Raw genomic sequence first — 144179 nt, 5'->3', positions numbered from 1 at the left:
AGCTCTGCCCCTTTCTGTGTGCAGGATTCTGGAGCATGACATCTCTATTTCCTAGTCTTCCTCTAAGCCTCTCATTCTCATTTTGTCTTACTGCCAGCTGTCGTCTGCGTTTATCAGTCTTGGAGTTTGATGTATAATGATTGGACTTTATCGGCGTATTTTCTATTCTACTCCAGCTCATGTTTAACAAGGTGTAAGGTCTATGACTGGGTTGGCTTACACCTACGGCTCATTTCTGTGTCTCTCTATAAATAAGAATTCGGGCATATAGTATCGACACTGATCTGAAAGTTCATTGGACAGGTGGGCTTGGTTAAGCATCCTTTATGTGTGTGTTTAGCAATCTCAATAGATTAGCTGAAAGGAATGAGATTCACTAGCCTTCTGTGCTCTGGCTGGGGTCCAGTTGAGGTACGTGAACACACTGGCCATTGGGCAGGTGGAAACAACCTTCCCAGCCCGGTCCGTTGCTTCTCCCCCAAACCTCTGGCCCACACACTGCCAGCTTTAATTACAGAAATGGGCTCCAACTTCTTGAAAGTAAAGGTCTAATTTGCAAACGTTCAGGCCTACTGAATGTTTTAAGGCCTGTGAGGGCCAACAGGTAAGAGCAGTGGGGTGGCAATAACTGTCTGACAACCAACTTACAGCTACTCACCACAGGCATCTTCCTAAATCCCTTGGGCACGCCAAGCACAAGCTAGTTGGTGATTGCTGCTATTCTCAATGCCCGTGGGTGTGAGTCCCTCCAAGCGGAGAAGGACCACCAGATTTTATTAGGCTGACGACTATGAGATCTTTCTTGCTATCTTTTCAGTTGGAATCTTGAAATCATTCTCATGGTCTCCTCTTTGTAATAATGTCTTGATATGGCTCAACTTACAGATTTTACTAACCCTTTTCCCTATTGGCCACCAACACCCACCCTGCCACTGGCCTCCAGCTACATCCCAATCTCATTGGGAAAAACTAAGTTTTGTGGAGAGCAGGGGAAGGCATTTGACACTATTGCTTCTATAGTGTAGAACATGAAGTGGGCTAAGCATTGCTAAGAGAGCCATTTACAATACAGTCAGGAGGCTATTATGGAATCTGGACCTGTGCGTATCTTCTGCCTCAGTTCTTAGAGCTATGTTGGTAAGCTACTGCTAAATTCAGCTCAAGGTCTAGCCAGAGACATCTTGAAACAACTGCTTTGGGGAAATAAATGGGTTGATCCCTGCAGGTTTCATCCCCCTTCATTTGCATATCGAAACTAAGCTATCTTTGTTACTCTAGCCTGAACCCTTCGTTTGTATGGAGAATTGAAAGGGGAATTACACTTGTAAATTTCACGGCCCTAAAACCCTGCCTTTCCTCCTCTTAGTTCTTTTCCAATAGCAATTTGAATTGCTTCCTAAATCTGTGACTCCTAGACTGCAATCCTTTTTGCTCAGATAAATGTTCTTTTTTTTTTTTTTTTTTTTTTTTTTTACCACAGTGTAAACCTTTTGTTTGGTTAATACTATAGCCTTGGAGCTCCTCTGGGTCCAGCTGTATGACCTGCATTGGCATCTGCTAGCTTTGACAAGTTAGGTTTGGGTATAGCATAGAGGCATTTTAAGAAGTACTTAAAAGTACTTTTTCAGCAGGAAGTAATGGTTTTCATAGTCAGAAAGTGTTCTGGGGAAGGAGAGAAATGACAATTTAGGTATTGCATTAAATAGAAGATTCCTATACCTTGGAGAGCTGAGTGTTTCCGTTCAGTTCCACTCACCACTTCTCTTGACCTCCAAGTCTCATAATGACCCATAGGACAGCATAGAATACGGCAGTAGATAGAGAATTTGCATTTGGTAAAGTAAAGGAAGATGGAACAAGAAATCTTCCCAGCTCCTAACTGGAGATTACCAGTCTGGCCAGCATCAACTTCCCCATTATTCACAATGCAGAGAGAACACAAAGCTGAGCCTGAAATTCTGCAGTTAGGAACCTGGACCCTCTTTGTGCTTTCGGCTTCTACCTGTGTCCACTTCAGCTCTAATCAATATTAGTTTCAGGTGTTTGACATAGATATTAGACATTTATAAAATGTATAAAATGATCCCCCCAATTAACCCTCCTGACACCAGTTATTACAGTATTACTGACTATATTCCCAGGCTGTATTTTACAACCCCATAACTGTTTTTAATTACCAATTTGTATTTTTTAATCTCTTCCCCTTTTTCACTCCATCTCCTAACCCCATCTCATCAGCAACCAACAGTTTCTTTTCTATATCTATGAGTCTGTTTCTTTTTGTTCATTTATAATGTTCTTTAGATTGCAGAGACATATGAGATTCTGTGGTATTTCTATTTCTCTGACTTAATTCATTTAATATCCTCTAGATCCATCCATATTGTTGTGAATGGCAAGATTATATTCTTGTTATGATTGAATGATATTCTCTTGTGCTATGTGTATCACTTCTTTATGCATTTATCTATTGATAGACATAGGTTGATCATATCTTGGCTATTGTAAACAATGCTGCAGTGAAGATAGGAGTGCATATATCTTTTAAAATTATTTTTATTTTCTTTGGACAAATACCCTGTAGTAGAACAATAAAACAGTAGTTCTATTTTTAATTTTTAGAAGAATCTCCCTACTGTTTTTCATAGTGCCTTCACTAATTTACCAACAGTATGCTAGCATTCCTTTGTCTTTGAAACTTTGCCAACACTTGTTATTTGTTGTCATCTTGATAATAGCTTTTGTAACACATGACCACTAGGCCTGGAACTTGCCCCTGGGCTTGAATATTCAGGAAAAACCACCAGGAAGACCAAAGGAGTGAGAAATGCTGTTTATTACTCATGAGGCAGAGAAGCTTCAGCAGTGGCAGCAAGAAAAATTGCTGATGAGCAAGTGCAAGCAGAGTTCTTTATGCCCACAAGTAGAGGGAGGGTTATCTCATTGGGGGAACCACGGCCTTCTCAGACAGTTAGGAGAAAGAGGTGCTGCTTGGTTACAAAAGTAGATAACATCAATCGGAGCAGCAGGAATTATCCTGGGAGGAGGGGGACAGGGCAGGCTGTTAGGTTGATGAGGAGGGTCAGCCGAATATCTGCCTAGAAGTTTGCCAGGTTGATATAGGATTCCAGACCTCCCAGCTTGACATCAAAATCCAGACAAGGGCCCACCCTAAAGCCCTGGCGCCACCGCCCTAATCCGGATGCTCAACTGACATTCCTCATTCTATACCCTACCCCCACAAAACCCCATAAAAACTACGCCCTCCCATCCCAGGCTGCAACTTCTCTGGCCCTTCTCCTCTCCGGACCAGTGAACCTCGCTCAGGAGCCCTCTCCCAATAAAGTTTTGCTTTTAAAACTTCTCTTGGCATGTCATGTGTTTACCTTACACAGACACTGCTGAAAGTTCTTTGTACTACCTCCCTTAGCTGCTGGCCAAGTGGCCATCAGTCTTCTGAGTATGTGGAGGGGCTGTGTTCTAAGTTAACCCTACAGCTCTTCTGACAGGTAGAAGGTGATATCTCATTATGGTTTTAATTTGAATTCCTTGTTAATTAATGATGTTAGGCATCTTTTCATATGTCTGTTGGCCATCTGTATGTCTTTTTGGGAGAAATGTGTGTTTAGGTCTTCTGCCCATTTTTTATTGGAAAATTCAATATATGCAAATCAATCTATGTGATAAAACACATAAGAAAATAAAGGATAAAAATCATATGATCATATCAATAGGTGCAGAAAAAGCATTTGACAAAATGCAACCTCCATTTAGGATTAAAACACTTAATAAAATGGATACTAAAGAAAAGTACCTCAACATAATAAAGGCTATATGTGACAAACCTTCAACAAATATATTTTAAAAAGAAAAACTGAAAGATTTCTTGATGAGCAAGAAAGAGACAAGGATGCCTGCTGTCAAAACTGTTATTCAATACAGTGTTGGAACTCCTAGCTTGAGAAATAAAGCAACAGGAAGAAATAAAGCACATCCAAATTGGAAAGAAAGAAGTATAACTGTCACTATTTGTGAATGACGTGATTATATAGAAAACCCCAACTCCACTAGTACTAAAAACAATAAACAAATACAGTAAAGTTGCAAGATACAAAATCAATGTAAAAAATCCAGAGCATTTCTATATACTAACATTGAATTTTCAGAAAAAGAAATGAAAAAAAAAATCCCTTTGCAATTGCAAAAAAAAACAAAAAACGAAAAAAAAAAAAAAGAAAAACAGACACACAGACCAATAGAATAGCAATTGAGAATCCAGAAATAAACTTCCATATGTATCAGCAGATAATGTTTAATAAAGGAGTCAAAAACATACAATAAAAAATGAAAGCCTCTTCAATAAATGGTTCTTGGAAAATTGGAAAGTCATATGTGAAAGAATGAAACTAGACTGCTATCACCATATAGTAAAGTTAACTCAAAATAGAACGAAGACCCAAACATAAGACCTGAAACAATTCAGTAAAAGAAACCATGGGTAATAAACTTAAGGACCTTGAATTTAGAGAGGATTTTATGAATTTGACATCAAAGGCAAGAGTAGCAAAAGCAAAAATAAGCGAATGGTACTTTATCAAACTAAAAAGCTTCTGCACAGCAAAAACAAACAAACAAACAAACAAACAAAAAACATCAATAAGACAGAGGCAACTAACTAAATGTGAGAAAATATTTGCAAACAAAACTTCGGATAAGGGGTTAATATCCAAATGTACAAAGAATCATACAATTCAACAATAAAAATCCAATTAAAACAATGGACAGAGAACCTGAACAGACACCTCTTCTAAGAAGACAAGCACATAGCCAACAGATAGATATAAAAAGATGCTTAGCTTCATTAGCTATTAATGAAATGTAAATCACAACCACCTCACACCTGTTAGAATGGTTGTTATCAACAGGACAAGTAATAACTATTGGAGAAGTCATGGAGAAAATAGAATCTTCGTACACTGCTGGTGGGAATGTAAATTGATATAGCCACTATGGAAAACAATACGAAGGTTCTTCAAAAAATTGAGAACAGAATTACTATCTATCCAGCAATCTTTATTTGATATCTAGCCCCAAATTGGAAAACATTTATCTGTAAAGATACACGTACCCTCATGTTCATTTCAGGATTATTCATGATGGCCAAATCGTGGAAACAACCAAAGTGTCCTTCAATAGATAAAGAAGACATGGTACATATATACAATGGGATATTACTTAGCTGTAAGAAAAGATAAAATACTCCCTTTTGTGACAAATTGAGATTATCATGCTAAGCGAAATAAGACAGAAAATGTTGAGCACCATGTGATTTAACTCCTACAGGGATTTAAAACTGTAAGCAAGAAACAAACAAGACAGAGACTCATAGACACAGACGATACTTTAGTGATTACCAGAGGGAAACAGGGAGGGAAGAATTAATTATATTAAGAAGGGTAAAGAGACAATATACATGAGATGTATTATTGAATTTACCTCTGAAACCTATATAATTTTATTAACCAGTGTTGCCCCAATAATTTTAATATAAAAATAGATGGACTTGATAGTGAATCTCATGTCTGAAGAATTATAAAAAGACCACAGTGTCATTTATGATGTCTTGGTTTTTGATGTTACCAAAACAGATGTTAATCTAGGAATGAACATACTAGATCAAAGGATTGTAAAAAAAAAATTAGCATCATTTTGGCACAAAGACACAACAAAACCAGACAGAACATAATAGAGAGTTTAGGAAAAAACAAACAAACAAAAAAAACAACAACAGGTTTATTCAGTGACTTCATCTATGACAAAGAAGGAAAGAATATACAATATGATAAAGAAAAATATTAACAAAAGCAATGGGAAAACTGGATAGATGCATGCTAAAAAATGAAACTAGAGCAGCATCTTACATCATATGTGAAAATAAATTGATAGTGGATTAAAAGCTTAAATGTCTATTAATTTTATGTTTAAGACTCTTAAACAAAATTCTTTTGACATTGATGTTATCAATATATATTTAAATATATTTTGTATATATTTTCTTCAACAAAGACAGCAAAAGCAAAAACAAACAAATGGAACTAAAGATCTTTCCACATTGAGGAAATTATAAAAAATATGAAAGGCAACCAACTGAATGGAAGAAGATATCTTTAAATCATGTGTCTGATATGATTTAATTTTTCAAAATAAAGAACTCCTACAACACAACAGCAAAAATAGTAAATAATCTGATTTAAAAACTGGCAAAAGACTGAGTAGACATTTCTCTAAGAAGACACACAGATGGCCAATAGACATATGAAAAGATACCTAACGTTACTAATCATCAGAGAATGCAAATCAAAACCACAATGAGATTTCACCTCACACCTATCAGAACAGCTATTATCAAGAGAAATAACAAATATTGGAAAGGAGAAAAAGACCTCACTGGTAAAGGCAACTATACAGTAATCACCATGAATCAACCACTTTAAGAGTTAATAGGAATGTTAATAGACAATAGCAGAAAACTTAAATATAACTATGAAATAAACAAGAGATATACAAAGGAAAAAATATAAAATATAACATTAAAAACATAAAGTGGACAAAAAAGGACATGACATAATTTTAAAAGGATCAGTCCAAGAATACAACAATTATAGATACCTAGGTATCCAATATAAGTGCACCTAAATATACAAAGAAAATGTTAATAGATAAATAGGCATAACTTAACAATAATATTATAACAGAGACTTTGATACCCCCCTAACTTCAATGGTTAGATTACCCAGACAGAGATGTAATAAGGAAATAATAGCCTTAAAAGCCACAATTAGACCACTCTGATTACACATTTTTACCAACCATGCACGAAAAATTTTCCAGTATAGATCACATACTATGTCACAAAATAGGCCTCGGTAAATTTAAGAATAGAGGACAACTGTAGGAAAAACTGGAAAAACCACACATCTGCTTCTAAACAACCAGTGGATAAAGATGAAATCAAGTAGGAAGTCAGAATCTGATTGAGATAAATGAAAATAAAAATATAATCCTACAAAATTTATGAGATGCAGCAAAAGCAGTTACAAGAGGGAAGTTTATAGGCATACTGGTCTACCTCAAGAAGAAGAAAAATCCTAAGTGATCTAAATTTACACCTAAGGAGACTATGAAAAAGAAAAAACAAAACCCAAAGTAGGTATGACAGAAATAATAAGGATCAGAGAGGGAATAAATGAAATAGAAAATAGAAAAATAGAAAAGAGTAATGAAACTAAGAGCTGGGTCTTTGAAAGGGTAAATAAAATTGATAAGCCTCTAGCTGGCCCCATCATGCAGAGAGAACACAAACAAAATCAGAAATGACAGAAGACATTACAGCTGATATCATAGAAATTCAATCATTGAAGAATACTATGAACAATTATATGCCAACAAATTTGACAATCTAGAAGAAATGGAAAAAAATTAGAAACATACAGTCTTCTTGGATAATCTTCCAAGACTAAGCCAGGAAGAAACAGAATCTGAAGAAACAAATTACTGTCAATGGAATTAAAGTAGGAATCAAAATCTCCCAACAAACACAATCCTAGGACTAGATGGCTTCACAGGTGAATTCTACAGAAAATTTAAAGAATTAGTACTGAGCTTCTCCAACTATTTTTTAAAACTGAAGACATACCAGCAGTATCCTGATACCAAAACCAGACAAAGACACCATGAAAAAAGAGAATTCCAGGCCAATATACCTGATGAACATGGATGCCAATATTCTCCACAAAATGATAGGAAACCAAATTCAACAATATATTAAAAAGATTATATACTAAGATCTAGTGGGATTTATAACAAGAATGCAATAATTGTTCAACATCCACAAAACAATTAATGTGATTCATCATATCATAAAATCCAAGGACAAAACTATTTAATTATCTCACTAAATACAAAAAAAAACAAACAAACAAACCCAAAAACCAAAAAACAAACAAACAAAAACAAAAGGAATTTGACAAAATTCTCTATCTGTTTTTCCTTTTTTCATTTATCATTTTTCTATACTCACTCAACAAACTGAGTACAGAAAAACGACAAATGAAAAGAGGAAAAAATATGTGGGTACAGAAGGAACTGGTCCCAACATAATAATGGCCATATATGACAAGCACAGAGTTAACATCATACCCAATGGTAAAAACCTGAAAGCTTTTCCTCTAAGATCAGAAACAAGACAAAAATACCCACTCTCACCAGTGTTATTCAACATAATATGGGAGCCCTAGTCACAACAGTCAGACAAGAAAAAGAAATAAAAGGCATCCAAATTTGAAAGGAAGAAGTAAAACTGTCATTATTTGAAGATGACAATATTTACAGAAAACCCTAAAGAATCCACAGAAAAATTAATAGAATTGAATAAATCAATAAAGTATCAGGATAAAAAATCAATATACAAAAATCCTTCTCTTTCTCATATACTAATAATCAACAATCAGAAGGAAATGTAGAAAATAATCCCATTTATGATTACATGAAAAAAATAAAACACCTAGCAATAAACTTAACAAAGGAAGTGAAATACATAAGGTCTGAAAACTGTAAGACACTGAAGAAAGTAAAGATGACACAAATAAATGGAAGGAAATACTATGCTCATGGATTGGAAGGATTAATATTGTCAAAATGTCCATACTACCCAAAGCAATACACAGATACAATGTACTTCTTATCAAAATACCAAAATCATTCTTCTCAGAACTAGAGCAAATAATCATAAGATGTATATGGAACCACAAAACCCCAATATAGCTATAACAATCTTGAGAAAAAATAACAAAGTTGGGGGTATATCAAACTATAGTAATCAAAACAGCATGGTACTAGCATATAGCAGACACAGAGATCAACAGAAAAGAACAGAGAACAAAAATAGACCCACACTCACATGGCCAACTAATCTATGATAAAAGACGAAAAAATATTCACTGAAGTAATGACACGGTCTCTTCAACAAGTGGTACTGGGAAAATTGGCCAGATATATACCCAAAAATTAAACTGGACCATTCTCTTACAATATATACAACAATAAACTGAAAATAGTTTAAAGATTTAAAAGTAAAGCCTGAAACCATAAATCTTCTAGAAGAAAACAAGGCTGTAAACTATTTGACATCAGTTTGAGTAATATCTTGTTGAATGTGTCCCATTGAGCAAGAGAAATAAAAACAAACGAAGGAGACTTCATTAGACTAAAAAAGCTTTGCACAGTGAAAATAATAAAACCAGTATAAGATTCCATACCTATTAAACTTAAATAAAATTAATTAAAAAACAGTGAAGAAAACTTTTACTAAAAGAAAGAGTAACTTACTTAATGTGAAAATATATTTGCAAATAATGTATCAGATAAGGGCCTAATATCCAATATACAAATAAGAAATTAAACAATTCAACAACAAAAGACTAGCTTGTCAATTAAAAATGGGCAGAGGACCTGAAGAGACAGTTCTCCCAAGAATTGACACACAAATGGTCAACAGACATGAAAAAATGTTTAACTTCACTGTTAGGGAAATGCAAATCAAAACCACAATAATATGTCACCTTCCACCTGTTAGAATGGCTGTCATCAACAGCACAAGGAATAACAAGTGTTTAAGAAGTTGTGGGAAAAAGATAACCCTCATACACTGTTGATGGAACTGCAGACTGGTGTAGCATCTATGGAAAACAGTATGGAGATTCCTCAAAAAAATTATAATAGATATACTAGCCAACTCAGCAATACCACTTCTGAGTACTTATCCAAAGAATAAAAAAAATACTAGTTTGAAAGATATATGCACCCCTATATTCTGTGAGCATTATTTATAATAGTCAAGATATGGAAGCAACCTATTAACAGTTGAATGGATAAAGAAAATGGAGTGTGTTTGTGCATGTGTGTGTTAATGGAGCATTACTCAGTAATAAAAAAGAATAAAATCTTTATATTTGTGACAACATGGCTGTATCTAGAGGGTATTATGCTGAGTGAAATAAGTCAGACATAGAAAGACAAATTCCATATGATTTTACTTACATGCAGAACCTAAAAACAAAACAGAACAAAAAAAATATTGGCTCACAGAAACAGAGACCAAAGGGATGGTTACCAGTGGTAGAGGGTGGTGGATAGGTGAGATGAAGGGGAATATAGTCCATAATATTGTGGGAAGTTTGCATGGTGACACATGAATACTACAATTAGTGCGGTGATCATATTGTAGGATATAAAAATGTAGAATAACTATACTGTACATCTGAAAATAATAAAACCAGTATAAGATTCCATACCTATTATACTTAAATAAAATTAATTTAAAAACACAATCTTTGAGAATACAATTTTATAATTTCTTTTTGAAAACTAAAGTTATATACATAATACTGTATAGATATTAAAATTATATAACAAATAATATCGAATGAAAAAATGTTATAGCCTATTGTTGGATTGAACTTTTATCATTATGCAATGTCCTTTATCTCTTTTTATAGTTTTGTTTTAAATTGTATTTTGTCTGGTGTGAATATTGTTACTCTACCTTTCTTTTCTATTTGCAGGAAATAACTTTCTATCACTTCACTTACCTGTGTATCTTGATCTGAAATGGTTTTCTTGTAAGAAGCATATGTGAGGGTCTTATATTCTTAATCATTCAGCCATCCATGTCTTGATTAGAGCATTTAATCCATTTATATTTAAAATAATTATTGATAGATATATAATTGCTGCCATTTTATTGTTTTGTTTTTTGTTTTTGTTTTTGTTTTTGCTTGTTTTTGTAGTTCTCTTTTCCTTTTTTGTGTTTTCTTTTCCATTGATAACTTTCTTCAGTGATTTTTTTAGTTTCTATTTATTTTTTGTGTATCTCTTATAGATTTTTGGTGTGTGCTTACCATAAGATTCACATACAACAAGCTACATTTATAGCATTGCATTTTAAGTTGATGTTTGCTTAAATTTGAATGCATTCTTAAAGCATTAGATTTTTTAGATACCTTTGATGTTTATCTTTTTGACATCTTTTTTACATCTTGTCCGCATGTCCCTTAATTTAGTCCTTTAGCTACAAGCTTTTACTACTTTTATCTTTTAAACTTTCATACTAGTTTTATAATTGGTTGATACACTATATTTCTGGAATGTTTGCCTTTATCAGTGCAGTTTTTTCTTTCTTATATTTTATTTTTAATTTTTTTAAATTCTTTTCCACTTAAAGATGTCTATAAAATTTCTTTTAATGCCAGTGATGAACTCCTTAGGTTTTTAAGTTAAATTTATTTGGATGACCTTGGTTAGTAAAATGATATAGGTTTCAAGTTTGCAATTCACTAATACATCATATTAGTATACTGCATTATTTACCATCCAAAGTTAAATTCTTTTCTTTATCACATAATTGAGCCCCTTTTCCATATTTATTATCATGCTACTAAATGAAGTGAAATAAGTCAGAAAGAAAAAGACCTACCTGATTTCACTTATGTGTAGGGCATACAATTAAAGGCAAAAAATGATCACAACAAACAAATGAACTCCTTAAAATTTGGTTGTCTGAGAAATACTTCATCTCCGCTTCTGGATGACAACCTTACTAGGTAATCTTAGATGTACGTTTTTCCTTTAAAATCTTTAGGTATATCATATTGATCTCTTTTTGCCTGCAAAATTTCTGCTGAAAAATCAGCTAGTGGTCTTATGGGGTATCTTTTAAATATAACTAGCTTATTTCTCTTGCTGCTTTTAGAATTTTCCCTTTGTCTTTAACCTTTGCCTTGTCTTGGTGTGAGCCTCTTTGGGTTCATCTTGTTGGGTACTCTGTGCTTCCCGGATTTGTGTAAGGATTGGGAAGTTTTCAGTCATTATTTCTTCAAATAGATTTTCTGTCTCTCTTCTTCTGGGAGCCTTATAATATAAATGTTGGTACGTTTGATGTTGTCCCAGAGGTCCTTTAAAAAAATCCTTGCTTTTTAAATTCCTTTTCCTTTTTGTTGTTGATTGGACGATACCCACTAACTTATCTTCCAGCTCACTGACTCATTTTTATGCATTAACTAATCTACTGCTGATTCCTTCTAGTGTACTTTTAATTGCAGTGATTGTATTCTTCAGTTATTCTTTTTATTTCTTCTGTCTCTTTGTTGAAGTCTCACCAAATTCATGTATTCTCCCAAGTTCATTGAGCATCCTTACAACCAGTGTTCATAACTCTCTATCTGGTAGATTGTTTATCTCATTTCAATTAGTTATTTTTTGGGGGGGTGGGGGGGAGGAAGGGGTACATCTTGATCTGTCATTTGGAACATAATTCTCTATCTTCTCATTTTTGGAGCCTCTCTGTGCTTCTTTCTATGGGTTAAGTGAAACAGCAACGTCTCCTTTCCTTGTGTAGGAGCTGCCTCGATGTAGACTGCATGTGCCAGATGTCCCTGGCAAGTTAGCTGGAGCAGGGTATGGCCACCAGGAGTTCTAGAATCAAACTACACCAGCGTGAGAGCTTTAGCTAGAGTGTGTGTGAGCTTTGGAGTCCCAGAGGCACCAGAAGTGCCTTGGTAGGTTGCTGAATGTGATTCAGGTTGCAGGGTACTTCACGGGCAAGATGAGTCTGGGCCCAGAGCTGTAGATGGAACAGATAAAAGCCACAAGAAGTCTGAGGACAAGCCATGCAAAAGCTGCCTTGGCAGACAAGTTGGAGGTACAGGTGAAGTAGGCATGGTATGTATGTTTTAAGTCCCAGGGAGCTGTTGCTAGAGCAGGTGGAGTTTGTATCAATAGGTACAAAGTTAATGTGTTTGTAGCTGGAGGTTAGTTAGTTCAGTTAATTAGTTAGTTAGTTCTTTCTAAACTACCATCTTGAACAAGCAGTGGAGCTGGCATGAGCCTGGGACTAGGTGCACTCTCTGAAAGCCTTGGCTGGCCGGCTAGAGTGCTTGGATTGTGCTCCTTCCCACATGACTAAGGTGGAGGGGGAGGACTTTCAACACTAGAGAAAGTTTCTACAGTTCCTTTCCCATTTGGTGGATGCTACAGGGTCAGTAAATTGATTTCCTTCTAATTTTAAGGGTCTAAACTTTTTCTTGCTTAATTCCTAACCAGAACTACAGAGTCTCTTGCCAGCAAATTCAGGCCCTCCTCTTTTCCTTCAGCTCTCTGAAAGTTTATTCTTAAGAGACAGTAATGGAGAAAAGGGGAGATTGAGTCAAGTGTAACTGATAGAGTATACAAAAAGTAAGAAAAAGATTAAAAGTATTCAGAAATCGGGGAACCAGAATCTAAGATAATCCTATTTCCAAATTTTCTGATAAGCCGACTTCTCTCCATTCTCTCACATCTACTTTATTATCCAGGGTTATTATACCAGCTGGTCTCTGCGTTACTCTCCTCCAGCCCATCCTCCGCAACTACAAAGATATTTTAAAAACATGAGAGATGTCATTGTCCCAGTAGCTCATGCTGCCTTAAAAAGAAACCTCAAATCCTTAGCAAGGTTAACAATCCTGTTACTTCACTGCTATCAAATTTCTACCTAACTCTTTCAGAGCCATTCGTATATGCTGTTTGTCAACTCTTCAATAGGTTCTGAAAGTTCCTTCCTAGCAAGTCATCTCACTAACAAGACTCTGTGTGTGTACGTATGTACGTACGTACGTACGTACATACATACATACATGCATACATACATAAATACATACATACCTCTATAAGATTAAGGCTGTGTCTGCTAAAGCCAAGAGAATCAAGTATTTTATGGAGGTAGAGGTTATGTTTGTTATGTATTTTGGAGAAATCAAGAAAGAAGAGGACTGACAAATACCCACCATTTCTGAAAACAAGCACTTTCTACAAAATTGAAAGAGAAGATGGAGCAGGTTGAAAATGATGTATCTGTATGTACAAGAAATTCTGTGGCCTTGGCAAAGATATGTTATAAGATTTTACAGAAGAGGTACAAAACAGCATTTGCAGAAACATGAACTATGCTAAAGAACATCCCAGATCCTCTTTCTACGTTCTTAATTTCTTGCATATTCTAATGACAAAGCAATTTTATATAAATTATTCTGCTCTTTTGTTTTTTCGTGTAGCAATAGTTATTGAGACCATTATCAAGGGATCAATTTAAAGTGCAGATCATCATTTAATTAAAAACGAGAGAATTCCATTATATGACTATGCCATAGAAGTCATTCCTGGGTATTTAGGTTGTTTCCAGTATTATGCTATAACAAATAAAATGGCACTGAGCAACTTTATGCAAGTATCTCAGATTAACTTTAAAATATTGAATTTCAGAAGTATAGAAAGTAAGGAAGTAGAGTGTCCTGAGGTGAGCAGAGAGAAAAGCCCTCAGTGGTTCATTCATTCTGTTCAAACCTGATGTGGGGCACCTGACTGGCCAACTGAAGCAAGAGGAAGACCTGATAGCTTTAGCCAGTGGCGATTCCCAGTGAGAACCTAAATACACCCACAAGACCTACCTTCTCCCTTCACGTTCCTAGTTTGTTTGAACAAAGATGGCTCCCAACCTGGGGAGGGGGCTTGGTGACCTCCCCTATAGTCTCCCCTCTGGTAAAGGTCTCTCTCAGGTCTTGCTGGAAAGTTAATGGTTGATTTACTGGCTCTAAGCATGGGGATGGCAGGGAGAGGACGTTGTCCAGGAAGGAAAGCCATTGTGCCAATGGGAATGATTTGACCCCACTGAGCAGCTCCAGCTGTATCTGGGGTGAGCTCACAGGAGACCCAGGTTGGGCAAAGGGATCCTTGAGAAAGGACACATGTAAACCTGTCTCGCAGCTGATGATTAAGTTGCGATTTTTATTAGTTATAGTGGGCTGCAGACCAAGAGCTCTACTTGCTTTCTTTGTGTCCTTGAAACTCAGTGTTTCAGGAGGTGGGCTGCTCTGAGCTGTTCAGAGGGGTATTCTCTGGGTGACCCCGTGCTATGGAAAAGGTTGCATAGAATTTCCTCTAATTTTTCAGAGAAGGCAACACGAAGACCCTAAAATCCTTTAACAACTCGGAGCTCCAAACAGACATATCAATAGCAAGTTTGCCAGTGCTTTGCACTGAAACACTTATTCTATTTTTATGCATATTCCAACACCCAAAAGATCTCAAAGGCAGGGAGGAGGAGCAGGGGGATGATAGGGATCCACTACCCCAGGTAGGAGGACTTGAGGGGGTAGGAGGTGTCAAATCCACACTTGGGGACTTGCTGTCTCTCACAGAGAGGCTAAGCAGGCATGACACTGGTGGCTGCATGCAGAGGTGGGTTTGGAAAGCAGAGAATCATGACTAATATTAGGGCCTCAGGCTATTGTGCCAAGACCATGCGCAACTGCCAGGATTCAAACCGGCAGAGGAAACGGCACTCCTTTATGAGTTGCGGATTTAAAATAATGCCACTAATTGTCCCAGTTGGATGTGAGCCATCCAGTGAGCACCTGCTGGGTAGCATGCTACAGGAGTGGTCCTAGACTACAAGCTCTAGGCTTTGGCTTCTCCTAGATGGCAATGCTGAGCCCACTAATGTGCTCACTTTTGCTGATATGATCCAGCCCCAAGATCTAGATTTCTTCCTCTTACTGAGATAAGGCTAGATTCCTTCTTTTGGCACTTTCGTAAAGGAGGCATGCACCTGTGCAGTTGCAGATAAAGAATGCCAAGAAACCCATAACAATCACATACTGGAAATTCTTCCTTCTTCACTGGCAGATGCAAAATCAAAGTGGTCAGGTACTTGGAACAGCCAAAAGATCTTGTAATATAACAAAGTTGGAGGTCTCCCACTTTTTGATTTCAAAATAAATTGCAAATCTATAATAATCAAAAGAATTTGGTACTGGCATAAAGACAAACAATGGACAAAGAGAACAGACAAGAAAGTCAAGAAATAAATAAATGCTCACATATTCAGTCAGATTATTTTCCACAAAGGTGGTATTGTAGATAAGACAGTCTACTGAAAGATGGTATCATGAAAATTGAATGTACAAAAGAATGACATTGGACACAAACCTTACATTAGATGCCAAAATTAAATCAAGTTAAAATTAAAAAAAACCTAAATGTAAGAGCTGAAACTATAAAACTCCTATCCTTCCCCCCCAAAATAAAACAGGGAAACAGTTTTGTGATATTGGATTTGGTGAGGGTTTTCCACATGTGACACAAAAGCATTATGAACAAAGCAAGAACAGACAAAGGGTGCATCACACCTAAAAAGCATTGTGCATCAAAAAACACAGTAAACAAAGTAAAAGGGCAACCTACAGAATAGGAGAAAATATTTGCAAATAATTTTCCTGATAAGGGATTAATATCCAGATTATATAAATAATACCTACAACTTAATGACAACAATTTAAAAATAAAGCAAAGACCTGAATAGATACAGCTCAAAAAATGATATCAAAAGTGCCAAGATATGAAAAAATGTTCTACCTGACAAATTATTAGGGCAATACAGATCAAAACTATACTAGGATATCATCTCACATTAGGATGGCCACTATTAAAAGAAGAAATTAACAAGTGTTGATAAAAATGTATAAACACTAGAACCCTTACACTGTTATGGTGCAGCTATTGTAATAAATGGTGTGGTAGTTCCTCAAAAGCTAAAAAGAGAATTATGTGATACAGCAATCTCATTTCTAGGTATATATACAAAGAACTGAACACAAGTTTCAAGAAACTGTTTGGACAGCCATGTTCATTGCAGCATTATTCACAGCCAATATGTGGGAGAATCTAAGTATCCATTGATGGGTGAAGGTCTAAACAAAACATACATATATGTTTACAAGGGAATATTATTCAGCTACAACATGGATGAACCTTCACCACTAAGTGAAGTAAGCTGTCACCAAAAAAAAAGATATATAATTATTCTTATATAGGATAGAGTAGTTAAAATCATATCAACAGAAAGTGGAATAGTGGTTACCAAGAGGTAGAGAAGGGAGAAATGGATAGTTTTGTTAAATGAGTATAGAATTTCTATTTTACCAGATGAAAAGAGTTCTGGAGATGGATGGTAGTGATGGTACCATGGTTAATACATTTGAACTGTACATTATTAAATGTTACAATAATAAACATTTTGAAAAATTAATACATATTTATGTAAACAACATATGTATGTATACATATCTCAGAGTTGAGTTTTTAGGACAGGATTGCAGATCTTATTCTGAATACAATTCCAGTTTGCATTGGTTTAGAGAAAGTATATTAAAAAGTTTTGGAGAATTGTTGCACAACTATGTGAATATAGTTAACAGTACAGAATCATATACTTACCAATAGCATAAATTGCATACTTTGTTATACTTAAAAATAAAATAAAATAAAATAAATTAAAATAAGATAAAATAAAAGGAGTGGCTCCAAAGAGAAAAAGGTAGACATTGGTTGTAAAAAGTGCTAAAAACTGGGTGCTGACTTACAGGAATTCTAGACTCTTTTTTCTGTTCACAGTTCCTTAGGCCCAGATTAGAGTCTTTACAACGAGGAGGTGGGAAGAAGATGGAGAAAGTGAGGGTAAGTTACCTGGAAGGCCTACATCTGTTTGTATATTTGGCATATGAAAGATCAGTTTGTGGTTTCCACCAATTTCTGCCATGTCACTGCCCAAATTCTTCCTGCTAAAACTCATTTTAGGGGAGGATGGGACAAATGCAGATATTCTGTATAAGACTCCCAAAAAACTGAGAATGAGATCATTAAGAATATTAAAGCTGAAAAGCCTTGTTGGCTGGAAGAAGTGGTTGCCAACTGTTTCTGCCTAAGAAATAAGCAGAAATACCTGCCTAAGAACACCTCCCTCTTTGGCTCTGTGCAAGGAAGATTTTCTCTGAAGATCTCTACCAGTTCTTCCCATCCAGGAGAGAAAGAGATGGAAAGGTATGAGCGTGGTAGATATGGCTGGGGTGAGATGCACGGTGAACAAAAGGATAAGGTTAGGATAAGGTTAGGAAAAGAATAAGGTACTCACTAATTTCTTTCCATGCTTAGCTGATGATTCCCCACCGAAGGGCAAAGGTTGAGCGCTGGGGTGAAAATGAACATACTGGTTTGCAGAAATACAAGACACCACAACAGATTTTTGCCCAGTTTGAGTATTAATAAATGAATAAACTTATTTTTATAGCCTGATCTTGAGATGGCCTCTCACCGACACTTTCAAGAAGATCTGGGGCCCCAACAGACACTCTGGCTTCTGTCTGGAAAGTTTGAGATAGGGTAGGCTGAGGTCTGGCTGAGCTTCGCCTAGAACCTCAGAGCAACATGTTCACTTCTAAATCTGTAGGCACACAAGCGTAGGCACATTATTCAGTATTAGTAGTTACACTGCTTAGGAGCTGGTGTTCTACTTGGCCACTGCGTGACCCTGCCTTACCAGTTGAGGAACTTGGAGGATGAGAGAAGAGGGAGATGTGAGGCGGAGACAGCGGTTACTGTGGTGACAGGGGGAAACCTCCAGGTCTGTGTGGGGTTTAAGTGGAAAAAGGGCTGTTGTCTGAGGTCAGGTTGAGGTGAGGGTGCTGTGAGGCAGACTGGAGGCCAGCTCTTGATGGCGCAAGGGCTTAAGGTTCCCATAACTGTGGTGGGATTTCCCAGAGATACAACAATCAGGCTGCAATACCAGCGCCTAAGGAGGCATGCACTCAATGGCATATCTGCTGTTTGGCGAGCACAAGAAACAGCCAGGATGGAGGGGCTGCGGGATAGCGCCGTCTAAACCCCGAGCAGGTCTGGAGAGGTGGGAGCTGGACATCTCCCATGAGCACTGCACACCTCCTTGTTCCCTCTTTCACCAGTAATATTGCTCTCTAGGGTTCGTGAGCCGCAGGCACTGGCTTTGGCGCCCTCTGGGATAGGTCTTTCCCACAAGCTTAACTCATCTGCCAGCTGATTAACGCCTAACCCAATCCACACACCCTCTCCCATTTCCTGAGGCTTTGTGAGACAGGTCTCCTGAAGGAAGCTAGAGCTAAGAAGAAGCATATGACTTTGACCTGAGGCTCTGCTGTTCAACTCGCGGTTAATATTTTACAGAACAGCGAGAAGAGGGTTTCCTGGCTGGGAGTTTTGCGCTCCCAAGGGACAATCCAGCCTCAGCTGCTCCCAGGTTTTGGGTCATGAAGCCTGGCCTTGATGGGGATTCTGTGTGCTGAGGGTACCAGACCCAGGTTTAGGGTAAAGGAGTATGTTCCTCTTCTGAGCTGGAGATGCGCTGGGACTCATTACTCCATGCAGGAAGTAAGCATTGATATTTCCTATCTCATGCAAACCCCTGAGCCTAGAGTAATTCATAGGCCACCCTGCCTAGAGTTGTATAGTGAAATATTCCTCAAAGAGTACAAAATCTACAATCCATTCATGAAGCCATTATGTGTTAAAAGTTATTTTTATAAAATGTTTGGAGATGGGTTCAGCTGGGAATTCTCTGGTTCTAGGTTGTGTGATGCCTTTTTTCTGTATTTACAGAAACATGTAAAAGCCAGGAGTTTCTTATATTTCCTCTGTTGTACAATGTCTCATACCAAAATACTCATCAGTTCCAACCTACGAGTCTATGGTGAAACACAAAAACAAATCTGTAACAAAGAGATGGTTAAATGAAAGGACTCAAGCTTAGGGTTGGATGAATAACAAATTCTATTTATCATCTCCGGTTTCATTCTATCTAAGTAAACAACAATCTTATCCCCTAAATGAACACCTGAAATCCTGTCATTGAAGTGCTAGGCGGATTTCCTCCTGATTTCATTCTCTCTCCCCTCACACACCTCTTTTTGAACAAGGCTGAGAGCCATGATCTGCTGGAAATTATTAAAGTATAGGCAAGTGCTTACAAACATACTTTTAAATTATGGCATTTCTTCTTCATGCTGGTGTATTTAAATTCCAGACCAAATTACACCTCTTTTCACCAAGTAATTTCTATGACTCGTGTGTCACCAACAGGCTTCCAAGGGCTGAACTCCTCCCTCCACTGCACACTGAAGGTTCTGTCAGGCTTCCAATTCAAACCACCTTGCAACTCCTACACCTACTCCTGGGAGGAAGCCTCAAACTTTGCTCCTGGCTGCAACTTTCCTGAGATAAGCACCCTGCCACCACACGTCTCTGCACTTATTTTTGAGTGTTTCAGAGTTATTTAGAGACATATCAGTTTTTTGATGTTTTGGCTCCTTACTGATTCCTGCCCCAGGAGAGGCCAAGGGCAAGGGGGCTAGTGGACTTCTCCAATTTCTGGGTGCTATTAGCTAAGAGTCTAGGCATGATGTGTCTCTGAAGGGGCCCTGAGGGAGAAGAGCTAAGATGTATAATTGGTGTTAGCTGCCTTCTGCCCCCCAATTACTGCTCCCAGGAGCAGTCTGAGCACAGTGAATTCTAGGTCTTTTAAAGCAGGGTAGGCTGAGTCACTGTGCTCAGTGAATCCCTGTGTGGCTTGCATTTATGGCCATTAGACTGACATCACCATACTGATTGGAGTGGAAACACCAATTCACTCAGTGGCATCTCAATTTGGGGAAAACAAAGGCCCAACACTAAACACATCAAAAATTCTGAGAGAATATTGCTGATACCATGTTGGGACTGCCTCTTTGGTCCTTCTTCTTAAAATGCTCAATAACCCTTATGAAAGAACAGACAGAAAGAGTGTTCATCTTCCCCCTAGACTTGAAATCCAAGCCTTAGTTATGCCAGGAAGTCAGTGACCTTAGATAATACCTGATACAGAAATCACTGAGAAAGAGAAAGATCTTCAGATGTTACTTCATTTATTATAGAAGAAAAGCAAATAAATGTATGCTTTGTGCTTGAAGGTAGCTGGCAAATGGGAGGTGCGCATTGGGTCAGGGATCTTTCTAGAGGAACAAGAAATCTTGACAGATCTGGCAATATTAGCATGGTCTGAAAGCAATAACCAGGACAGAGGCTTGCACATAAATGCATCAAAAGAAAATTAAAAATCAAGTAAGACAATTAGAGATCAAATAAGAATATGCAGCAGGAAAGAGACTTAGATTGAGCAACACTTTATAATCACAGGACCCTCTACCTGGGGTATCGTTCATGTCTTTTTATTTCTGTGCTGTCTGATGCACTCCTCCCCAACTTCAGATCCTAGTTCTGTCTGTCTCCTTGAATTTCACTAAAACTCCCACCTTGGTGAGTGTCAAGTTTGACACCCACCTTCTTGGCAATGAGACACTAACACGAGGATAAAGATCATGACTGAGAAAAAGAGAAGAAAGTTCTGGACCATGCTGCACAGTCTGCAAGTTGTGAGGTCTTCATGAAGCAGCTCAGCCTCCACCTCTTAATAACTGAAATGGTGTATAAATTGGCATTGTTCTTCTCTAGCTTTGTGCCTTATTTCTCTTAATCTCACATAACCAGATTCAGAACTAATTAAAAACTTTATCTGAAAGGAATGAAGAAAAATCTCACATTTTAATTTTCAGTAAGTTTCATTCAATTCTCTTTAGGGTTGGATTTCTCTACAATACTTTGTAAATTCCATGTAGTTGGAAAATATACTTCAAAATTTTATATTCCACCAGTTTACACAGAATACAGTGAAGCCAGGCTCACTTTTAAAAAGTAGGGATGGTTTAAGGAGAAAAATCACATCATAGGGTAATATACTGCCCTATTTTTCTCTAGGAACACTATTTTCCCCACAGTCAGCCTTCTCACAGTCTCTTGCACTTTAAAACATCCCCTCAATTCTTAGGACTTTGAAAGTTAGACTAACATACCCCTTTGTCAACTTCTTCACCCTCACCTTCAAGGCCCTAGGACTCAGAGACACAGTAGACTCCAGGTAGTTGCTACCAAGCAACTGTGTTTTCTTATGATTGGAAACTCTATGGAAATCGTATGGCTAGAGGGGGAGCTGTGGAATGAGGAGTGGAGAAATAGATTTCTGTATCTACTTGGTGCAGCCTAATCCAGTTGGATAGGGTTGGCATAACCTGTGCTCACTCAGGCTAGTGTTCCTATGCTGCTCAAAGAAGGATATGGCCTTCTTTCCTGGAGCCATGTTAAAAATGTTTCCTCACTAATACCCAACTCTGTCATCGATCATTTTAGACTTGTTCTGAATAAAAGGTGCTTCAAAAACAAAAGTTACTATATCACAGGTGTCTGTAACTCACCTGTGTTTAGGTTAATAATTTTTAAGTCAAAACCTACATGTCTTTATTTAAAAAAAAAAAAGTTTTATGTATAATAATCCAAGTGTTTTTCAATTTAATACCAGGTTTTAAAAAATGTGTGGGTTACCTTTGAGACCCTCCCCTCAAAAAGACAAAAGAATAAAGGGGGTAAATTCTATTTCCCCCAAAGTAAGCAGTTGACTGCAATAGCAGTCTAGTTCAGTTGTCACTGCCCTGAACGGACTTGCCCACATGTCTTTTGCATAAGGAGCTCCAATATGAAGATTCAGTTGTTCCTTAAGTTTAGGTTTTCAAAGGGTAGAAATGTTTCCCTTCTCTGAAGAGTTGTTGTTATAGCTATGTGCTGAGAAATAAACAGAATGAATACTGCCTAATGTAAGTCCTGCTGTGAGTATTTAGTTTAAAGAGATAAGTATCTGTCAAGTAGAGCTAGTTTTGGTCATGATCTTGATTTAGTAATAAACTTGAAATGCAATTATTTTTAGGATACTTCCGGATATTTTAAAACTTTATTTTAAATTTGTGGATTTTCAAGTTATCTCCATTTCAGAATGATGACTTCAATGTGTCTGCAACCATCCTGTCTTTATACAGAAAAGGATTCCAGAACACCGGCAAACGAAGACTTTAAGAAGAGTAGGACACCTTTGACAACAAAGCCCTAGTATGCAGTCTCTGTGTGTTTAAACCGGAATCCCCTCCTCCAGTACTACCTTATTCTGTATCTTCATGAACTGGTATTATCTACTGACCTTCCGGGTTCTACGCTGAGAAGATGTAAACCTTGCCCATCCACTTCTGGCTGGGGCGTGAGGCACCCAGTTCTTGCCGAGTCCCAGAACCACAGTTGGTGCACTGAAGAGATTAGATAATTGTCAATTGCATTGAATTTGCTGCAAACGAAGACTACACACCTCTCTCACAGTACAGATTTTCATGACCTTACATATATAAAGTTATGGGGTGAACAATATAAGCCAAAATTACTCCTCGCTGAGAAAAAAAAAAAAAAAACGCAAAGAAGTCTCTTTTATTAGGAGTCAGGGCAGACACTAAACAACTGAGATGCATACCGAAAAATACATGCAAATGGTGAGAAATTAAGGTAGATCCCCATCACTGTCACCTTTGTGCCCCAGAGAGTTATTCTTTCTTTCCTTCCTCATGTCTTTAAAGAATTCCCATGTGATCGAAAGGTTTGAGGAATTCGGGCATAGAGTTCCGGTGTACCGGCTATTACTGGCTCTGTGGTGTTTTCCTGGACAGAAAAAAGGAAGCGGCGACTATAGTAGGGGTGGGTGTGGACATACAGGCGCCAAACTCTTGTTAATCCAGGGCGGGGAAAGACAGTGCTGGAGGCAAGAGGCGCGTACCTTTGTGACTGATAGCTTTGATTGAATGGAGAGTACGTTATGGTATTCGTGTCCTCTCCAGGCCTTCTGGATAGCAGGTGGAGTCAGTGCGCGGCTGGGAGAGCCACCCATTGTTGAACCCATTCCTTCGACTCAGGCTCTGCCAGAGAGGGTCTCTAGATAACCTAAGGCGCTTGTCTGGGCCTGCGGTACGGAGTCAACTCAGTGTCTGTAGAAACGAGAGTATAGGGGTAAGGGAACCCCACATTTGGACTCGGAGAAGGAAAACAGGTCTAACCCAGAATCGTTGACCACCAGATAAACTCAGGAAACCGAGAGACTCCAAGGCTTAGGCTCCAGAACATAAGCAAAAGCTAGAGCAGTTCAAACCAGGAGTTGACCGGTGAGGCTGGCCTGAGTGCGTATGGCTGTCTGCAGAACGAAATGTGCTATAAGTAGAAACTGCTAGGAAGTAGAGCAGGCGAAGGCAGTGCACGGAAGTGCCAAGGAAGATGTGTTAGGATCGCCACGTGTAGCGGTCAACTGACTGTGCTTAAGTACCTAGCACAAAAGTGAGGCAGAACTACCTTTTTTGAACAGGGCAGGAGTTCCGCGCGGTGCAGATATGATACGCCAGGGGTCTGAAGCAAGGTGGCAAGCAGAGAGGACCCTGCTGAGCTCTTCCGAGTTTCGGGGAGTCGCTGGGGCCCATAGAGTCAGGCATGGCCGCAGTCAGTTGCCTAAAGGAGCAGTCAAGTCCCGAACTGTCTCCACAACCAACTTTTCTAACCCAGCTGGAAAAGCACGTGCATGACAAAAGGCAAAAGAGGGGAACGTGCTGCTGGGTACCAGAGACAGCAAACTTTTCTGCTCCATAGGCATTGTCGGTCACGCGCCTCCGTTCCTTCACGTCGTGGTTACCATAAAACCTCTATGAAATCACATAGGCGCTCCGCCCCCATCGCAGGCTTTTTTGCCGTGTCAGCTCTGGGGAAAAGTTAAAAAGCGCTGAAAATCTGGTTCTTACTCTACCATTTAGTTGGGGGTTTCTGTACATCAGCTAACAGTTTTACCGCTCAAGGCTGATAGTGTGTGGACATGCAGCGTGCTGCAGTTGGCCGCTCCCGGCACCCTTCCCCACGGCTCCCGCATGTTTGTTTTCCTTTCGCTCATGTATCAATTGAAGCTTTCGCTTTCACGCTTCCTTTTGCGTGTATTGTTCGACTTCGTTTTTATTTTGTATCAGTAATTTAAAAAACAAGTAACCTAAACACCCGCGGCTGCGTACTGTGGAAGGAATGATGCGAACCGCAGCTGCTGCTCTACGTGGGACCGGGATCCCGTGGAAGTTGGCGAAGGCAGAGGCCTGCCGTGGAAACTGGGAACGTCTACTAAATTCTCTACCGCGCAAGAAAAGGAGTGAGGCGGTCTTCCACCGGCTTGCTTTTAGGATTCGGGAACTCTGTAAATGTACGACCCCGCCCCCGCGTTGCTTTTCTGCGGACGTGTAGGACTTAATTGCAGCTACAGCGCTTGCGCGGTTAACGTTGTGTAGCCACTTTGCCGAGCCCAGCGGAAGAATACTTTCAGAGGACTTCGCACTCGCAGAGGAGCCGTCGGCGCCAGACGAGGTCTTTCTGCGCTTCTTCTAAACTCTGAATCTCTTGGACTTCAAAAACAAACTACCGTAACCATCAACAGAGTAAGGGGTTTTGATTCGATTCATCTTTCCTTCGAGTTGCTTGCGTTGATAAGTAGACATTCTTTTAAGGTATTTCCACCATTTGGCTTTGCCGTTTTGAGATTTCAGTTATAGGCTCTCACGGCTGTTGGTAGAATATGGCTTTGCGCGGTACGAAGGACGAGCAGCGGTAGGGCTGGCGAGCGACATACTTGGGCCTCCAGCTGTCTCATAGACTGAACGGCTGAGGCAAGCCGTCTGGCGAGCTTCCCCCTTTCGCTTCCTAGAGTGGGCACATTTCTGAGTTCTTGAGACAACCACCTCTGCTAATTAGTAGAATAGGGCTAGAGAAGGCTTAATGTACTGTTAATAAGCGTTTTCCGGAAAGTTCTCGATCTCCAACTAATGCCTTGAGCGCCTGAACGTGTCCCCACCGTCCAAATGGTGGTTCTCGGGGATGGACGATTTGCAGACCAGCGCTAAAGGAAGTTTAATTTACTGTTAATAAGCGTTTTCCAGAAAGTTCTCGATCTCCAGGAGCTGGCTTGAAAGCCTCAGTGTATCACCACTGTCCGAATGGTAGTCATGGGGAATGGACGAATTCAAAAAAGGAAAGGAGGAGGACCGTTCTTTAAAGTGGGGTTGGGTGTATATCTAAATACCAGGAGTTTATTCTAAAACAAATGCTGTAAAGAAAGCGCACTTCATAAAGGTTTTTATGTAGAATAGTAGTGCTGCCTTGCCCCGTCTAAACTAGACCACTCAACATTTTAGCTTTTCTTTTTTCTTTTTTCCCCCGCCTGTTAGAAAGCTAGGGAAAGACAACTTACTGTTATTTGGTTCCCTATGAAGCTTCTTGGCTTAGGAGAAAAGTTAAGAAGAAATAGTCCCACTCCAGAATGTGTTGTCAGTAGCCAACACAAACAGATTTGAGTGTTTCTTACCATCTGACAGTTGTGTGCTTCTGAAAATTCATACTACGGATGTTTGATTAGTGTAGTCAGGTAATTCTGTCACAGAAGCTCTTCTGTGGAGGGCTTTTAAATGTTGGGAGATTAACTAAAGGTTTCTGTACTTAGAGATTTCAATGATACTTTAGTTCTTGACGCTTTGCACTCCATTAGGCACATACCTAGTGTAGGTTTGCAGTATTCCTATTTATTTTGGACAAGTGTTTCACCTCCTAGAATAGGGATGCAGTTGACCAGGATTAGTGTGGTCCGGTTTCTTTCCAAGGCTAGTCTGTATTTTATAGTTACAGGCTGTCACTCATCAGGATTGCCTAAGATTGGAAGGAGGTAATGAGGATTTTCTTTCTTCCATTCTGGGGCTTGGGATCCACTGCACTGTCCTTTGAGGCCCTGTCACTAGTAGGTGCCTGAGTTAATTAGTAAGTTTTCTCCTAATCAAGGAATTACACAGCTTGTTGGAAATTCTCTGGGCCCTCCAGGGTATTATTGGTGCACCTGTGACACATCACTCTACACAAAAATGGAGCCCCTTTGGCTGAAGAAAGGGGAGAAGAAGAAGGTTGACGGATTGGGGGACCTTCGCAGGTGGGGCCAGTGTGCAGTGTGGAACAGCTAATCTCTGAGGTCTCCAGGAACAAAGTGAAATGAAAGCTGCTGGGAGGTCTTTCCTCTTAACCTTTTAAAGGTAGTGGGAATCATACATTGGAGTTTGTGGAGAACAAAAAGTCTGGTGGATATTCCTGGAGGCAGAGTATCCCTAATGAGGGAGAGAATGGGAATCTACACCTGTTATTATCTTTTCTCTTCTCTTCACATCCTGGTGAATCACATTTTATTCTTTGACGGCCCAAAAGCAGGTGCTAGAAGGTCTAGTTTGTCGAGGTCATCTTAGTAGTGGAACTGAAAATACATATTAGGCATGTTTCCTTAATGAACTGAGTTTTGGAGAGGCATATGCAAATATCATTATTTCTAGAGAGGGTTCATGTTGGTGTTTTAAGTACAGGAAGCTCTCAGAGCTATATGATCCCATGGAGTCCTTGACCAAGGTTGATAGGGAAGGAAGACCTAAGTGTTAAATGCCAGGCCAGTGTGTACAGGTATATATTGGAGAGAGCAAAGGGGTCCTTGAGTTGTTGGTATAAATAGACATTCCTTAACCATGGACTTGTGGGGAGAATTAGAAATGAGCAGGGAGATAGCCCACAAATGCAAGTTGGATGCTGATGTACAGAAGCTTTTTAATTGTTTTAAAACTTAATATAGTGGAGATATTTGTTTAGTTATTTCCAAAACTTGACATTAGTGGTTGGGTGACAGGTCAAATCCTGAAAATATTACTAATTTTAACATTTACTCTGCTGCCTTATAAACCCATGTGGCACTGGTTTGGAAATGTCTCCTGTTGTAAGCAGCAGGCAGAGCAAACAGAAGTTAAGGAACTGGGGAACAGTATGTTTTAGGAATGTTCAGATTCAGAAGTGTACCTGATTGACATACAGGGAGACAAATCTAGTCACTTGGACTCAGACTAGTCACTTGGACTCAGATATACATACAGAACTAGAGATAAACTGGCCAGCTGAAATGAAAACATGGATTTGAAAATGTAGAGACATAATATATCTATGTTCTGAAAGAAAATAACAGGATTTTGTTGAATTGGAAATTGACCAGAATTTTTTTAAGATATTTCTGGATGTTATGAAAAAAGTCATTAGGAAATACAAAACATTAATGTATAAATCCTTAATTATATCCACAGGCTCAATGACCAAAAACTCCTGAAAAGCTTCCTGAGACTTTCCTCCTGAGAGAGACCACAGAGACAGGGAAGCATGGCCCTCATGACCACATTCACAAACTGATTCTCAATGAAATAACACATTGTTTGCTAGAAAAATAAGACTAAAGAACCTAGCTAGATGTGGATGGCCCCCAGTTGCTGTATTTACTTCTGGTTATATTGTCTCTCTGAAGCCTGGGTGTAAGGTTATATGTTTAATGTAGTGGAAGATTTTAAAAAGATTTTGAATGGATGATGGTAGAAAAGAGAGGAATACCTTTCCACTTTGAGGTGGTGAGTAGTGGATGTTCTTTGTATCCTATTTCTTTGGTATTGTGGAGCTTAGCAGACAAGGACAGAACTGAAAAACATGTGGCCTCTAGTAGGATTAAAGCAGTTATCCTTTTATTTGCATTAAATTTTTTTCTAAAGGTGACCGTGGGATGATGGCTCATATAGTATGGATTACCAGGTACTTTGGTGACCCTAAATGCACACTTAACCTCGGGCTCAGTTTTAGTTTTCTCCCAGTGTCTGTTTGGAGTTGTCTGAGCCCATTTGAGAATTCCATGAATTCCGCTTTTAAATGGGAAGACCGCACATAGGTGGAGTCTGTCTGAAATCGGAGGAGGAAGGGCTAGGCCCTGGACTGGTGAAGGTTCGAAGCACAGGCAGGACAGTAGTCAGTAGCACCCAGCAGCCCTGACATTAGTAGTCCGGTGGTTTTTTAGAGAAATTGCACTGGGCCCAGTGGATCCAGCTAGGTGCCACAGGGTAGAGAATGCATGGGTCCACCTCTGCCTTGCCTCATCCATCCCTCACTGGTTTAACCTATATCCCCAATAGCCTAGGCTGAAAGAAACTAAAAAGGTCCTTTGCTGGTCTCCAGAGTGCCTCGGAAGGGTTAAAGAACGATGCTTTTTGTAGGAAAGGACCTTCTCCTTGCATCTGCATTAGTGTCTTCATAAGGTTTTTGGTTGATGAGGCTTCATCAAGGTAGAGGTAGTGAAAGGATAGCCAAGCTGGCTACAGCCTTACTCAGTTTCTTTGAACTCTTTATGTCCTGCCAGATTCCTTTAGTGTGCAAACGGTCTACCATTCTGAGGCCTGGATTGTGGCTGACAGAATGAGAAGCACCTGGGGTGGGAAGTGGATGGCCTTTTTTTGCTTGTTGCTGTGAGGGCCAGATGGTCCACTTAGGTCAAGCTAGGCCAGACAGCTTTTGCTGTTTGTCCTTATTGTGTTCTTGGGTAAGGATATTTTATTTTTTTATTTAAAAAGTTCATTGAGGGTATCTGAAAACAAAATGTTTTCACTGAATTTTAGAGCCAAGTCTGCCTACTCAGCAACTCATATTGGCACCCATCTGCCTCAGTGTTCCTGATAAGTCTATCTGGGAAGTTTGCTTGGCTTTGAAACTCCTGCTGATAGCATAAAACTTAATTCATAAGTTTAGAGACAGTAGGAGGACAGTGATCAATTTAAATTGATCTGGGGCTAGGCAGAGAATTTAAATTTTAAATTATTATATTGATTTACATGCATAAAGTAGGCATGCTAACTTTAAGCAAAAACATTGAAGTTATTAATTAGGTGAAAATCTGAGGAAGTGCTGGGGAAGTTGCTTAGTCAGATGATTATGCCGGGGGCAGAACAGGAGAGAGGTCTTGGGAACTTCTAGAGGTCACAACTTTAAGAGAGATCTGTGCCCTTGTTATAATTGTAATTCCAGGAGCCTTGGCGTCTGAAGGAGCCCTGGGGCTAAGTGTCCGTGCTTGTACTTACAGAGCCGAGCTGGCACTGGCCCTTGGTTGTGGAGTCTGTAGTGTTGGATGTGGTAATTCCTGGAGCATCTGAAAACCTGGGAGATTAGGGATGAAGTGAGGAGGGGATATGAGCCCCCGTAGGTTTACCTCCTAGCACTTCAGTGTTTTTCAACCCCTGGGATGAAAGGTTGGAGAAAAGAAAGGGTACTCCCAATTTTTCTTGGGATTGGCCTTTTTGGGGAGATATGCAGGGATCCAGTGGCACCCAGCATTTTGAAGGCAACTTCTGAATTTTGCATGCCACTCTTGAATCTTCTACCAAACCCTCACGATCTGTGGTTTCCTTTAAGCTCTATGAATGGAGCAAGAGTTCTTTACTATATGTAGATAATTTATTTCTTTATGTGGCAAAACTTAGCTCCTGGGAGGAGGAAATCTATGAGTGGCAGAACATAACCCTGCCTATTCTGGGTTACTAGAATAGGGGAAAGTGGAACCTCCTTGGGGGAATATCGGTTCACACTAGGGTAATTACAATAGGCAGACTGTAGGTTGTAGGGAAAAATTGCAAAATATTTTAAATGGACTAAAAGATTACAGAATATAAAATAAACTGGATTTAAGGCTTCTTGTGCCCGAGTTATTAGGACTTAAGTGATACCTTTTTATGCCTGTTTCAGTGGAGGAGACTAAGAAAGTGTTCAAATGTTCAGGTGTACACTATTGAAATAGGTATTTAAAATAGAAAAATCAGATCAGCAGTTGACTCCTCTCTGCACTTCCAGATCTGAGTTTGATCCTGGCTTATTTTTATTAGTTGTTTGACTCTTGGGCCAAGTTATTTGAGCCCCTCAAGCGTCAGTTTCTTAATTTGTAAGACAAATAGACTGGACTAAGAAAATAATACTAGGCACATAGTTGGGCCTAAGGATAAAAATTGCTTTATCTGATGGGTCATATTTCTGTAGATTTCTCTTTAATTCCCTATTGATACTAAACTCCCTTTGAGATTGGTTAGGCATTTGGTCCTAGATCTCACAAAAAATCTGTTATAACTTCTACCCACACTGTTATTCCAGGAAGAATCTGTGCATTACTGAATGACTGATATCTGGCAATATATACTTTAAAATATGTCCCCGAAAGACTAGAAAAGGGAAAAAGGAGTTAGGAAGGGGTAGTATTTGCTGACTTTGGGTTGTGTTGCATGTTTTGTTTAGTGCCTCTAGCAAGAGAGGTTAATTTCTTCTTCCTTGCACATTCAGGCCAAATGTATTCCTTTGCTGCAGGTCATCTGTAGACCATTGATTACAGGGTAAAGTACCCATTACATACTTACTTCTGATTCTCCCATGCCACCCATTATTCTGCTTTCTGTGTATTTGTCTCTTTTAGGTACCCCGTATATATGGAACTATACAGCCTGATGTCTTCAAGGTTCATCAGTGGTGTACCATATGTGATATTTCCCATTTTTAAGTTTGAATAATATTGTGACAACATACTATATTTTGTTTGTCTCTTCATCTATTAGGGCTTTTGGGTTGTTTGCACCTTTTGACTAATTTGAATAATGTTAAATATTGGTGTACAAGTATTCATTCCAGTCTCTGCTTTCACTTTTGCGATTCACCCAGAGTACAACTGCTGGAGCAAATGATAGTTTTAATTTTTTTGAGGAATTGCCATATTTTTTTTGCACAATGGCTTCATGATTTTACATTCCCACCAGCACTGGATGAGTGTTCCAGTTTTTCCACTGTGTACTCGTTTTTTTAAAAAAATAATAGCCATACTAATTAGTGTGAATGGTGTCTCACTGTTGTTTTAATTTGCATTTCCACAATGACTAAATGGTGTTGAACGTCTTTTTATATGCTTACTGGCTGTTTAACTTCTTAGAAGAATCTTTTCGAATCCTTTTGTCCATTTTTAAAATCATGTTTGTTATTGACTTTTAGGAGTTCTTTATATATTCTAAATGTTAAACTCTTATCAGGTATATGAATTGAAAATACTTTCTCCTATAGGTTGGCTTTTCGCTCTCTTAATAGTATCTTTTAAAAAATTAATTTAAAAATTTTAATGTATGGTAAAAGGCACATGACATTATTGTACCATCTCAATTCTGAGCTCACAGTTCAGTAGTGTTAATAACTATATTCATTTTATAGCCACCAATCTCCAGCACTCTTCATTTTTCAAAACAAACTCTGTACCCATTGAACAAGAACTCCGTGTTTCACTCTTCTCAAAGTCCTTGCAACCACCATTCTACTTTTAGTTACTCTGAGTTTTGGCACTTTAGGCACCTTATATAAGTAGAATTTTATAATTCCACTTATTTTTGTGTTTTTTTTGGTGAATGAATTATTTCTCACATACTCTCAAAATTCATTAATAATATAGCATGTTACAGGTTTTCTTTTTTATTTAATACTGAATAATATTCTATTGAGTATGTATAACAAATTTTGTTTATTTAGTCACCTATCAATGGATACTTAGGTTGCTCACTACTTTTGGATATTGTGAATAATGCTGTAGTTGAAGATGGCTGTGCAAATGTCTCTCTTATACCGTACTTTCAGTTATTTTGGGTATATACACAGCATTAATGGAAGATACAGTAATCTATTTTTAATTTTTTGAGGAAACTTCATATTGTTTTTTATTGATCCTGTATCATTTTACATCCTCAGCAGCAGTGCACAGGGTTCTAATTAGTCCACATTCTCACCAACTCTTACTGTTTTCTGCTTTGAAAGTGGCCATTTTAATGGGTGTGAAATGATAGCTTATTTTAGTTTTGATTTGTATTTCCCTGAGTAGTGATGTTAAGCATCTTTTCATATGTTTCTTGGCCATTTGTATATAATTTTGGAGAAATATTTGTCATTTTCTCATTCTAAAAATCGGGGTTTTAAACTGAAGTGTTGTAGACTTTTTTTTATATGTTCTAGGTATTATTAACCTGTTATATGTAATCTATATCTGTTTTCTCCCATTACATACGTTACCTTTTCATCCTGTCACTCGGGTTGTTTGATGCATAGAATTTTTTATTTGATTGTCAAGTGGTCTGTTTTGGCTTTTGTTAGTTGTGATTTTGGGGTCATTCAGGAAATTATTTTTAACTAACCTTATGAAGCTTTCCCATGTTTTCTTCTAAGATCTTATGGTTTGGGAATGTATATTTAGATCTTTAATACATTTAATGTAATTTTTGATTATAGTACAAGATAATGGTTGGAACTTTGAGAGCTTATATTGACTCTGTGTTTTTTGGGAATATAGTGACATCTTTTTCCATTTATTTGTATCCTCTATCTTTCAGCAGTTTTGCATGATTTCAGTGTACATGTCATTTGTGTCCTTCGTTACGTTTGTTTCTGTATTTTATTTTTTTAAAATTCTCTTGTAATAGAATTAGTTTAATTTTTTTCATCTGTTTAGTGTTAGTAAACAGAAAAATGCAACTGATTTTTGTGCCTTGATTTTGTACACCAAACTTTGCTATATCTGTTCATTCCATCAGTTGTGGGTTTTGCAGGTTTCTGGGTTTTTTGTTTTTGTTTTTTTTTTTGGCATAATCTTTAGGGTTTTCAACAAATAATGTGTCATCTGTGAACAGAGATATTTCTACTTCATTTTTGATTTGGATATCTTTTATCCTTTTTTTTTACCGTTTTTTTTTCTTTTTATTTATTTATTTTATTGGTTTATTTTGCCTGTCTTTTGCATAGAAGTGAACTAAGCAGGTATCCTTGCCTTTTTCTAGTCTTTTTTTGTTCTTGTGAAAATTTTCCAGTTTTTCATTTGAGTATGAGCTGATACCATACTCAGTGGTCTTTTCATATTTGGCCTTTATTATGTTGAGTTTGTTTCCCTTCTGTTTTTAGTTTGCTGAGTGATTTCTATAATGAAATAGTATTGATCTGTCAAAGCTTTTTCTGCATCAGTTGAGATGATAGTGGGTTTTTTTCCATACAGTTCATATATATTACATTAGTTCAGTCTCCTTAAAGCTACAAGAAGTTGGACAGCTACAATTCAACATAGGATTATCCTCTCAATGCAGAAACAGGTCTGAGAGATCTACATATTGAGATATCTGGAGGTGGACCTGTGGGAGCAAACAGGAGAGAGAACACAGGGAAGAACAGAGAAGGGAACCTCAGAAGTAGTCCACTGCTTGCCATGGCCCCAGGGGATGTGGTAGCAGTGATGGGTCAGGGTGCAGCACTCACTGAGACAGCAGTGGTGCCTAGGTGGACAGCATACATTGAGGCTGAGCTCAGGGTCAAAGGAAGAGAAGCAGTGGAAAGGGTGGCACATTGTAACGTGACATCACTGTACAAAAGAATACACAGATGGAGGAAATTGCCCACGCCATTCTTCTGTGGACTACCTGGTAGTAAAATCTTCACTTGGCAGATTGCTAAAGGACAGAAAAAAACTTTCTAATCTAAATGATCTGTACTTATTGTGACTAAATCCACTAGAAAGAACAGGGCCATGGACATGGAAACTGGCTCCCCACTCCATTACCTATGTCACCTATGGCAGGAGAGCTTGAGAGGCTGCTGGGTCAGCTCTTCCAAAGGCTTCTAACCACAAGAAGGAAAGACTGGGAACACACAGAGTAGGACATCCATAACCTGCCACATTCTACCACAGAGGTTGTGCTCCAAAACCAAAGTTACTAGTGATTAAAAGAATGCCCATTTCCTAGGCTAATAGAACTATTTCCTACTGTGAGGCAACACTGCCTCACAGAGATCTGGGACCCCCAGTAATTCAGGAAAGAAAAATATAAACTTGTTCTTCAGTACAATCTACTGCTAAACAAGAAAGACCTATACTTATCAACCAGCTAAATAGTTGAGAGTCAAATACTTAAAAAAATAATAATAATAAAAGAGTTCATTCTTGGAAATGCCTAGGCAGGAAAATAATCCACCAAGCACGATGAATAACCAAGGTAACATGGGAGTTAAAAAATTTCCAGAAAATAAATTTAAAGACATGAGAGACTGTGATGTAAATGACAGAGAACTCAAGATTGCAGTTCTCAAAAAACAAGCTATAAGAAAACTCAGGAAAGCAGTTCAGCGAGCTGAGAAAATCAACTTTGTTCATAATAAGAAAAAGAATTCTCAAGGCAGCCAGAAAAAAGGAATTTTATATTTTAAAACTCCTATAAAGGCATTTTATTAGGTTATTATCAAACTTTTAAGCACAGACTTTATAAACTAGGAGGGAAATTAACAGCCAAGAGGAACATATCCACCAGAATTCTTCAGATGTGAAGAAGTAAAGACCTTTCCCACATATAGAAGCTGAGAGAATATCCACTACAACACCTGCATTACAAAACAGTAGGTAATTCTACCTGAAATAAAAAAACAAAAGGATACAAAAGTGTGAGTAAGATACTAAGAGAAATAGGCAATTGCACCCCTTGTTTGGAATAGAGTGTTAAATACTTAAATATAACACAAATGTTAAAGGAGATAAAAGCATTTTAAAAAAGAATATAGTACCTACTGCAATTTGGAAATGAATGCACAGCATAAAACAGGATAATTTGTGATGAGAAAAACATAAAGGGGAGGGACAAGGGTCTGAATTTGCACAGGAGAATGGAGATAAGCAAGCAGAAGAAAGAAGGACTATTGTATGTATGAACATTGTTTCTTAAACATAATGGTAGTCACAAAAATCGCGAACTGAGATGCATAACAAAAAAAAAAGGAAATGGAGGGAAAAATTGTGAAATGCTAATACAGGGGAAAAGAATGGAGACAGCTACCAGAAAACAAAAGGTAAAGTGGCTATAGGAAGCCCTCAGATATCGATTATCACCCTAAACATAAGTGGACTGAACTCACTAATTAAAAGGTAGAGAGTAGTGGGATGGATTAAAAAACAAAAACTATATGCTGCCTTCAGGAAACATATCTTAGCTGCAAAGACAAAGACTCAAAGTTAAAAAAATGATACTTCATCTAGAGAAAAGTGGATGAGCTGAGCTTATATCAGGAAAAAAAAAAACTTTCCAAGTAAAAGGGAAAACAAAAGACAAAGATGGACATTTTTCAATGATGAAGTGGACAGTAGTACATCAAGAAAATATAACAATAATATATATATACACTCAACCAGGAGTATCATATATAGAGCAACTACTAGCATAACTAATATGGGAAGCTGATAAAAATACAGTTATTATAAGGGATGTAAGTAGTCCATTGACACCAATGGATAAGTCATCCAAACAAAAAATAAAGAAATATTGGCCTTAAATGACACTTAACACTAAATGGACATAATCAACATTTACAAGCCTGTTATCCCAGAAAACCTGATTACACATCCTTCTCTAGTGTACATGGAACATTCTTAGGGATAGACCGTATGTTGGTACACAAAACTAGTATCAATAAATATGAGAAAACAAACCAAGTATATTTTCCAACCACAGTGGTGTGAAACTAGAAACTAACAACAAAGAGAAAGCTGGAAAAACCACATACATGGAGATTGAAAGATCTAGGGAAAAAACAAAGCTCATAGCCAGTAGAAGGAAAGCAATAACAAAAAATAGAGCAGAATTAAGTGAGATAGAGAACAAAAAGACTATAGAAAAAATTAATGCAATAAAGAGCTGGTTCTTTGAAAAGACCTGTAAAATTGACAAATCCCTGGCTAGACTCACTAAGGGGAAAAAAGACTCAAACTCAGAATTGAAAGAAGTTACAATATATCTCACTGAAATACAAAGGGTCAGCAGAAGAATACTATGAAAGATTATGTGTCACAAAATTGAATAACCTAAAATAAATCGATCAACAGTAAGGAAATTGAAACAATCATTAAAAACCTCCCAAGAAATAACAGTTAGGACCTGAAGGCTTCACCAGTGATGTCTATCAAACATCCTTAGTATTCCCCTCAAACTCTTCCAAAAAAATTGAACAGGAGGCAATACTTCCTAACTGATTTTATGAGACCAACAATACCCCGATACTGAAATATAAGACATTCAAATTAGGAATGAAGTCAGATTGTCACTTTTTGCAGATGACATGATTTTAAATGTAGGAAACCCTAAAGATGCCACAAAAGACTTTGAAACAATAAACAAATACATTAAAGTTGCAGGGTACAAAATCACACAAAAGTCCATAGCATTTTTGTACACTGACAATAAAATTTAAGAAAAAGGAAACAATTCCATTTGTAATTCCAACAAAAAGAATAAAATAAGAATAAGCAAAAAAGTGAAGGTCTTAGACACTGAAAATTCTAAGACATTACAAGAAATTGAATACACAAAAGAAATGGAAAGATACTCTGTATAGGTTGGAAAAATAATCATAGTTAAAATGTCCATATTTCCCGAAGCAATATACAGATTTAATGCAATCCCCCTCAAAATCTCAATGGACTTTTTAAAGACAGAGGAAAAGAAGCATCAGATTCACAAAACAGCATGAAATTGGCAGAAAAACAGACACAGAGACAAATGGAAATAAACCCCCCTATATATGAGCAAATAATTTTCAACAGAAGAGGCAAAATCATACAATGAAGAGAGGAAAGCCTCCCTCTTTTATCTACCCCTAAAATTGAAAACATTTATTTGTAAAGATATATGTCCCCTGATGTTCACAGCAGCATTATTCACAGTGGCCAAGAGATGGACACAACCGAAGTGTCTTTTGATAGATTATTGGATAAAGAGGATGTGGTACATAGAATGGAATATTACTCAGCTCTAAAAAAGATGAAATACTGCCATTCGAGACATGGATGAATCTTGAGATGTCATTCTAAGCAAAATAAGAAAAAGTTGAGAACCGTATGGTTTTCACTCATATGGATATAAAACTGAAAGCACCAAACAATACAAACAGACTCATAGACACAACAGTTTCAGTGGTCAACAGAGGGAAAGGGAAGGGGAGAGGTTGATCAGGGTAAAGGGGTTCAAATTTGTGGTGATGGAAGATTTGATTTTGGGTGAACACACAATGCAATACACGTGACATTCCTGAATTATACGCTTCAAATGTACATAATGTAAACCAATGTCACCATAATAAATTTAATAAAGATGTAAAATTAAACTTTTTTCCACTTAGAATTTATAGTTTTATAAAATTCCCTGTTAGCTCCTTTTCACTGTATTTCATAAGTTTCATGTATTGTGGTTTTTTATTTTTATCTGGGTATTTTCAAATTTGCCTTGTGATTTCTTCTGTGACTTTCTGGTTTTCTCAGAAGTAATTTGCACATTTTTTTTTAAGTTTTAAGTTTCCTTCTCTTGATTTCTAGTTTGATTTTATTGTTGTCCTGGAAGGTATGATTTTCATCTTTTTAAATTTGTTAAGACTTAAGGTTTGTGGACTAACGTGGTCTTACATGGGTAGTATTATTGTATGGCTTTATGTGTCTTCAGTTCTGTTAGTGTTTGGTTCTCATATTTGTGGCTGCTCTGATATTTGGTAGGGATTTTGGTTAATTGGCCCTTTTATTATTAATGTAGTCCTTTGCCTCTTTTGACAATTTTTGACTTAAAGTTTTTTTCTAACATTAGTAAAGGCAGCCTACTATTTTCCGGTTACTATTTACATTTATCTATCTTTTCCCCATCCTTTTACTCTCAGTATATGTATGAAAGCTATAGTTGTCTAACTATGTATTATTAACTATTAGATAGCAGTAATCAATAGTTATATTGTGTGTTTTTATGTAGTTAATCTGTTTCTTTTGATTGGAGAGTTTAATCAACTTACATTTAAAGTAAATATTGATAAAGACTATTGCCATTTTGTCTTTTATATTAAGCATTTGTTCTGTCATTTTCTTTTATTGTTTTTTATTGTAGTTTGTTTATTTTCATCGTGTACGGTTTGATTTTGTTTCCCTTTCCTTTTATGTAAAAAATCTAAGTTGTAACAATATATTTTAAATTAATGGAGTATAGAAGTTGTACTTATTTATATGTCCACTCTCCCATATAGAGGTGAAAAATTACGTCTTATGTATATTGTACCTCTTAACATAGATACATAAATTTTGTTTTTCCTTTGTCTTATAAATTCTAAGTGAGATCTAATGAACTTGTGAACCTAAGTGGTCATAATACAAATTCCTTTAACTATTTACCTTTACTAGAGAACCTTACAATGCAGAACCTTATTGTGTTGTTATGTAGCATCCTTTCATTTCAACTTAAAGGATTAGCTCTAGCTTTTTAAAATCTAGAAATAGTCTTCATTTCTTGTTTAGTTTTGAAAGAAAGTTTTGCCATATATATTCTTGGTTAACAAAGATTTTCTTTCAGACTTTTATTATCCACTCCCTCCTTGCCTGCAAGATTTCTGCTAGGAAATCTGTTAATAATTTTGTAGAAGCTCCCTTGCATCTGATGAGCTGCTTCTCTCTCATGACTTTCAAGTTCTTTCCTTGCCTTTTTTTAGTGCTCCCAGCAGGCCTTTAAGTAAATCCTTAGGGTTTACCTTTACAATAAAATGTGACATACAGGACTGTTTCAGGCACCAGGGGAGGAAGTCAAAAGCTGCAACCACAGTTTGACCCGTAGCCTCTTTATTAATTTAGAAATGAGATTGCTAAAGTGTTATGTTCTAGTTGTTCCTTGAATTTTGTTTCTTCTATTAAATGTTAACTTCCAGCATCCACTGAACATCCCCACACCAGTCTTAACACATCTGGGGAGGGTTAGTGTCAATTCTGTACCTAGCAGAGTAGTGCAGAGTTTAACAGATATATCTCCTCAGTTTCAACAAAGAATTTTTGCTTAGAAGGTGAGATTTTCGGAATTAGTAGATGGCTTAAAAACATTTTCTCAAATCTAAACGTATTAACATTTTGTGTGTTTATAGACTACTAGTTGAATACGGGTACAAAGAAAGCAGGCAGCAGCCTTAATAAAGGGTTTGTATAAGGGGAAAGTAAGCCCTGTTAGTATTTTATTTTTAGTTAACTTTAAATCTTTCTACTCTATTGTTTGGCTGCTGTCACATTTAAACTAATTTGTAGATTCCCCTTGGGCTGGGCCTAACTTCTTTGAAAGAATATCCTAAGTAACACCTATGTTGTTCTCCTGCAAAGGTGGATGCAACTATGGCCCATTGGATTGATGGCCAGGAAGCACTGAACATGGATTACTCTGTACTTAATCAGGAAGGGTTCTGTGTCTCTTCTAGCTTGTGTGGACGGAGCTCAGAGGAAGGTGAAGAGGCCTCCATGAACAGTCTAGGTGGTCTTGTATTTTCTTCAGAAAGAAATACAGAGGTGCAGTTTCAGTTGAATACACCTGAGATGGCGAGTATATGTGCTGTCTCAAGAAATCCCACAGATGACATCAGTGGTATTTATAAAACACCACCTAGGATACAAAATGATGTTCCCACAGGAGAAACACTGGGTTGGGATAGGCCTGGTTGTGACAAACAAAGCCCTCTCAACATCAGTGACACTACTTGTCTACAGGTGCCTTTGGTCAACCCTTACATGGAGGGTGCCACACCAGCCACCTGCCTTTTCCATAATTCACCAAATAAATATTCACTGAATGTTTCCAAGACCTCGCTACCTCAGCAGTCTTGTAGTTTGGCCCAGCCACAGCATTCTCCGGTCTGCACCCAAACGGATCACTTTCTCTACCTGCCACAAACTTACCACATCAATCCCTATGGCCCATCATCCCTTGCTTCACCCATGAGGCTGTCTACACCTTCAGCCTCCCCATCTATTCCACCTCTGGTCCACTGCACAGACAAAAGCCTGCCCCAGAAGATGAGTGTGAGGCCTGGGAACCCTAGCGATTCCTCTGTCTATTCCCACATCCAGAACAGTAAACCCCCTAGGGTATCCTCTGCCAAGCCAGTTACCAGTGACACAGCTTTCCTGTTTCCCCCTTTGCCTTCACCCCAAATGCATCTTCATTTGGAGCCTACTGCAGACACCTTCGAATTCCACAAGCACTACACTAGAGTCTCCAACTTGCCCTCTGTCACCCTGTTGAAGCCATACATGACAGATAGCAGCAAATTCCCCATGGCCAGGCTATCTGATAGCAAGTATCCTAAGGCTCCACAAGGGGCAAAAAGTACCCAACCACCTCATAGGCCCTCTCAGCAAACAATGAATCAAGATAGGAAAGATGGCAGTTCACCTCTTCTGTTAGAGAAGCAGATAATTACCAAAGACATCACCAATAAGCCACTGGTATTGTCTTCTAAAGTAGTGGATGTTGATGCTTCCAAAGCTGAGCACATGAAACAAATGACTGCCACAGTCCTTGTTCATAGCAGTTCTGGAAGTGACTTAGTCCTCTCTGAAAGTGAGATTCCAAAAGAAACCTTATCTCCTCCAGGAAACAACTGTGCTGTCTGTGGATCTGAAATCATTAGCATGGCTCCCTCATCCTGGGTAATGTGTGATCCCAGTACAAAGGAACAGAACAATGGCAAAAGCATGTTGCTGAAAAACAAGACCTTGGATTTGGCAGTACCTCACCAGCAGAATTTTTTGTGTTCCCATATAAGTGTCACAGATACCATTATCACCAATGTTTCAAGATCAGTGTTGAGCACCAGTCATCCAGCCTTTATTTTCCCAGTTGCAAATGCTAATGCATATGGCTGCAAGACCAGCAGGAGCTCTCTTGACACTTCTCCATATATAATTCAGCACATGGGCCCACCCCAAACCATGCCTGCCAAGCATAGCTGTAGCACCAGCAACAGCAATGTCAAAACCAGCAACTCAGAGCAGACCTTCAAAGCAAGTGAGAAGGGACTCCCACCAAGCTCAATATTTCTTTCTCCAAATGACGTCTTCAGGTCCCTACCAGTTCCCCACTCGAGAAGTTACCTCCCTTACCCAGCACCTAAGAGCATTTCTGTAAGTTCCCTACCCTTACATGGCCAGCAGCCTGCCTCTTCTCACCCAGTTTTGACTCCCAACAGCAGCATCTTTCCTGGGTGCCTTGCCCCCAGGCATGAACAACCTTTTGGGCTACCAACAGGCCAGCCAGACTTTGTGAACTACAAAGATACACTGGAATTGGTACATTCCATGTTGATACCTCACACACCCAAAGAGATCACAAAAGAGGAAAGACCAGAAAGGAGATCCTGGTCCCATGAAGAAGCCTGCCATGAAGACCCAAACCTTCAGAACCAGTTTTCTGAGATTTTGGAAGCAAGCAGCACCAGGTTGCTTCTAGATGTTTCCAGTGACAATAACCCAGAGCCAAGCCCCAGCTGGAATCAAGGGAAAACTGTCAAAAGTGACAAGCCTCTCTATGTAGACTTCATCTGGGAAGAGCAAGATGCTAAAAGAGATGCAAATGTGTACAAACACAGCCTTGCAGCTGAGAATGTTGGCCAGAGTACTGAGCCCACCAAGTCTCCAGCTGCCTTGGCTCTGCAGCCACACAGCAATTTTGTCTCTCAGAGAGAGGAGTTAGGACACATAAGTGACTTCCATGAATCCTATGGTTTCAAACACTCTCCAGGCCAATCTATCTTCACCTTAAGCAAAGAGAATGTTCCAGCGGGAACTAACAAAGAGAACCTAGGGACACTGCTCTCTACTTCATTCCTGGAGCCAACCCTGGGGAGCGATGGCCCTGCTCTCAGTTTTAGTAAAACCCAAGAGGATCCCAAACCATTTTGTGTGGTTGGTGCCCCACTGACTGTGGACATCACTCCCACCTGTACCAAAGACAGAGCCGATGAGGCAAAATCAAATGATGGCAAAGTGGTGAAACCAAAGCTATCTAATCTGACAAAGAGAATTGCCAGCTCTGCTGGTTACATTGGTGACAGATTCAAGTGTGTAACTACTGAACTGTATGCAGATTCCAGTCAGCTCAGCCGGGAGCAGCGGGCATTGCAGGTGAGCACTCCCACCCCAAATTCAGTAACTTTGCCAGTTGTCAGTTTTTTTAATATGTAAAAATGACCAAAGGAGTATGGAAGGGCAGTACACTGGGCAGATTTAATGAAACTTATGGTAATTTAAGTGTATGAAATGTGGCCAGTAAGGGGATGTAAGTGGTAGCACGTAGGAGGTTTGTGTGTGTGAATAGTTTGTATTTTGTAGATTAATTGAGAATTCTACTCAGATGGTGATATCAGAAGTTTTAATTATTATGAAGGCTATTTGAAGAATGCATAATGTTTACTTATCAGTTGCATCAGTTGCTCTGCCATTGCTGTACATTAACAGTTATACCTAGAATTGCTGCTGAGAATGCCTATTGTAATACTTGCTGGAGATCTGTGCTAAAGCATGTCTGTGGATTCATGCAACCTTCATATATACATATTGCATAACAGAACATAGCATGTATTTTAGTTGGTAGTGAATTATGAATTTCCCGAGATTTTTATTTTTGCTTAAAAGATTAGTAAAGCCAAATTGTTTTTGTAATGTCATAAAAAGTTGGCGTAGTCTTATAAAAATTGGTGAAGTTATATAAATAATATATTGAGTGTTCATTTTAATTACATAGTGGAAGGATTACAAAAAGATAGTATTTTATATCTACCTGCTGCTCACAATAAAGTTAGTTCTCTAAATTTCTTTTTTAAAATTATAATTGCTAAGATATTATATACACTATGTAAAGAATAATTAGAGTTGAATTTCATTTATAAGTATACAAAGGCAAGTTTATAGCTTGTATTTATTTTTGTTTGTTGTTCATTTTTTACTTTTATCCTTTTTTTTTTTGGTATTTTTTTTTGTTTTATTTGCCTCCAAAAGAGAATGTCTTTCGGCAACAAAGTATCATGTGTATACTGACATGTAACACATATGTCTGTATATCTAAAAATTTACGAAAAGAATATGGTAAAAGACCTTTATTTCATAAAAAAATTCATGGTTCAGCCAACTTTTTTTTGGAAATACTTCCCTTTAAGGTAAGGCAAATGAAATAGCTTTTACATTTTTATCCATTTCCATTCCCTTCTAGCGTGCAATGATACGTTTCTCAGAGCTGGAGATGAAAGAGACAACAGGTGGCCACTTAGCAACCAAAGACTCTGAAGTACATAAATTCAGCCCTGTTATCTGGGCAAGGCTGCAAGGTAATCAGGACAAAAAGCAGAAGTCAGTGGCCCTGGAGAAAGAAATTGCTAACCAGAATGACAATGAAAGAGGTGAGTAAACCCAAAAAGGTTGTTTGTGCTACCACATCTTTGAAAATGGGTGACTCTACACCAAGAGATGAGGGAGCTATTCATATACTGTTGTTCCATGTTCACTTGATGGCTGCTGAAATAGGCTGCTTTTTCCATCTGTGCAAGGAAAGGCTAATTATTCTTTAGAACTGTTGAACTTAAGAAATAGAAAACCAGGTATTTCTCCATCAAAATGTGTTTATTTGGAAACAAAGATTTGCAATTTATGACATGTTTTCAATGGCCACATGTTTTCTAGACAGCTAAGGGGAAGGAGGGCAGAGGTGCCATTGTAAACAAAGAGTCTACACTCATTGTAAACAAAAAGTATAGTGGCTTTTCATTGGTTGATTTGTAATCATTTCTTATTGGCTGAGTATTTGCCAAAGGAGGAGAAATTCCTCCTCCTTCCTGCTGGAGTAGAAAACATCTTGTTACAGATAGAAGAAATTCCCACCCCCCCCCCCGCCCCAATTTGGGCAATGAAGTGGTAGGGAAGAAGAATTTTCCACTGAAATGGCTAGCTTTAGAATCAGCTCTTTGTTCTGCTTCTGTAGATATGTTTGCTGGATAGGCCAAAGGGCAGTATGGTCTCAAAATCTTTGAGATCAATCATCTTTGATTGTTCTGTCTAGATAACAGATGTATTGCCTCCGCTTGTTAAGAACAGATGTGTCTATCGCCTTTGCTTGTTGAACCATATAAAAGTAAGGTTACCCTTGAGCTCGGGCCCCAAATCTTCAGAGTGCTAGTTCTGGGACTGCCAGCGTAATAAACCTGAGTTTTCTAACTCTCTGAGTGCTTCTTGGTTTCTTGCCAGTCTTGTTTCTGCAACAGTAGGGTATGAGAATTTCCTATACAGACTCTCCCAATTTGAATCAAAGTGACGTTTCTGCTTACTAGTGTTTATACAGTGTTGTGGAATCCAGAAATGAGAAATCTAGGAAAGATTATTTTCTGGGACACATCTGTCAAAGAAGATCTGGCCCAGGAGTTAGAAAAAGTTTAATACATTACAGAAATGGGTGCATCTCTTTGGGAGTAACTTGTTTAAGAAGTGAATTAATTTGAAAATAACAATGGTTAGGATTTTCATTTACTCTATGACAGCACAGACAGCAGAGCGAAATTTTTTCCTTAAAAGTCAACAAATACAAAGTTTCTTAAACTTGGAGATTCATTTATAGGAACCATCAGTGAGAGAGACAAGGAGGCATCAGTCCATTTGGCTGTGGTGGACATAACACTTCCTCAGTAGGAATTGGAGGAAGCATGAGTCAGAGGGCTTCGTGAAACTTCTTAGCTTAGGAAACCTTTATGATTTATAAACTGCTTCGTGAAACTTCTTAGTTCCGGAAGCCTTTATGTTTTATAAACTGCTTTGAGCTTAGTAAAGATTCACTATGTCTCTTCTGTAGGTGATTTATTTTATTTTATTTTACAAGATTAGCCTTTGCTGAAAATGTTCTAATTGTATGTTGTATAGGGTATTTAAACCTTAATGTCTGTGCTCTCCCATTTTGTTTAAGGTTATGCTTCAGTAGTAGAGTGGTTGTTTCGCCACTATGACTTGTTAATGTTGCCATAGTGATCCTTTTGTGAGATAATGCTACGGCACAATGATAAATCTGTGTGTAGTGTAAGATTATGCTGAAGGGAGCAAGTATTTAATCCTGACCACAGCCATGGTCACATCTGTTCAGGGAGACACACATGGCTTCCTTTAAAAAGGTAAAAAATAGCAGTGATGCTGGAACCTAACGTTTTATATCTCCTTTGTCCTTAAGTGGATTCATATTGGTAGTTTTTGAAATGACCTCATTTTAGAAAGTACAGGTTGATATTTGCAGGAATTCGACATGGAATTTGACCTGTGTATCTTGAGAAGTAGGTGAGTGTTCTTGAGGATGATGGTAATTTTTATAGTTATGGTTAAGGTTTTGAGAAGACTTCACTTAGGAGAATTGAATTGTTTAAGATGCAGTACTAAAAATGCCTCAATTATTTTACCTTTTTTTTTTTTTTCCATAATGGCATGGGTGATGATTGGGGAGAGGGTGGAGAGACCTAGTTTAGGAAAAGGTCCTCTTGTGAAATGGGAAAGAAAGTAACTGTGCATTTTGGTGATTGCACTGATTTTAACAATGAAGTGTTCGTTTTAATCTTAATGATAAGTAGCCACAGACATTATATTAAGGGGCTTCTGGATACATGTCAGGCATAGAAGGGCTGTCCCAGTGGAGATGGCAGGCATCCGTACAGTATGCTCTGTGTCCTCGTAAGTGAAGGGGTGTCTTCTAGATCCAGGCAGATAGGAAATGTGAAAGAGGGGAAGGGCTCATCTTATACAGATGTTCTTATTCAGTGAGGAGCAGGAAGATGAGTATGGCAGTCATTCACTACCTGCCAACACCTGTGAAATAAGTAATCACAAGTCTTCCATTTTCTGTGGCAGGAGATGTGACAGCCCTATAGTAAAAAGTCAAGTGAGCGAGATATAAACTATCATTGTTAGGAAGTCTGCAGTGAAAAATTTGTGAAAAATGTTCTTAAGAAGGAAGCCTCTTTGGGAAGGGTTGAGGCTTTTAGAGATACAGGTGACCATGATACATGGAGTTACTAAAGAATATGGAATCTGAATCACTAGAAACTGATTCTTAATTTAACACTAAGGTATGTGACAATGATGATATGGCAGGGCCTATCTTCAAATGCTATGGTTTGAGCCAACTGAAAAGGTGCATATTTGAAAATAAAAGGCTTTACTGTAATGCACACAGTAAGTTACAATTGACTGAAGGCTTGAGAAAGGATGCCTGTTGGGGTGACTAGAGCCCCTGAATGTACAGGGTGTTTCTGAGATGTTAGGGTCTCAAGGACCTTCCTCCTGGACAGGAAATAGGAGCACGGTCTTGGTTTCAGGGATGCAAGAAAAAGGGCAGATAATTACATCTGGTCACCAGATTGAGTTCTTTGAAGTTGTCTGTCAATGTTGTGCTAAGAAACATTTCTTTTTGCTTTGCTAGACTTATGTTCACAGCACCTAAGTACAGTCAGCTTCCCTGCCTTCTTGTGCTTATCTTGCATATAACAAATGCAGCAGAGAGAGACCATTGCTTTTGTCCATCAGAAGTTGGACTTTTTTTTGACATGGTTTCCTCTTCTTCATCAAGTATTCTGTTGATGGAGTGAATTTTGGTGTTTTCCCTTTTGTAGATGATAACTAGTGGACCTTCAGTTTTTTTTTACTGCATCATTCCATTTATTTCAAAATAATAACCTCAGCAAGTGTTTTTTGTAGAAATTTTTAGCTCAGCCCTGTATTGATTAGATCTTGCTGCCAAAAGAAAGGAACTATGTGTGTTTTAAGAGGTAGTGCTGATGCTTTATTTCTCTTTTCTCCAGTCTTGTTCCCTCCTGCTCCAACTATAAAAAGATATAATGTCAACACAGTTCACAAAGTAGGACACATTCGTATTTTAACCAGTTCTAGTATAACGTTCTGCTTTCTGCTTTGCTACCTCTTAGTCTTCAGTTTTCTTTCCTTTGGAAACTTCTGTTGGATTTTGTACCCATAGTCTTCCCTGCATCCAGATCCTGCCTTCTTATGGTGACCTTTGGGCCTTCTGTGTTATTTCCCTCTCCCCTCCAGGCAAATGTAGTGCTGGAAACAAACACAACCCATTGGAAGCCCCAGAGGACAAAGACCTGCCTGTGGAGAAGTACTTCATGGATAGACAGCCTTTGAGCAAGCCAACTGCTAAGCACATGGTCCCAGACATGCTGCATTGCCTGACCTGGCTAGACAGAAAACACAGTGTCTCAGATGACAGTACCCACACTGAGACCACTGTAGAACAGCTTCCAGAGAAACCTCTGCTGAAAGCCAAGCGGAAAAGGGTCTCCAAAAGTGAGTTGAGTCTGCTTCAGCTACCTGTGTAGGCAAGCAAAGGTGGACAGATAGGAGTCTTTCACATGCTTTCACCAAATGGTACCCAGGGGGATTCACAGGGTGGAGCAGTGGTGGTTCTGTGTCCCAAGGTGAAGTCCTAGGGAAGTGTTCACACCAAAGCCAGAGACAGTAGCTCAAGCTAAAGAATGGCTAAAAACAAATGGACTTATCCCAATACTTGCTCACAAGCTCTGGTGGACAGTGAGTATACCCCTACTCACCCTAACCATTAGTGATGCATAGGACAGTCTCCTTCCAGGGGACTTTTTGATTAATTTGCAGTTATTTCTCTATTAGATGACTGGCCTTAGAGGGAAATTATACACCATTCTTCTAACCACTTAGAAGACCCATGTTATAGTAAGCTCATCAACCTAAAAGAGTGCATTAAATTAACAGGGCTCCATCCTAAAAAACAACACCACATGCACCATAGAGAACAGTCAGAGCAGCAGGGATCAACAAGAGAAAACAAACCTGGTTGGAAAGGCAGAGAGGAAATGACCCAGGCAATTTGGCCTGAGGTTACTTCCCAGGACAATAATGTCTTCAAAGATAGACAAGGAGAAGGCAGGACAAGGGCAGAGGCCAAAGGCAATGGAAGCTGGTTGAAAGACACTCTCAGGTCCAACGAAAATGAACAAGGTATGTGGAAGCCGTCTTGTGACTGCCTACCACACTTCTGGAGGGTAAGTCATACACCTGTAGGAGAAGGCTCTTGAGAGAACTTGAGCACTGTAGAAGTTGGCTGACTCTGAGGTAAGGAAGGTGGGCAAATAGTTCTTTCACGATGACTTCTAGCTTCCATACTTCCTTCTGGAATATACAGTGAGTACTGTAACTGAAAGGATGGAGCTCAACTTTCTGGGCTACTAATCACCGAGCCCATGGCTGGCATGAAGGAAGTATACATTACCTCAGGGGCTAGGCAAGTACTCTCAGTCCAAACTCAAGCTGTGTCTGATTACCAGATCCTGAAAACCTGCATGACCACCCTTGGGAAAATTCTGAGCACCCAGGTTTACTGGGTGGGACAGAAGAACAGGAAGGACTGGTTTCTGCATGCTTGACTCTGCCTTTTTAAAAAACTTTCACTGATATTTTATGGGATAATCTATTTTCCATTTGAATGTAGGTTAGTTAAAATATTAATTCTTTGAAACATAATTAGTATATCTTTAAAATCTGAAGCCACTCCAGTGGTGCTAAAAATGGGTGTTCTTCTCTGCACTGCTATAATTGTGTAACACAGCTTCTTCTCTCCTTTCTTCCTGCCCCCATCCCTTTAAGGCTTTTCAATATTCTCTAGTTCTCTTTCCATGAAGACTCTTTCATCTGCCAATGCAAGGAGCAAAAAGGGGGCTCAGCCAAGCTACGTATCACCGTTCAGCTTTCATACCAAACATCAGAAAATTGAAGAAAGCCAGAAGTCAGATACATTGTGCACAAATGATAAATATGATTCTCAGGCTGCCTCCCTGCTGCAGAAATACACTGACAACAGTGATAAACCATCTGGGAAGAGACTGTGCAAAACCAAACATTTGACCTCTCAGGAGCCCAGGAAAGGCCTGTTACTGAGGAATTACTGCATCAAGAATGCTGATGGCAAGGTACCTTTATGATACTCTCCTTCTAAGTAACATGGGTAAGCTCTCCATCCATCCCTCCTTGCCCACCTCCTCCCTGCTTCTTGAAAACAAAGCTTTTCTTTTCCTGCACTCCTCCCCCAAAGCCATTGTGAAGTCCTATGGGTCGTATGTACTGGTAGTTGTGTAGCTTCAAACTTTTGAGAATGAAACACGTTCTTCTAACTCACATCTGCTATCCATCTCTCACACAAACAGAAAAGAAAATAGTACCTTCCTTCAGTTAGATTTGTAACTACGACGGGGTGAAATGATGTTGTAAGATGTCTTTAAATGTGTGCACTGCCTGTTTTAGGTCACCATGCAGAGATTGAGAAAGCAGCCTGAGCCCAGTTTTGACTTTGGTCTGTCACCGGTCAAGCAGGACAATGAGCCAACTGACTGTTTGCAGGAACTGCAAGCAGCTTCTCAGTCCTTAAAGCTCCCATACTCAAGCACCCCTCCAGAGACCACCCATTCCTGCCCAGTGCCCCCAGAAGCACGGAGACTTATTGTCAATAAGAATACTGGTGAGACCCTCCTGCAGCGTGCCTCCCGTCTTGGCTATGAGGTAACTGTTCTGGATTCAGAAACCACAGGCTGCTACTCCATGAGTTTGGAGGGGCTTGGTTCACAGTGGCAGAGGTGGGGGAATATTTATGTTAGCCCCACTAGGATGCCTTCTCTTTGGTGGCTTGTTCAGTCCCAGAGTGAAAAGAGAGTCCTCTTTGATGTTCAGTTATTCATGCAGGCAGGCTGCTTGACATCCTCTCTTCTTATTTATTTCTGGTATAAAATCTGATATAAACCAGGGCTTGACAACTGGAGAAATTGTAATGAGAAATTTTGGATTATGATTAGCAACGAGGAGAGAAGTTGTTAACTTTATTTTGGATTTCTTGTGCAAAGGGCAGAAGTCTGAACAAAGTAGATGCTGAGGTAGTAGCTTGGGAGAAACCGTTTTTTTTCTGAGAGAACAAGAAAGCCTAAAACTGAAGAGGGAGGAACTAAGGCTTTGCCTCAAAGTCACTGTCCATTTTACTTTCCATTTTATTACCCAGCATGGCTGACATCAGTGATACTTTGTTTTCTGAGCACTTGACTGTCTGCTTTTTAGAAGCCCACATAGGTACAGTCACTCATTTTATCTTTTCAACATCTTCATGAAGTAGGAACTAGTATTATCCTGCTACCTGACAAAGAAACTGAGCTCTCAGATGATTAAATAATGGATTTATAGGTAGTAATCCAGCAGCCTGGCTGTAAACCCTAGCCATCCCATGTCTACACCACACCCACTTCACTAACCATGTTCCTTTTCAAGACTGAGTGACATTGGAATACCTTTTTACAATTCAAAATCTCTGTGAGAACTTCCTCTGCATTGTGCATATGCTCCACCACACTTGTCACTTGAAATTGTGGTTTAGTAGACTACAGGGCAAAGGCATTTTTTAAAGCTGGCATGAGCCCAGTAGTTATTGTCTGGTGAAAATAAAATGTAGCTCTGCAGGCTGACTATGGAGATAAGCGTAAGCTCAGCTGAGTGATAGGAGCGATGGTGGGCCAGCTCTGCTAATGACAGAGGATTTCATCCTGATCAGATGTGTGCTTCTGTTCACTTTGTGCTTCTCTTCACTTCTGAGCCCATTATGCTGTTGCTGCCCAGTTGTTAGTCTCACCTCAGCCTTAAGTTCATCCCTGAAGCCTGACCGTGTGGGTAAGAAATTGGAACTCATTGTTCATTTAGAGGCCACTAACGTTATAACTAGGAGAGTGTAGTTTATCTTCTTAATTACAACAGGGAAGGTTTTAGGGATGTACCGTATGCCTGGATTACATCTCTCTAGTGGGAGCTATTGATTTCACCTTTTGACTGTTACTAGTGTACTTCATAATTCATGTAAACTTGAAGTTCCAGTTTAACTCTTGCCCTCAGTTTCTCCAAGTTTTGAATAACAATAATGGTCTCCTTTTCCTGGTATTTTATAGGTATTACTGTGGGATAAAATAAGATACAGCAATTTGGTGAAATGAAAATTACTTTGCAATCGTAACAGTTAAGACAGCTGATAATTAAAAGGATCAGCTAGCTGTTGGGATACAATCCATTTCCTATTGTCTTCCAGAAAAAGATTTGACTAGCAACATTAGCCTTGATGTCCTTCAATTTCTAGGTACCATTCCATCAGCCATAGAACAATTAATGTGTGAAAGTAAAAGCCATCATTGTCAGAGGACATAGACCATTGATTAATAGGGTCCCAGGCAAACCACAGGGACATGGGTAATTTCATCTGTGCCCAGCATTTCAGTGGTGCTCACAACTAAACACATAGCCACAGGATGTTCCTCTCCCTAACTGCAGATACAATTCATTATCTTGCAGCTAACTACTTGAGTCTGGCTATTGATGACCTGCTAAAAGAACAACAGCTTCATGATACTGAACATTCTGGTTCAGTATCCAGGCCTCCAAGGCTGGTAGCATGGGAGCCCAGAGTGCTGTGGGCTTTATGGCAAGTTAGGATCTGAATGAAGAAACTTAATTTGTGGGCAGGCCTCATGTCTTCCTGCTTTTGTTTCAGAAGGGGGCTGCTACGCTAACCTGAAGCAACACGGCATCAATGGCCAGGTTTACCAGTATGTTCATTAGATTTATAGGGTGAGAACATAGAATATTCTGCTTAGCTCTCGAGTCAGTGCTCATCTTCGGCTGACATCCTCAAAAGGATGTAAGAAGTAGCTAGAATGAACCCTGTGTTACATTTAACACATGAGTTAAGAGTTTTAGAACGGAGGCCTGCTCTGACTCCTTCCTGACCTCCACTTGACCAGATGGTTAGGTACCCCAAGGCTCTGCATATCATTGTCCTCTCCCATTCTCAGAACCTGACAATTCTTTGCATGACTTGTAGGAAAATTGTATAATTTTTTTTTTGGTAGCAAATACTGTTTGGTATATTTGAAACTTTCTTAACCAAGATAATAGAACATTGATTGAATTACTACTTTCTGTACTTTTACTAGAATTTTAAAAAAATTATAGATTATTTTTTTAACAGTTTTATGTTTACAGAATTGAGCAAAAATAGAGTTCCCATCTACCATTCTCTCCCAAAGACCCTATTAACAGCTTTAAATTCCTGTGCTGCATTTTATTATAATTGATATATGTCAATAATGATGCATTATTAAACTGTGTAGTTTAAAAGTATAATTCACTATTTTCAGTAGTCAGAGATTTTGTTAACTACTATCATTTCAACATACCAATGAAGTAAAATTAGTAACTGACTGGAATGCTGACTGTTTACACAGAACATGTTCTGAAAAGTAGGAGTGATAGACTTTTGTTAAGTTCCTGAAATGTGTAGGTTTATTTTTTATTTTATTTTTTATTAAGTTTACAGAGTAACATTGGTTAATAAAATGATACAAGTTTCAGGTTTATATTATAAATTAACATTAACATTTATATATTCTATTGTGTGTTTACAATGCAAAGTCCAGTTTCCTTCAGCTACCATATATTTGATCCCTTTTGCCCACTTCACCTTCTCTTTACCCCCTGTATTTGACCTCTTTACATCTCTCTCATCCTTCCCCACATCCTACCTTCTGGTAACTACTAGTCCATTGCCCATGTCCATAAGCCTCTATTTGTTTGCTGATGGGATTTTGATGGGGATTGCATCAAATCTATATGATGTTTTAGGTAATATGGTCATTTTAACTGTGTTGATTCTTCCAATCTAAGAACATGGACTATCTTCCCATTTCTTTGTATCTTCTTTGATTCTTTTAATAAGGTCTTGTAGTTTTCATTACATAGTTCCTTCACATTTCATTAAATTTATTCCTAGGTGTTTTATTCTTTTTGGTGCAGTTGCAAAAGGAATTGTTTTTTCTACTTCTTTTTCTGACACTTCATTATTAGAGAATAGGAACACTATGGATTTTTGAACATTGATTATGTATGCAGAAACTTTACTGGATTTGCTTATTGTTTCTAGTAGTGTTCTTGTGGAGGCTTTAGGGTATTCCATATAGAGAATCATGTCATCTGCAGATAGTGACAGTTTGACTTTGTTTCTGATTTGGATGCCTTTTATATCATTCTCTTGTCTAATTGCACTCGCTAGGACCTCCAACGTCATACTGAATAGCAGTGGCCATAGGGGACAGCCTTGCCTTGTTCCTGACCTTAGAGGGAACGTTTTTAGTTTTTCACCATTCAGTAGAATTTTGGCTTAGAACTTGTCATATATGGCTTTTATTATGTTAAGGTACTTTTCTACCGATTTTGTTAAGTGTTATGATCATAAATGGATGCCGTATCTTGTTGAAATCTATTTCTGCATCTATTGATGTGATCATATGTTTCTTATTTTTATTTTGCTTATGTGGTATATCACATTAATAGATTTGCATATGTTGAACCGTTACTGTGTCCCTGGGATGAAGCCCACTTGATCGTAGAGTATAATCTTTTTAATATGTTAATGTATTGGGTTCACTAGTGTTTTATTTAGGATTTTTGCATCTGTATTCATGAGAGATATTGGTCTGTAGTGGGTTTTTTTTTTTTTTTTAATTTTCTTTACCAGGTTTTGGTATCAGGATAATTTTGGCCTCATAAAATGAGTTGGGAAGTATTGCCTCCTCTTCGATTTTTTGGAAGAGTTGGAGAATAGGTATTAAATCTCCTTTGAATGTTTGGTAGAATTCACTGGTGAAGCCATATGGTCCTGGACTTTTACTTGTTAGTAGATTTTTGATGACTGTTTCAATTTCCACATTGATGATGCTCTCTTTAGATTTTCCAGTTTTTTATTCAGTCTAGGAAAGTTATATTTTTCTAAGTACTGATTCATTTCTTCTAGGTTATTAAATTTGGAATTATATATTTTTTCAAAGTATTTTTGCATGGTCCTTTGTATTTCTGTAATGTCAGTCATAATTTTCCCTATTTCATCCCCAATTTTATTTATTTGTGTCCTTTCTCCATATTTTCTAGCCATGGATTTGTTAATTTTATCAACCTTCTCAAAGAACCAGCTCCTTGTTGCATTTATTTTTTCTTTCTTTCTTTTTTTTTTTTTGTATTTTTGTTCTCAATTTTATTTATTGCTGCTCTAATTTGGATGATTTCTATCCTTCTGCTGGCCTTAGACTTCATACGTCTTCATTTTCTCGTTTTTTAAGATGAAGCGTTAGGTTATTTATTTGGGCTCGTTTTTGTTTTTGGAGATAGGCCTGTAATGATACGAACTTTCCTCTTATGACCGCTTTTGCCATATCTGAAAAGTTTTGATATGTTGTAATATCATTATGGTTTGTTTCTGTGTATATCTCTTGATCTCTTTTTTTATTTCTTCTCTCAACCAATTAGTCTTCAGTAGTGTGTTGTTTAATGTTTAATTTCCATGTATTTCTGATTTCTTTTTCATGTATTCCTGATTTTTTTTTTTTGTTTTTTTTTTTTACAATTGATCTCTTGTTTCAAACCATTATGATCAGAGAATATGACTAGTATGATTTCAACCTGCTTATATTACCTCTGTGTCTCAGTGTGTGGTTGATTCTTCGGAATGTTCCATGTGCACTAGAGAAGAATGTATAAGCAGCTGTTTTGGGATGGAAAAGTGTGTATATGTCAGTTATTTCCAGTTGGTCTAATGCATCATTTAAGGATGTTATTTTCTTAGTGATTGTCTATTTGGGTGATCTGTCTATATCTGACAGTAGGGTGTATAGGTCCACTGCTATGATAGTGTTTTGGTCTGCTTCTCCCCTTAGTTCTGTTAGTAATTGCTTTACATATTTCAGGTCTCCCTGATTGGGAGCATATATATTCATAAGTGTTACGTCTTTTTGGTGCATGATTCCCTTTATCATTATGAAGTGTCCCTCGGTACCCTTCTTTACCTTTTATATTTTGAAGTTTGTTTGATCTGATAATAGTACTGCTGCTCCTGCTTTTCTCTGAATGTCATTTGCTTGAAATATCATTTTCCACTCTTTGACTTTGCATCTGTATTTGTCTTTGGAGCTGAGATGTGTCTCCTGGAGACAGCATGTAGTTGGGTTTTGTTTTTTGATTCATTCTGAAACTGTGCCTTTTTATTGGTGAGTTCAGTCTGTTTATATTTTGGGTGATTATTGAAACGAGGTTTTCTTATAGTCATATTTTCTTTTGCTTTCTGGTAGCTAGTTGTTCCATTGCTTCCTTGTCCTTGTGCTTCTGTTTTTTTTTTCATTTCGGTTGGCTTTTGTGTGTTTTCCCTCTGGGTCTTCTTGTTTTGTGTTATATACTTTAGTTCCGAATCTTAGGATGTGGTTACCATTACTAATAGGAAAAGAATAATTAACATATATACAGTCGTTCATTTTCTTCTGTGTGTACTTTATCTCCTTTCCTCGTTGCAAATTTGGATCTTTGAAATTGGTCCACTTTTCAGTCACTGTTATCTCATTTTGTCTATATGTGTGCTGAACATTCATTACTATCTTGCTATAGCATATCTCTTCGTAGTATTTAAGTTTATAATGTGTTTTAGTAAGGATTGTACTTCTTTGCTTCTGTTTGCCTGATACTTTACTGCTAATTATGTATTTTTGCTGTTGTTTTGTCGTTTTGTTTTAGGTGAGCTGACCACTTTCAGTATTTCCTGTAGTGCAGGCCTTGTAGTGGAGAATTCCCTCAATTTTTGTATGTCTGGAAAGGTCTTAATTTCTCCTTCATATCTAAAGGAGAGCTTTGCTGGATATATTTGTCTTTTCTGGTAGTCCCTTTCACTTAATAGTTTAAATGTTTGATTCCATTCCTTTCTGGCTTGTAAGGTTTGCGCTGAGAGATCTAAGGATAATCTAATGAGTTTTCCTTTGGAAATTACCATTTTTCTTCTCACTGGCTGCCCTGAGAATTCTATCTTTGTTATTAATTTTTGATGACTTAATACAGTGTGTCTTGGTGAAGACCTTTTTGGGTTGAGATAATTGGGTGTTCTGTTGACTTCTTGAATTCCAGCTCCAGCTCATTCCCTAGATTTGGGAAATTCTCATCCATTATTTGTCTGAAAATGCTTTCTAGTCCCTGCTCCTTTTCCTCCCCTTTGAGAATGCCCATTATTCTTGTTTCCTCTCCTGATGGTATCAGCTAGTTCTTGAATTTCCCTTTTATTATTTTTTATTCTTTGGTATATCTCTTTTTCTGATTTATTTCTAGATTTCTGTCTTCAGTATTACTGATTCTTTCCTTCATTTGGTCAGCTCTATTTCCATAGATTGCTATTTCATTTTTCAACTCTTGCAGTGTGTATTTTTAATCTCTGGATCTATTCTTTTCTTTTTGAGAGTTTCGTTCTCCTTGCTCTGCTCATCTAGTTATTTTTTCATTCCTTGAAATTGTTGATATGACTTATTTTGGAACTCACTGAGTTTTTTCAGAAGTATCATCCTGAATTCTCTGTCATTTAAGTTGCATATTTCTATTTCTGTAAGCTTATTTTCTATAGATTTCTCTCTTTCTTTCTGAAATGCCTTGTCCTCTTGATTGTTCATCATTATTTAATGGACTGTCTCTCTGCGTGGACATTAATGGAAGTGTATTCTGCTGTTTTTTCAGAGAGATTATTTATTATATGAAGGTCTCTCTTTAGCCTGTTTGCAAAGAAGGTACTTTTCTTTTGGTTTCCAGTAGGTGGCATCTAAGCCTCTTGGATCCCTGCTTTATATAAAGTTTAAATAATACCTTTTTAATTTTCTCATAGATATTTAATCACGCTGGCTACCCTCACTTTCATTCCCTGTCAGTGTCAGTGACAGTCTGGGCAGTGTTGGCTCAGATTCTCCTGGGGCTCCGCAGTATTTAGTCTCAGAGGGTATGGGAGGAGGAGCCCTGTGGGTTGGGAGTTGGGGACTGTAGCTCAGCCTCCGTTTTGCAGCTGGGGCCGGTAAAAATCAACTATTGTTTCTCTGTGGTCCTGTCTCACTTCTCTGCTTTCTGCCCTGATGACTGGGTCCTGCTGCCAGCTGCGTGGAACTCGCAGCACTTCCAGGCGGGGCTGTTCAGAGAAGACTCCGTACCTTCTTCCCTCCCCCTCTTTCTTCAGGGAGCTCTGGTGGCTGCACAAGGAAACTACTTTGTTTCTCCCAGTTCACCACTTGACACCCGGGGTTCTGACTTGTGGTAGCTCTTATACACAGTTCCAACACTCAGACATGCTGGTGTGCAGTTGGGGTGTTTTTTGTTAAGTTTTAGATGTTCACCTTATTGTTGTTTCAAGGAGAGAGATCTGAGGATATCTCACACACTGCCATGTTTCCCTGAATCTTAGGTTTCTTTTAAAAATGAACTTAAGTGAACATATGAAAGTTTCTTTTCAGTCCCAGGTGCAGTGGGGAATGAGGTAAAATAGAGGATAAGATTATTCGAAGCATTTGTATGGTACAGAGGGAGCCATCCCTGTTTAATACAAAAACAGAAGTATTTACTTTCCAGATTCTGGAAGCAGGAGCAGGAAGACCTGGCCATTCTCTGGGGCATCCTTCCCTTTTTAAGTTAAGGATTGTTCTCTAAGGTTATCCAATGTCTGATTGTCACTTATTTATCCATACTTTAATAAACTTATGTTGTCATCCATTACCGCTACTGAATGGACTTGTTGAGTGAGAATGTCCTTATACTTACCAACCCAAGATTTTAGGATCCTTTGGTGCTTACCATGGTAGACTGTAGACTTTTGTAGCTGTCTGATTATAGCTTGTCAACTCCCATTTGTAGGCTATTATCCTCCCTCTACTTCATAGAGGAAGAATTAGAGGCTTGGAGAAGTTCAACGGTAATTTTTTTAGGGCCAGGTAGAGCCAGATTTAAAATATTGTTACACTGTCCCTGTCAGCAAGGATTTCACACATATTTTTGCCCCATTTCCAAGACATACTGCAGTGTGTACTCAGGCCGGAGGATGGATGTCTGTGAAAGTGGGCACTACCAGGCATTAGAGAGGCCATTACTATGACGTTCATTATGTGGTGATATTATGGCATTCTGTCTTTGCTTTTGCATAGGAATGGGTCTTGTACTGCCTGGAAAACAAAATATGTGATGTGAATCATCAAGACAATGCAGGTTATTGTGCCCTGCATGAAGCTTGTGCAGGAGGATGGCTCCGCATTGTTCGGCAGCTGCTTAAATATGGTGCTGATGTCAACTGCAGTGCCCAAGATGGAACCAGGTCAGTGACATGTCCTTCTATGGCACAGGCAGCGGCCATTAGGTTTGTGATAAACATCTAAAGGAAAGGTGAGTGAGCACGCAGATGGCAGAATCCTGTGGAATTCAATCAAACATATATTTTTGGCTGATGTAATTTTTTAAACTTTATGATGTGAGAGGGAAATTGGCAGAGATTGAAGTGCCAGGAATCTGTTTCCTAACCTATACAACAATGGTGTACTGGTAGAATGTGTTTGATGTAACATTACTTTGTAACTACTCTGGAGTCTATTGCAATTTTCAGCAAGGCTCTAATAATAAGTTACACGCAATTTTGGTTAGTTTTAGCTATTAGCAGCTACCTGTCTTCCATGGGTAGACCATTCCTGTGGCAGACAACTGTTGGTATGTGTTCCTAGAGCATGAAGTGACAGAAAAACTGAACAGATTAGTAATGAATAAGGATATTTAATAAGTAATTGCTTCTCAACAGAGAAAGCAAACAGGATCAGATAGATAGCTTAATTAGTAAGTACTATGAAATGTTTAAAGAATTAACAGCATCTTTTAAAACTCTTTCAAAAAATGGAAATAAAGAATCACTTTCTAACTCTTTTGCCTGGTGAGTTCTAGGATCCAGAGAAGATGGATCCTAGAATCTGCTTAAGAATTCTACCATGAGAGAGCGCTAAAAGCATAACACAGGTATATCTCATGTGAGTTTATAGAAAGCCTCAGAATGTATACCAGGACCAACAAAATGTATTTCTACCCTGAAGATGGTAAGTAAAAATTGGAGGAGGTACTGCTACTTCAAACGTGAAAGCAGTAATGACAAACTTAAAAGAACATGAAAACTCATGGAAACATGACATAATAAAAGGATCTCAGTAACCTTCCAATAACCAAACCAACAGACATAGAGATCTGTGATTTACCAGTTGAAGAATTCAGATGAGCTCTTTAAGGAAACTTAATAGATCACAACCAACTACAAGATTATTCAGTCATGTCAGGAGAACAATACTCAAAAGAAATGTGAAATTTAACCGAAGTAGACAACATGAAAAAGAAATTCTGGAGCTGAAGAATTTAATAAATGAAAATGTGATTACATCAGTATCAGAATAGATAAAATAGCAGAAAGAATCTGAGCTAAAATATAGAAACTTTGAAATAACCAAAAAGAAAAAAATAAGAGTGGAGAAAGCCTACATGATCTAAGAAACTTCATAAAAAAAAAAAAAATTCAAATCATTGTAAATCTGAAAGGGAAAGAGAGGTAGAAGAGAGAAAGCTTACATAAAGAACTCTCCAAACTTGGGGAGATATTTGAAATTCAAATTCATGAAGATATACATCACTCCATTATTTCAGTTCAAAAAATCTCCAAGAGGGTCCTTAAAGACATTAGGAAAAAAGAAGATTGTAACTTATCTACTGGAAATCCCAATAAGATATCAGTAGATTTATTAGCAGAAGCCTTATAGGCCAAGAGATAGTGGTAATAAACTTAAAGTGCTAAAAGGAAAAAATTGCTAACAGAAACTCTATGCTACAAAGTTATCTTTTAGCAACAAAGAGAAAATACTTTCCAATACAAACAGCTGAAAGAATTTACCGCCAGCAGACCTATCTTACAAGAAATGCTGAATGTTGTTCTTTTTTCCCTTTATTAAATTTGTTGGGGGTTTATTAACACTGATTAATAAAAATATATAGGTTTCAAGTGTACAGTTTAATAATATGTCATATGTGTATTCCAGTGTACTCACAACCCAAAATTAAATTTCCTTTTATCACTATATATTTGTGAAAGGAGTTCTTCAAGCTGATATGAGAGAATACTAACTAGGAATAAAAACGTGAAAATACACAACACATTGGTAAAGACAAATATATAGTCAAATTGAGAAACTCTAATACTGTAATATGATGGTCTGTTAACGACTTCTATAAAAAGGTTAGAGGTATCAAAAATAATTAAAGCTGTTAAGTGAATACAATATAGATAGGCAAATTGCAACACTAAAGGCATATAAAGGGGCATAAAAGTGTAGTTTTTAAAAGTGAATGTAAAATAGTTCATTATTTCTATAAGATGTTTCATGTAAGTCTCATTGTAAACACAAAGAAAAAACATTGCAGATTCTGACTCTCTCAAATATACAAGAGATCACAGCATATTACCATAGAAAATTATCAGTTCAAAAAGAAACACAAAAGAATAAAAAAGGAAGAAGAGAACTACAAAACAATCTGGAAGCCATCAGATGACAACAGTAAGACCTCACATATAAGTAATTGAAATTTCCAGTTAAAAGGTACAAAATGGCTGGATGCATAAAAAACAAGATACATCTATATGCCTTCTACTAAAGACTCACTTCAGTTTTAACAGTACATATAAAAAAGTGAAGAGATTGAACCTAAAGAGAGTGGAGATAGCTCTACTTCTACCAGAAAAATTAGACTTTAAGCCAAAAATGATAAGAAAAGACAAAGAAGATCATTATATAATTACAAAAATTCAGCTCATCCAGAAGACATAACAATGGTAAAATATATATGCTCCCAATATTGGAGGAACTGTATATATTACACAAAAACTAGCATGATCTGAAAGGAGAACTAGTCAAAAATACAATAAGACTAGGTTACTTCAATACCTTCTTTAAGCAGTGGATAGGTCAGGAAGATAGGAAATTAAAAGGAAACATTGGACTTTATACCAAATGGACTTAACAGATATAATAGAAAATTCCATCAGAGTATACATTCTTCTCTAGTATGCATCGATCATCTGATATGCCGCAAACAAATCTTAGTAAATTTAAGAAAATTGATAAATATTTTTTTTCTGAGCAGAATGGTATGAAACTAGAAATCAACAGGAAAAAACATGAAAAACTTACAGATAATGGAATTTAGCAATACACTCCTGAACATATTTTGAATGGTTCAAGAAATGAAAATCAGAATATCTCAAAACAAATGAAAGTTGAAAAGCACACACCAAAACTTATATGACACTATAAAAGCAGTTCTAAGAGGTGTATTTATAGGGATAAATGCCTTAAAAAAAAAAAAGATTTTAAATAGACGATATAACTTTACTCTTCAAGGAATTAAAGAACACAGTGAGTCCTAAATTAGCAGAGTGAAGGAAATGATGATAAGAGAAGAAATAAAATAGAGGACAAGGGAAAGTAATAGAAAGATCAACAAACACTAAGATCTGTTTTTTTGAAAAATAATTAACAAAACTTTAGCTTGATTAGGAATAAAAGACAAGTAAAATTATAAGGGAAAGAAAAGACATTAACTGATATCACAGAATAGGATCATAAGAGACTACTTTAAACAATTGTATATGAAAAATTGGATAATCTAGTAGAAATATATAACTCCTAGATACATACAAGTCACCAACTGAATCAGGAAGAAATAGAAAATACAGCCAATAACAAATTAAGGAATTGATTCAGTAGTAAAAAAATCTCCCAATACAGAAATATAGAAAAGCCTACGACCAGATGGTTTTACTGGTAAATTCTATGAAATACTTAAGGACAAGATAATCATACTAAAACTCTTAACAAAGAGGAGGAAGTACTGTCAAAATTATTGTATAAGAGCAGCATTATCCTGACCCAAAGCCATATAAGGACATACGCACAAAAAGCATAAGTTGATATCCCTGATGAATAACACATGGAATTTTCTCAAAATAATAAACAATTTAATACCACATTAAACAGCATAAAGATGATCAAGTAGGATTCATCATGTGATACAGGAGTAATTCAGCATATACAAATCAATAAATCTGATAAACCAATCACATTAATAGAATGAAAGCTAAAAATTCATTATGTCAAAAGCAGAACAAATTGGCAAAATAGAGCCATATTTTCATCATAGAAATCCCAACAAATTGGAGGCGAAGGAACATACCTGTTTGTAGACATCAACAAAATATGTGTAGAAGAAAAAAGTCTCATTCACAATAGTATAAAAAGCAATAGATGAGGAATGAATACAACAGGTGAAGAAAGGTCTTTGTGCTGAAACTTATGACATGAAAATTGAAGAAGGTACAAGTAAATGGAAAGACATGCTGTGTTATAGAATTTGAACAGTGAATACTATTCAAGTGGCCATTCATGCTACACAAAGCCATCCACAGATACAGTACAATCCTGGTCAAAATTTTAATGCCATTTTTCAAAGAAATGGAAAAAAATCCTAAAATTTGTATAGCATGACAAAAACCCTGAATAGCCAAAGCAATCCTGAGACAACAAAATTGTAGGCATCACACTTCCTGGTTTTAAACTGTACTCCAAATCTATAGTAATCAAAACAATATGGTATTAAAAAAGAGACTAGTAGAACAGAATGGAGAGTCTACACATATACAGTTAAATATTTCATAAGGAAGCTAAGAACAATCAATGGGAGAATTGATTGCTTCTTCAATAAATGGATGTTGTGAAAATTATAATTTTTATCTTAAACCATTCACAAAAATTAACTTAAAATATGCCTGAAACCATAAAACTTGTATAGAAAATGTAAGGAAAAAGCTTCTTGATACTGCTGGCAATGATGTTTTTTTTTTTTTTTTTTTATATGAGCTCAAAGTACAAACAGCAAAACTAAAAACAAATGGGACTGCATTGATCTAAAAAGCTTCTACTCAGCAAAAAGTAATAACCAAGGAAATGAATAGGCAGCCGATGGAATGGGCAAAAATATCTACATATAAATATCTACTATATATATATCTACTATATATATATATATATCTACTATATAAAGAGTTAATATCCCAAAATATGTATTTTATCTGAAGTGGATGAAGTCATTATCTCAGAGAGATCTGTACCGCTATGTTCACTGCAGCATCGTTCTCTATGGCCAGCATGTGTAAACCTAAATGTCTGCAGATTAGTACTGCACCCCTCCCCCCATACACAATATAGAATATTGTCCAGCCATGAGAAAATAGCAAAATCCTCCTATTTGCCACAGCTTAAATGAACCTTGAGGGCTTTATGATAAATGAAATCAATCAGAGAGAGAGACAGATGCTTGTTTGTGAAATCTGAAAATGCAGAAGTTGGAGAGTAGAAAGGTGGTGTACAAAATGCCACTGACTTCTAAATATTTATTTTGTAACCTGCTACTTTACTGAATTCATTGATTAGTTCTAAGTTTTTTTGTTGGAATCTTTAGAGTTCTCTTTAGATATTATCAAGTCGTCTGTAAATAATGAGAGTTTCACTTTTTCCTTTCCAATTCAGATGCCTTTTATTTTTCTTTCTTACCTTAATGCTGTAGTTAAGACATCCACTGCAATGTTGAATAGGCGTGGGGAATGTGGGCATCGTTGTCTTCTTCCTGATCTTCAGGAAAACACTTTTAGCCTTTTCCTGTTGAGTGTGATGATGTTAGCTGTAGGTTTGTCATATATGGACTTTATTATGTTAAGGTTTGCTCCCTCTATTTCCACTTTGCTGAGAGTTTATATCATAGATGGATTCTGGATTTTGTCAGTTGTTTTTTCAGCATCTGTTGATATGGTCATATGATTTTTATTTTGATTGGTACTGTGCTGTATCACAGTAATTAATTTGTGGATATTGTACCAACCTTGCATTCCAGGAATAAATCCAATTTTATCATGATGTATGATATTTTTAAAGTACTGATAAATTCTTCATATTTCATTGAGGAATTTTGCATCAATGTTCATCTGTTTTTCGTGTGTGCTGTCTCTATCTGGTTTTGGAATCAAGGTAATGGTAGCCTCATGGAAAGTAATAGGAAGCATTCTCTTCTCTTAAATTTTTAAAAATAGTTTGAGAAGAATAGGTGATAATTCTTCTTTGAATGTTTGGTAAAATTCACCTTTGAAACCATTTGCTCCAGGACTTTTTGTTTCTTGGGATTTTTTGAATACTGATTCAATTTGTTAGTAGTAGTCAGTTCAGATTTTCTGTTTCTTCTTGACTCAGTCTTGGGAGATTGTATGTTTCTAGGAATGTGTCCATTTCTTCCATATTGTTCAAATTGTTGGTGCATAATTACTCATAGTACTTCTTATGATCCTTTGTGTTCCTGTTGAATCAGTTGTCGCTTGATTCATTTTTATTTTTTTTTATCTGAGGCCTCTATTTTTCTTGAAAAGTCTGGTTAGGAGTTTATCCATTTTGTGTATCTTTTCAGAGTACTACTTTCTTATCCATTCATCCATTGATGGACACCCAGGTTGCTTCCATGTTTTGGCTACCGTAAATAATGTTGCAGTGAACATATGGATACTCATGTCACTTCAAAGTAGTGTTTTGGGTTTCTTTGGAAAAATATTCAAAAATTAATGAGTAGTTTTTTGTATCTAGTTACAGCCTTTGTTTCAAAGTCTATTTTGTCTGAAAATGTGTTGCTACCCCAGCTTTTTCTTTCAGTTCTATTTCTATGAAACATCTTTTCCATCCCATTACTTTAAGTCTCGTTACTTTTTTGATCTGAAGAAAGTTTCTTGTAGGCAGCATATGTAAGGGCCTTGTTTTCTCATCCATTCAGCCACCTATGTCTTTTGATGGGAGTGTTTAATATTTACATTAAAGTCATTTTTGATATATATGTAGTTATTGCAGTTTTATTATTTATATTTTTATCTTTTTTTTTCCCTTGAAGTCCCTCTAACATTTTTATAATATGCCTTAGTTTTCTGTGTGTAGACCGATTTGACGATACAGACTTTGTTGGTGAAAAATTGTACATTTGAGACTTGTCACACCTAGTACACACACAGCCTGTTTTGCCTATTATTAAACAACTCCAGAAATAAGCATATGTATGTGTTTGTACTCAAGTTTAATCCTACTGTATGTCTGTTTATAGGCCTCTCCATGATGCAGTTGAGAATGATCACTTGGAAATTGTCCGCCTGCTTCTCTCCTATGGTGCTGACCCAACTTTGGCTACCTACTCAGGTAGAACCATTATGAAAATGACTCACAGCGACGTTATGGAAAGGTTTCTGGCAGGTAGGTTACTTCAAGGAACAAGAATGGTAAAGTTCAAGAAAATAGCACACTTGAAAACTGTATGATTTTATTGATCAGGTCACCCCAATAAATTTAATTTTAAAAAATAGAATAGAAAAAAAATATTCTTTCTTACAATTTAGATACTGACTAAAAAATTTTAGATTTTGTTAGACATGAAATACTTTTGGATTTTAAAACAGCAGTAATGCCTTTTGTATGATAGTGTTCTAATTAAGCTAATTATTTTGGTGTGCTTACCCACTGATTCTGCATTTAAATTGACCTACTTTCACTAATATTTAAGATTCCTTAAAGTTATTTGCCTTTCTACAAATACATTTTTAACTTAGGTATCATTTTTTTACATTCTGAATCTGTATGAAATTAAAGACTCAGACCTTTCATTCATGAAATTATCTGTGTGTTAATGTGATATTTAGTCAGCTGATGAGCCATTGTGTAAGCCTGAGCCATTACAAGAATCCTAAAGAAGTACAAGCTTTTTATGAATATGAAGAATGTACACTTAAATTCTTTACTATATTCTTAACTACCAAAGAATGTTACTAACCCACATGGTAATAACTATTTGTTTATCTTAACTTAGATTTACTTATTTAAAAATCTTAGTTTATCAGAGGTAAATTTAATGCTCCTTTATTTTTGTATATGATAGCTGAAAAGCTCTTAGCTTGCTGGTCTAACTTTTGTTTGTTAATTAAAATTATTGTAAGTGCTCTGTATGTAGGGAAAGCAGGTGATTGGACATATGGGCTTTCGTCAGATACAGCAGGGAATAGGTTGTTGGCGAATTGCATCCATGAGTAGCAAGTGAGCTTTTTGGGGGGACATAGAGAAAATGACATGCCAACCTATTCTGAGTGAATAAGGAAATATCCCTGAAATGTTAGCATTTTTTTTATATATAATCAGTTTTTATGCTAATTAAATTTTTTATTTTATTTTAAATTATAGGTAGAAATATGTACCGTGAAAATTTCTCTCAAACACGTATATTTGCATTGTGGTGCAGCAGCCCTCTAGAACTCTTCCATCTTGTAGAAATAAAAATTCATGCTCATTAAATACTAATATTCACCTCCTCTCCACCCATTTTTTGGCAGGCAGCATTTTCCTTTTTTCTTTTATCATTTTACCTACTATAGATAACTTATATAAGTGAAATCTTACATTATGTGACCTTTTGTGACTGGTTTATTTCACTGATCATGTTTTCAAGGTTCCTCTACATTGTAGTATGTGAAAGAATTTCCTTTTTAAGACTGGAGAATAGTCCATTGTCTGTATTGTCTGTGGATGGACATTTGGGTTGTTTGCAACTTCTAATTGTTGTGAATAATGCTATAATAAGTAAATATATTTGTGAAAATATCTGAGATCCTCCTTTCAGTTCTTTAGGGTATTAACTCAAAAGTGAAATTGCTGGGTTATATGATAATTCAATTTTAAATTTTCTGGGGAACTTCCATATTATTGTTCCACAGTGGCTATATTATTTTACATTCCCACCAGCAATCTGTGAGTGGATAATGAATATCTTATTATAGTTACATATGCATTTTTTTAAAGATTAGTGATGTTTATTATCTTTTCTTTTTGGCCATTCATAAAGCTTTACTGGAGAATTGTTTTTCAAGTCCTTTGTTCATTTCTAATTTAGTTATTTGGCTTTTTGTTGAGTTGTAGTGGGTTTGTTTGTTTTTTTTCTGTCTATTAACCCTTCATCAGATAGTTGGTTTGCAAATATTTTTTTCTGTGGGTTGCCTTTTCATTCTTCTGTTTCCTTTAATACGTAGATTTTAAGATTCACTGTAGTCACAATTATTTGCTTTTGCCTGTGCTTTTGGTGTCATATTCAAGAAATTACTGCCAAATGCCATTTTCTGAATACTTTTCCTTATCTTTTATGTTTTAGGTCTTATGTTTGGGTCTTTAATCCATTTTTGAGTTAAATTTTGTATATAGTATAGAGTTCATTATCTTTGCCAAAAATCGTTTGACAGTATATAAGGATTTTTATGTTTGGCTCTATTATGTCCCTTTGGTCTGTATGTCTGTCTGTATTTATGCCAGTTGTATACTGTCTTAATTACTGTTGCTTTGCAGTCAAATTAATTTTCCTTCTCATAAAGGATTAGAAAATTATTGTTTATGGTTAAGGTATTATTTTGCTCCTAAATTAGGAAGTGCACAGCCACCAACTTTTTTTAAAGATATTTTTGGCCATTTGGGATCTCAAGATTTCATTTTTAGTACAACTTTTCTATTTTTGAAAAATGTTATTGAGATTTTGATAAGTTACGATAAATCTATAGATTGCTTTGGATAATATGTCATGTTAGCAGTATTAAGTTATCTAAGCTATCAGTATGAAATACCTTTCAATTTATCTGTATCTCCTTAGAGTTATCAACATTTTAGTTTTCAGCATACAGATCGTTTGTCCCTTCATTAGGTTTATTCCTAAGTATTTTTTTGAAGCTATTTTGTGATTATTTTATTTCCTTCTTGGATTTTTTGTTAGAAATCAACCGATTTTTGTATGTTGACTATCCTGCAACTGTGCCGAAATCTTTATTATTTCAACAGTTTTTTAAAAACTTTTTCCCTCTCTCCAGATTATTTAAATGACCTACAGGGTCACAGAGATGAATTTAATAGTTCTTGGGAGTTCTATGGAAGCTCTGTGTGTGGTGAGTAACATTGTTCTTTTTAGTTTAGTAGGAAGTGAATGTGTTTCAGAACATTTCTCTGTGGTATGAGTGAGAGGCGGATGGGACTCTAAACAGAGATTATTAGGAAATAATTTCTTTTTATTTAGAATCGTTTACTTGTTGAGCTGAAAGTTTAAAGGAGCTAACTCCTTTCTCTCTTTTTCCCTCCATTAGAACCAGATCATGAAACTGGATTTAATGTTTTGGCAAACCCTCCAGGACCAGAGGTCCAGGATGATGAAGATGAGTCATACAGGGATGTGTTTGAATTCGAATTTTCAGATAGCCCCCTATTACCATGTTATAACATCCAAGTTTCTGTTTCTCAAGGGTAAGGATATGGTTGAAAAATATCTGAGTTTTCTTAGAGTAGTAGAACCTTTAAAAACCCCTTTAAATAAATGGTGGGTGGGTAAGTGAATTCTAAGTGTCCTTGCACCTCACTTAATGTGCTATCTAGAAAAGATTCATTATACACAATGGGGATCAGATTCATAGTACAGTATATAATATCTTTATCAGAACACTTCCAAGGCAAATAAGGACCACCTAGAGCCCAAAGTGTTGAAGCTGTCATTTATTGGAATTCCACAGAAGAGTTTGTTCCTGTATACCTAAGATATTAAATCTTTGAGAAATAGTTTTAGAAGCTTCCCAGAATATCATTAAAGGGACCTTCCTGGGTAAATGCAGCATACTGCACCTATAGTGATAATTTTCCTTCTCATAAAGGATTAGAAAATTATTATTTATGCTTCTGGGTATTTTTTAATATCATCAAATTTGGTAAGGTATTTTTTGGCCTCTAAATAATATCATCATCAGGCTCTGAAGTATGTAAGCCATTATAAACAGTGAAATTTTATTAGGATCTAAAGTTCTGTTGCAGAGTATATGGAATGAAACAATTTGCTTCTTTAAAACATGAATCTGAATAGATGAGGAGTTTGAGAGTGGATATGTATTAAAGAAAAGATGAAAGATGAGTTTCATTACAGTTTTCATCTTTCTTTCTAAAAACCAGTTTGTCTTCCCTATATGTTCTCTTAAAACTGGATGAGTCCACAGTTACTCTCACTAGGAGTAGATACTTTTGCTTACCTTGAAAGGAGAATGTTGGTCAGTGAATGTGTATGGTGAAAAATGAATGGCAGGGCGGTGGAAGTAAATGCTCTTGTTATGGCTTTAGAATGGTTTATTAAGGGCTGTAATTATTGGGTCTACTTTAATTTGCCAGAGGTTTCAAACACCTTCCTTTCTGTTTTACAGGCCACGAAACTGGTTACTGCTTTCAGATGTACTTAAAAAATTAGAAATGTCATCCCACATATTCCGTTGCAGTTTTCCAAATGTGGAAATTGTCACAATTGCAGAAGAAGAGTTTTACAGGCAAGTTTCAGCAAGTCTCTTGTTCTCTTGTTCCAAAGATTTGGAAGCGTTCAACCCAAAAAGCAAGGAATTATTAGATTTGGTTGAATTTACAAGTGAACTTCAGACTCTCCTTGGCTCTTCTTTGGAATGCTTAAATCCAGGTGATGTGACCTTAGAGAAGGACTATTGGTAAGCACTACAGCGTAACTGTGTATACTGTGTTTTTTGTTTTTGTCAATCCATGGATATGTGTGTCAAGAAATATGGTTGACAAATCTGTAGTACATTAATACATATGAAAATATTTTGGTGTTTAATATATACATAAAATTCTTTAGTCCAAAGAATTTTTGTTTTTACTGGAATAAAAATTATTATTTTTTATTGACTTTATTTTAATACAAAGCCCTGGTGACAGGGACTGTTAACTTTCGTAAGTGAGGCCATCAAAATTGAGAAGGTGTTTATGAATATAAATTTGGTAAAGGTACTTAATGTGTAACTTTGTTTTGTTTACAGAGTATATACTGTTAACTGGGTTATTTGCTGTTGAATGTAGTATAAATTAAAGCTACATCCATACACAACTAATTGTGTAGACTTTATAACATAAAGCTATGAAATTCATTTTCATGCTTCAGAAAGATCGTTTATGTATTTTATATTGTTATTCAAAGACTTTGAGCTGTTTTCTACCCACTGTAGATATCGAAAATAATCTCATTGAATTTGCTTAAAAATGTACGCAAACTGAACTTTATTGAATTTTATCTTTTAACTTTATAAGCAAATTCACTGCCTGTTTAACAATTTTACAGACATGTTACGAAAAGACAATAAAATTGTTGAAGATAAAGTATCTTTTGTCTTCTGTGTTCCTAAAATATATAGTTTTATTGCTATTTTTTTAATGTTAATGATCAGATTTCTATCATTATATCAATTTGGACTCTATAAACCAAAGCAAACTGGAGACTTAAGAAGAAATATACTCTGCATAAGATCTAGTTTTTTTCATTTTGTAAAATTAAAATTTGAATTCTGTTATGTAGTAGTTACCCATTCCCCTACCCTGTTCCATGATAACTTCTGTTCACCTCCTTGTCTGTGATTTTGACTGTTCTCAGTACCTGATAAAATTTTACAGTATTCGTTTTTATTTTTTATGACTGGCTTAATTTACTCAGCACTGTGTCCTCAGTTTCATCCATGTATTAGCATGTATCAGAATTTCCATTCTTTTTAAGGCCGAATAATATTCCATAGTACATATATACCACATTTTGCTTATCCATTCATCTGCTGATGGAAATAAGGTTGCTTTTGTTTAGTTGTCGTCCACATTGCTGCTATGAACATACGTGTACAAATAATTACTTAAAATGTTTTTTCCGTTTTTAGGTACATAGCCAGAAGTGTAATTATCGATAAATATATAATGCTATTCTTGGCTTTTATTTTGTCCCATTGGTCTTTGTCTTTATTACAATACCAGTTTTGATTACTGTAGCTTCGTAGTAATATTTGAAATCAGTAAGTGTGAGTCCTTCGGTTTTGTTCTTTTTCAGGGTTGTTTTGATTACTCATAGTCCTTTGAGATTCCATGTGAATTCTAGGGTATGTTTTTCTGTTAGTGCAAAAAAATGTCATTGGGAATTTTGATAGGAATTGTATTGAATCTGTAAATCACTTCAGGTAGTATGGTCATTTTAACAATATTAACTCAATGCATGAAAATGGAATGTGTTTTCATTTATGTTTTTAATTCATTTTAGCAGTGTTTTATAGTTTTTATTTACAGTTTTTTTTATTTAATGTTATTGTTAATGGAATATTTTCCGAAGTTCATTTTTGGATTATTTTTAGTTATAGAAAATGTAATTGATATTTTTTTGTTGTCTTTTATATTTTACTCAATTCACTTATTACAAGTATTTTTTTGCCTTGTTTTTGTCTTTGTTTTTTTTTGCTAGAAACCGTTGGGTTTCTACCTATCATCAATTTCACTTCTTTTTCAATTAGATATTTCTTTTTCTTGCCTAATTGCTCTGGCTAAAACTCTTGAGTACTATGTTGAATAAAGGTGGCAAGAATGGATGGTACTAAACCAAACTAAAAATTTTTTGCACAGCAAAGGAAACCAACAACAAAACGAAAAGACAATATTGAATGGGAGATGGTATTTGCCAATGAAATATCTGTTAAGGAGTAAATATGGAAAATTTATAAAGAACTCATGGAACTCAACTAAAAAAAACAATCCAATTAAAAAATGGGCAGATGACCAGAATAGAAATTTCTCCAAGGAGGGCGTACATATAGTTAATGAATACATGCAAAGGTGTTCAATGTCACTAATCAGAGAAATAAAAATTAAGACCACAGTGGGTTATCACCTCCCACCTGTCAGACTGTCCATCAGTAACTCAACAAGTGCTGGAAAAATGTGGAGAAAAGGGAATCCTCATGTGCTGTTGGTGGAATTGCAAATAGGTGCAGCCACTATAGAAACCAGTATGTAAGATACTCAAAAATTAACATAGAAATACTGTATGACCCAGCAGTTACACTTTTGGGTATTTATCCAAAGAAATCCAAAACATTAATTTGAAAAGATACATGTGCCCCTATGTTTATTGCAGCACTGTTTATGATAGCCAAGATATGGAATCAGCCTAACTGCCTATCAATAGACAAATGGATAAAGATATAATCCACAAATAAAGTGGAAAATTACTCATCATAAAAAAGAATAAAATCTTACCATTTGCAACAAATTGGGTGTGCCTGGAAGGTATCATGCTAAGTGAGAAAATGCCACATGATTTCACTTATACATGGAATGTAAAGAGCAAAAAACCCCAGAAACTCAAAGAGAACTAATGGATGCCAGATGGGAAAGAGTTTGGAGGATTGGATGAGAAAGGCAACATTAAGAAGTAGAAATGGGTAGTTAGAAAAATAGTCACAGGGATGTGAAGTATAGCATCGGAAATACAGTCAATAATAATGTAATAATTATGGTATCAGGTGAGCAGTAGACTAATTGGGGGATCACTTCATAAGGTTATATAAATGCTGCACACCTGAAACTAATAAAATACTGAATGTCAACCCTAATTGAAAAAAATCTTTAAAAATTAAATCTTACTCGGGAAAAAAATGTGGCAAGAGTGGGGCATCCTTGTCTTATTACCAGTATTAGGAAAACTCAGCTTTCACCATTGAGTGTAATGCTATGGGTTTTTCACATATGGCTTTTATTTTACTGAGATAGTTTCCTTCTTTCCTTATTTTGTTGAGATTTTTATTAAAGTGTGTTGTGTTTTGTCAAATGCTATGAGAAAGAATGATCATATAGCTTTTCATCAGTCTATTAATGTGATATAATACATTGACTTTCAAATATTTAACCATCTTTGTCTCCAGGAATAAATTTCTTTCATCAATACCTTGTAATTTTCAGTGTATGTATCTTTCACCTCTTTGGTTAAATTTATTCCTAAGTACTCTATTGTTTTGGATGCTATTATAAATGGTAGGAGTGTTATTTTAGATTTCTTTTTAGATAATTGTTAGTAGATGGTAATACAACTAATTTTTGGATTTCTTTTAATCCTGAAACTTTTCAGCATTATTTTGATAATTTTTGTTGGAGTCTTAAGCTTTCTATATGTAAGACTGCGTCATCTGCAAATGAGATTTTTTTCTTCTTCTTTTCCAATTTGATTGCCTTTATTTCTTTTTCTTGCCTAATTGTACTGTTAGGTAGTGGGAAGCTTGTGCACTTTTATTTGTTCTTGATCTTAGAAGAAAAATTTTTAACCTTTCACCATCTCGTTGACTGTGGGATTGTGATATGGCATTTACTGTGATAGTTATGTTTCTTTTCACCTAATTTGCTGAGCAGTTTATCATGAAAGGAAATCAAATGCTTTTTCTGCATCTATAGAGAAGATATGATTTTTATCTTTCATTTTATTGTGGAGTATCACATTTGTTGGTTTGCATATGTTGAACTACGCTTGCATCCCTGAAATGAATTCCACTTAATTATAGTGCATGATTCTTTTGATGTTGAATTGGATTTACGAGTATACTGCTGAGAATTTTTACATATGTAGTTATCAGGGAAATTGACCTTAGTTTCCTTATCTGGCTTTGCATCAGGTTAATATTGGCCTCATGTAATGAGACTGGGAGTTTTTCCTCATTTTCAGGTTTTTAAAATAGTTTGAGAAGGATCTCTGTGAATTCTTTAATTTTGGTAGAATTCAGCAATGAAGCCAGTTGGTCCTGGGCTTTTCTGTTGGGATGTTTAAGATTACTGATTACATCTCTTTACTTGATATTAATGTGCTTATGTTTTACATTTCTTCAAGATTGTTTTTTGTAGATTCTGTGTCTTTAAACATGTATTACTTTCTAAGTTTTCCAAGTCGTTGGTGTATAATTGTTTATACTACTATCTGTGGTCCTTTGAATTTATGTCTCGACTTCCTTTCTGATTACATGAGTCTTTCACAGTCAGTAAGTTCAGTATACATCCAGAAAGAGGTTGCTTATCTACAGAGTGTACAAACATGAGGAGAAGAAGTCCTGATACTTCTAAGCATAAAGTTTTATCTATATCTGCACAGGAGAATCTAAGGTTTATATATACCATAAGTAAACTTGTATTCTAGAAAGCAAAATACTATGTAATATGTATAAGGCAAGTTTACAGTAATAGCCCCCTCCCAAATGGGTTTATAAATTCAGGAAAGTGATATATACAAGCATGTCGGATATCAGTTTTGTAGTATTATGCAATTCATTCTTTTCAAAGAGAATGTGTCCAGTTTTGTACATTAAGGAGGCTGCTATCCAAAGAGGACTAGGACAGTGATCACATACAAATCCTCAAAACTATAATAAAAGAGGAAGCCCTAAGAATTTATAGGCAGGATACACACACATATATCTCCATATGAAAAGAAATATATTTTTTAGTATTATTTTTGAGACGAAAGTCAACAACAAAATTCAATGTTTCCAAGTATGTACTTCAAGAGTATGTTGCATTATGTGTTCACCACCCAGAGTTAGAATTCCATCCATCACCAAACTTAACCCCTGTTACCACTACCTACCTCTCCCAACTTCCCCTACACCAGGTAAACACTAGTCCACTAATTTGTTCCATGAGTCATTGTTTGTCATATTATTTACTTTTAGATTTATATCAGCACATAGGAGTGAAATCATGGTTCTTAACTTCTTCTGACTTATTTCACTTAGCATGATGATCTCATATCTATCCATGTTGTCACAAATGGCAGTATTTCATCTCTTCTTATGGCTGAGTTATATTCCATTGTATAAATGTACCACAAACTTCTTTATACAATTGTCTACCATAGGACACTTCAGTTACTTCCATGTCTTGTCCACTGTGACTAATGCTGTTGTGAACATCAGTGTGCAAATATCTTATTGGATATGGGATTTCAAGTTGTTGGGGGTAAATATCCAGTAGAGGGATAGCTGGATCATATGATAGAGCAATTCTCAGTTTTTTGAGGAAACTTCATACTGTTTTCTATAGTGACCATACCAATTTGCAGTCCCACCAGCAATATGTGAGGGTTCCTATTTCTCCACATCCTCCCCAACATTTGTTATTACTTGTCCTGTTGATGGATAGCCATTTTAACAGGTGTGAGATGGTATCTCATTGTGGTTTTGATTTTCATTTTCCTAATACCATTATTGAGAATCTTTTCAAATATTTGTTGGTCATTTGTATGTCCTCTAGGGATGTGTCAGTTACGTCCACTGCCCAATTTTTTGACTGGATCATTTGTTTTTATAGTGTTATTGAGTTGTATGTGTTCTTTGTATATTTTGGCTGTTGGCCCCTTATCAGAGGTGTTGCTTTCTTTGTGTATTTTGAATATTAGGTTCATAAGAGCCTATTGGAGGTGTTTCTTTCAAATATATTTTCCCATTCCAATGGTTGTCTCTTTACCTTGTTGACAGTTTCTTTTGCTGAGCAGAAGCTTTTTAGTTGGATGTAGTCCCATTCATTTATTTTTGCTTTTACTTCTCTTGCCTTTGCGGTCAAACTCATAAAATCCTCTTTAAGTCCAAGATCCTTGAGTTTAGTTTCTGTGTTTTCTTCTATGCATTTTTTTCAGGGCTTATATTCAGGTCCTTAATCCATTTTGAATTAATTTTGGTGTGTGGTGATAGACAACAGTCTAGTTTCATTCTTTTGCAGGCGGCTTTCCAGTTTTCCCAGTACCATTTATTGAAGAGGATTTCCTTTCTCCACTGTATGTTTTTGGCTTTCTTTGTTGAAAATTATTTGCGCATATAAATATCGGTTTACTTCTGGATTTTCGATTTTGTTCCACTGGTCCGTGTCTCTCTTTTGGTACCAATACCATGCCGTTTTGATTACTGTCGCTTTGTAGTATAATTTGAAGTTAGGCAGAATAATGGCTCTAGCTTCCTTTTTCTCAAGATCACTTTGGCAATTTGGGTTCCTTTGTGTTTCCATACAAATCTGATAATTTTTGTTCTATTTCTTTAAAAAATGCTGATGGGATTTTGATGGGGATCGCATTCAATCTATATAATGCTTTAAGTAATAAGGTTATTTTAACTATGTAGATTCTGCTAAAAACATGGAATATCTTTCCATTTTCTTTGTATCTTCTTCAATTTCTTTTAATAAGTTCTTATAGTTTTCATTATAAAGATCCTTCATATGTTTTGGTAAATTTATTCTTAGGTATTTTATTCTTTTCATTGAAGTTGCAAAAGGAATTGGTTTTTTCCACTTTTTCTTGATTTCATTATTAGAGTATAGAAGTACTATGGATTTTGAATGTTGGTTTTGTACCCAGAAAATTTACTGTATTTGCTTATTGTTTCTAGTAGCAATCTGGTGGAGTCTTTAGGGTTTTCTATATAGAGATTCATGTCATCTGCAAATAGTAACAGTTTGACTTAATTTCCTATTTGGAACCCTTTTCTATCTTTTCTCTTGTCTAATTGCTCTCGCTAGGACCTCCAATGTTATATTGAATAACAAGGGCGATAGTGGACAGCCTTGCCTTGTTCCTGATCTCAGAGGAAAGGTTTTCGGTTTTCACCATTAAGTATACAAAGTTGTCTGAAGGTTTGTTATATATGGTCTTTATTATATTAAGATACTTCCTTCTGTATTGATTTTGTTTTGATCATAAATGGATGCTGAATCTTGTCAAAGGCCTTTTCTGCATCTATTGATATTATGTGATTCTTATTTTTTAGTTTATGTATCACATTTATTAATTTGCGTATTTTGAACCATCCGTGTGCCCCTGGAATGAAGCCCGCTTGATTGTGGTGTATAATCTTTTTAATATGTTGCTGTATTCAGTTTGCTAGTATCTTATTTTGAATTTTTACATCTATGTTCATAAGAGATATTGGTCTGCACTTTTCTTTTTTTGTGTTATCTTTACCAGGTCTTGGTATTAGGGTAATATTGCCCTTATAAAGTGAGTTGGGAAGTATTTGCCTCCACCTAGACATTTGGAAGAGTTTGAGGAAAATAGGTATTAAATATTCTTTGAATGTCAGGTAGAATTCATTGGTGAAGTCATCTGGTGTGGGACTTTCAATTTTTGGTAAGCTTGATGATTTTTGATTTTCATACTGCTGAATGATCTATTTAAATTTTCTAGCTCTTCCTGATTCAGTCTAGGAAGATTATATTTTTCTAAGTACTAGACCATTTCTTCTAGGTTATTTGGTATTATATACTTTTTCATAGTATTCTTGTATGATCCTTTTTATATTCTGTGGTGTCTGTTACAATTTCCCCTCTTGCATCACTGATTTTGTTTCCTTTCTCTTTTTCTTTAGTGAGTCTAGCCACGGGTTTGTTAATTTTATTAACCTTCTCAAAAAACCAGCTTTTTCTTGCATTTATTTTTTTCTGTCACTTTTTGATTATTTTTTTTCTTCTGCTGACTTCAGGCTTCATTTGTTCTTTTTCTAGTTTTTAAGATGAAACGTTAGTTTTTTTATTTGGGCTCATTCTTGTTTTTGGAGATAGGCCTGTAATGATATGAACTTTCCTCTTATGACCATTTTGTGCCATGTCCCAAAATATTGATATGTTGTACTATAATTATCATTCATTTCTATGTATCTCTTGATATCTCCTTCGATTTCTTCTCTGACCTAGTTATTCTTCAGTAGTATGTTTTTTAATCTCCATGTATTTGTGGCTTTTCCCACTTTACTTTTACAGTTGATCTTCAGCTTCCAAGCATTATAATCAGAGAATATGGTTATGATTTCAACCCTCTTACATTTGTTGAAGCTATCTCTTTGTCCCAGTATGTGGTCAATCCATGAGAATGTTCCATGTGCAATAGAGAAAAATGTATAAATAGCAATTCGGGGATAAAAGCCTCTGGAAATGTCACTTGTTCCAGTTGGTCTAATGTGCTATTTAAGGATGTTACTTCCTTATTGATTTTGTTTTTATGATTTGTCCATTTTCAGCAGTGGGGCATTTACGTCCCCTACTATGATAGTGTTATGGTCTGTTTCTCCCTTTAGTTCTGTTAGTAATTGCTTTACATATTTCAGGGCTCCCTGATTGAGAGCATAGATATTAATAAGTGTTATGTCTTCTTGGTGCATTTATCATTATGAAGTGCCCCTCAGTATCTTTCTTTACCCTTTTTATTTTGAAGTCTGTTTCATCTGATATTAGTACTGCTACTGTCGCTTTTCTCTGAATGCCATTTGCTTGAAATATCATTTTCCACCCTTTCACTTTGAGTTTTGTCTTTGGAACTGAGATGTGTCTCCTCAAGTAAGGTTATGATTGTTTTTTTTTTTTTTTTTATTCAATCTACAACTCCATTGCTGCTTGTTCTTCAGTTCAGTCCATTTACGTTTAGGGTGATTGTTGAAATATGTTTTCCTATAGCTTTTTTTTTGGTAGCTCAAAAATTTCATTGTTTCCTTGTCCTTGCGCTCTGTTATTATAATTTGGTGCGGTTTTGTGAATATTTCCCCTAGTCCTTGTTTTCCGTTATGTACCCAAGTTCAGGATCTTTAGTGTGTGGTTACTGTTAAGCTAATGTAAAGGATGTTTATATATATACATAGTCCATTTTCTTCTACATGTGCATTATCTCCCTTCTGCTTTGCAAATTTCGACTGCTGAATCCTTTCCTTTTTTGTTATTGTCAGATTGTCCCCATATATACTGAACGTTCATTTCTAAGTTGCAATAGCAATTATCTTAATGTTTAAGCTTATAAGACTGTTTCTAATAAGGGTTGCACTGTGCTGCCTCTGTTCACCTGCCAGCCGTCTTTTTTGTTATATATTTTTTTTGTCATTTTGCATCAGGTGGGCTGACCCCTTTCAGTATTTCCTGTAATGCAGGCCTCGTAGTGGAGCATTCCCTCACCTTTACTATGTCTGGAAAGTTTTTTATTTCTCCTTCAGATCTAAAGAGCTTAGCTGGATACATTATTCTTGGCTGGTAGTTTTTTCCATTTAATAGTTTGAATATTTTATTCCAGTTCTTTCTGGCTTGTAAGGTTTGTACTGAGAAGTCCAATAATGGAATGGGATTTTGTTATAGGTCTTCTTTTCCATGGCTGCTTTGATAATTCTTTCTCTATTATTAATTTTTGATAATTTTAATATACTGTGTCTTGCAGAAGACCTTTTTGAGATCTTTGCATGTTCTGTTAGCTTCTTGGATTTGAATCTCCAGTTCATTCTTTAGAGTTGGGAAATTCTCATCAATTATTGGCCTGAATAGGCTCTGTTCTCTTCTGCTTCACCTTTTCATACATCAGCTCGTTCTCTCATTTTTCATTCTCTCTTTCTTCTGAATTCTAAATATTTGTTTTTGATATTACTGATGCTTCCCATCATCTAGTCAGCTCTATTTCCAAGCTTGTTATTTCCCTCTTCATCTCTTTTAGTGTGTTCTGTACCTCCAGAAATTATTAGTTCTTTAGTTTGTTTCCTTGCTAAAAAACATTCTTGGTCTATTTCGATCCTTATTGCCTAGAATTGTTGATCTGGAGTATTTGCATCTCATTGAGTTTTTTCAGAGGTGCAACAGTGAATTCTGTTATTTAACTTGCATATTTCTCAGTGTTTAAGATTATTTTTTGGAGATTTACTCTTTTATTTTTGAACTGCCTTGTCACTCTGCTTGTCCATGATGTTTAGTGGACTATTTCTTTGCCTGGGAGTGTAGTCTGCTTTTTTAAAGAAAGATGACCCTAAATAGAGGTCTCTATTTATATAATAGGTGACATCCAAGCCTCTTAGATCTCTAAGGGGAATAATGTCTTTTTCTCTCTGGAACAGTAAATATTCAACCCATGATCAGCGATCCTTGGCCCCAGCCTGTATGTGGTACCGATAGTGGTATTCTTCTCAGTACTGGTTGTGTCAGTTCCCCTGGGGCTCTGCGGTGGTAGGTCAGGGAGGACATGGGGTGGAGGAAGGCCTTGCTCTGGGTTGGTGGGTCGGGGTAGCTGGTAGTGTCCGTGTCTCAGCCTTCCACTTCACAACCACCACTGCTAATACATAGCTCTTATCCCTGCTCCACTGTCTCCACTGATCTCTGGGCTTGGCTGTGTGGAGTTCACAGATCCCTCAGGCAGAGCTTTTAGGGGAACGGGCTGCAAATTCTCCCCTGCCCCTCCTCATGCAGTAGACTCTCTGTGAGAGCCAGCTTCTTTGTTCCTCCTAGTCTACGCTCCAGACTCTCTGTAGTTCTAACCTCTAGAAACTCTGATGTGCAGATAACTCACTCAGACATGCATGTGTGCAGGTTGGTTGTTGACTGTCTAGTTTTAGATGTTCAGCTTTTTGTTGTTGCAACGGAAGAGATCTGGAGACATCCCTCACTCTGCCATGCTCCTAAATGTTCTCAGTAGTTGCCAGGATTCAAAAAGTCTTTATCTTCTTATGTACATTCTAGAAAGATGTAGGTTATAAATTACACATAAGGGAGTTACCAGCCATACTAGATAAAAAGGGCCTCAGTTTATACACTGAGATAACCCATACCATATAAAAGAACCATCCTGTTAGTCTGTTGTAGTCAGAAAAATCTGGCTTTAAGAAGGGTGTGCTTTTACATCTGTGAAACTCGTTTCCATATACAGAACTATTAAATCAGAATTTGTACACAGAACAACTCAAGAAGTTCAGAAACACATTAGCAAAATTGGAGATGAATTTCCAGGATTGTCTGTCCCCTAAAACACCACAAAAACTAGCATGTTGACCACATCAACTTTTATCAAAACTCTGGAAGATGCTATTCAAATGCTGAATTAGAAGAGCCACTGAAACTCATTAGGAGAGATTTGTCATTTTTAATTACCCACATTCCTCCCAGAGTAGCCTGTAGATGATAGCCCACATTCCTGATTCAGGAGGGAGCACAGGGGACCTTATTCTGAAAGAAATGTGTTTTTCTGTTAAACATTGTAATCTCTGAAAGACCAACACCAGGATCTAGTCTTTATCTTGCCTAATTCCAGACTCTTTCAGAACCAAATAGTTCTCCAAAAGACTGATCAGCAAATGAAGGCACTGCCATATGGGGCAAAAGATAAAAAGCAACAAAAAAGTGTCAAAGCCAGGCAGGAAAATCTAGGGAATGGCAGACTTTGAAGAATAACATCTTTGAAAATATCCCACATATACAAGGGATCTAGAAAGCCATATACATGTTCAAGGCTGGGTGCACACTCAAAAATGACCTGAAAAGACCATAACCTTTCATGCCTGCTGTATTGATTCAGCAGCAGGAGCAACTAAAGTCTGAGAGGCACAGAAGAAACCTTTCAAGCTAAGCATTTCAGAGGTACCCCAAAACCGTAAACCTACAAAGACTTAAGAAGTATTATACAGTTGAACCTTGACATAGGTTTAAACTGCAGGGGCCCACTTATACACAAAGTTTTTTCAATACGGTAATTTTTTAATACTGTTTTAACAGTTTTCTTGAGCTTGCTTTATTATAAGAATATTGTATATTTAACAAAGTGTGCTAATTGACTGTGTTATTGGTAATGCTTCAACAGAGCCTATTAGTTTTGGGGAAGTCAACACCCCTGACTTCATGTTGTTTCAGTGTCAGCCATACACTATTTTTTTGCCTTAAGGTTGATTTGACCTCTATGTTAGACTACTATTTAATAACAGCTAAAGGAAGAGATATTTAAGAAACCACACAACATGTAGTTTTAGAAAACAGTATAGAAAACTCATTGAGGAAACTAGCATACCAATAAAAAAAAAATTCAGGCAGTAGAGATTCTGATTTCCAGTTATTAAATCATAATCATGAAAAAAATAAGTGTGGCCCATTTATTTTCAAAAATGTCTCTGAGGTAGCACAGACATTGAATTTAATTGAACAAAGTGCAGACAATATCAATTTTTAGGAATATGCTCAAAAAGCTATAGAAAATGAAAATGATATATATGGACTATCAAAACTAAGAATTTGAAGGAAACACATTCTGGATCTTAAAATTCACTAGAGCACTTCAACAACATATCTGAGTAGGCAGATGAAAGAATCAGCAAACTTGAAAATAGACCAAAGAAATTTATTCAGTCTAAAGTAGAAAAAAATACTGAGAAAATTAATAGATCCTAAGAGACCTGTGGGCAAACATTAAGTATACAAATACAACAAGGGTTTAAGAAATTATAGCAAAAGGAGCAAAAGGAATATTTGAAGAAATAAAGGCTGAAAATGTGTCATTTGATAAAAGGTACTAATTTACAGACCAAAAAACTCAACAAACTCCAAATAAGAAAAAGAAGATACACATAATGGCACAATGTAATAAAATAGTTAAAAACCAAAGACACAGTCTTGAAATCAGCAAAAGAGAAGTGAATCTGCTACAAAAATGCAACAAAATTAAGGACCAATTTATCATTATAAACCATAGTGGCAAGGGTATAGTGAAATGACATATTTAGTAAGAGAGAAAAGCCAAACAAGAATTTTATGTTTAGCAAAACTGTAATTAAAAAATGAAGCAGTAATTAAGACTGATAAAAGCTGAGGGCTGTTAGTATACATGCAGAACTGACTGTTCCTTGGGATATGTTTTTTTTTTTTTTCCCTTTTTATGCATGAAGTACCTAACTTGATGAAAGCACCACTGGTTGTAATGAGAACAATAGCTAGCATGCCAACAGTGCTTCTCTTTTCCCTGAGATTTGAATACAGTGTTTGTATAATGGGGTACAGGTGCAAAGAAATGGTTGTCTGTGGTATGAAAGGAATGTCATTCTGTCAGGATATAAAGTCATACAGACAGACTACACTGAGCAAGTTTGGGTTAACAAACACTGATTTTAAGCACTGGTGTAAATTCCCCAAGTCTGGTATGCAGGAATATGCCAAGGGCTAAAAAGACCTTTCCTGCAGATTAGAAATCTTGGACACCTCAGGAGGACACTAGGAGAAACAGTGGGAAGATTTTGAAAGCCACCTATCTCACCAAACACTGATCTAGGATTCTCTAAACATGAAAGAAAAAAAGTGAAGGAAACAATTCCTCATTAATGATGGTTATCCTTGGTCTGGGCTCAAATATAGATTGTGAAGGTGCTTCCTAGAGGTTTCTTAACGCATGGTCTCTGACTTTTTCAGTACCAGGGACTGGCGCTCCTATGAGAATCTAATGCCTGATGATGAAGTGGAGCTGAGGTGGTAATGCTATTGTGATGAGTGACTGCTTCAAGTACAGATGAAGCTTTGCTCACTTGCCTGTCGCTCACCTGCTATGCATCCTGGTTCTTAAGAGGCCATGTGTAGACCTATTTTATAGGCCTACACTTGCTGGAGTCAGGAGGAATAGAGGGGAAAGTACTGATTTAAGATTCAAACTGAGCCAAAATAACCTGATTACTAAAGGACAGAAGTACAATATATGACTGGGTCACTCAGACATAAAAATTTCAATGGATTAATGCTTTTCAGACATTTACACACTAATCTTGCTGAATTCTTACAAGTATAGCAGATCAAAATATATCATTTGAAAGAACAGGAAAAATGGGGAGGTATAATTTCAAGTTCAAATTTATCATATTTGGATTTAAAGCCAACTGCATATGGAAAACAGGGTGGTGCTAGACTAGTAAAATTATTTGAAAAAGAATAAAGTGGGAGGAATCATTTTACCGTATTGCTTACTCAACTTATGAAAAGTTTAGTAAACAAGACAACTGAGTGTCATTCCTGAAGGAATAAACATAGTTCAGCAATAAAACAGAACAATGGGTACACTGAAACAATGAAACAGAACACATGACTACAGCCAGCAGATTTTTCAACAAAGGGATAATAAAGCTATTAAAGAGAGAAAAAACGTTTCAATGAATTATGCTAGAAAAACTGGAACTGAGAGGACTCAACATTGAAGCTGCAGGAAATTACTTCCTCAGCCTTAACATAAAAAGGAGTTTTAAAACTTTTTAGATTTGTTGACTTAGCCCTTCACTCACATATTCCAAGAAGTGCAAATCAGTTTTAAAATCACCCATTGTTTAACTTTTAACAGAAGAAATCAAATTAAAAACAGCCAGCTGCTGGAACTAAGAGCTGCTTGTTTTGCTCTACTAACAAGTAGTTACGTCATGCTATGTGGCTTTTTTTCCTCCCTCATTTTTAATCAAAATGAGAAAAGGGTGATAAAATGAAGGTGCAAGAAGACTTAAAGCCCCAAAATATTTTAAAGATAAAAGAAGGAATAAAAAGAATACTGGAAAAATAAGTTAGACACATTTGCCTTTCTCAAGTTTTATTTGCCACAGTCTAGAAGGAAACTGGTTTAGAAAATCACTATATACTAATCCCAGTAATGCTGCTGCCAGGAGACTTCTGGGAAGAGGCATAGAGGGCACTGTCCTTAGGAAATGATCTTAAAACAATACCTTTAGGGCATTAAACACTAAGGGGACAAATCCTCAACAGGAAAGAAGGTCCGGAATTTAGGAAGGCCTAGAAGGCAGTGAAATTCAAAATAAAACAACTTTTATGCTGCTTATTACAACACTTGGTGCTGAGGATACGACAAGTGTAGTAAAGGGGTTAAAGAAGGAAAAGAGGTCATGGGACCTAAATCATTCTGTTGTAAGCTATTCGGGTTTCCTTTCAAAATGGAACTACAACCTTTCAGTGTTAAAAATGTATTTTCATGTTCTGTTTCCTCCACAAACTCTTGTTCCTCAGGCTTAACTCCTGAGCTCCGGGCCTTTTTTGCCTCTAGCTCTTCTTGAAGATCCTTGCTCTTTCTACCCAGATCTACTTTCCGTTGTTGCCGCTGTCGCTTCTCCAATGCCCGGACCCTTGTCCGACTTCTTTGATGCTCAGGCTTCTCCAGCTACAATCACACAAAGACAAGCAGAAAAGGGTAGTGGGCCAGTGGTTGGACCTGGACTCCTTGCCTGATTTGCCTGACCTCTGGCCCTGCCATGACCTGTTTTCTCACCTCCAGAAGTGTACGAATCCGCTTCAGGTCTGGAGGCTGCCCAGCCTGCAGCAGTTGCCAGATGCTGTAGTTTTCATCCAAGGTAACCTCAAGCAAATCACCCTCCAACATGAGCTCCTCCAGTGGGGCCCGGGTTTCTTCAGACAGTTCTAATACAGGACCAGACAACTGAGGCAATAAAGAGGACAGCAGCTCCAGGTCTGGGGAGTGGGATGTGGACAAGTTCTGTTAGACAACTGCCTCTGAATGGACCCTACCACTACAACAGAGCAAAGACCAAATAGGTCAATTCAGTGTTATCTAATGAATAGCCTTACCCACACCCCGATCTACCTCTCTTACTTGGGTCCTGTGCAAGGGCTACCTCCTCAAGACACGTCATTCTGTCTCTATTTTCCAGCAACCCTTGGACCTGCCAAGGCAATTAAGAATGGATAGAAACAGAAAAAGAGGCCTATTCTTCCCCCCATAGCCCTAAGTTTGGGGTCCCTACCCCCATCTCCTGAGGAGGAAGGCAGACAGAGATTGAGAGCAGACATCTGGACAGAATGCAGAATAGGCCAGGAATGCTGGACTAAAACAATCTGTAAATAAGAGACCAAGGACAGGACTGGGGTGTAAACAGGGATATGGCTAAGAAATATAAAGAAACTAATAAGAGATGGGCTGCATAGCCTACCTTAGGCATATCCTTGCTACTTCCTCCTCTCAGAGAATCAAAGGCAGAGGCTGAAAGCTGGGTAGGGAGCTCCTCTAGCCTGGGTTCAGCCTGGAGCTGTTGACGAACTTCGGCCAGCTGTCCCATTAGAGCTGTCACATCTTCAGAAGCCAGAAACTGCCTAGCACGGCCTTGCCAGCAAATGGCTCTCTCTGTGAGGCACTGAAGCGCCTCACCCTCAGGCAGCCGCACAGGCAGTCTCTGCAGGGCTACCAGTAGTGCCAGGATGGTCTCTAGGCGTGGACGCCGTGAGCGCATGCACAACGGACACAAGAATTTTGTGTCCCACTCCCACCAAGCCAGCAGTGGGGATGAGGTGAGACTGGGCCTTTGGGAGCCGAGAAGGCGGGGTACCGACACACATCTCCCATGGAACCACTCCTGACAAAGGTCACACTGCAGAGCTCCCACCCCAGCTGGCACCTGTCCACACACACACGTGGAAGTTGCAGAGGCAGCCGTGGTTGATGATGCCAGTGGACTGGGCTTGGCAGAGTTGGTGCGACGCAGCTGCAGGATACCCTCCTTTTCTTTCTGTTCCCCTTCCTTGAAGGCCACAATCTGCCATGCCCAGAACAGGGGAAGAGGTCGTCAGCACCCCTACCCTGCTGCCTTGGTCACCCCTTCAGACTATCATTGGCAGGCTCTTCTCCTCATCTGGGCCCAAACTCCTTACCACAGAGCCTGGGTCCCTGAGGTTCTGTGCAGATAGTCCCAGAAGCTCTGTGTCAGATATGCATAATCCCAGCTCCTTCTCCATCCACCGGCTCTGTCTATTGCCATCTGAGCTAGCATCTACACATGGGCAGAGCACCTGAGGCACATAGGAGGGGAAGGAATGGCCATGATTCTCCTACCTCTCTCCCCACCACATGCCCAGCACAGACCAACTCTTACATTCTCATTAGTCATCTCAAATAGTTCAGAGGCTCAGGCCTCACCTCTAGTAGTGTGTAAAATGAATTCTTCTTCAGGAAGGTCTTGGATGCCTTCTCTCTCCAGGAGTGTGCTGTCAGTACCTGCAGCTCTAGCTGTCTCAGCTCTTCTAGACCCACAGGTAGGTCCCGGCCCACAGCTACTAGGCCCTCCAAGTCATCCAAGCATGGGTAGTGGTCACCATTCTGGGATGGGGCAAGAGAAATTTAATACCTAAATAAGAGGGATTTAATACTAAATAACCATTTTTGACGTATGTCAAAAATCATTATTTCGTAACTGTGCTGAGCATTGTACTATGCTGTCATTAAAAAAATCTAGACTATTCTAAAGTAAAAAATGGGATACTTTTTATCCAGAACTCCTGGTTTCCCTGGATCAGGAAAAAAAAGATTCAATTAACAGGCCACTTATCGTTATACTTTGCTTCATCTCGCCCTCTCCCTTTGATGGTGCCTGTTCAGCTACAGACCCATACATATAGTCCTCTTTCCATCATTCTTATCTTGATAATCTCAGCTGCTTTAGGTTGTCCCTACCTGATACATCCACTGTCCAACACAAATCAACTGAATTAAAAGGTCTAAGATAGACTCTTTGTTCTAGCTGCATGGCTACAATACACAACTAAGAAAACAAGGTCCTCACTTGGATCTCATCCACATCAGCAATCCATGCCTGTGCCTTAGTCAGAGCATCTTTGAGTGCCTGAATGTTAGGCAGGTAAACAGGGATGTTTTCTGCCTCACGGATAATGGCTTCCAATGTCGCTGGTGAATGCTTCTGCCTAAACATATTGGAGGAAAGAGAAATCCATCCTTAAATATTACCTGTATATATGCGTATTTCTGGTCCTACATTTCCCTGACAAAAGCATACACAAGAAAAAATTCAACAGAGTTAAAGTGAGCCATCATTGACAGATTCTGAGGATCTCTCTTTATAAATACAAATACATGTGTCTTATAAATCAAGTCTGATGTCTATAATCTGAAAACTAAGTCCAGGAAGTTACTCAATTACTGCTTTTACATAGTAGGAATATGTATCAGACTGGTAACATGTCATACCAATCTTTATAGGTCAGCAGATGCCAAATTTGGAGTCTGGTACCAAAATAACACACTGAACCCAAACACAGATCACTCTCAAACTCTGAAGACTAGAGTCAGGGTATATTTGTGGAAAGGCTGGGCCCCACCTGTCCTTCAAGCAGAAGTGGGCCTTTTCCTCCCAGCATTCTGCAATGGTCACCAGCTCCTGAAGCTCAGCCCGGGCCTTGTCCACAGAAGGGCTAGAGGCTACCTTGGTGCCTGTAACCAAAAGCTCCTGCATGATAACCAGGGAACCCCTTTGGGCTGAAGGAGCCAGTGCTTGCTTCACTTCATCTAGCCATTGAGTCTGCTCCATCAGTTGCTGGAGCTGATGGACTTCAGGTACTTCTACACCCAGTTGCTGCCCCCTCTCCAACAAGGATCGCAGGAGCCCTAGACTAGGGGACAGGGAAGCTAGGGCCTTCCGGGCATCAGCTTGGTAGGCCTCCACCTGTTCCAGGACACCCTGCAGAAACACAGGATAAAGAACAGATTCTTTAGTCTTCTATACTCTCAATTGCCTGGCTTTGATCTGCTCATCTTGTCACATAGGCTGATTCACTCTCATCTTAAACTATGTCCTAAGACATGATATGTTTGATACAAATAAACCTCCTAATACTCTAACGTCTGAAAACGATCTCTTTCCACCACCTTCAGGTTTTGTTTGGATATTGTTTGGATATTTTGTTTGGATAATTGTAAGCTATTAGGATAAAACCAGTTCAGTAACTGCTTATCTGCATAGCTTCTAAGGAAGATGCATAAACGATTATAAAGAACAACTCAGAACAATCAGATTCTCAAGCTTCCCTGCTATCTCAGACTTTGCTAGTACTGGTTGTTAACAAAAACTGCATCTTCCCAAGACTGTCCTTACCTTGACATCCCAAATCTGATGCATGGCACAGGGCAGGCTGCCCATCTGCTCAAGAAGGACCTGGAGCTCTGTCAGGGTCAACTGTAAAGTTTCAACTCTGCAAGGGTGAGGGAGAAAAAACTCACTAAGTGAACCTGCTAAGACCATTTTTCATGTATTCTGAGAAATCCAATACCTGATTTCCATCCATGTTATAGTAAAATCTTTAAAGATCATCTATACTCAGGGAATCTGAACCAATACATTAAAATGAAAAAACTTAACAACACTGTATAGTGACAGAACTGTTACACAAAAGAGACTAAAGATTTCAAAGTGAGAGCTTCTGCATAAATTTAACAGTATGGTGCCTGGAGTTAGTATCTTACAAGATTGAAAATAGACTCCTTTTCAAGAGAACAAAACTGGAAAATGGCCACTAGCTAGTGTTTACTTTCTATAGTAATTAAGAGGTATTAGGTGGTCAAAATGAAGAATAAGGCAACATAAAAGTAAATAGCTAACGATATATAACAGTAGTAGTTTTCACACTGAAGCTAAAGATACTAAATATATTAATTGTAATAAGAGTAAACTAGAGTTTTTTAGCAAAACACATGGCAGGATTAAGAAGCAAGAAGTGTGATGATATGGAAGGGTCAAATTAATCGATACTGTAGATAAAGGAGAAATAAGTTTATTATGTCAGAAGTAAAACAGTTCCAAGTGATAATTTCTAGAATGTATCCTTTGAGTATAATTACACAAGAAAGAAATGAAGAGGCCAAGAAGTTAGATGCACAAATTGAGATAGGTCAAGTTCATAAATATTATAAGCAACGCAACTTGATACAAGTATGACTAGGTCAACGTGGGAAAGTTTTTATTTCTTTTTAAGTAGAAACAGAAAAGAAGGTTCTCTATAAAAAGGGAATTAATTAATACTATCTTCAATTGTTTTAATTCTTTAAATTAAAAACTATTTGATGTGATTAACTGGTCCAGCTTTTTCATCTAAAGTTTATAAAACACATGTATATAATTACTCATTTGATATTTCAGCCAAAAAAATAGGCATATCTATATTATCACATACATTTGACAACCAACAAATAAAGAAAATTTAAGAATTTAATTTAGCCAAGAATGAATTTTGTGGAAAATCTGATACTAGACATCTTCACAAAGTTCGCTTACTTAGTATGGCTGTATTTTAATTTTTCTATCCCATTTTCATTTCTATTGTTATTTGTGGTAAAAGGATGAACTAGGAGCATTCCTTAGAAATATAGGTTCAGTTGCAGACCACTGCAACAAAGTTGAGCATCACAATAAATCAAGTAATAATATTTTTGCGGGTAGAGGGTCTTGCATTCTATTTGCAAAAAACATCTGTAAAGAGTGCTAAAGCAAATTACAATGAAGCAAGATATGCCTGTATATCATATGTTATTGTGTACTTACGGTGATTTCTAGTTAATTTTACATTGTTTTAATTTCTCATCTCACCATTGTCACTATAACTGACTCAGTGCTGAAACTGTGCTTTTTCATAGTTCATCTATGTAGTTTTGGTCACCAATACAGCCATATATAACATACTAACTTTTGCTGTGTACATTCTTTATTTATAGTCTATCCATTTCTATTATCTATTTTTACAAAATGCCATCCTTTTCTGCCCTTTCTCCAACATACCTAGCCTTTTGGCCACTGACCAGTCTCAGGACTTGGGAGACACAAGCTTCTGCTTCATTCAGGCAGTTCTTCAATCGCTGAAGCAGCTCACTGTTAGGAAATCTTCTCTCACGGGCCTCAGACTCAAGTGCCCTTAGCTCTTCGAAGCCTTGAAAAAGAGTAAATTTGCAAGAGGTAAGCAGTGCTATGAAAATATGGAGAAGCAAGGCTGACAATGCTATAAGAAAAAAAAGCTGGCTCATGGGGGTCTTCCATTCTTCTCACTTACTGCACTTTTGGCCGTCTTCCACCTCCAGAGCCACTCGTACTTTGTTGGCCCAGGAGTCAAAGGACTCAGCCCGAACCTTCAGCTTATGCAGCATGTTGGGGAGTTCATCCAAGGTGTATCGATAACTGGAAAAAAAGGGCAAGAAAAAACATATCTGGCCCAGGTCTGTAACTTGTTCTGCATCCTCCATGTAGGCACCATGCTCACCGAAGGTATTGCCGGCTACTTGAGCACTTGCAGAGGTCGTTGATGTGTGAAAGGCAGACAAGGCCATCTGGGCAGTCATAGCAGGCCAAGGCCGATAGGAAACATGTTGTCTTGCACTTGATGCACTGGCGTTCATCATCTGGGAGCAGCTCGAAAGCCTCTCGTTCAGCCTCCGTGATGCCCTGGGGGTGTTCAATCCATATATACTGTAAAGACTAGGAGCAGGGTTGCAGACACCCCACCTCAGCCAAACTGAGCCCCGTTGTGGGCTCAACTTTGTAAGGATTGCTGTAGAGAAATTGGAAGAAAAACATATAAACACATAGTCTCTGTATTTCCATTTCAAAATGTATGAGTTAAGAGATGAGGAACACAATACTCAATTTTTGTCTCCTTGTCTCTCTTACATATTATATTTCACTGAATCTCTAAGTCCTGCTGCCTACCACCCACCTTCTCCAACAGGGCCTTTCGTAAACGTCGCTCCTCCTGCACCATTATGAACATTTCCTTGTGCACAGCCACAGCCATACTCAAGTCCAGCTTCTCAGGGAAGGCAGCCATCTTGCAGATGAGCTCCTCATGGGAGAAGACACAGTAACGCCGGAGCCGGCGGTAGTGTTCGATGCACTGGCGTCCAGCTGGTAGCTGCAAGTAATTCAATACTGTGTGTGGCCATCTGGGAATCAACTGCTTAGGTGCTCTGTAATGACTTCTACCTTTATTATCTATGACTTGATAGAAGTCTGCAAGACCACCACAACCCTGACTCACCCAGTCAGCAGTGCAAAAGTTGACAGCCTCAGCAAAGTTGTAGCCTTGATTAAAACCACTGTGGTAAGCACGAGGAAATGTGATGACAAATTCTCCTGCACACTGGTTTGTGCGAACCACCTAAAAAAGTGAGAAGGGAGTGTGGGTCAAGATTAATGATGGAATGTGGAGTTAAGAATGCCTTTGAATCTTATTATAGATATGGGGAAACAGGAGAAAGAGACATACGCTCAACTTAATTTTTGTTCCTTAAAAGAGAAAATAAAAATGTGAGGTTAATATTCAGAGAAAAGTACAGAGAAAAATAACGTTCAATACAAGAAATAAATATGAACAGTCCATGAACATGAGAGGAGGGTTATTTATTTAGTTAATAAGTAAATGTAAATTTTAAAAGCAGGAAATAATTCCACCATGAATTATAAAAAGGAAAATCCAGAATTTCATCCCTCTATTAAAACAATAAGCTGACAGAAAGCATCAAAACATTTTAAAAACTGTGTAATAAAATCAGAAACTACCAATACCATGAGAACATTTAATGGACAAAATGAAAAAAAAAAAAAAACCTTACAAATTTTGGTAAAAAAGCATTGTTATTAATTCCCTGCCTACAACCCTTCTTAACCCAATCTCAGCAAGTACCTTGGGGACAATAGTCTAAGACCTTGCTGTGGATCTATCTGCAAAGAAGTGAGGCTGTTTGTTTTGACCTGTCTGATGGCTCCCTGGAAGACTAGCTCAAGGATCTATACCTTTATTTACCCTAGAGTTTCCCAGAACACAACTGGCTTCCCAGGCTGTGTTTGCTGAAACTAAGGAATGGAAATTTACAGCCACAATACAGCCACTTGTGGTAAAACACGCTGAGGGATAAGGGCTCTGAGCAGCTCTCATACATTCCTGGGAATTGAGAAAACCACATACATGTGAGAAAAAAACTTGCAAAGACCCTAATAAGTTCCCGCCTCAGCTGACTTTCAACTAAATGATACTACTACTTCTAATAATAAAAAAGCAGCAACAAGAAAAACTGCCAAAATATAATGCTAAAAATGTCCAGTTTTCAAGAAAAATTTAGGAAGTATATGAAGAAATAACCCAGAGATAACCCAGGCACTGAACTTAGTGAACAAAGACTGAAAATAAACTGTCTTAAATAGGTTCAAGTTAACATGTCTCCCCCAAAGAGACAATCTCAACAGACAAAAATTTGAAGAAAAAAAAAAACACATACACACAGAAAAGTATTCTAAAAACTAAAAAAGTATGACAATTAAAGTGAAAAATGCACTGGACATTTTAAATAGTAGATGTGGGCAGGCAGAATGAAGAATCAGTGAGTTTTAAAATAGGTCAAATGAAAGCTGCGAGGATTTCAACACCAAATACTGCCATTACAGAGGACTGGTTCTCCACCTCGTTCTTCACCCTATCAACTGACAAAAGATAGTGCTACAGGAGCCGGCCGGGCCTACTGTTCCAGTGCCCTGCTCAGCAGTCCTTGCGATCTCCTGGCAATCAGAGCTCCAAAAGGTTCCTGTTTCCACCCCACTCCCCACTTCCATTATTTCTTTCCTTAAGGCTTTTCTCTCAATCTCAATAACCAGCAGACTAATCATTTAGCTGGAATGGGGGAGGCTGAAAGTGGGAGAGGGCCTGGAGCATGACCAGAAAGACCCACCTCGGCCTAGTTTGTTTTTGTTACTTTGAAGATGATTTGATACAGATTTTCTGTGAGTTAAAAAAATAAAATTTAAATAAAACATGTCAATTGAGATTACCTAGTTTGGGAACCAAAGGGAAAAGAAAATTCAGAAAAATAAACAGCCTAAAAGACATATAGGGCATTATACAGAAAACTAATATATACATACTGGGAGTCCCAGAAGAGGAGTGAGATAAAGAGATCGAATATCTGAAGAAATAATGCGAGAACAATTCAAAAGCTTTAAGAAAGAATGATCTACACATTCAAGAACCTTAATGCCTTCCAAGTAGGATAAACTCAGAAAAGCAATATAATCAAATTGTTAAAATCTAAAGACAAAGAATACCGAGAACAGCAAGAGAGAAAAAATTCATAATATGTAACAGATCTTGAATAAGATTATTTGAAGATTCCTTAGAAATCAGGGATACCAGAAAGCATTTCAAGTGAGGAAAGAAAAAAGAAATAGAAAAATGAAAATCTCCCCAGAGAACTAAAAGCTACAAGGAAAAGAAGAACAATAATAAAGGTATCTAAATAGGCAAATATAAAAACCAGTACTATGCTTTTTATGACTCCTCTTATTTTCTTTATAATTGAAAAGAAAAATGCATGAAATGATAATCATAAAACTATAACAGGTAAACAATGTATAAAGATGGAATCTGTGACAATAATATAAAGAGAGAGAGACAGAGCCACACAAGAACTACATAGGAATACTTTTTTTAAATGGAACTTACTATCGAAGGTACTTGGTATTAACTCAAACTAAAATGTTAAAATTGAAATAGTTGTAATATCAAGGTAACTACAAAAATAACTAAAAAATACAATGAAAAAGGCCATTGAACTGAAACACTCATCAAAACACAAAACTAGGAAAAAGAGAATTGAGGAATAAAAAAAAAATATGACATGCAGAAAACAAAATGGCAGAAGTAAGTTCCTTCTTTTGGTAATTATTAACTTAAAAATTAAACTCACAAAAACCAAAAATTGGCAAAATAAATAAAAAACACATCTAACTTTACCTCACCTAGACATAATGACACAAATAAGATGAAAGTTAAAGAATGAAAAGTTATGTATCATGCAAATAGTGACCAAAAGAGAGCTGAGGACTACACAAACATGACAGAACAGGTACTTTAAGTAAAAAATGGTTATGAGATACAGGATATTGATAAATGAATTGATTCACCAAGAAATTAATGAAATACAAAACTGAAAGCAGAGAATCAACAAAACCTAAAGCACGTTCCTTGATTTAACAAAATTCACAAACCTTCAAACTATGACAGAGAGAGAAGACAAATTATTAAAATCAGAAATAAAAATTGGAATAATACTACCCTTAAGAAAATAAAAAGGATAAAAGAATACTATGAATATATACATAAAATTAGATAAGCTAGATGAAAAACACAAATCCGAGCCCTGAATATGTGTGGAAGTATATATTGAGTATACACAGGAGGAAAAAAAGTAAAAAGACTCATGAGGCAAGACAAACGGTATAACTAAATGGCTGTTAGGGTTATCACCAATGTTGAGGGTTATTTTTTCATGAGAGAGTGATTTAGTTAAAAGTGCAAGTAAACACTGATAAAAATATCGGAACTGAAAGGCAGCCTTGAAAATATCAAGTCCCTATTATGCAGATGGAAAATGTGAAGGAGACAGGCATAAAAGCTGTGTAGAGATTAACTCAGACCTTAGAAATTCATAAGAGAACATATGTAGTCCCCTGTAGAGATTGAGTGCACTACTTTTCTCCTGCAAAGTCTGGCTTATTCAGTCTTTTGCAAAACTGGCTGATGTAAATCAATCCTGGAAATTCTCAAATCTGAAATCCCTTCCTGAGCCGAAGTTAAGTTTTATAAAATTAGAATTTATATTAGTAATGTAAGAAAACTAATCTAAGACAAGGAGGCAGATTAAAGGATAAATTCTAGGTTTCAAATTTTATGTTGTTAAATAATTATCTGATCTCCTTTCCTTCCACCTAAAGATACATTAGTGATACATGTAGGAAAGTAGCTTGATAGCAGCACAGCAAGGGAAATAGAGATGTGGTGATACTAAACCTAGCCTGCACACCAAAATGCACATATTTTCTCCAAAACTAAGTTCTCCTCATTCCCTCCCCACCATATGGCATGAATTAAATCTAGGTACTCACTGGCACACCATGGGACATGAGGGTGTTTGGATTCATGAGGGTGACAAGCTGGTGTAGAAGGTCAGGCTGGCTATCAAATAACTCAGGTGTCAGCCTTTTCATCACCTCCTCCAAATGCTCTGCTGCCAGTGAGGGCACCCCATACCAGGTCTTTGGCTCACCCCTGGTCAGATAAAGAGGAGACATTTAAAGCCTGGACATACCTTTGCATATGAAGAAGTCTTGACATCCACCCCTAGCTATTTGGGCCATGCTCACCAGTGCAGGTAGTTAATGGAATAACTCCAGTGATCCTCAATATGCCAACAAAATGCTGAGAATACCATGCCCACATAAAGCCAGGGAACCTTCATGCCAGAGATGTCTGCATTGATGTGGCAGAGAACAGACCGATCCAGAACCGGCATCACATTCAAATTCCAACCACTGGTTGCATACTCCTGTCAGATCAGACATTTGCCCGAGTGGGTAGGGAGCAAGACTGGGTAAAGAAAAACAAACTAAGCAAGGCATATACAGGAGCACAAGTGTGCTCTCAGGGCATGCTGTTTGCTGTAGTTGAGAAATAAAATCCTCAGGAGGCCATGTGTAATATGTGAATGTAAAACGAAATTATTTCTTTTGGGAAGAGAACACTAACTCAGAACATTAATTATCCATAATTCATATTAAGATTCATCCTCCTTGAAACTACCAAATACCAGTCATAAATGTTCTTTAAAGTCGCTTATGCCACTCATCAGCTCCCTGCTAGGCTCTAAACATTCTGTCAGGCCTCTAATTAAAATTTATAAACAACATGTTATTCCTTAGGTTAATTACAGCTTCTAAATATGATAAGCATATCTTTTTGTATATGCATCTGGAGTAATGCACTAAAAATAAAGAAACAAAAAAACATATACTCTAAAATTTGCCCAAACCTTAGTACTACACTGTGTATTTTCCGTTGACTATTTGAGATGCTCCCTTACTCCCAAACTGCTTAATTATTAATTACATTATTTATCCTATCTTATTCATTTTTTCTTACTTATATTTTGAAATGACTTATTAATGCACTTTTTGATAGTATTAAAAAACTGTTGGCTAGTTCAGATGAACAATAGTGAAATCTCTGAGTAGGAAACTATTAATACCTCATCTCTCCATAGAAGCCAAGAATACTGGCTAAATACATCAGATTCAACTTTATCAGTACTCTGGATAACACTCAAGGGTTTATTGCAACCAGTTATAACTTACTTGCCCATCCCCTACCACGTGTCAGTGGTAATCTTGAAGACAGCAGTCTATATTGCCCATAATGGCATTTGGTTCCAGAAGGAACAAAGGAGACCTTGTTCTCAAAGAACAATTTGTGTTGACCTATCTGGAAGTATACTGAAGAACTTATGCAAAAGGCTTATCTTTATTTTACTAACTCAGAACTTAGAGTTAAAAAAGCAGCTATAAAAGACATTTCTTGAAAATACTGAAAGGCAAATGAACAAACTAATCCTTCCTAGAGCAAAGGATACCAACTAAGTAAAACAACCAATAGAACAAAAGGCCTAAAAGGATAAACTGGGAGAGATGTTTTGGGGATTAACAAATCTGAAAAGCTTCCATATATTCCAAGGAATCTAAAAAGGCCACCAGTACCCAGGCTAGGGAACAGGCTGAGAAAAAAAAGTCTGTATATGTTCATTTTTTGCTGACCTTCAAGTTCTGTGCAAGAGTGAAGAGTTGTAGAAGAGTTGTACATGGCCTGTTTATACACTGAAAGGTCATATGAAGAGCCCATTTACAAAGAATGAAACAGTATTCTGAGATAATGTTTAAAAAAACAATCACCAAAAAAATAGTTTAGAAAAGCCACTTAATACAAATAAATGTGACCCCCAAAGCAGCACCAATAATCCTAAGGGGGTAGAGCATCTGATTTCCAGTTACATTAAAATATTCAAAAATGTTTGGATATCAACAAACAATTGAAGTATGCAAAACAAACAAAAAAAAAGGAAAAACAAACAGAAATTATGGCCCATTCAGTGAAAGAAAAAAAAAAAAAACTCACTGAGAGAGCAGAGACATCAAACTTTCTAGAAAAAGAATTTAAATTAAGTTTCATAAGTATACTCATAAAGATAAACCATGGACAAAGAACCATGGAAGCCAAGAGAACTATGTTTCCTGAAAAAGACTCAATAAAGACAGAAAAAGTATATAAAAAGGTTTCAAACAGAAATTTAGGAGCTGCAAAATATCACAGATGAAGTAGAAACTTCACTAGAGGAGTGAACAGGCAAAACTAAATACCAGCAAACTCAAAGATAGGTCAACTGAGATTAATCACCCTGAGAAGCAAAATGAATAAAGGATAATAAGCAGAACCTAAGATAGCTACAGAACACATTATCAAGCAAACCAACACACATTTAATTAAAGTTTTGAACAGAGATAAAAGGGGCTGAAAGAGTATTTGAAAAAATAATGAATGATAACGGCCCATATCAGACCAAAGACATCAACACAGATATCCAACAAGCACAATGCACTCCAAGAAAGAATAAACTCAGAGAGTCACAGTGAGATAGACTGATGGAAACTATGGAATCTTCTATCAGCAAGGGAAAGGTGACATCTCTCTAACAAGGTATCCCTCAGTATTTCTCAGCCTTTGTCTCATCAGAAACTAAGGAGACCAAAAGGCAATAGAATGACATATAAAGTCCTGAAATAATAAAAAAAAAAGAGTAAGAATTTCATAATTCATAAAACTATCCTTAAAACATGAACATGCCCAAATAAAATTAATTTAGATGAAACTGCCACAAATAAAGGATAGAGAATATGGCATAAAAAAAGATTGTTGTATATTACTGAACTAAGTTTGTATTAATTCAATTTAGTGCTAATATATTAGTAGTCCCCAAGGAAACCACTAAGAAAATAACAACAGGAAAACATAAACAGGAAATGAGATACTGAAAAAAACGTAAACAAAAATAAAGTAGTAAAGGAATGAAATCTGCTACACATTATAAAGTAGACCAATATTTTAAGACATTATGCAAAATGAAATAACAATTCCATTCGCATGACCTCTCTAGAGCAGTCAAGTTCACAAAGGGGAATCGTAATTACTAGCAACTGCTAGGAGAGAATGGTAAGTTATTTAATGGGTACAAAGTCTGTTCCGGATAAGAAAAAAATCTGGTAAATAGATGGTGGCGATACTTGATAATTCTGAGTGTACTTAATGCCACTCAATTATACCATTAAGAATAAATGGAGTGATGGCAGAAGCATGGCAGCGTGAAGAGTCCCCTTGACCTCTCCCCTTGAAATTACAAGTTGAACAGCTATAATCAAACAAACAGTTCCCAGCCCAACATATAACACGTCTGAAATGTCTGTGTAATAAACATCTGAAGGTGGGCAAACTGAAGTGAAGAGGGGAGGAAGGAATCAGGTTGTGGCCTGCATTTGCTGTAGCCCCAAGCATTCCTGCATGAGTGATCAGCATGTATTGCATCTGAACCCAGGTATCAGGATTGAGACCAAAGCAGAGAGGGACACAGAAGAGTGACAGCTATGTTCTAAAAGCTGTATTCTGAGTTACAGAGTCTCACTGCCTCTCCATACTTCCACAGCCAGCAGCAGGCCCCAGAGGCAACTGCAGCAGAGAGTATCAGGCTATGGAGCTTTGGAGCTGTGGAACCAGGAGTCTGTAACAACTGCAGAGATTTACATGGCAGCTGGTCCAAGTGACAGTGGTGGAGATACAGATGGGAGGTGGCTGAACCTTGGCAGCCAGATTACTGGAAGGTAAACCGCCACAAGCGCACCAGAGAACTCACCCGATTTACCAGACCCCACCTATAAAGGCTAATATAAACAGAGGCACCCACAATTCAAGACACACAATACTGAATCTGGCTCCTGGGACAGTACTGGGACTTCAAGACCTCTCCAGCGGCTAGGGTCCACATTCTCCCATGGAGGTGGAGCCCTGGGACAGAGGTGACCCAGTCACATAGAAGACACACAACTACCCACAGAATAGAGGGTTTTTTTGTTTTTTGGGGTTTTTTTGCCACAAAGCAGAGATCTGGGAGACCTGAGCAATGCAGGAAGTTTGTGCAATACCTACTGAAAAAAGGAAAATCTCTTATCAACCTGCTAAAGGATGATCACTCTAATAACAATAAATTTTTTTAAAAAAGGCAGAGAACATTCCAATAAATGGCTAGATGAAAAAATAATTCATTGGATAACATAAGCAATGAAAGTGATAAGGCAGCTCAGAAAAAACACAAAACTCCAGAAAATAAATATATAAAATATGAGATTTCAATGACAGATAATTTAAGATTACAGTTCTGCAAAAACTAACTGAGATGAAAAACTTTCAAATCAATGGATTAATAAACTCAGAAACAAAATTAATAAACACAGGAAAAATTTGCCAAGGACTGAAACTCTAAAAAAGAACCAAATAGAACTTCTGAAACTGAAGAACTCAAAAAGAGATGAAGAATGAAATAATGAACTTAGCTGACAAGATGGAGTATAGAATTAGTGACAACGAAGACACACATCGAAGAAAAGAGAGACATGAGAAACAAAAGTGAAAGAACTCTATATAAGAACTATCTTAATTTATCAGAAAAGGCAACACAAGAATAATGGGTATACCAAAGGGAGAACACAGGGAGAGGGGAACAAAGAAAATATTCAAACAAATAGTCAACAAGAATTTCTCAAACCTATACAAAGAACTGGATTCTTGAATCAAAGAAACAAAGAGACACATAATTATCTTAACCCAAAAAGGCATTCTCAAAGACCCACATATTAAAACTATCAAAAGTTAATGACAAGGTAGGAATGTTCAAGACAGCCAAGGAATAGATTTGGTAACCTATAAAGAAAAATCATTAGATTACCATCAGATTTTTTAGCAGAAACATTACAAGTTAGGAGAAAGTAGAACTAAATATTCAAACTATTACCAACCAAGAACGTACCCAACAAAGTTATCTTTTAGATATGAATAAGAAATAAAGACCATTTCAGACATACAGAAGCTGAAAGCATTTTCCATCACAAGGCCTGCATTACAGGAAATACTGAAGGGGGTCATTCTACCTGAAACAAAAAAGACAAAAAAAAAAAAAAATGAGCAAGATTAATGACAGATAGAAACATTAACATAACAACCTTTATTCAGAATAAGGTGTTACACACTTACATATTACACAATGGGTAAAGGAAGTAAAAACATTTTTATAAAAAGAAGACAATAGCTACTGTAACCCAGAAATGAACTGACAGCATAAATAGGGAAAATCTGAGACAACAAAAACAAAAAAGGAGTTGGGGTAAAGGTCTGAACTTGCAAAAAGGAATGGAGATAAGACACAGCACAAGAAAAATAGACTACTGCTTTTATGAAACTTTCTTTGCATAAATTTAACAGTAACAACAACAACAACAAAATTCTAGAACTGACAAATAACATTAAAAAAGAGGAAAAAAAATTATAAAACACCACCAAACTAAAATAGCAGACAGAAATATCTGGACAAAGAAACATCAAGCTAGCAGAAAACAAAAGATAAAATGGTTATAAGAAAATCTCAATAATCACCCTAAATGTAAATAGACTGAAAACACCAATAAAAAGGTACAGAGTGGCAGAATAGTTCGAAAAATAAATCCCAACTATATACTGCCTCCAGGAGACACATTTCAGTTCCAAAGACAAACACTGGTCTCAAAGAGAAAGCAGGGAAATGACACTCCAAGCAAATGGCATCCAGATACAAGCAGATGTAGCTGTACTTACATGACAAAACACTTCAGGATAAAAAAGGTAACGAGACAACGACAGGCACTTCATAATGATAAGAGACAATACAGCAAGAAAACACAACACTTACCAATATATATGCTCCCAACCATGGAGCACCAACACCTAGAAAGCAACTACTAAAAAAAATAAAGAAACTGACACAAACACAATTATAATAGGGACCTAAATACCTCACTGTCAGCTCTGGGTAGAGTACCAAAGAATAAAATCAATATGAAAATAACATCCTTAAATGACATATTAGGCCAAATGGAAATAACTGACATTTGCAGAGCCTTCCATTCCAAAATAGCTGCTTAAACATTCTTATCTAGTGCACATGGAACATTCTCAAGGATTGACCATATGCTGGGACACAAAACGAGCTTCAACAAATATAAGGAAACTGGTATTATATCAAGTGTATTCTCCAACCATAATGCCTGCAAACTGAAGATCGAAGTATCACATAAGAATACTATTAAAAGCTATATGCCACCAAATTTAATAATCTAAAAAAAAAATGACAAGTTCTTAGTAACATACAACCTTCCTAAGCTGAAGCACAATAAAACAAACCATTCTCAAAGTGATGTCTTTAGGTCCTCTATTTTTTGTTATTGTTGAGTCTTCAAATTACTAATTCAGTCTCTAGCAGTTACCATGTATAATGTACATAGAATAATAGAGTAGTTCTATAGAATTATACAGATTCTCGCTTACATACAGAAAACCCCAAAGATGTAACCAAAAAAAGTGTAATAAACAATTCAGAAAAATTGCACATTCAAATCAATGCACATAAACAGCTGCATTTCTATTCACTAAAAATTTCATTTATAACAGTACCCACCCCACCCCACCTCACCTCTGGCAAAAAAAAAAAAAAAAAAAAAAAAAAACCTCAGGAAAAAAGTTAACATGGAAGGAGACTCAGACAATGAAAAATACAAAAGGCTTCTGAAACAAATTAAAGACAAAAAAATGAAAACGCCCATGTTCGTAAATAGGAAGACAATATAGTTAAGATCAAAGTGTTCTACAGATTCAATGAAATAGTTTGTACCAAAATCCCAAAAATATTTTCTGCAGAGACAGGTAATCTACCCTAAAATTCATATGGCATCCCAAGGACCCTAAAAAGCTAAAATAATCTTAACAAAAGGAAATGAAATTGGAGATGTCACTCATCCCGATTCAAATCTTACTATAAATCTTACTAAACAGTATGGTCCTGGCATAAAGGCAGACATATACACAAAAGGGATAGAATACAGAATAAACTCTTGCACATATATCAAGTAGTTTTCAACAACACTATCAAGACCATTCAACAAGGAACAGACAACCTCTTCAACAAATACTGCTGAAAAACTGGATTTCCAAATGTAAAAGAATAAAGCTGGATTTTACCATACACCATATAAAAAACTAACTCTTTGTAGATTAATCAAATATAAGTGTTAAAACTATAAGAGTCTTAGAAGAAAGATAAGAGAAAAATCTTCATGCCATGAGCTTTGGTAACAGTTTCTTGGCTATGACATCAAAAGCATAGACAACAAAAGACAAAAGAGATAAAATTAAACACTTTTGTGGATGAAAGAACACTATCAAGAATAAAAACAAGATTTAATACTATTCTTCTCAAACTCTTTCAAAAAATCGAAGAGAAGGCAATATTCCCAACTCATTTTATGAGGCCAGTATTACCTTGATATCAAACCTGGTAAAAATAACACACAAAAAGAAAACTACAGACCAATATCTCTCATGAACACAGATGCAAAAATCCTAAAATACTAGTGAACCAAATACAGCAACATATTTAAAATATTATATACTACGATCGAGTGGGTGGGCTTCATCCCAAGGGTACAGAGATGGTTCGACATAAGCAAATCTATTAATGTGATACACCACATAAAGAGAATAAAAATAAGAATCATGAGATCATATCAATAGATGCAGAAAAAGCCTTCGACAACATATAGCATCCATTTATGATTGAAACACTTAACAAAATCAATATGGAAAAAAAACACCTTAACTTAATAAAGGCCGTCTATGAAAAACCCTCGGCCAACATTATACTTAATGGTGAAAAACTAAAAACCTTCCTTCTAAGCTTAGGAACAAGGCAAGGCTGTCCACTATCACCACTGCTATTCAACATAACATTAGAGTCCTAGCGAGTGCCATCAGACAAGAGAAAGATATAAAAGGCATCCAAATAGAAAACGAAGAAGTCAGACTGTCACTATTTGCAGAGGACATGATTCTCTCTATAGAAAACCCTAAAGACTCCACAAGAACACTACCAGAAACAATAAAGTAAAAACGGTCAAGTTTTTACTGGATACAAAATCAACGTTGAAAATCTCAAAGTGTTCCTATACTCTAATAATGAAGTGTCAGAAAAAGAAGTGGAAAAAATCATTTGTCAATTGCAACAAAAAGAATAAAATACCTACGAATGAATTTAACGAAACATACAAAAGACCTATGTAATGACAATTATGAGGCTCTATTAAAAAGAAATCAGAGAAGATATAACAAAATGGAAAGATAATCTGTGTTCTTGGATTGGAAGAATCAGCATAGTTAAAATGACCATATTACCTAAAGCATTAAACAGTACAGATTTAATGATATCCCCATCAAAATTCCATCAGATCTGTGGAAGCACAAAAGACTCCAAATTGCCAAAGCCATGCTGAGAAAAAAGAACGAGGCTAGAGGCCTCACTCTGCCCAACTTCAAATTACACTACAAAGTGATAGTAATCAAAACGGCATGATATTGGCAGCACAACAGACATACAGACCAGTGGAACAGAATCGAGAGTCCAGAATACAGAAGTAAACCCATATTTATATGGGCTACACTTTTCGACCTAAAAAAGCCAAAAACATAACAGTGGAGAAAGGAAAGCCTCTTCAAAAAATGGTGCTGGGAAAACTGGAAAGCTACCTGCAAAAGAATGAAACTAGACTGTTGCCTATCACCATACACCAAAATTAACTCAAAATAGATTAAGGACCTGAATATAAGACCTGAAACAATAAAATGTATAGGAGAAACCTAGTAACTAAACTCAAGGACCTTGGACTTAAAAAGGATTTTATGAATTTGACCTCAAAAGCGAGGGAAGTAAAAGCAAAAATAAATGAATGAGATTACATCAAACTAAAAAGCTCAGCAGAAGAAACTGTCAACAAGGTAGAGACAACTATCTGAACAGGAAAATGTATTTGCAAGCTACACCTCTGATAAGGGCCTAATATCCAAAATATACGAAGAACTCACACAACTCAATAACAATAAGAAAACAAACAATCCAATCGTAAAGTAGGCAGAGGACCTGAGCAGATACTTTTCCTCAGAGGACATAATAAAGGCCAACAAATATTTGAAAAGATGCTCGATAACGCTATTAGGAAAATGAAAATCACTACCACAATGAGATACCATCTCACACCTATTAGAATAGCTATAACCAACAGGACAAGTAATAACAAATGTTGGAGAGGATGTGGAGAAAGAGGAACCCTCATACACTGCTGGTGGGACTGCAAATTGGTATGGCCACTATGGAAAACAGTATGGAGGTTCCTCAGAAATTTAAGAATTGATCTACCACATGATCCAGCAATGTCTCTACTAGGTACTTAGCCCAAAGACTTTAAAACCCACATCTGAAAAGATATTTGCACACCGATGTTCACACCAGAATTATTCACGGTGGCCAGGACATGAAGGCAACTGAAGTGTCCTATGATAGATGATTGGGTCAAGAAGCTGTGGTACATATTTTCAATGGAATATGACTCAGCCATAAAAAAGATGAAACAATATGGATGGACTTCATGATAATCATGCTAAGCAAAATGCGCCAAAATAAAATGAAGACCATAGATATCACTTATATGTGGAATATAAACCTAAAAGCAACAAATGAACAGGACAAAACATACAGACTCATGGATATGGATTATAGACTAGTGCTTACCACAGGGTAGGGGGTAGGTAGATGGGGAAAAGGGGATCAAATATCTAGTGACAGAAACAAATCTAACAATGGAGGTGAATACACAATGTAAAAATATATGCCTTACTGTTAAAATGTACAGCTGCAACTTTAGATTTTAACCAATGTCACTATACAGAAATAATTAATTTAAAAAAATGAAAAATAAATAAATCACCTAGGAAAGAAAAATAAATGAAGGGTGTGAAGTTCCTATCCTCATTAAAAAAAAAAAAAATACTGCTTTAGCTTTGAGTGACATAAAACCACAACTTTAGATGTTTGATGGAAAGCAATATGGCCGGAAGTGGTTGTACTGAATATGGTTCCAACAACTGAAAAGGGATTAATTGGCATTATTAATTTATTAAATATATTTAAAATTAAAGGCTCTGACAATTTGAATGTAGATGATATTAACAAATAACTCACTGATCATGTATTAAATGACAATGAATTAATTCATGTAATATCTGAAGCCCATCCTGCTGATGGATATTTCGGTGACCTTGAACCATTCACTGCAGGAAATATTTACAAAGCTGTTCAACTGGCAATAGAACAAGAAACTGAAATTCTAGATATTGCTCCAAACATCCACTGAGGCTTAGAATTTAGAACAAATTTTTTTAAATGCTGCAATAAATATCAAAGAAGTTATGAAAACTTAACAAAAGATGGGGCTGGGGAAAAAGCAACCAAAAACATAAACATAAATAATGAAACTGAATTAGTACTTCCAAATATTTTGAGTGAAGAAGACAGTGACTTTGTGCCAATTACAAAGAGGAGGGGTATTAGTTTAGATGAGACACTGACAGCAAATAAAATATATTTCAGTTTTTCTAAATATTAATTAGCATTTTTCCATGAAAATATGTAAAATAAGTGACATATCAGCCTATATCCTCAGTATTTTTTTTCATACTGGTAAACTCTTTACATGGTTTTCTTTCATGTAAAAAAGGACCCATGGAACACCTAATCTGTGTAAACTAAGAGATGGGTGTACCAATTCCTAAAAATGGTTTGTCAGTTTCTTATAAAATTAAACAAACTTACTTTGGAAAAGAGAAAATAGTTAATAAATAACGTTTCAAGAAGAATGGTAAACAAGAAAGAAGGTATACATGTAGATAAATCTATATGAAACAATAAATTAATACCCTCTTTATTAAGCAGAAAATAATTAAAGGCACACAAAAATTTTACACACATCAGAAGAGATGTGACTAGGATAGTAACTTTCTAATAATGCTTGGAGGAAAAAAATACCAAATAAATATGAAGGTTAAGTTACATTTAAAACAAAGTAATAAGGAATAACACACATGTCAATAAATGTATGCACACATATATATTCCATGAATGTATATACACACATACATACTCATATATATGTAATTATCTAACTAATTTACTTAAATAAAAATTAAATAAGGAAAAAAGACAAGAACACAGAAAAATAAAACCTAAAAGGATGGAAAATTAATGCAAAGTTAGGTGAAACAGTATAAATCACCAGTAATTGCAATAAGTGAAAACTGACTGACTTGTTAAAAAGTAAATACTTCACTTGGATTTTTTTAAAAATCAGAATTTTGTTAGTTACACCTAAAGCTTAAATATACATAAGATATAACCAAATAAAAACTAGATCTAATACCTAAGAGAAACTAACAGCAATGGGAGCCAGGGGCAGGAAAGAAACCTCTGTTATTTGTTTTATATGATCCCATCGTGGAGGGGATACTATATATAAAATACTAAATGTACTCGTGTATCTATACACAGACACATGTAAGCATTTATGCACTGTAAGTACCTGGAGGTTTCTAACAGTTCATAGGTAATATAAACTGTATGCTTTTAAAAGTCAACCCTTGGAATAACCTAATGAAAAAGTAGTGAAGACGGTGAGACATGAATGACTAGTTCTCTCAGTGGTCTGAGTATTGCTTTGTAGAACCCCAATTCACTTCCAAATATATAACCTAGAAATTCTTCCTTTAGGAGAAATGTAAACAATGTTCACATACTCTCAATAATAGCCAAATACTGGGAGCAATCCAACAGAAAAACAAATAATGACTATTATACATTATTATACAATGAGGTATTACACAATAGCGAACAACCAAATTAAAGATATAAGCAAAAATGAAGATGACTTTTCAAAGCATACCGCTGACTGAAAAGGAGCAAGTAAGAGGTATATACAGCATAATGCAAAGTTCAAAAAATTAAACAATATACTTTTCAGAAACATACACAGGTAATTAATCACTGAAAAACTATAATAAAATTATAACAAGAAAACTCATGGCTGTTTCCCTTTGGGGTGAGTTAGGAGAGGCAGGGAGATATAAATTATAGAGAAGCATAAAAATAAATTCACTACATTACAAAACATCAATTCTTAGGCTCAAATGTGGGTCTGAAGATATTGAACACAATGCTTTGCAAGTAAAAAGCTACATGCATTCTTCTGCAGCTTAAATATATGAATAATTTTTCTAATTTCTAAAAAGCAATTCAAACTATACCAAAATGTTCATAAGGTAGGCTATGGCTGGTTTTCTCTTTTATATTTTTCAATTTTCACTTCTATGAAAAAGAGGAATAAGCAAACTAATTTTTTTTTTGTAAAAAACAAACTCTACAAGTACTTTTATACATACACACCCAGTGACAGTATACATATACAAGAATTGAGTGAGTTCCTTGAAAATTTCTACCTCTTAAATCACTACTTTTGTTTTCTGGATCAAACGTCTCAAAAAGCCTCACCTGTAGAGCAATGTATATATCAAACCAAAGAGTAAATCTCTTGACTTTGCCCAATACAGTTAAACAACAATTATAAAAGGGACAATTCCTTAATAATACATGAAATGAATTATTTTTTAGCTTCTTCTCCCCAAATAAGATTGTTTCATTCATCAAATTTTTGGCTCTTGTCTAGATAGAAATTTCTAATGTGATTAGTTAGCTCTTCAGCCATCTGACTGGGTATCTGATTACACAGAGGTCAGTTTGTATTGAAGTATGAAATTAGTGGTTTCTCTATTATTCCATCTACTCCACAATGAGCCCAATGAGGGTATTTCTTGGTATACTCCCAGCTTTCAATCTCCAAAGATGAATAAACTGCTCATAACATTTGTTTCTATGTATAATGAAGATAACCAAACGGTGGTAACTTCTAGTATATATATTTAGGAAAAGATGAAGAACTACTCTGGTTCCTGAGCAAGTAATTCTATCAAGTTCCTATGTCTATCCCATCAGAAATGCAGAGAGGAAAAAGTGGTAATAACAGTAACTACACAAATTCCGGGTGACTGACAGATCATGCAATGTCATTAAACTTGACCTTTATCCATAATATGTGAAATAGAACTGTGAGGAAGGTTCAAAATGCTAAAATAACTTTCCCTAGCCAAACTATTAACATGATTTACCATCTGTATTACCTCCTCCTCAGGGGACAGGTTCCCTTTGCTATTGGCGACAGGAAAACCACTGCCAAATTCTTTAGAATGAATGTCTGCTCCATACTCAACTGTGACATCCTCCTCAATGCTGCTCACCAACCTCCAGAATTCCTTTTCCACAAGTTCTGTAGGTACCATCTGTGATAACAAGTATAAAAATGACCACAGCCCATTACTTTGGCCCTATGTTCTCATGAGCACTACAAGTATCAGATATCAATCTCTATGTCCCACTCCAGAACCACATACATGTACAGGCATATTAAAGTAGTCAGCCTTGAAGGAATCAGCCATTTCACCAAAGCTCTGCAAAGTGTACTCCTGGGTGGCTTGCTCAAAGCCAAAGGCTTCAGGGGGCCTTTTGCACTCCTGAAAACATAAAATATCTTAACAAGACAGAAGCAACAGACAAAGAACTCAAAAAAAAAAAAAAAAAAGAAAGAAAAGAAAAAAAGAGCTTCGGATATATCTCATGTTGTATCTCCACCTTTCCTATTGTTTCTAGGTTGGATAAGTTTCTTTGGTATCTGCTATACATATTTTGTTTTCTTTGATTCCTATGGTTCATGTCATCTGGATCATAATCCTTCTCTGTCTTGCTTAAGTCTCTACTACCTACTGCTAGTATGACCAACCATTCTTGCTTACTATGTCACTGAAAGCTAATCAAAACCTAATAGAAGTATTACCAAGAACTTTAAATTTTAAATTTTATTTAAATTTAAATTTGAAACATCTATGTTGTATAAGCCTTACCGCCATAATACACTTTGGGCACCTCCAAACCCCTCTGGGGATTTCAGGAAGGGGTGGCGATAGGCAGAAGATGTGATAATTGTCATCACAGCCATCACAAAGAAGAAGTTTATCATCTTCATCCCCTTGGAAGCACATTCGGCAAACATAGGAGTCAATCTAACAGGATAAATAAAAAAATATATAAGCTGCTTACTTACTCCATACCACCTTACTTCAGGTTTCCAGACTATTCATTTTAAACACCTACCAACAGTCAGCAACTATGCAATGTTCTATTTCTAACTTCATCCATGAGTTCTCAATCTCATGGAAAAGAGGACAAGACAGAAATAATAACTAAATAACATATTAAGGAAAAACTATAATTAAGATGCTTTGAGAGGCACAAAGGAGGCTTTTTACGGAAAGTTCAATACTACATAACCATGTCATAAAAGTATAAACTAGCATGGATCATTCGGAGAATAACATATTGTTATTAGCTAGTACAGACTGTAAACATTTACACAAACATATGTAAATTTGCATATACTTACATAGGTATATAAAGTGATGACCCTCTGTCACAGCTATTCCAATCGTACTTATATATACAAAAGAAATACCTACATATAAGCTTATAATTTATACTAAAGGCATATACTCTAACAGCAGCATAAATTTGTACTAGCCCCAAACCGAAAACTACCAAAAAAAACCTCTTCATGAACAGTAAAACAGATTAAAAACTATAGAGAAGTTGGCTAAAACTGTATTTAATATTAGGATGAGAACTTACACAATATAAATCAATCTCTCAAACATTAATACTAAATAAAGAAGCCAATACAAGATTATGTATTGTATACTACTTATTTTAAAGAACAAAAACAAGTACAACTAATGTAGGTATCTTAAATGACAAAAACAAGTAAAACTAATATAGGTATTTTTGCGTATGTACTGCAATAAAAATAAAAAACATCTGAACTGGGTGATCAACTAGATGTAGGGGTAACAGAAAAATCATAAATGATTACCAAGCTTGGATTTTGTGACAGTCTAAAGCATGAGAAAACAGGATCAACTAGGGAAAATAAAGACGATCATTCAGTGATCATGTAAGACAATTAAAGAGAAACAGAGGTGGCTGGAGCTCAAAATAGGAATCTGTTCAAAGATAACATTTCTGAGAATATCAACATTTACCGACTAGAAAAGGGCAAACAAAAAATGAGAACACAGTAAAATTAGCCAGAGAGGAAAGAGGACAATAAAGAAAGGAGGTTTACCATTTTATGTAAATGTAGAAACTTTAGAATACTTAGAGATTATAAAAATCTTTCTGTAAGAGTAGGAAAAAGGGGCAAAGATTTATACATATAAAAGACAGAAGTAAAGTAGTATCATAGAAAAGAGGCACTACTACATGAGATGAGGCTTTGACAGTCTTGCAGCATTTGCCAAAACAAATTGCTTTTTCACATAATTTATATTTCACATTCTCTCCCACCATATTAAGACGTTCAGAAAATGGTTATTACTGGAGTTCAAAATATACAGCAATTTGGTGAATATTTCTGGTCTAAAAAATAGTTGATGTAAATTTTTCTCCTAACTATAACTACTTTATTATGTTTCCTCCTTTTCCTGATTATCAGTCTCTTCATAATAAAGGGGTCAGAAGTAAATGAAACAAAGTTCAAAAACGTTATAAAATCACAGGTAACTCCTTACAAACTGGGCACTGCAGTGATTCTTTCGTAGCTGCATGGTCATCTTGGTGCAAGACTCTAGGTTGTAATTCAAGTCCTCCTTGGGCAATGTGAACATGACTTTCCCATCCCCACTTGGCTCCTCCTTCATTGTAATAGCGTGGGGGCATATAATCCCTTCTTTATCTAAGAAAGTGAGAAAGAAATCCAAAAACAAACCTGTTCTCCATCAAAATTAACAAATCATCTATCCCATGGAACTTTAGTACTTTACTCCTCATATTGTCTCTCAGTTTATTACACTTTACCTTTCTTTTGTAAAGTCTTATCCTTAGCCATGAGGCCCAAGCCCATCATCTTGGGACCTGCTCCATAAATCTGTAATTTCTTCAGCTCAGGATTCTTCTTAATGTCCTCTTCAGTGGGCACTGGCTATTGAAGGAGGATTCAAACAAGAAAATGAGTTTTACATATATAAAAATAAATTTTTAGGCAAGATCAAGACTTCCACATTTGCAAAATATGCCCGATCCTATAAAGGTGAAATAAACGACATAGATTAAAATTAATCAAAAGCCTCCATCCATTTTCAAATGTCTCTTTCTGCAACCGAAGATGCAAACATAAGATAGGAAGGTCCCTATTCTGTTTGTAAGTCAGATCATTAGAAAACTTCTTTCTCCCCAAAATGAATCAGAGATCTGGCAAATTTGAAACCTATTATGTCAAAAAACACATATATCACATTATACCATGTTTATCATATATTTATTTTCAGTGGGCGTCATGTTTTTATCTGTTTCAACACACCTCACAAATTTGGTTTTGTTGTATCCCCAAAATAATTTATGCAGGCAATAATATATATTGCATATGAGAAACACTGGGTTAACTGGGAACATAATGGTGGTAGTAAGCATAATTTCCCAACGATCAGGAGATGATTAAAAGAAACAGAGCAGTCTGGAGCTCAAAATAAAAGTAGGTTCAGGAATAAAATTTCTGACTGGACTGACTATCCCTTCCCCTCATACATAGATTTATATCTATATCTATATCTCTATCTATATCTATATATGTTCCATAGCTTTTTATTATGTTATTCTACAAATAATTTAACTTATGCATTGATTATGCAATGTTAACATGATTCAATTTTTTGGTATTACGAACAATTATATAATTATTTTTTAAAAATTTTCTATATCTTAGGGTGTTTTAACATATCTGAGGTAAGAATATGCCTCTTGGCTGCTCCTAGAACACTTTCCCTCTCAGGGCTAGCCTGTTCCTAGGGGCAGTAAACAATATGTAGGTGAGTATGCTTTTCATATACAAACCAATAAATCAAAAGTCCATACCCCCAACAAACTAATCTAACTCTGAGACACCAAGATATTTTCCCTGCCCTAAATCAACCCCTAGCCAGGTACCAAACAACTAAGGAAAGTCCCTATGCCCCAGGGCCTGCTGGAATTACTCAAACTAGCTAATTCTAAATGTTTATCCTACAATGCACCTTGCCTTGCTGGAGAAAAAATCTAGTAAAGGCTGTGGCCTATGCCTTTTCCTTGCTCTTCCTATCTACCTCCTCACTGACACTAATGTTTCCTCTTGCGGTCTTCTGTGGTGAGATATGCTTATTGTTTCTAGGGAAATTATGCATACCATTAAAACTTTTCTTTCAATGGAACTGAAAAGGTTAATTAGGGTTAATATAAGAAGCTTGAAAACAGGCAGTAAAAGAAGATTTAATCAGTTCTGTAGGCATGGGACTCCTAGATACCATGACATTATGATTTTACATTACATATTAATTACATGTTAATTATACCAAGTTATATATTACATATTACTTTAACATACAGGTTTCTAGCAAAGCATCTACCTTTTAAGAGATTGTTTTAAAATATGAAATGACATGTATTACTCTTACTTTTAGACATCTTACTATTAACTTTTTTACATACACTAATGTATAAAATGAAAAAAATATGTTCATCTTCATAATTTCTATTACTAGCTTTACTTGTTTTCTGCTCTATAAAGAATTAACTTACAACTTATTTTTCTTCAATGTTCTGAAAGTCCAACCACTTTATTATTTTGTTTAATAACCATACAATTTTCAAGAATTTAAAAAAACTTTCCAGAGTAAATAATCCCCATCTTCAGAAAACAAGTGTCTAAAGACTGTCATATTTTGAAAAAAATGTGTGCCACTGGCTTATTCTCACAACTTTCAAATTTTACTGACTTCCAAGTTATAACATGCTCATTTTCTTGTTCAACTTATTTTCAGACATTTTTTGTTATAAAGAACTAAAGCACTAATGAAATTCAGAATCTGACTTTTAATAACCTAATCTGGATTACTATTTTTTATTCATTCTAATGTGAAAATATTTTAGGTTTACTATTAATATTCACAAAATAACTTCAGATACACACCCTAATCCTCCTTTACAGTCTTTCAGCAATAAAAATCTACAAGAGAATGTTTCTAGGATGCCATCAAGTACAGCTGGCCAGAGAGTAGGAGTAAGAGAGGAGGAAAAGTAATCAGTGCACAGAGCCTTGGGCTGAAAGTAACAAAAAACTGCTCAAGGCTGAATGTACGCTGAAACTCTGAGTCTACTTCAAGAGGCTTGTTCAGCTCTTACACAGAACAGCCCACCACCTGGCAGCAAGCACCTCCTCTTGCTGACCAACAAAGTTTCCAGACTGTGGCCAACAACCAATCCAGAAGCAGCAGATATTTCTTCCTTGTGAACTACTCAATTCTAGCCTAGAACTTTTTCTTCTTCACTATCCCCTGCCCCCTTGTCTATAGCCAATGTAAATCCTTTCAAAACAACTTCCAACTTTATTCCCCAAACTCATCTTATGAAAGAGTAGCAGAAACCCCAAGACAGCAGACATGTCCTCTCCATTTAGTCCAGTAAAGACAGCAGACATGTCCTCTCCATTTAGTCCAGTAGCTGCAGGTTTAGACTGCATTCCCTGGTACCTGGTCCTTTTTCTGGCTAGCATGTGGCTTGACAAGTGTTTCTCTTTCAGAAAAACTTATGGACTCAAAGCTGTTTGAACAACACATCCAAATTTTTATGTATATGTGGACACACAAAACAGTCTTAAGAAAATTTAAGACTATATTGTTTGCATTTTTTCTCTATTTTTGAAATCTTGAAAACCTTTCTGAGTGCAGTGATTTCTCTTGATAGGCAGTTTTTCTACATAGCAAATAACCCGGCCATAACATGTCTTTGATATATAACAAACTAATCCAAAGCATTAAGTCCTCTGTCTCCTGTACTCTAAGAGACAGCGTTCCTCTGTCTTAGCTAGGTGGTAGGCAACTAACAATTATGGCAGGCTTTAACCCTATAGGTTAAAGCCTGCCATAATTGTTCAGATAAGGCAATCCTAACCTCTTACCCTGACCTGCCTTGCCCTTCCCCCAGAAATCTCAATGAAGCCCACGGCCAAGGCTCTCCCCTCACTCCTGCCCCTTCTGCCTCCTGACTCATGTTCATGCTTCCCACTGTGGCCTGAGTTGCAAGCCCTATCTCCCAAACATTATAACCTTTGTTTCCTAAACCTCTGTTGTGTCACTTCTAACCACATCTGACTAACCATCTCATAAAAGAACACAAAACAAAAACCAACAGTTAAAAAACAAACAACTATACAGTGTGCTCTGTGGAACTCATCCTAAGATTCACAAATATTAACTCCTAAAATGATATTAGGAGACTATAAGTTTACTTTTTAAAATCTGTAAAAGGTAAACTAAAAAAACATTGCAGTACCATAACTATGAAACAAAATAACTCTCAATTCATTCGTTTTTGAACCAGCTATAGGTTTAACAATAAGTAAATAAACCACAATGTTTTATATAAATGAACTGTCCCCCAAAGCAGGTCCCAGAAGAACTCTGGCAATTTATGAAAGAAAAAAAAAGACACTCACATCAGCTTGTCGCCATTTTGCCCGGTGACTATAGCTGCTGAACTTGGAAGGCTGCAAAGATTGCCTAAGGGGAATGCTGTGGGGTTTATTATACTCCCTGTCTTTTTCCTCACTGTCAAATGAGTGAGTGTTACACTGCTGGGGAAAAAAAATCTAGGATCAGGAATTGAGTCACATTAACAGTCAACAAATAAAGTATTCTTTCATTCTAAATCTCTAGCAATGAAAACTGTACTTCATTCTAAACTAAACAAATCTAGCCCCTTCTCATCCTGTGGAATGACAAAGTTCTTATTATGAGAATTCCTCTCCAAGTAGAGAAATTATATTTTATATACACTTTTTCTTATGTATAATTTTTAAGCATTAGAGTATAAAAACAACACTGTCTTTGGAAGCATACTGGCAGATGTGAACTTGGACATTTACTCTTTCACTTTTTTTTTTCTCTTTTACAGTGTATGGTTTGTGAACATGAGACCTTTCCAATTTCCTTGTCTGAAAAAGCAGTAATAAAAACATCAAATCTAACACAATTATGTAGATAAAAACGTATATATTTTTATACATATATACATATGCATTTAAAAAGGGCTTTACAGATAAAAAAAACTTAAAAACTTATTATTTAAGATACCAGCTAAATCTGTTCCCACTCAAGTCAAGGCCAAATAATAGCAATGTTTTACCCCTAAATTCACTTTATCTGAACAATGCCCAAGAAGTTTAACAAGTGCATAAGGTAATTATATAAATTATCTCTTTCATAAAGGATGACCTAAAATAGGCCCAAGATCTTGTCCATAAAAATATCCTATTAGACATCAACCATCTAAGACAAAGGGAAATGACACTCTAGTCCTTATCTAGCTACCCTAGCAGGTACAAAATTTCTTCAATATAAGCTGCAAAAAATTTTCCAGGCCTCCTGGAAGTTCTAATTCTATTAATGAACTTAAGAGTCTAAACTCTGAACTCAGGAGAGAGACTAACCAAGAGGGTAGACTGCCAAAAGAGCAAATCGCATTAGGCCCCAAACCAGCTAAGGACCCTCACCACAAGGTTAGCTCCAGACTGAAACATTTCATAGGGGTAAATAATGCGTTCATAGTGAGATCTTAGCAGGGAGCCAATATTTTTGCCTGGTGGGTACTTGAGACGCTGGGCAACTCGGGCCCACCGCCTGTCCTTGCAGATTGCTTCATAGCCCCCTTCTTCCACCACAATCTGAAAGGATAAGAAAGACTATAGGTTAACTGTAAGCAGACTAGAGAGACCTAAAAATAGCAATTAGGCCTAAAATATTTAGGTTGTTCCAAGCATTCAAAAACAAATCGGAAAAGAGTTTGCCAAGAAATGTTAACATGCACTATGTTATCTTTTCTGCCAAGGACACAACATTCAATCTACAAGGTCTACAGCCAAGGACTTCTTGTTCTTCCTTTCAAAGATAGAATTACCCTTACCTTACTAAGGCTGTAGAGGTCCAAAATCCTCCGCTCCACATTGGGAATTTTTAATGAAGAACCTTGGAATTCCCAGAATTTTGCAATTTGGTCCAAATAGTTCAGTTTCACTCTAGTCTCAGCCTAGAGAAGAGAGAACCCTATCATTAACCTGACTTTAGTCCAATATAAAGTGGGTGGTACTACTGTTCTGAACTAACTACAATTCTCTACTAGGCTACACCCTAGGCTTTACTGCCTAAATCACCACAAGGGGTCTATAAAAAGCTCAAATATGCCAACTCTTTAATATAATAGATTGCAGAAGGCAATGCTCAAAAATCCTATATCTTAAAATTTAAAGTATTATTCATGGGCTAAGTTAATGAAGCCTGAACAAGACTATTTAGGGTCAACCTAATATCTTCCTTAAGATATCCATTTGAGTCTATAGACATACAAGTGAAGCGAACAAAATATTTTGATTCTATGTCAAAAAATTGGATGTGAAACCCTTCTCTGAATTATCCTTCCCTTACCTCAGTAATTTCTAATAGCAAAAAAATAAGTAATGCTGAACCATTCATAAGGTTTCTCATATTTAATACTAAGAGGAATATATCCTCACAACTGCTTTAATAAACAAGCTCTACCTCTACTACTTATTCTGACCCACTCCTAAACAATGTATTTTATTCAAAAAGAACAACTACAACAATCTAATTTAGCTGGAAATTTAGAAGACCATGTTTCTGCTCTGCACTTCTTGTTAAATCAGGAAAAATCCAAAATGATAAGCATATGGAGTGAAGAAAACAGAAAAGGTAGTATCTATGTGACAGGTCTACTTTTAGTTTGCTCATCTCTAAAAACTTAAACCCTTCATATCTTGATATTTTGAAAAGATCTTATGCAAGATCGATAAATATTTTGGGAAACAACTGAGCTTGAGTTATAACCAAAATATACTACCTAACTTCGTTAACTACAGTTACAAAACTACAAGCAAAATGAGATCGGAATTCAGCTTTTACTATAAAGAGATGACTTCCCTTTTACCTCTAGTTCATTTAGCCTCTGGATTCTAGGAGTAAATCTGAAGTTGTCAACTTCTACTGCAAAGGGAGGCTGCCAGTCCTAGAAATAAACAAAAAATGATTATGGCACAATGAAAGACAGATGATGTGGATAGCTAGAATCGACTGTTTCAACTTTAATGTTCTTCTCTTTTTAAGATAATTCGGGTTGCTATTTTTGCCCCAAGTGCTCAAACAGTTGCTTCTTTAAGGTGAGGTAACTGAGGGGGGAAGGGAGGTTATGAATGCAAAACTCTACTTAGTCTGTCTCCTCCAAAAAAATGGAAACATAAAAGAAACAAACAAAAAAGAAATTCCCACAAACAGTCTAAAAGCTGAGTTCAAAATGACGTGTTTAGTAAAAAGTGGCCCATTGGAGTTTTGAGATCAAGTAAATATGGTTAAGAAACTGTTTAATTTCAAATGTAGACTAATATCTCTTCATACTCTTAGAAAAGCTAAGCATAACACTAAGAAAAGTATAACTATGCAAATAGAAAAACGCAATTGCTATAATCTTGATAAGTATGTAACACGTGAATAGTATGCCATTAAAGTTGACATACACTCGGTACATCCTATTATTTAAAGTAGGTTCTTTTCAGTTTGCACTCTTAACTTAGCAAACATCCATTTCAATTAGTAGTCGTAAGTATATTAGGTCAAGAGGAGCTGTCTCTAATTAAAATAGTATCAGTATTAGTCGGAAGGACTCCAAATGCCACTCTACTGTTTTCTGTTTATTACAGACACAATAGTTCTATGAGAAAACAAAATAATCTTAGGCCCTGTAGTTAACAAAAAAATTCATGTAATTTTTCATTGCTTCAGTTACATAACAATCACTTCCGAATACATTAAAATTTGTTTTAATGTTAAGTATGAAACACAAAAATCCATATAACTAGCGGCACAGTGCAGAATCAATTTCGAAGATCTTTTCGTTTCTTCAATAATGATTAACTCTACGAAGTCTGAGGACCCGATACGAACTTTCTCACGAGAGGCTGTTCTAGTCAGACGTTTAAATAAAAAATAATAATAATAACAAGTGAGTGGAGGATTCAGCTAAGTGCTACGGGTTTCTAGCTCTACAACTAAAGGTTTGTAAATCTGTTGTAACCCTGAACTCAATCTAAAAGCCACCTCCTAAAATATTTGATTCAGAGGCTTACCGGAGGCGGTCGAATCTTGCAAATGCCCGACTTTTCAGCTATGGGCCTGATTTTCGCGATGTAGTCAAGCGGGTCTCGGAATTCTGCCCAGGTAGGCTCGAACACTGGGCACTCAGGTGGCGGTAGGAATCCGTCGGTTCCGGAATCCATGTCGCCTCGGATGCTACTACGTAAAATATGATTTGGACTCTCTTCCCTGGCGCACTGATCCTGCCTAGCTAAAAAGTAAGACCCAAGTGGGCCTTATTTTTATGAAATCCCAGAGTTATTTTGCTACATGTAGTGGCTTACCGGTCACCACAGCAGACGGTTTTATAACCACCATCTTGACCCTTTAGCTTTTCCGGGTGTTTTACATCCCCGTGTCACTCCGCGGACCGATTCTTAAACGTTAACGCTAAAACTGAGAGACGTTAAGAAGCAATCCACCAGAAAGGAGGCGGACGGCGGGGGAAGGGGGTGGACAAAGACCCTACAAAACAGTCGCTTCAAAGATATTAATAATTTCACAACCCGAACACAAAACAATACAAACAGAACACCGGATCTTTTTAAAAATGGGTTCACTGCGCATGTTACGCCTGCGCACTGGAAGGTAAGGGTTTCAAACAGAAGGGCGCCAGTGAGGGGTAGGAAGGGGAGGGGGGGGAAGGGCTTCTTGCTACCTCTATTGAAAGAAACTGGAACGAACGTAACTTGCCTCTCTTTTCTTCTGAACAGGTTCCAATCTTGAGTTCGCAAAGTCCTTCTAAAACTCTCCAGAGACTTATGGGGTTTTGGGTTCCCCATCTCATTCTACAGCAAGGATGTAAGTTACACCAGTTCTACTCTCGGGGAACCTTAATAAACTGCATTATATTAATGCACACTGTTTGATTTAAACTACTCCTTCCGTAAACACCGTTCCATTTTTAACTTCAGATTACAGCTGTTCGTAATTTTAAAAAATGCTCAAATGTTTCAAAACTGCTAAATATGCTACTACTAAATTAATGCAAGAATATAGCAATAGAATTAAAATGTGAAATCAGCCAATATCAGAGCCTACAAAGTCCTGAACAGCCCTGCAGCCAGGAGAAGGGGAGCACACAGTCAGAACAAAGGAAGACTTTTGCTGGAATTGCTAACAACCCATTCCCCACACCTGTGAAGGGGAAACAGGAACCAAGAGTCATTCCTTGTGGCTAAAACCATGGAGAACCTACGGGCCCAAGGCTGAGAACTGCCAGCAGGCCTTTCACTCTACACATTCCTACCTTTTCACACTAACTTTCCTTCCCCTTCTCACTGCCGCTATCAAAGGAAATGGGAACTAAAGAATGACATAAAGAATGAATTCCCTGAACACTCAGGTCCCTCTCAGTGCCTTTACTGTCCCTCAGTGTCTCCCTCTGCCTCTGAGAAGAGACCACACTCTGTCTGTGGAGCGTTACCCCTTTTCTAATAAACTTTCCATTTGCTCTACTTCGGTGTGCGCGTCAAATTCTTCCTATACTCTCCGCCAAAGGACCTTCTTCTTCTCTCGGTGCAGGGCCTGTTCTCCCTTTCACTTGGGGAAATTTGCCCTGTTCTGCACCACCCTTTCTGGCAACCACAGAGGGACCAAAGGACATAAACTGATTCCTCCCCAGTTTGCCATGGCTCCTCTCATCCGAGAGTGCCTGGGATTCATTTCCCTACACCACACAGATCAGCTGGCCTCGGGCCAACAGTTGATGCATTTTCTGGGGGGCTGGAGAGAGACTTGTTCTCTAAGCATGTTAAGGGTGGAAAATTTTCAGATGGCCAACTTCTGCTTCCCTTGTTCAATGTTAAACAGGGTGTAGTTCTAGGAGATATTCTGTGCAAAGATATGCTCATGTTAAGGGTGTCCTTATCCTGTGTGAAGGTATGTTAATGGCCAGCCTCTGCTTCTGTAAACCTGCTTGCTTGCTAGAGGGGGTTTGGGGGCTCTTTAAGCTATTCCTTCTAGAGGCTCGGGCGCTGATTCTCTAGTGGGGAGAAACAGTCGCCGGCCGGCTAATAAAGGCTCATAATGAATCTCAATTGGCTCCGTGGGTCTTAAATTTGATCGCACCACAACAAGCAGAGCAGCAGTCCAGAGGCCCTGTCTACCTTTCCCACCTTTCCTCCTCTCACTTCCCTGACTTGGCATCCCTGTTGGAACTGAAGAGAAGAGCTGCTGAGGGACCCTGTTCGAACTCCAAATTAAAAGACTGCACACCACCTTTCAGCCACAACAGGACAGGTGAGCCCTCATGGGAATCCTCTGTTCCCTCCTCTCAGCCCCTTGCTTTCGAGTTCGCGGAGCGCTCACAGCCGGGGAAGCAGCGGACTGCCGTCCCTGCTCCGGCTTACTCCCCGATCTTGCCCCTTAACCTTTACCTCCTTCCCTGCCCCCCTCTAGTGGGAACTCCAGTGGAGCGGAGGCGGGGTCACGGTAGCAGTTCCCCTGAACCCTCCAAACTCACCGTCTGTCTGTCCTGTTCCCATTTCTTGATTGGCTCTGGGATGCCAGAGCAATCTCAGAGACGGTCCAAATCGCTCACATCTGCGCACCGCGAGGCCAGTCCCGATTGCATCGGGTTCCCTGGCTGCATGCCTACAGCCCAGGAATTCAGGGTAGTTTTTACCCAAAAAGCTAGACTTCGGTTGCCATCCTTGAATTTCCACGTGTCTGTCTCTCTCCCCTGGAGCTGCAGGTAAATCCCTGCACACGCTCGAGGCAGTGGCGGGCCTAGACCCAGGCAGTCGTTCCCCTTCTGACAGTGGGGGGCCCAGGACCCCCTCGTGCATCCCGTTGTTCGAGCCACAGGTCAACCCTTGTGCATGCTCCTAGAAGTAGTGGACCCACATCCCTACTGCAGTCGCCGCTTTCAGCAGTGACGGGCCCAGACCCCTGCTCTCGTCCCAACTCTTGTGCCTTCCCAGGAGGCACCCGACCACAGGGCGCACCTGCACCCCTCTCGGGGTGAGTAAGGCACTATCGGACTCAGGCACAGCTAGCACTGCTATCTTGAGGTTTAGTTTCAGTGCTTTACCCGGGGTGTCCAGGTTCAATTCTCGGAAGGAGAAGAATATTTTTCCTCCTTCCTCTGCAGCAGCAGGGGCACTTCCCAGCTTGTGCCCCGCGGGAAGGCAGGAGGGGCAGCCCCACGGCCCAGCTCTCAGTGGACGTGTGGCAGCAATTCCTCACAGCTAGGACCTGCGGGTGTGCCCCCTCCTTCCAAACTAATGATGTGAGGGGGACCAAGAATTCTGGCCTGTAAACAGTTCGTTGAACTACAATACTCTTCTCCAATTAGATCTTCTTGGCAAGGAACAGGAAAAGTGGGAAAGTCCCCTGTATTTACAAGCTTCTATGCTCCTTTACCAAGACCCAGACTTATTATATCATTAGATGGTCCAATGATAGATAGGAGTGCCTTCCCACAGATGTCAAAATAATCAGGAGTTCTCTCCTACCCCTTCGCCCTCACGCTCTGAGAGGGGACCTATTGTATTGCACTTCTAGGGAAGTTACAAATACTGATGATGGGGCAATCGCAGTATGTGCAGCACCTCTGGTTTAAATTTGTTGGAGTCACGTAATGTGGTGGTTAAGAATTCTAATTATGACGGAAAGGAAAACGTATGTTTTTGATAACAGAAGACATAAATATAGAGATATATTCTGAAGGAAGTTGAAGGAAAGGTGTTTGTCTTCACGTTGGTTATTTCTGACTGAGTGAGAAGAGGCAACCTGATGGAATGAGGAAAGTAGTAGGTTTGTGAAGACAAATCTTGAGAGGAAATTTTTTGTAATTGAGCTAAAGAAGATTGGTCATTTAAATGTCAAAAGTAAGCTTTAATGAAAAATTAGAGTTGTGTTTTAATGTTTCTTAAGACTATTGGTCTGCTACTGATATTATATATAAAAAAAAAGTTTTCTGAGTAGAAAACAAGGATTCCATGCTTCACCAAAATAGTTTTCTATGTTTTATGTTCCTCAACCAGTATTCTTCGGCTTTTGGAGACTATGCTAACATTGGCCTAGAGTCTGCGGACCAAACACTCCTGGCTATACATTTCACAACTTGGGCTGTGCCCCGTACTGAAAAGGAAGCTCCAAAAGTTTGGGCCTGGACCTCACACCCCACAGGCCTCCTTGGTACCGAGACCTTTAAGGGTGTCCAATGACTGGGATGGGGCAGAGAAGGAAGTAGAGGATAAAAAGGCGCGAACTTTAGCTGCCATAATACAGGGACTTATCTCGAGGTGACTCTAGGCAATAAAAACCTTGTCGGCCTGGAGGGCCTTGCCCTTGGTTGGCATGGTTGGCAATGTCAGGACTGGGGCATAATCAACATGCAAACTGCAGAAGGAAGGGTACCGGAAGGGCGAATGTCCATCCAGACTTGGGAAGCTGGGGAGGGGCGGACCTCACAAGCCCTCACCCCTCAAGCAAGACTCTCATGAAGGGGCTGAACCCTCCTCCAACAACAGAGGCCCAAGTACTCCAGACTCCAGTCCTAGAGAAATCCATTGTAATCACGACAGTGGAGCCTCAGGTCACCCTTGACATGGCAGGAAGGAAAAACAATTTTTGCTAGATATGGGAGCTGCCATGGGTCTCTCTCCAATGCTGACTGCACAGAGACAGGAATAAAGGGCCACCCTAACATAAGATACTTTGCTTTTCCCATTGTGAGACTAGCACTAGCAAAGAAATTCTCCAGCACACATGAGGGCAGGGTCTGGTGTGGGGATCCTCTCATTCCAGGAAATGGGGCACAGCCAAAGAGGGGGGCAGCCCCCTCGTCCATTACAAAAGCCAAAAGCACGTTTGTGGGGAACCTAAGGCTGAACCACTCACAGACAACCCGCTCCCATGTCAGGGCTTCCTATGAGCAGAGCAGCTCCCTCCCTGCGATCTATTCAAAGTCAGCCTTAGCCTTCCACACAAACAGAGAGGCCCCACCAAGCTTCGTTAAGTTCCCCGGCTGCTGTCAAATTACAAGGACTCAACGGCGTGGTGCATCTGTCTCAAATTAAACCGGTTTCTCTTGAGTCCTCACAGCTTCCTTCAGAAAATGAACTGAGAAGTGCGACCTATTCCTGTGACCCTGTGGAAGACCTTAAGCTCTTGTCCCGGAAACTAGATAAGTCCCCTCGGAAACTAGGTAAGTCCCCTTGTCCTGTGGCATCAAAAAACTTTTCTGAATGACCTTTTAGTCCAGTGTCTATGCCACTGCTCTCTCCAAAAACAATTCAATTTCCTTTGACTAGCTATCTTTACCTTGAATTAACAAACTGCCATGCACCAGCAACGTCATTGTCCATTCTCTCTACTATTAATTTTGACTTTTGTATTTTCACTCCTTTCGCTAAATTTATACCTTCTAGTCTTCCTACCACTTCTACATCCTGGAAGGACCTCACGTTATCTGCCTCCAGGGCCCTTAGAATAGGCTTCCAGTGGTTTTTATTCTCACTGGGCAGGTACTACAGCCTTCAGCTTTCAAGAAGTTACAGAAGACAGAACTTTGTCCCTCAACATCCCCTGAAGAATAAAATAATAAAATCTCTGAGGTGAGATGGGTGGTGGGAGTGGGGTGGGGGAGGAAATAACACGGGGAGGAGGTAAGAGAATTAAAATGTTAATCAAGCCAAAATCAGAGACAGGCAATGTACTGATCAGCCCAGCAGCCAGGTCACGGGGACACCTTCAGAACAAAGGATGATTTCTTCTGGGATGGCTAACATTCCCCATTCCCCACACCTGTGAAGGGGAAACAGGAACCAAGAGTCATCCCCTATGGCTTTCTCACTGTCCCTCACAGTCCGTCTCTCTGCCTCTGAGACCACACTGTCTGTGGAGTGTTATCCCTTTTCTAATAAACTCTCCTTTTAATTCTAACTTTGGTGAGTTGAATTCTTTCCAGACTTCTCTTTGTGGTTGGACTCCCCACTAACTTAGGAAATTTTTCCCTGTTCTGCAATAAAATAAAACATTAAAGTGGAGGGTCTTGGTGTAATAAAGAACCAAAAGTAATTATTTGAGTAAAAGAATGGCAATACAAGAGACACAGATTGCTCTCTGGAGCCAACAAAGAAAGGCAATGTTTCTAAAGGCAAACAGCACAAAATGTAATTCTTTCCTTTAAATAAAAGGTTCAGGTTTTTAGTTTTTCACCATTAAGTATACAAAATTGTCTGAGGGTTTGTTATATTTGGCCTTTATTAAGATACTTCCTTCTATTCTGATTTTGTTAAGTGTTTAGATCATTAATGAATGCCGTGTCTTGTCAGAAAGCTTTTCTGCATCTATTGATATATAATTTGATTCTTAATTTTCAGTATTTTTATGTGGTGTATCACATTAATTGATTTGCACATGTTGAACCAGGGAAGAAGCCTACTTGATTGTGGTGTATAATCTTTTTAATATGTTGCTGTATTTGGTTTACAAGAATCTAATTTTTGCATCTATGTTCATGAGGGATACTGGAATGTAGTTTTCTTTTTTGTGTTACCTTTACCAGGTTCTGTTTCAGGGTAATATTGTCCTCATAAAGTGAATTGGGAAGTATTGCTTCCACCTGGATTTTTGGAAGAGTTTGAGGATGAAAGGTATTAAATCTTCCCTGACCGTTTGGTGGAATTCACTCGTGAAGCCATTTGGTCCTGGGCTTTTACTTTTTGGTAAGTTTTCGATGATTGGTTCAATTTTCATTCTGCTAATTGGTCTATTTAGATTTTCCAGCTTTTCTTGAACCAGTCTAGGAAGATTATATTTTTCTAAGTACTGGTCCATTTCTTCTAGGTCATTAAATTTTGTGTTACATACATTTTTCATAGTATTTTTGTATGATCCTTTGAATTTCTGCAATATCAGTCGTAATTTCCCTTTTTTAATTCCTAATTTTGTTTATTTATGTCCTTGCTCTTTTTTCTTTTTAATCTAGCTAGGGGTTTGTCAATTTTATGAACCTTCTCAAAGAACTAGCTGTGCTGCATTTATTTTTTCAATCTTTTTTTGCTTCAATTTCATTTATTTCTGATCTAATTTTGATTCTTTCTTTCTTTGTGCTGATTTTGGCTTCATTTGCTCTTCCTTTAATATGAAGTTTAATGGCCTCATTCTTGTTTTTGGAGATAGGCCTGTAATGACATGAACTTTCCTCTTATGACCATTTTTTGCTGTGTCTCCCAAAATTTGATATGTTATACTATCATATCTTTCATTTCTACATATCTCTTGACTTTTTATATCTTTTCTGACCCAGTTATTTTTCAGTAGTATGTTGTATAATCTACATGTGTTTGTGGTTCTTCCTGCTTTCCTTTTGCAGTTGATCTCTAGTTTTAAAGTATTATGATCAGAGAACATGGTTGGTATTATTTCAACCCTCTTTATATTTGTTGAGGCTGTCTCTGTGTCCCAGTATGTGGTCGATCCTTGAGAATGTTCCGTGTGCTCTAAAGAAGAATGTAGAAGCAGCTATTTGGGTATGGAAGGCTCTGCAAATGTCAATTATGTCCTTTTGGTCTAATGTTTCATTTAAGGATGTTATTTCCTTATTGATTTTCGGTTTGGATGATCTGTCCATATCTGACAGTGGGATATTTAAGTCACCTAGTACCATAGTGCTTTGGTCTGTTTCTCCCTTTAGTTCTGTTAGTAATTGCTTTACATATTTCAGGGCTTTCTGATTGGGATCATCAATATTAATAAGTATTATATCTTCTTGGTGCATGATTCCCTTTATCATTATGAAGTATTTCTCAGGACCTTTCTTAATCTTTTGTATTTTGAAGTCTATTTTGTCTGATATTAGTATAACTACTCCTGCTTTTCTCTGAAAGCCATTTACTTGAAATATCATTTTCCGCCCTTTCATTTTGAATCTATATTTGTCTTTGGAGCTGAGATGTTTTTCCTGGAGGCAGGATATGATTGGGTTTTGTTTTTCAATCCATTCTGCAACTATGTACCTTTTTATTGGTGAGTTCAGTTCATTTACATTTAGATTATAGAAATGTGAGGTCTTACAGTCATTTTTTCTTTTGCTTTCTGGTAGCTCAGTATTTCCATTGCTTCCTTGTCCTTGTGTTTGTTTTGTTTGGCTTTTGTGGGTTTTTCCTCTGGTTCTTCTTGTTTTATGTTATATGCTTCACTTTTGAATCTTTGGTGTGTGGTTACCATTACAAATATGTAAACGATAATTACATATATGCACTTGTCCATTTTCTCATGCATGTGCCTTATCTCCACTTCCCTTTGCAAATTTGGATCTTTTCACTCATAGGTATCTCAATTTGTCTCTATGTATGCTGAATGTTCATTATTATCTTGCTATATTCTTTTTGTTTATAATGCCTCATTCTTAATAAAGGTTGCACTCCTCTGCTTCTATATGCCTCATAGTCACTTTACTCCTAATTATATATTTTTTGCTTTATTTCATCCTTTTGTTTTAGGTGTGCTGACCCCTTTCACTATTTCCTGTCATGCAACCTCATAGTGAATTCTCCAAATTTTTGTATGTCTAGAATGGTCTAAATTTCTTCTTCATATCTAAAGGAGAGCTTCGTTGGATACATTATTCTAGGCTGGTAGTTCCTTTCACTTAACAGTTTAAATATTTAATTCCATTTCTTTCTGGCTTGTAAACTTTGTGCTAAGAAGTCTGATGATAATTCCATTCCATGAGTTTTCCTTTATATGTTACCATTTCCTTCTTCCTGGCTGCCCTGAGAATTCTTTGTCATTGATTTTTAATAATTTTACTAAATATGTCTTGGTGGAGGCCTTTTTGGGTTGAGATAATTGGGTGTTCTGTTGACTTTTTGTATTCCAAGCTCTAGCTCATTCCTTAGATTTGAGAAATTCTCATCCACTATCTGAAAATACTTTCTAGTCCCTGCTCCTTTTCCTCACCTTTGATAATGCTCATTATTCTTGTTTCCTCTCCTGATGGTATCAGCTAGTTCTTGCATTTCTCTTTCATTATTTTTTTCTTTGGTTTCTCTCTTCTTGCTTCTGATTTATTTTTAGATTTCTGCTTCGATATTACTGATCCTTTCTTTGATTTTATCTACTCTATATCCTCTGTCTCTGTTCCTGCAAATGTGCCCAAAGACTTTCGCACATCTCTTGCCACCATGAAGGTTTGTTTATAATCATCCATTGCTCTTCCTCTCACTGTCCAAACACTGAGTATGTCCTTTTACAATTGCTCAACTGTTAGTACACAGTATCAGAGGGCAAGGTTCATATGTGATTGTCAATTGACCACTCGACTTGTCCTGGGGTTACTCTTTGTTTCTGTGTCCATCCAGCTACTCTCAGTGGATTGCTGAATGATAACAACCATCCAGGCAGATGGATTGTCTCAGTTAGAGCCACCAGTTAACCAAGATCCACCCAGAATTTCCCCCAACTCCTTTGCAGTGCTTTTCAGCTTGCAGGGGCCAACACGAGGATAGCAGCAGGATATTGGAAAGGTCTATACATTTAGCAGTTGCTGTTCTAGAGACAGAGGCTTATTTGACAGAGCAGTCCCTCTGTTGTTATTAAATATACCATTTAGTCAGTGTAGGAATGAGAACTGTGAGAGAAGCTGGTAGGTGGACCATGTTGTTATGATTGGGAGGGAATTTTTACTGTAATTGTCTGCTGTTTTTGCTAAATCTCCACCTGCAGGAACACTGTATACACTGCTATTAATTGCTATGCTGTCTGGGTGTATCTGATCTCTGTCCCCTTCCACCATTGGGGACAGAATCCAAGGGACACTATCCTTTTGCTGGTTCATTGTTGTTGTTGCCCAATGTCCCACCTATGCCTTGCAGGGTTACTGAAATATCTAACTCAACAGGTAGATTTATTAAATCTACCTATATTCTAGAAGTCAGCCACCTTTTGGAGCTATTAATAGTTCCTGGGAGTAGATTTTTTAAGTCTACAATCATTAAAAAAGGTTAAGTGAGTTCTTTTCATCTACTATCATAGGGCAGACAGAAAACCTACCAGATAATGTGACAAATCTGTGCAATGTGAGATAAGTAATTAAGTTCTGGTTCCAAAAAATCTAGCATTAAAAGACAATTGTCTAAAAGTCATTATAGGAAATATATTATTTCCAATTGCTGACTAATAAATTACCACAAAGTTAGTGGTTTAAACACCACAAATTTATTTACACTTATGGAGGCCACAAGTCTGAAAATCATCTTAAAGGGTTACAGCTCAGCAAGGCCATGTTGCTTCCGAAGGATCCAAGAGAGAATTTCAATGCCTTCAACTTCTAGAGGCTGCCTGAGTTACTTAGCTTTTGGCCATATCACCACAACCTTTTTTTGCTTTTTCTTATCTCCTACTCTAGATCCGTCTTTCCTTATAACAACACTTCAGTGGCTTTGGGCCCACATGGATGATCCAGGATAAATTTCCATCTCAATATCTTTAGTTAATGAAATCTGCAGTCTCTTTCATCATATTAAATAATGGAAATTAGGATGTGGACATCTTTTGGGGGTTATTATTCTACCTACCACAGGAAGCATAGACATTAAATTTCTGTATTAGTAAGAAGAAATAAAGGAAAACACAAGGTAGTTGTTAAGCAGGCTTTTTTTCCTCTGTAGAAATTCTTTCTTATGAGACATCCCAAAAACTTATTTGCATAGGATAGGACTAACTATACAGAGTATTAGAGGAAAATCAGATTTCTTAAAGTCAGATTACTAATATCTGTGATTTCAATATTTGCAATCTAAGTCTCTGTATTAATTTTGTGATTATTGTACGCTTGAGAAAATTGACTATGAAAAGTGCCCCTTTTATCTGCAGTTGATCAGTTAATGGCTTCGGAAGACAGTGTGTTTGTACATAATTGCATGTATAATTCTATGTATTAAACAAAAATTCACCGGTTATGTTTCCTGATTTAGGGATTTGATGGTTTCTACCTGCATGTTTTCTAAGAGTGTATGCCAACTAATCTCTGAAGCCAGACTTTTGGGAGGAAGGGATAAGTTCAACATTAGGAAAACAGAGTTTTAATTATTCTAATGATCATTTATTTTCTTATCCTTTAGTCGATCAGTGAGAAACTACTGGTGTAAAGGAAAAACATTTAAGGACACATCTTAGTTGGGGGTCTGAGAAAATCCTGCAAAGGTATCATTCATTTACAAAGAATTAAATATGGGTGTTAATATAACCCAAAATGTTTCATGGCATGGATTTTTTTTAACTTTAGGTGACATTGGTTAGTAAAATCATGTTTCAAGTGTACAATTCAATAATGTGTCATATGTGTTTTGCACACCCAAAGTTAAATTACCTACTGTCCCAAGTATTTGACTCCCTTTAACTCTACCATTCCTGCTTCCCTCATTCCTTCGGATAATCACTAATCCTGTCTATGAGTCTGTTTGTCTTATTTGATTATTGGTTTATTATCACGAGTGAAATTATGTGGTTCCTAGCTGTTCTTGACTTATTTCACTTAGCATATTAATCTGAAGATCCATGTAGTCTCAAATGGCAGTATTTCATCTTTTCTTACAACTGAGTCATACTCCATTGTATGTATGCACTATACTTTTTTTTTTATCCAGTCATCTATTGAAGGGAATTTAAGTTGCCTTGGCCACCATGAATAACATTGCTATGAATATCTGGGTGCATTCTATTTTTACACTAAATGTTTTCCATATTTTTGAGTGGATATCCAGAAGAGTGATTGCTGAGTCATATGATAAATCAATTCTTTGTTTTTTGAGGAACCTCCATATTGTTTTCCGTAGTGGCTGTACAAATTTGCAGTCCTACCAGTATATGAGGGTTTCTTTTCCACCATACATTGTTATTACTGGTCCTGTTGATTATTACCATTCTAATAGGTATGAGGTAATATCTCACTATGGTTTTGATTTGCATTTCCCTAATAGCTAGTGAAGCTGAGCATCTTTTAATGTCTGTTGGCTATTTGTCTTCTTGGGAGAAGTATCTGTTCACGTCCTCTGTTCATTTTTAACTGGATTATTTTTAGTTGTTGTGAGTTTTTAAATATATTTTGGGTATTAGTCCCTTATTGGAGGTGTGTTTTGCAAATATATTCTCTCATTCAGAAGTGGCAATGGCTCTTCTGAAAAATGCTTTCATCCTGTTGGTTTCTCAATTATTTCAAGTGTTCCTTTTACTCTCCATCAATATTTACCCATTAAAAGTAGTCCTTTCTTCTTCCAGATTAGTCTGTATTTTTTAAGGATCACAAAATGATAAACATTGGAACTTTAAAAATATATGTCATTAAGCTATATACTCAGAAAAACTGGTTTGGTTTTGATCAGATTCTAAACTTAGCTTGCTTGTTTCATCTTTCCTTTCTTACTCATTTGTTGTTTTAATCTTATACACTAAATTTTAAATTTCTTACACCTTTGATGTTCCAGTATCTAAGTTTTCCTTTGGTTTTCACTTAGTATTATTCCGTTAAAAGAATACTTTTAAGAAACTACAAAATTTTGTGCTAAACTTGCTAACTCAATCTCACAATGTAGCAGACTTGCTAAAACTTTATACATTTGTTTCCAAAAAGGAGTTTTTTAAAATTATTCCTATTCATCATCTTCACTTAAATTTACTGATAAAAATCCTAACCCTTCCAGATAATTTCAAATTTGTAAGAACATAATTATTAAACCCTTTAAGTTACATTAATTTTCAAATCTTCCAAGATAAAGTTAATGAGTTATTCCTAAAACAAAACACTTATTTTTCAACATTTTTATAACCAGGGCACTTTTATTTCATTGATATATATACTTGGAAGTTAATTCATTCAGTTTTAAGTGGAAAATTTGGCTTCTTTACTGTTATTAGCACTTTACTCATCTGCTGCTTCAAATTTGTTAAGAAATGGATGCCTAATTTTCTTAAAACTTTCATGTCATTTCATACCTATTTTTTCTTTCAACATAACTATTCTTTAAGGAGGATACACAAAAAATATCAGTTATGAGGCAAATATTGTTTTGTAGACTAGTTGGAGAGTTCTCAAACCTTTATACATTTAGCTTTTCACGGAGGAATATAAATTATCTACCAAACTAGAAAACAAATACAGCTTGCCAGTGAAAATTTAACATATTGCTTAATTTTGTATGCATTTAAGTTCAAAGACACAAAAGGATATTTCAGACAAACAGCAATCCACTTTCCATATTGCATTCATGCTTAACTCAGGAGTAAAATCAGACATAAAACAGCATCTTATAGGAATTTTTACTCTGAACGTTTTAACAATACAGACATTAAATTTAAACAGTTAGCATCTATGTTTTAATTAAAATTAACAATTATGAAGTTACTTTAAATAATTCCACTTTTCCATCTTACCTAAAAATTCATAGAAGGGAAATGCATGTCTTTACCCCCAAATCAACGTTTTTCTTTTAATAGCACACAGGTAACAGAAATAGCATTTATATTTTCTCTTTGAAAAGAAAATCTGGTACATAACTGAGTGTATTTTTTAATATCTGTTTCGGCCTCCTCTTTCAGATCGGCGTCCCCTGCGATCTCCTCTGGCAGCCCTATAACTTGAGCTATAACATGACTCACGAGGAGCAGAGTATACCCTATCCACAGATGGTGGATACCCTCTTTCTCGTCTGCCAGAATGCTCACGACCACTTATATAGATATCACTTCTGCTGCTTGAGAAATTTTCACGACCTCCACCATATCCATCTCGTGTACTGCTATAATAATGATCATAGCGACCACTTCCACCATAAGTCAGAGGGGGGCCTCGTGCTGGTGGTACACCACGAGAGTTACCTGTAAAGCCAATGATCAAATAACAAACTTGAACTACATTACAAAATATTTTTATTCTCTACTAAGATATCAACTATGCTGCAGTTACCTAGGGATTTTAAATTTATTTAACAGGAAGTTTAATGGTAATAGTTTTAGCTACGTAACTTATTTTAAAGCAAATGCTTAGTCACATTATCTTAAAATAGGCTGAAATTCTGACTTTCATACTGTTCCTATGCTTCATACTGTTTAAAATAACTTTTCTTTGATAAGGAAAATAGATGAAACTTCCAATTCACCCTTAAGCTTAATCTAGTAGTTTAAAAGCGCTATTAATACCATAATTCAAAGACCTTTAAACTATGAAAAGCCTATATTAGACAGTTTTCCTTTTGTGGAATTGAAAGTAATATTAGAGTAAACAACAGTCTGGCCTATTAAATCTAATTCTGTGATTTACAAAGCAAAACTGGACTTTTACCATAGCTCTCATATGAATCTCTGTAAGAGCCTCCACTTGGATATTCAGAATAATCTCTGTCACGACCCCCACCATAGCCATCACGATCGCTAAATTAAAAAAAAAACAAACAAAAATTATTAACAAATGTCCAAATAAAGAACTGCAAGGAGCTATTTAATGAAAGGAGAAAAATTTCATATTACCTGTATCTTCTAGAGGAATGTTCATCCCGAGCACCTGAATGGCCATAGTCACGGTATGCATAATCTCTAGGTGGTGGAGCATAATCCTTGGTGTCTCGATAGCTGGGATAATCTCTGCTTGAATAAATAAAGCAGCAAATATTTTAAGATGTGCCTTCCAATATTTGGAAGAATGTATTTAAAAAACTTTAACAAAAAGACAAAATTTTTAAACAGCCAAAAGACCTGAATGTACTTTTCTCTAAAGATAAACAGCCAGCAAGCATATGAAAATATACTCAATATATTTAGTTACTAGGGAAATGGAAATCAAAACCAAAATGTGATACTACTTTACTCCTAAGTTAGCTACAACTAAAAAATGTGTTTGTGTATATATAGTGTTGATTAAGATGTAGGGAGAATGTAATCCTATACACTGATGACAGAAATGTAAACGGTGCAGCTGCTGTGGAAAATAGAGGTTCCTTAAAAAAATTAAACAGAATTACAGTATGACCCAGGAATGCCACAGTCACAGTATATCCCTCCAAAATTCAAAATAGGTACTCAAATACTTGCACATGAATGTTCACAACAATACCATAGTAAAAATAACCAGACAAATGAAAATTGTTAACTATAACTACAATGTAATATTTAATCAGCCATAAAATCAGTACTTGTGATGTACTGCTACAACATGGCTGATCCTTGGAACATTTCTGCTAACAAGAAGCCAGATACAAAAGGTCACATATTGTATGGTATTTCCAGAATAAGATCGACAGGGAAAAAAGTGATAGTGACTGCTTAATAAGTAGAGCATTTTATTTTGGAGAAATGAAAAATGTATTGAACCTGCACAGAGGTGACGGCAGAATAACGCTATGAGTGCTATTCAATCATTCACTTGAACATGTTTAATTTTGTGGTAGATGGATTTCATCTCAATAAAAAAAATACCAACTATGATTTAACAGTTCACATACTTTGTTTTCTTTTACCTATCTTTAGTAGCATAACCATCATCTCTTGGTGACATACAGTATTTTCTCCTGGAAGAGAATGGCTCTCTGCGTGGAGGAACTCCGTAATTTTCTCTCCCACGTGTTCCTGGACGTTTAATTTTAAAATGCATAGGTTTAGAATCTCAAATTGACTGTAATATTTCAAAGAAAAATCAAAACTATTTTCCTTTTTCCAAAATGTTTTAAAATTATGGATTCTATCTATGCTCATTTTTGTTAAATTAATGTTATGCATCTACATTTTATCTTCTGACATCTTCCCCTCCCTATATACACTGCATATAATCTTTGGAGAGTATGTAATATCTCTCAAAAATTTGATCTAAATATAATTTTGACAACTACTTTCATATATTCAATCTTTTTAAATCTCTTATGTCAGCTCTTCTCCCTATGTCTTTCTTGTTCCTCTCTTGCCTCAGTCACCTCAAAGTCTCTTAATCTTGCTTTTGCTTACTGCTTAATGTACTTTTCCTTATAATGGTCCTATTACAACTAATTATTCTTTTCAACATCTAAGTTTTGTAATAGCACCATTTTGAGTGAAACCTTCCAGTTGCTGCTCAAAGACCACAATATTAAGCCCTATTATACTTTCAAAATCTAGTCTCCCACTTACTTTAGTCTTTTTACGCTATTCTTTCAACCATTTTTTAGGTCTCAGAATACTTTCATATATTCTTGTCCTTATATATATTTTAACACTGTCAAGAATGCTCTTTGTTGTATTAGTATTTTTACTGGGCTACTTCATGTCAAATGCTTTACCTATATTTTATAATTTATCACCAAGTGGCTGACCTTCTCATATGCTAATAAATTTGAGTGTACAAGCTTAATCTTTGTAATGATAGCAATATAGATTTCTCCTGCATATTGGCAATACTATTTGATGGCATTTTAAGAGCACTATAACTTTCGAAATATGAAATTTTCACTCAAAATAATATTCTGTCTGTCCTCTTACTCCTAATTCCTAAAAGTCAGTCTTTTTTTATTCTCTAGCTAATCTACTAATAAGAAAGTATGGGTTTGTTGTGTATTTTGAATTTAAGAGCCATATAGCTTTATTGACCTTCGACACATAAGTAAATTTTTTTAATTATTTTGTTTCAATTATAGATGACATTCAATATTATATTAGTTTTAGGTAGACAACATAAGGATTATACATTTTATAACAAGTGATTATCACGATAAATTTGAAACCCATCTGACACCACAACAAGCCATTACAGTATTACTGACTATATTCCCTACGCTGTACTTTAAATCCTTGTGACTATTTTCTAACTACCAATTTGTATTTCTTCATCCCTTCACCTTTTTCACCCAGCCCCCACACCTCTCCCTTCTGGCAACCACCAAAATATTCTCTGTATCTATGAGTCTGTTTCTGCTTTGTTCACTTATTTGATTTTTCGGACTCCACATGTAAGTGAAATCATATTAAAAAGAAAAGAGGACTTAGAAACAGCTCTTATGCAGGGAGTATAACAACGTATCTTTTAATTTAGTGAAGTTTCAAGTTTATACCATATCAAAGGTGAAACAAAAATTCTACAGTTAAGAGAACTAAAGTTGCCTCTCAGACTTCAATAAATCCTTTTATTTCCTTCTCTCTTCAATTTAGGATCGAACATCTCCTTTTCAAAATGTATTTCCTGTTCTTATATTCTATTCATCTCATGCTACTAAGTGCACTTCTGTCATTTCCTCCCAACTTAAAACGTCTAACTCCTTCAATTCTACCTTTCAAGCCTTATTTTATTTTTAAATACCATTTAAGTCCACACTGCTCTTTTTTTCAGCTAAAGAACAAAATACTTATTTTCCAATGGTTAAGCCTTCCTTATTCTATTTTGTTCCCAATAAGGTGATTGCTGCAAGCAGAAAATATATCTAGTGTGTTTTTACATATTTCTTCCTGTTTTCATACAACCAAAACCACTGCTTTGCACATAAACATTATGGCCTTAAAACTGAACTTTCTAGTACCTTTTTGAATAGGGAACTATTAGTAAGGATCTTTTGGAAGAACTCATGTTGACATTAAGAATGTACCCACCAACATCTGCATTTAATATGAAATCATCACTAAAGTGCCATCATGCTCCAAAGGAAAAAATAATTCATAAGGCAAGTTTCAGTTGTTTCTCTGTATGACCAGGTTGTCAAAATACAGGTTGCCCAACTGTGCTACTGATCAGAATATCCACTCACGGGACCTTAGTTTTCATGGAATTTTTATTAAGCCATGTGAAAAGGCCTATTAACCAGAGTATTTTCAGGGACTTTAAAAATTAAGAGGTATTCTATATCAAATATGGACTTAAAAGGATTGTTTTCTCTACTGTGGTGTTAACTACCTATTGAATCTATAACTACATGCTGAAGAATTACATGGTTATTTCTTTACAATGAATTAATAAATAACTTAGTGATGAGTAAATACTCCCATGTACTTCCATTTTGCTTGCTAAATTTAAAGTTAAGCATTCAGTTTAAACAGTTCATTTCCATTCATTAAAAAATACTGTTTTTTCCTTATATAACACTTACCTCGTCTTCCCATCCCATTATTACTGTGCCCTGGAGCAGATGGGGCAGATCTCTTAGGAGGAGGTCCTCCACTTCTTGAAGGTGGACCCCTTTTAACTGGAAAGGGTCCCCTGGAAGAACTCATGTTGAGATTAAGAGCATATCCACCATCATCTGTGTTTAAATAAACATTTTTAAGTGATCGAGTTTCAGTTATTGTTTATAAATATTTACTAAGCAGTAGTATGATCTTAGGTATTCATATTAGTCTAAATTAATAAAGTTTTCTCTTTATGTGACAAAACAATTCACATACTCATTGTAAAAGTCAGTTTGGATAAACCTGAGAAAATCAAGATGCATTTTATATCAGTGAAAAAAACAGATTTGCAGAGAATTAATTAGGTGCAGAAAAATATGGATAAATTAAATTCAAGAACGGTCTTTAAAAACATAGGAGGAAAATGGTGATAGTTCACCTAAGACTAATGTCAAGAAAAACCTTTAAAACTATATCACAGGCATAATTCAAAGTATTAAAGAAACAGAAGATGCATCCGAAAAAACACATTCTCTAAAAGACTAAGTTACAATTCCTACAATTCCTTTACAAAATAGTCCTATCAATGAAAAAGACTGTGTTCTACTCAATTTTAATGACATTTAAGAAAAACATATTAATTAAAAATATTTTACCTTTCAATCTAGAAAAATGTTGAGATATATTCCAATCCTCCAAGATTGTCACAGTAAAAAAAATAAATTAATATCTGTATTTATGGTAGAATATGAATTATGGTAAATTGATAAACTTTTCTCAAGAACATAGTGAAAAAACAAACCATCTTAAAGTGGGGGCAAACCATGCAACTACACATCAGAAAGCATTTCCTAACAATCACATATAATAAAAAACAAAAGCTAAATCTGATTTGAGAAGACTGGTTAACATATAAAACAAAGTTGTCTGATACTTGGATATTTTTGAAATGAAAAGTGTCTTTCTGTTACACTGAGGGGGGGAAAAAGATTTCTATGGAAAAAGATTATAAATGCCTTTTCAGGAACTCATTCTCCAACACAAAGAAAGATACACACATGTTGTGAAGCTGTAGTTTTTAGTCTTTTCCTGCATCTGAGAAATACCTTTGAGAATCTAAGTAAGGCACTGGATAGTTCCTTTAGTATTTCTCCAAATGCAGAATTCAGTATAACAGTTCCAGGTAAAAACCTTCCTATCAAAATGATAGAAATTTGTTTGTACATGTATTCACCAAACACAAACATTTCAAGGTTAAATCTAAAATATGAAGTGTATATCCTTGAATTGTGGGTATTGCAAATTATTTCTATTTGCCATTGGGTATTTTTTAAGATTCCCTAATATTTTTATAATGCAATGATGTTATCCTCAGAACAACAACAAAAAAGACTGTATTTTAATAGTATTTTTATTTATCACTCACGAATATAAACTCGAATGAAGATCTTAGTCCCGAAGTAGAAAATTCTAATATATGATTAACAGAAAGTAATTCTGTAGAAAAATTGTTGGTATGAATACAGAAAACAGAAGCAATGGGAAAAAAAGACAATTTAGTTTGATATTTGTCATTTTGTTGCAAGGTGATTAAGACTGTTTTGCACTTTAACTATTTCAATCATTTCTATACCTGCAGTAATTATTTAGCTCTTAGAAATCATTTTATCAATGTTAATTCCTCATATAATGAACCTTAATTATTTACTTTGCTTACAAAGTATATAGAATTTGAGATATTTCTATACATTCAAATTTAGCTTTTCAGTCTTATGATTGCATCCTTATATTTTAAAATATTACCCAAGTGTCCTCCACGTGAAGGACGTCCTCTTGCTCCTCCACTTCCTCCTCTTCCACATCTCAGAATTCTTGGATGGCCTCTATTTCTTGAAGGAAATGGTAGCCTCCGTCTGCCACCACTTTGAAAAGTTGGTTTGTTGGCTTGCTCTACTTTAATTGGTTTACCATCCAAGGACTACAAATATTAAAGATAGTATCAATAACATCACATTATATAATGAGTATAAAACAATATTACTTTTATATATGATGGGGAAGGGATACAATGGAGCAAATATGCAAATTGTTTTTGAAGGAGATCTTTTAATTTGTGAGGGAAGAGTCATTCCTGACAAGTCTAAAAAAAAACAAAAAAAAGCCCACGGCTTAAAATAACAGTATAAAATATTGGGGATAGCTTACCAAATAAAAAAAAACTAAAACATATTGAGATAATCTAAGAAAAAATAAGCCAAAAAGAGTCCAGAGTGCACTTAAGAGACCTTGAGTGCAATATTAAAAAATTCTTATTTAATAGAATCGCTGAAAACTTTAAAAGATATAGGAGACACATACTAGATTTTAAGATCCGGGAGGAAGAAGACTATTTTATTCATTAATACAGAACATGAACATTATTAAAAAATGTTTACCTTTCCATTCATATCCTTGGTAGCATCCTTAGCATCTTCAGGGTTCTCAAATGTAATAAAAGCAAAGCCCCTGGACCTGTTTGTTTCTCGATCCTTCATCAGAAGAACTGTAATATGTGTAAATCTTTTAAATTTACTATTACCTAAAACTGAACTTTTCATATTTTCAAAATTATCCATACTTTCACAATTTCTTGCAAGTCTCTCTTAACTTAATTTGAATTTCTGGACACAGCATAGTAAATATATTTTGAAAATTATTTTAAAAAATAAGCCTCACATTTTATATTATTATAACTAGTACACTAATACCTATAGCAAATAAACTCTACAGTTGCCATATCTTATCCTATTTCATGCCCTGTTTCCAATAGTCATCACTGTTTCTTTGCTTTCAGTATTAAAAACAATGCTCATACAAGTATTATGAACAGAAAATAAAATTAATTGAGCTGCCAATGTGTATATTTAATATATATTTACTTTGAGCATATATATATATGTTGGTTCTAAGAGTTACCTTCTATTACGGGACCATATTTCCCAAATACTGCTTCAAGAGCTTTTTCATTGGTGTCGATATTGAGGCCTCCTATAAAGAGCTTCCCAGGCCGATCTGCTTCCACCATTGTGCTGTAAAGTGGTTAAATATATGTCACTATATATGTAACAGAAAAAGTATAAGCCAAAGGATCAAATTTTATGACACAGGCATTTTAAAACTCAAGTGAAGTACCCTACTCAAGGTAATTAAATTTTTTTTAAAACCTGTAACATATACTTGGATAAGCACTGGCCTAATAAATAGTCCTTTTTTTATAGGTATGTGACAAATACATGTAAAAATTGGATTGGAAGGCTACTGCAACTTTTTGAGGTGTAGCACCAAAGGCTTCACTTTCTAAAAATGGTGAGTTTTTTAGTCCAAAATAAGTGGTAAGAAAATATTTCTGGATTCTGCACATCAGTTAATATAGGCAGGTTCATGAAATGTACATAAAAAGACCTTAAATATATTTTCCATTCCTGTCCCCACAATTTCCATTTTTAAAAAAAATATCACTTAAAAGTATTTAACATAATTTTCTATTTCTAATGGTTTTTAAAATGTGAAACAGTGAATTCAAGAAGGGAATTAAAGCTCTTACTAAAGCAAATTTAAAACGTGATTATGTTGATAAGCTTTAGCAAATATTGGTTTAAGTGACGTGATATATACGGAACGCTAAAATTTGATGCTTTCTAGCAAGCGAATCAACATTTTGACGTTTGATAACTACAAATGCAAATTTTTAATCAGTGGTTTAGTATCTTGACTGTATTTTTCAGACAGAAAAACCGGTTAAAAAAAAAAAAAAGCACACATGAAACAAAATGGCGGCTCGATATTCTATATGAAAAATGATGAGATTACCCGGCACAACTTGAGTGAAAAAAATCAAGTTCACATTGAATTTCTTAGCTCCACTGTGGGATTCTCTAGTCAGTATTACCCGCCACAGCTGACTTTGGTGCATTTTGCCACCCCCTCAAGCCTCCATTTGTAGACAGACTCTGGACACTTCACTGGCTTTCCATTGCTGCCCCCGAACACATTGTTGAGGAGTTCAAAAGTTATCAGAAACATATTCATCAGGTAACAGATCTATATGTAATTCCCCCAGATAGCAGAAGGTCATACATGTTTAAATATATACCCACTATTTACTGCAATTTTAAGACACTGAAAAGGCCCGAGAAAATTTACAAAGTCAGAATCACCGTTGTCGCTATATCCCCAGAACAAAATATACCTATGGACTCTCTCTGGAGGCATAAATTTGTATTTTCTTTTAAAAATTCTGAATACCATACCCTTTTTCTTGTTTTTATAACGCCCACCTTGACGAGCCCCTGGGCGAGAGCAAGCTTAAATGTGGAGAACGATAGCAACCGATATGAAGGAGGCTAAAAAACCCCGGATGTGACCGTAGGCTGCGCCGCAGAGGAAGTTGGGAATGAGGAAGATTTGTGAAGTAGAAAACTGTTAGAGGGGCGATGAGAGAAAAGTCTAAAGAAAAGGTAAAATCAAAATATTTTTTAACTTTCTTTTTGTTATTTACGTGCTCCTATTTATTTGATATAATCAAGATAAAGGGAAACCTAAAATTTTACTATCAAATAGTGATCTATAATTTGCCTCCCTCTCAAATATTGTCAGTACACACGGCGTCTAGTTTTGTTTTTTTTTAACAATTCTAAAAAGTGAAAAGAAAAAATATATGATTGAAAGAATGAGAATATGGTAAAAGAACTAAAATAATGAGAATATTTGGGAATCCAAAGCTCTAGTGTATTTCAAATACATGAAAAAAAGATCAACTTTCCTTAACTAGATAAATCTAATGTTTTGATGAGAACTTTCAAAATTAATAAGAAATATCCACCTGAGATGATTTCAGACCTCAATCTCTGTATAAAAAAAACAATTTTTTTAAACAATTTTCTGGTAAAATAAATATATTTCTGAAAAAAATGCAGTGTTAGCTGACAAATTATTCTTTTCCACTGTAAAGTTATTCCTTCTATGAGTTAATTTCTAATATTAAATCTAACATTACAAAATACACTTAAATAAGTACAGAATATGACTAAAACTTATTTTTGTGAGTTTCTGTAGATTTTGTCTACACATTTTACATAGGAATGAATTGTCTCAAAATTTACAACTCATATAATGCTATTGCTACATTTTTCAGTATTTTTATTATTTTAACAGACTAATGCCTGTTAATTTTTATATCTATGACATTTAGAATTTTCATATCTCCTATGAATAATGTAGTCCTGAACACATCTATGTTAAAAATCTTAATTTTCTTTTTTCAGTATTTTTTTCCTGTAAATAATCCAGCAGTGAAATTATGCACCAGAAGGTAAAGATATTTTATACCCTTTAATTACAAAATTGTTTTTAAAATGACAATTACAAATCTATTAGTACTAGTGTTAATTTTTTGATCAAAACCATTCCATAAACATTTTACCCACATATTTACTACATTCTTACCGTAAAGACATTAATTTTGCCGTGGCTCTGTCAACATTGTAGTTTCTTTTTTTTAAATTTTGAACAGATGAAATATGTTCTTTGTTAATTTATATCTCTTTGGGAAAATGAATTTTATTAATAAGTTTAACTGACAGCATGATTATAAATAATCAAATAATATATAATTAATTGGTAATTAATACAAATAAAGACTATACTAACTAGTGAGAAGACACCTTTGGAAAAGAAGACAGGAAATAATGTGTTATGACAGATGCCATAAAAAATTTGAGACAATGCCCCACTGATTAAAAAAGAGTATTATACAAAATAGTGACTGTCATTTTCTAAATAATATTGGGACCAATCACTTGGATAAAATATCTCTATAATGTATATTCAGTTAAATTTTAGAACTTCAGTAACAGTATAATTATGTCCTTTCTGTAAAAAAGGAAACAAAGTAAAAACTTTAAACTTAAGTTAAAAATAAATAAAAATTTTAAAAAACTTTAAAACAGCCCACAGTTTCAGAAATCTGTTTCTAGAAATACTGAGATTTAAATCCAAAGATCTGCCCTAGAAACTATTGTTAAAGAAAACCAACTCTTAAAAATACATATGGTATACATTCACTGAGTTGGATTTTGAGAGATTTGAAAATGGATTGTAATTTATTAGATGTACTGCTCAAGGGACCTGTTCTAGGCAGAATTAACAACATTTGCAGAGGCATGTGTTTATTAAAGGCAGTGTGGAAAATAAAAAGGAGAAAATCAGCGTAGCATGAGGTTTTGGGTAAGAATGTACAGAAACTCTCTGTGTTAAAAGTAAAAGACGACTTGGGGGATAACCTGCATTTTCAAGTCAGGCATTTGTGGTAGATTAAAAGGAGAAAAAACACATCATGAACCATTTTGCTTTCTATGTAAATAAGCTTCTTGCTTTAGTTTTAGAGCAGCTGTTAAAATTAAATAATTGGGTGAAATTGGATAAAATACTTAACCTTTTAAATATACCCAAGAAAATTAATTCATGATATTATATACAATTATTGTGAAGTTAAGTGATATTCAGGGTGTAACCTGAGCACAACACTTAATACATAATTCACAGCT

General features: G+C 36.6%; 3 protein-coding genes across 21 annotated transcripts; 1 reads left to right on the top strand and 2 right to left on the bottom strand.

Moving 5' to 3' along the window:
* Positions 1–25222: 25222 nt before the first annotated feature.
* On the top strand, positions 25223–70225 carry LOC107505197 (BCL-6 corepressor-like). Its single transcript, XM_036235741.1, has 11 exons — positions 25223–25316; positions 39962–42757; positions 43842–44028; positions 47702–47959; positions 49292–49614; positions 49946–50200; positions 58705–58871; positions 65765–65910; positions 68553–68627; positions 68823–68979; positions 69918–70225. The coding sequence occupies exons 2-11, from the start codon at positions 39974–39976 to the stop codon at positions 70210–70212; spliced, it is 4647 nt and encodes a 1548-aa protein (XP_036091634.1). The 5' UTR covers positions 25223–25316; positions 39962–39973; the 3' UTR covers positions 70213–70225.
* A 14644-nt stretch (positions 70226–84869) lies between these two features.
* Positions 84870–120080, bottom strand: LOC107505201 (lysine-specific demethylase 5D). 17 transcript variants are annotated; one of them, XM_016135111.2, is made up of 26 exons: positions 119811–120080; positions 119520–119682; positions 118328–118405; positions 117290–117412; positions 116880–117050; positions 115824–115961; positions 112157–112280; positions 111871–112034; positions 110152–110310; positions 109645–109764; positions 109363–109533; positions 96285–96466; positions 96027–96189; positions 91810–92250; positions 91357–91538; positions 91150–91274; positions 90882–91029; positions 89205–89301; positions 88432–88790; positions 87879–88017; positions 87236–87415; positions 86971–87108; positions 86256–86855; positions 85910–85988; positions 85577–85776; positions 84870–85468 (listed from the first exon to the last, which is right to left on the bottom strand). In XM_016135111.2, the coding sequence occupies exons 2-26, from the start codon at positions 119667–119669 to the stop codon at positions 85133–85135; spliced, it is 4767 nt and encodes a 1588-aa protein (XP_015990597.1). In that variant the 5' UTR covers positions 119670–119682; positions 119811–120080; the 3' UTR covers positions 84870–85132. The 17 variants fall into 17 exon arrangements, 15 of the variants coding, with proteins under 15 accessions (XP_015990597.1, XP_015990601.1, XP_015990602.1 ...); XM_016135115.2 differs by having other exon boundaries at positions 91810–92004; positions 92131–92250; positions 119520–120079; XM_016135116.2 differs by having other exon boundaries at positions 91810–92004; positions 92131–92250; positions 109375–109533; positions 119520–120079.
* Positions 120081–132690: 12610 nt separating this feature from the next.
* Positions 132691–141980, bottom strand: LOC107505196 (RNA-binding motif protein, X chromosome-like). 3 transcript variants are annotated; one of them, XM_016135104.1, is made up of 9 exons: positions 141912–141980; positions 140551–140663; positions 140031–140137; positions 139399–139573; positions 137577–137729; positions 134991–135099; positions 134005–134121; positions 133820–133908; positions 132691–133356 (listed from the first exon to the last, which is right to left on the bottom strand). In XM_016135104.1, the coding sequence occupies exons 2-9, from the start codon at positions 140657–140659 to the stop codon at positions 133049–133051; spliced, it is 1167 nt and encodes a 388-aa protein (XP_015990590.1). In that variant the 5' UTR covers positions 140660–140663; positions 141912–141980; the 3' UTR covers positions 132691–133048. The 3 variants fall into 3 exon arrangements, with proteins under 3 accessions (XP_015990590.1, XP_015990589.1, XP_015990591.1); XM_016135103.1 differs by having other exon boundaries at positions 141885–141967; XM_016135105.1 differs by having other exon boundaries at positions 134005–134118; positions 141885–141967.
* Between the last annotated feature and the right edge of the window lie 2199 nt (positions 141981–144179).

This window comes from Rousettus aegyptiacus, unplaced genomic scaffold (assembly GCF_014176215.1).
Source record: "Rousettus aegyptiacus isolate mRouAeg1 unplaced genomic scaffold, mRouAeg1.p scaffold_m13_p_19, whole genome shotgun sequence".
Lineage (NCBI taxonomy): Eukaryota > Metazoa > Chordata > Mammalia > Chiroptera > Pteropodidae > Rousettus > Rousettus aegyptiacus.
The sequence above is the reverse complement of the archived record's forward strand: the minus strand, read 5'-3'. Positions and strand labels throughout refer to the sequence as shown.

Coding starts and splice junctions, on each gene's coding strand:
- LOC107505196 (XM_016135104.1), bottom strand. CDS start 140,659: ATGGTGGAAGCAGATCGGCCTGGGAAGCTCTTTATAGGAGGCCTCAAT. Junction 137,730..139,398: donor TTCACGTGGAGGACACTTGG/GTAATATTTTAA, acceptor ATTTAAACACAG/ATGATGGTGGATATGCTCTT. Junction 133,909..134,004: donor CATTCCTCTAGAAGATACAG/GTAATATGAAAT, acceptor TTTTTAATTTAG/CGATCGTGATGGCTATGGTG.
- LOC107505197 (XM_036235741.1), top strand. CDS start 39,974: ATGGCCCATTGGATTGATGGCCAGGAAGCACTGAACATGGATTACTCT. Junction 47,960..49,291: donor GCGGAAAAGGGTCTCCAAAA/GTGAGTTGAGTC, acceptor CATCCCTTTAAG/GCTTTTCAATATTCTCTAGT. Junction 65,911..68,552: donor TATGGAAAGGTTTCTGGCAG/GTAGGTTACTTC, acceptor CCCTCTCTCCAG/ATTATTTAAATGACCTACAG.
- LOC107505201 (XM_016135111.2), bottom strand. CDS start 119,669: ATGGATTCCGGAACCGACGGATTCCTACCGCCACCTGAGTGCCCAGTG. Junction 110,311..111,870: donor ATCACTGCAGTGCCCAGTTT/GTAAGGAGTTAC, acceptor TTATCCTGTTAG/ATTGACTCCTATGTTTGCCG. Junction 85,989..86,255: donor GTAGCAAGGATATGCCTAAG/GTAGGCTATGCA, acceptor TTGCCTTGGCAG/GTCCAAGGGTTGCTGGAAAA.